The 144,179-nt window shown below is 39.8% G+C and overlaps 3 protein-coding genes and 1 long non-coding RNA gene across 11 annotated transcripts; all 4 read right to left on the reverse strand.

Annotated features, from left to right (window-relative positions):
- Positions 1-12,313: 12,313 nt before the first annotated feature.
- Positions 12,314-13,221, reverse strand: LOC146718327 (uncharacterized). The gene is made up of 3 exons (XR_014922821.1): positions 12,768-13,221; positions 12,640-12,677; positions 12,314-12,487 (listed from the first exon to the last, which is right to left on the reverse strand). It is a non-coding gene; the product is annotated as an uncharacterized LOC146718327 (long non-coding RNA).
- Positions 13,222-14,737: 1,516 nt separating this feature from the next.
- On the reverse strand, positions 14,738-22,688 carry LOC146718328 (retinoblastoma-like protein 2). Of its 2 annotated transcripts, none has more exons than XM_085449685.1 (15): positions 22,624-22,688; positions 21,214-21,421; positions 20,453-20,580; positions 19,881-19,987; positions 19,606-19,709; positions 19,282-19,419; positions 19,020-19,184; positions 18,823-18,880; positions 18,613-18,722; positions 18,357-18,533; positions 17,700-17,771; positions 17,327-17,387; positions 16,679-16,839; positions 16,403-16,567; positions 14,738-16,230 (listed from the first exon to the last, which is right to left on the reverse strand). In XM_085449685.1, the coding sequence occupies exons 3-15, from the start codon at positions 20,524-20,526 to the stop codon at positions 16,030-16,032; spliced, it is 1,593 nt and encodes a 530-aa protein (XP_085305811.1). In that variant the 5' UTR covers positions 20,527-20,580; positions 21,214-21,421; positions 22,624-22,688; the 3' UTR covers positions 14,738-16,029. The 2 variants fall into 2 exon arrangements, with proteins under 2 accessions (XP_085305811.1, XP_085305724.1); XM_085449598.1 differs by having other exon boundaries at positions 19,282-19,434.
- A 1,582-nt stretch (positions 22,689-24,270) lies between these two features.
- On the reverse strand, positions 24,271-96,768 carry chd9 (chromodomain helicase DNA binding protein 9). 4 transcript variants are annotated; one of them, XM_085449372.1, is made up of 39 exons: positions 96,650-96,768; positions 92,187-93,834; positions 66,980-67,392; positions 57,641-57,746; positions 54,235-54,381; positions 52,960-53,028; positions 52,701-52,756; positions 51,973-52,090; positions 51,539-51,625; positions 51,162-51,299; positions 50,099-50,220; positions 47,660-47,903; positions 45,702-45,878; positions 45,448-45,591; positions 43,823-44,078; positions 43,347-43,557; positions 42,138-42,333; positions 41,631-41,813; positions 40,501-40,686; positions 40,187-40,297; positions 39,856-40,055; positions 39,345-39,544; positions 39,088-39,247; positions 36,428-36,517; positions 35,310-35,413; positions 34,880-34,997; positions 34,685-34,742; positions 34,405-34,453; positions 34,005-34,254; positions 33,389-33,594; positions 32,094-32,966; positions 31,772-31,941; positions 31,454-31,633; positions 30,298-30,472; positions 29,569-29,717; positions 29,122-29,352; positions 28,774-28,923; positions 28,529-28,633; positions 24,271-28,162 (listed from the first exon to the last, which is right to left on the reverse strand). In XM_085449372.1, exons 2-39 carry the CDS (start codon positions 93,723-93,725, stop codon positions 27,161-27,163), a joined length of 8,973 nt encoding a protein of 2,990 aa, XP_085305498.1. In that variant the 5' UTR covers positions 93,726-93,834; positions 96,650-96,768; the 3' UTR covers positions 24,271-27,160. The 4 variants fall into 4 exon arrangements, with proteins under 4 accessions (XP_085305498.1, XP_085305429.1, XP_085305623.1 ...); XM_085449303.1 differs by having other exon boundaries at positions 31,403-31,633; XM_085449497.1 differs by lacking the exons at positions 92,187-93,834; positions 96,650-96,768 and adding an exon at positions 84,800-84,873 and having other exon boundaries at positions 31,403-31,633.
- Positions 96,769-97,310: 542 nt separating this feature from the next.
- Positions 97,311-103,896, reverse strand: aktip (akt interacting protein). Of its 4 annotated transcripts, none has more exons than XM_085449882.1 (10): positions 103,708-103,896; positions 102,945-103,066; positions 101,372-101,583; positions 101,121-101,185; positions 100,912-101,012; positions 100,623-100,711; positions 99,364-99,462; positions 99,009-99,116; positions 98,817-98,877; positions 97,311-98,703 (listed from the first exon to the last, which is right to left on the reverse strand). In XM_085449882.1, exons 2-10 carry the CDS (start codon positions 102,990-102,992, stop codon positions 98,596-98,598), a joined length of 891 nt encoding a protein of 296 aa, XP_085306008.1. In that variant the 5' UTR covers positions 102,993-103,066; positions 103,708-103,896; the 3' UTR covers positions 97,311-98,595. The 4 variants fall into 4 exon arrangements, with proteins under 4 accessions (XP_085306008.1, XP_085305924.1, XP_085306089.1 ...); XM_085449798.1 differs by having other exon boundaries at positions 102,945-103,070; XM_085449963.1 differs by having other exon boundaries at positions 102,945-103,070; positions 103,805-103,895.
- Positions 103,897-144,179: the final 40,283 nt, after the last annotated feature.

Below are 144,179 nucleotides of genomic sequence, written 5' to 3' on the forward strand. Positions count from 1 at the left end.
CTCCAGCAGTGCTCCGTTCCAGGGGGAAATCAGGGAAAACTACGCACTATAAAATTAAACCACTGACACTTCACCGGCCCTGAAACCAAACAGGGCCTGCAGCATCGGCAAGCTGGAGCGAATCCATCATTTCTCATTTTTAGAGGGTTCCATCTGCGCTTACTTTCATTAACACTAGCTATATCTGCAGTGAGTTGCTTTATAAAAGATAAACACTGCGATACTTATTCGTCAGGTCCCATTGTGTCCTGCATGAAAAAATTTAGGAACACCACATATAAACAGGTACAAAAGCTAACATTATCTGATTTTATTATGTGCAAAACATCAGTAATTATTTACATCATTGTGTGCCACAGTGAGAGTGACTCTGTCCTAACAAAGAGACAGCCTGTTCAAAATATGTGTTTCAGTCTGAATAAGATATTTTTGGCTCAGGATGGTACAGATGGTAGGGCTGATTTCCTGGATGAGTCATTAGAGCTTTATTGTTAAGTCCATTTTCCAGAAATGATTTGTTGCTTTTTCAAACTAGGAACTAAAAATCTACTAGTTAGCAAATGCACTTGAATACTGCACACACACTGGTGTGCAAATGTTTTTGCCCATAAATGTAAATTGGGGATGCTTTTAAAAATGATGGCGTGAATTGTTTTTAATCAGGATTGATTCAGTATAAAGCGGTAAACAAGGGACAAAAGTCTCACGCGTGCGGTTTTTTAAAGTAGCTGGCAGGTAGATTGTTGTAAACACCTAACATCTGCTTTACAGAAAAGAAATAGAAGTCAAAAAGCTGACATGGTAAAACAGTTTTGGTGGACGCAAATTTGTGAGTTCTTTGATTATTGGAGGGGCTACAGTTAGAAATTCACTGATATTAAGAGATTTCCTTTCTATAGAAATGACTACAACCTCCCATAAATAATGTTGTGTTAAATATGGTTCTCCAGACTGTGGGCTGGTTCTCATAAATATAGTAAAGGGGAACTGTTCTGTTGATTGAGGCTGTTTCAGATACTTGTGCCTCTTTATCTAAACTTAGTCTGATTTGATAATGTTGATAACAGATAATAGATCATGACCACATTATCGGAGAACTCCATGTTCTTCTTGTGGCTAAACTGTCTAGTACAAAATGACTCACAGTATGTTTTTGGTCATTACCATGCTGCAGAAGAAATCTTACACATGCAGTTTTTCATGTATATTTGTTACTGTTGCTCTGTTTAGTAAAATGTTTATTCATACTGCATGAGAATAAAAATAATAATAAAATGAAAGTGAAAGCAAAATGTAATTGGAAAGAAAGGATAAACATTGGATGCTTAGAACAAAATCAAAAGATGCTGTAGCCTGTAGCTTGATGCACTCTACAGTATCTCTGCATGTTCCATTTGAAGTCAAAAGTTCAGAGAATTTTCAACTTGTAGCAGCTTCACAAACCCTGATTTAACAGTCCAAGAGGGCGCCAGCATGCACAAAGATTAGTAAAACTGCACTGCTACTTTTATGTATTTGTGATTTGCTCCACTGGCCAGACTCTGTATATGAATGTGTTGCAGCAGTGTTATAAAGTGCAAGAAAACAAGCACTGAGCTGCATTGGTAGTGATGCGTGAATGGCTCTACCTCCTAAGGAGCAAAACAAATGCTGTTTTTCTTTGTTTTTTCCACTTTATGACAAAAACACAACTCAACTCACAAGTGACATCACTCCCAGCTCCAACATCCCACTTCTGCAGTATGGAATTCAGCACCTGACCAGTTCGATCTCCCTAAGCTTAATTGATGGCGTTAATAAAATGTATAAAATCAGTGTATTTACTTTCCAACACAGATTTAGTATAAGATCCTCATACAGCCCATTTTAATTATAGTAACTCTATTAATTTCTTTCTATTTTTTTGAGTGAGTCCATTGTAACTATTTAGCCTTTAAAGTTGCCTCCACTAGTAGCCAATGACACCCAGTTGAACCTGGATAAGAGGATTAGGCCTCAAGCATTATGGAAATGGTAAAGATCAAAAGAGAACCAGCAATGGTCAGGCTGTTCATGCAGGTAGACTGGTGGAACAAAGCCTTTTTAATTACCCTTTTAATTGCCCCTTTAACAGCATGAATTAGCATTTTAATGATGGGTGTGTAATTAGGGTGGAAAAGGCTACAAGAGCTGCAGGCTGCTAATAATGCCTCTCAGCTCAGAGATCACAGCAACAGGAGACAAGAGCAGCTGCACCTGAGTGCCAACACACTGCATCACACAGCAAACAATGAACAGATGCTACATACAAACACCCACACACACACACACACACATATTAGAGCTTTCTGCACACACAGATATATGGATTCATATATACAAAAGTTTAGCATTCACTGGGGTGAACAATTAATGGACATCCAGAAATGAAGAGAACTCAGTAACAAACATTTTCTCACACACGACTGCTTGCCAACTCTACAAACGCCTGATTAAATCATTAAACTGATCATTAAAATAATTACACATCATCAGTCACTACCCCAAACCTGGCAGTTTCTTGTTTGTGTTACATTGTAGTTCTATATTGGGAGCAATGATCATGTTATCTACAACATACAATAACAGACGCACTTGCAAACAGACCACTTAAATACACAGACTCATACGCGCACATTTCGAGCACGTAGCCTATCAGTGCACGACTTACAGAGGATAGCTTTGAGGACCTTGGCAATTACACTATTAACTACAACCTCCCGAGCTTCCCCACTCTCATGTTGAGATGGAAACGATGGTAAAGGATGAGAGTAGTTTTGCTAAAGGCTTTCCAGCTAATTAAAAGACTAACGTTGCTTCCAAATGACCATTAGGATGCATTTGGCTTGTATGCAAAAAAGGCAGAGATGTACATCTCATCGTAACATCGAAACGCAAGTTGAAAGCAGGCACCATCAAACTTGCCAGTGTGTGTATGCGTGTGTGTGTGTGTGTGTGTGTGTGTGTATTATTTGTTTCAACAGAAACCTTTACCTGTGTTTACACGCAATGCAAATTGTTCAGCAATCTAATTTATTTACATATGAACAATAACTTAAATCTGCCTGTAGGAGACACAATGCAGGCAGTAATTATGTGACATAATGACGATGTTTGAAAAACAACAGCAGCCACATATCTGATTATACTCTAGGAAGAATATCTGCAGTGCAATAATGGAGGTAGCTACCTAGAAGCTCATTGTAAATTCAAAGTATTCTTTTTCTTTTCCACATAATGAAATATAAATGCGCTCCCTCTCATTGACCCTAGATTTGTATTTTATGAGAATCTTTGCTGCTAGTATTTACATTTAGACACTAATGCCATGTTTGTTTGCTTGCAGCTTTTTATTATGTGAAACTTGTAATCAGCCGCAGTCTGAAACCTGCCATTCTTTTCACTTGTCTTATTTGATTGCAGCGTCTTTTTACAAGCAAGTAAGTTTTATTTAGCACTGCAATAGGATTATTTAACCAGCACTTTGGTCTATCATGACCATCTTTGTGTAGTTTTGTTTCTGAGGAAGAGAGAAGGGGTTATTATGCTCTGGACGTTTGTCCTAATTATTTTTCCCACAGATGAGGTTGCATTCCTCATGACCCAATCACGGAGAGGGGATAGCTTGTTATTAACGATCTGAAGACAAACAAACATGCTGACTAAATGGCATCCATTCAAAATAACCTTTTTCTTTTTTTTTCTTTTTTATTTGGCTGTCCTCGCAATGATAAAATTCAAACAAACAAATGTAGAAACACAGCGAGCAAAACAAATAAGAGAATAATCTTAATATTTTTAGCATGAGACTTTCAGCTTTGGAACAATGGAACAGATTTTTCTCTTTTCCCTTGAGGCATGCAGGACTGTGGCATGATGACACAGCGGGCAATAATGCCATTAGCAGACTATTACTGTTATTTGATGTGCATGAAGCAGCCCTTCTACAGATGGTTTAGTAATGTTCAGGGTATTAGGCCTGTTGTCATGGTGAACACAAAGGCTCCAGCAAACTGTCGGGGAAAATTATTGAGATAATAAGCCTTTCTTGTCCTAATGGATTTGTTTCCAGTGATGTTAAATGTTGAACACACATAAGTGTGACAAGCCAAAAACACAAGCCAAACAGACAAATACAAACATTCAGTTGTATTTGCTTTATTATCCTTTTGATATATGGCATACATTAAATATGTAGGATTTCTCAAGTATCCCCATTCCTTTTCTCCCCTTTTGTGGTGCTTGGAAGTCAGTTGCAACGTTAGAACGAGGCCCATTCTGTTAGAAGTCATGTATACTCCACAGACATGTCAGATGATAATGAACATGAGAGCCTGTGAGTGGGGGTCTGTAGTTAAAGACTCAATAGCGGATGGAGTGTTGGATGAATATATTGGCTGTGATATCTGTTTGGTTTTTTTCACAGATATTTGTGGTCAACTTCCTTCAGCTCTGTAAATAACTATCTTGTATGTAAAAGCATATGCTAATGGAAAATGTAGTATGATTTAAATTGTCTTAACCAGCCCATCAAATACTGCTATTAAAGCTGCTGGATTCAGAGATACAAACAAGATGTCCTTTGGTGTCCCTTTATGCAGCGGCTCATGGTCTCACTCCCAACCTTTTACATGTAGCCACTCATTGTTTTCAATTTTAATACATTTGATACTATTAATCGGAACTTTTATATTTTTGATCCAAATCGTGATTTTTTTTTTAAGTAATTTTGTTAAAATGTGGAATGAGTATCCAGCATACATCTTTAGTGACTTTAAAAAACAAGAATTGGGTGCACAAGTTTGAATTTATTTTGAATTTTCTCTAATTCACACAGGATCAAAATGATTGATGTGGGCTGAAATATACAAGCATATAGTATGTATTTTTAAAAAGGTTCCCCACTTTCCCTGCGGGTGGTCTTCAGACCAATTTGTCTTATACTAACTAAGGGGAACTACCAGTTGTAGGTAAATGATTTTGGCCTCGTCAAGCTAAAAGATGTTGCAGAGCCTTTGGCACCAGTTAATAAAAGATTTAGTGAGTATATGTGTTTATTTGAGCCTAAATCTAAACTTTTGATTCTGTGTCGATTAGAGAAAATTCAAAATAAATTCAAACTTGCACCCAATTCTTGTTTCATTGAAGTCATTGTAGATGTATGCTGTACAATCAATCCAGTCTGAGTGAGAAACACATTAAAAACACCAAAATACCATGACATTACTCATGGGCAGGCATTCACACCTCTGATGAGTCATCATACTCTAGATCCTTTTGGGTTCCTGGATGAGTACAATTACAAATCAATGAATTTTTTTTGTCTTGTCTTTTTTTTTTCTCAGTGATTGAGGGTGGCTAACAGCATCGTCAGCATGACCTTGGTTTGTTAAGAAAGGAAAGGCAGTTAGAAAGGCAGTTAAAGTAAACTGGCCTTGTTATCTGAGCTTCTGCAGGCCCCGCTACCATCCTTGCAGTTTACTTTTTGGTACTTTGATTACAAACTCTTTCTGTTTAAGCTAAAATATCCAACCCATAAAAATGAAACAGAATCAATATAGTATGCGGTTAATATTTACATTCATGAACAACACAAAGCAATAACATGTACAGAATAATCACCAGTGGTATTAAAATCTGTTTAGACAACTCACAAAGCCTATATAGTGACACGCGTTTGCTTTTACACACTTTTTCTTATCAAATTTGATATTTCAGAGAGCTCACTTGTCCACAGTCACAATAGGAAGAGCTGATTCTGCTGAAGGTCACCCTGACATCAGAGCTGAATGAATGACATTTAGAGTACAATTTCCTATTTTTCACCATTTTCTTTGAAAGGAGTTATGCTACGTGAACAGACCATGCATGCGTCCACAGAGCCATACTCGCACACAACCATACAGAAGCCTTTCAGCTGCCGCTAAGCTATTGTATTCTACTACAGTGAGTTACATTAATGACTTGTCCTGTCCCCCGGCCACTTCCTTCCCATCAGATCCCATCAGAATTAAAATATAGACTGATGATTCAAAATGTATTTAAAATTTGAAAATGAATTGATGGTCAAACACTGAAATAGAATATACTCAAAATAAAGTTCTTAGGGAAACACTCTAAAATATTTCTTAAGAGCCTTTGGTTCTCTTCTTAATCCCCAGAAGAATCAAGAAGTACATTAGACATTATTTCAAAAGATTATGTATTATATAAACATTCTCTTTTTGCTTATATAAATTTCCAGAATTATAGCTGGTACTTTTGCTTCTGTTATTAGAAGCTGGTATTTACTTTCTAACCCTGTTGCAAAAGGACATGTCTCTTTGTGCTCCTTTCCAGGATAATCAAGTCATCCTTGTTCACATGCCTCCCTATATCTTTCCCCCAGCACCTTGACCTTTATCTTCAGCTAAATCTTATTTGCCTTCAAGACTTTATAGGGTTTCCCAGTCATTCATAATCTATTTGCAGTGTCCTACAGACTTTTCATTGCTATGACATTTGACAAAAAACTTAATGGTAAGATATTTCAGTCCCTGTATTTGTTCACCGTTGACTTTTAGTGATTTATTTTGGAAACATTGAGTGCATATGTTGTGAGATGCTTTCCTCGGGTTATGTTTTCCACAGTTTAAGGAAATTTTAGATATATATTTCATCAATCATTTATATTTATGAAGGCAGAGGAAGAAATAAGAAAAAATATTTTTTTAATGTGTTACTGTTTACTGTCAAGTTTCAACAGAATGCAACGCACTACATAAAAAAACTGTAGAATTACAATTATTAAGTGTCACAAAATATCGAATATAGTTTATGTACAAAGTATATTTATAATCATGTAAATAATATATAAAAATCTTGGACCTTGAAATTTCTTTCTACACATTTTTTAGGATATTTAGATGCTCATATTTCCAAACTGAAAGTACCCTGGGGAATACCAACACGACTCTGATTTGCTGTCAAATCCACAGAAATAGCTGAATTCTTACCATAAACAGCTTCTAATAAGATCTGGACAATATTATCGACAGCATTTGGAAGTGCTAAATGATATGTGCATTCTAAAGTTTAGTACCATGGATACTGTTTGGTGGTATTATGCACAGTTTCCATTGACAAGAAAAGAAGAGCATAGAGCAGCAGGAATAGGAGAAAAATAGTTCCCAAATAGACATTTCACAGAACTGCAAACAGTGCACACAATGATTCAATGGCTTGTAGAATGACCTTTAACAGCGTTAACTTGAAGTTAATGCTTTCTGTATAAATTTATCAATTTCTTACACTGTTGTGGGTGAATTCAATTGAGGTTTGCAGGGATTTATTTAGGCACAGCTCTGTTGAGGTCAAATACAGCATTTAGTCATTCTGTTGTTGATTTGCTACTGTGCTTGGAATCTCTGTCCTGTTGCATGACCCAAAGTTGACCAATCTTTAGCCGTTGGACAGATGGCCTGACATTTGACTCTACAGTGCTCTGGTGTACAGAAGAGTTCATGGTCGACTCAATGACTGCAAGGTGCCCAGGTCCTTGCAGTCATTGCAGCAAAATAAGCTCAAATCATTACCCTCTCCACCACTGTGCTTGAGAGTTGGTATGAAGGCTTTGTGTTGATATGGTATGTTTGGATTTCACCAAATATTTCCACTTTGGTCTCGTCTGTCCAAAGGCTGTTGTTTTAAAGGTCTTAAGTTTTGTTCAGATGCAATCATTTTATTTTTTTCTCCTGGCAACCATTCTAAACAGGCCATACTTGTTCAGTCTTTTTCTAATTATACTATCATTAACAGTGATATTTAACATACTAGCATGCTAGGTTTTTGTAGTTTCTTTGACCATTGCAACCTTGGGTTAAATTCACTGGGAAGTCCACTCCTGGGAAGATTGGCTGTGCCGAATGGTTTCCGCTCGTGAATAATCTTTCGCACAGTAAAATAATGAACTTTAAATAGTTTGGAAATGGCCTTACAACACTTCCCAGATTGGTGGGGAGCAACAGTTGCTTTTTAAAGATCATTACTGATGTCCGTCCTCCTTGGCATTGTGTTAAAACCCCCCTGACTGCTCCAGACCTACAAACTGCCAAAACGTCTGATATAGAGGTGGTCACACTTACTGATGATCAGTTAATTACGTGCATTTGAGTAACAGCACCTGGCTCCTCTTAATTCCTGTGAAAGAAAATTAGCAAAATGGATGAAGACTGACCTCCAAGATCATGACATAATACTTTACCAGGTTTTGCATCATTTGTCACATAAAGTAGATTTAATGAAAGAAGACAGAAGGAGAGCCCAAATTCAAAGTCTAGTTGCTCTTGCAGGACCCAAAACCTGCAGCGAAAAGAAAACAAAAATGGATGAGAAGAAAATGTTGGACTTTTCTGAAGCTGTTTGTTGTGGAATTCCAATTTAGTTCCACTTTGTTTCTAAATAGTGTGCTCTTCGCTGAGCAGAAGGGTGCCATGGAATTTGAGACAACCATATCTTAGTATTTAAAAAAAAAAAAACAACTGCAGAAAATGTTGTAAATGAACTGTTAATTTAATGTGTCAGCTCTTCAAATATACTCATTTCCCCATTAAAAAACAACAAAAATGTTTTTAAAAATATAAGGTGATGGAAGCAAGTCCATATCCAAATGGAGCTGTTACAGGAATTAAAATTTGCAGGTGTGATAATGTTTGTGTTGTGAGACAATGGCATGTTTGACAGCCCACTTTTGCATCCTTTAAACAAACTCCACCAACTCATGAGTGTCAGATGACATACATGCGATTTTGTGTGCATTTATGTACCTTGAAATATTTACTTGCATCCTTGGTGTGCATTTGCCACAAAAGGTTTGAAAACCGATAGAATGGGGGTTTGCTACCAAACATTTGGGTTTAAAACCACATTATTTCTCTATAAAATAACATGTTTCTCAACAACTCTTCTTCTTTTGTCCTTTAGAGCCGATGGACTCAGGACCTCATTTATGATCTGCTTCTAATACCTGCAATCGGTAGCTATGGTGCAAGCTTCCTTGATATCTTCCTTAATGTGGTTTCTCACGTTGTCTTTAACGCCGACTTTTGCAACTTCTGTTAGGCTGGTCTTTTGCACCACGGGAGCTTGGGATCACGGGTATCGGCCCGTGATCCCAAGTACTTAAATTTGTGAACCTGAGCCTTGAGATGATGGTTGTTGTGATTTGACACTGCATAAATAAAACTGAATAGAATAGAAGTGAATTGGACTTTAGCCTGTATGAGTATGCATGAGTTCATAGTGATTCCAAAAGAGGTGTCCGTGTCTGTGAATATTGAACTATCACCAGCAAACATCAAATGAGTTAGGAAGCCATCTTCCCCAAAATTGGACTCCAGTGTTCAATTTTTCTCCTTTATAAGAGGTTAGGAGAATAGTTTATGAGTCACCTTTACTAGTTTAAACATATTTGAGAGAAAATAGTTTTTGGTTTTTTGTATTTAAGTGGAAGTGTAATAGTAATATTTGCCTCATCTGTAAGAGATGTCATAGTTTGATATAACCAACACAGTGATATATTGGCTAAAGAACCTGAGAGGACTTGTGCTTTGATATGATAATATGCACTACCTCGTTTAGATGTGTTGAACCAAAGATTCAAGCACAGTAAAAAACAAAAACAAACAACAAAAGCACTTCTTTAAGATTCCTGATTTAAACATCCTTGTTTACGTCTGGTATCACATAATGAGGCACTCTGACATCCTAAATGTATAAATTCATCTACCGCCACGTTTAATGCCTTGAAATGCAGTTGATTGATTCAAAAACTATGTTGGCATTATTTCTGAGCGTTTTCCCAACTTTAGTTTTAGTTCCCAAACTTTTACAATTCATGGTTGCAGCTTTTTCTCTTCACACTTGTTTCTGTGGGCATTATCAAGCGGAGCAATTTGGGACACACGAACAGATAGATGTCAGACCCGGAGACTTCTAGCTTTATTATACTTGGAGAAAAATTATTGTTTTGGTTTTTTTGTGTATGCCAAATGTACCAGTGTTGGGGGTCTATATTACGTCTTCAAATATAGATTAAACCAAAAACGTGTTATATTTCTGATATGAAGTCAAAGTGGGTTGCTCATTGAGAAAGTCTTAGCTATTTTTATACAATCAGCTGTTTACGAACCAGCACTCGAAAGGCCTCTGGGATCAGATGGTAGTGACAAGTTCTTAACAATGTTTTTTTCTCTTTTTTTTGAAAACACAAAATAAAGAAAGCCATAGCCCTCTAAACAACCAGAAACATGTTCTTGCACCACACTGTGAATAGGATGGTCTCTGTAGCCTGCAGTTGTGAGGGTGGAGGAGGAGGAGGAGGAGGGTGCAGGCTGGTTGGAATCAGTGACATTCTTCAAGGCCAGTGTAAGATTAAAGACCAGGGCTGTCGTGCCTCTGATCATATATTCACAAAAGATACCCTGTGAAGAACACATCTTTAAAGAGAGGCTGGCTGAAAATAACACCACTACTTGTGAATATTTGTGGCAGGGTATTATACATATCATATAAATGGTCTATTACTGAGTAAGGCGCTTACAAACCAAATACTTTTTGTAACTTGCCCTTCTCATTTTTTCGCCCTCTCGTTTGGCACAGTTGTGTGAGCAGCTGCCTCCAGTGGCATGAGTTTGTCCTCTGTGATTTTTTTATGTGTGTAAAAATCACAGATCCTAGATTTGGATTTAACTGAAAGACTTTGCAGTCTCTCTAGCTCTATTTTTTCTGATCGCAATACCTCCAACATCCTAGCATTGTGGCATTGAGCTTAAAGAGCACTGATTAAAAAAAGCTAACAGCCTTGGGCACAGTGTGCAACCATTATGCAGAAATGAAAAATGTCAATAGTGCTTCCTTCCATAATATTGCCTATTTCTCCAGCACATAACACTGGCCTGTGACTCATGAACATAAATTCAGTGCACATAGTATACTAAACCGAGTAATGATTAATATAACTTTCATCTTGGGTTTGCTTCACTTGGTGTGGCCTTGAGCTTTTTTACAGTCATGGCATAGTGGAAAAATGTAATGGCTTGCTATTCTGCATGTCCTTCAAATAAAATATTTCCATAATGGATTCTCATTGGTAGATATATATACATAGACTGCACCATAAGCTTTGCCCTCTTTGTATCTTTCACAAGAGAGTTAATCAAAAACTCTGCTTGATCTCACAGCCCCTGGAAAGCAACAGCAAATGGCTGTTGAGAAGTATTAATATAATAATCAAGCGTTTCAGGTTGCTCTTAATTCAATTGTCTCTCTTAACATTTCCCAGCTATGTCAATCAATGTGCCTGCCTTGTCTTTAAAGCAACAGAGGAGTTATCCATTCCGGCACCATTAAAACATCAATGTCTCATTTCTGCTAAATGGCAGAGGAAAGATAATTGGCATGTGTGCATGCATATTAATTAACTGATAATGAGACGATAAGGCCCCCTCTTTATCTGCAGGTGTGGAGCCACTAATCAATTGGCAGTGAAATGGGGTAAAAATGCGCTTCTTTTATCCCACTACTGAAATTAAAAACCTATTTAGTACCACGTTTTCCAACAAAGTGCTTTTCATTTATCTTCTCCGGCGCATTATTCAATCACACTTTCCATTTGTATAATGGTAATATTTTCATGTAATTTCCCACTGCCTCTGAGATGGGTATTTTTGATATGGCTTTGTAAAATGGCTATTCCATTCCAGCTCCATTCACTGGTAATAAACTTACAACCTATATTTCAGATTAAATGTCTTCAGCAAATGGAACCAGCCTCAGACGTCTCACAGCAGCGGGGGAAGATCGCTCCTGCTCCCTGGTGGCGGCAAAGGGAACTGTTTCCCCTGTCTCTATGCCCCCTGGTGGCAAGGAACATAAAGTTCTGGAAGGTCTTCTCAATCCAGCTCTTGGCAGCAGTTTGTTATTTGTTGTATAAAGACTGTCCAAATGAACACCGGTAGCAGCCCTCTCATATGCAGAGCATCCCATCTAGCTGAGAGCTGCAAGGTACACAGAGCTAGCACATAAGTTGACTGTCTTAAAGAGTTGCTGCTTTAGCCTACAGCAGTATTGGAAGCATTTAAAAGAGTGTGTTGTAACTATCAGCTCTGACCAGAGGTGTGTGAGTGCAAGTAAAGAGGAGAAGAGAATGAAAATAAATGATTGTGAAAAAACAAAGCAAGGTACGCCGCAGGAAACGACGCCTAAAAAAGAACATAAAGGCAACAGAGGTTCAAGACAACACAATGTAATACTCCAAACGATATATTTATCACAAAATAGTTTCTAGACTTTGACAATAGGAGTCGGATTTCTAGAGAAGTGTGCGTATTTGATTATGTGTGCCTGGCCCAGATGACAGACGTTGATGGACAGTAGTGCAGCGTCGCCTCATCCTGCTTACAGGTCCTCCTTCACCCTCGGACAGGCCAATCTGTGCAAACACCAACACAGACACCACAGAACGCTTCTCAGTCACCATGCAGCCCATTTGTCACGTCAAACTGCTTCAGAAAGACACGGCGGTCAAGTTACAGAGGTAATTGTATCAAAGTGACCCCTATGCAATGGTCATAGATTGCTTACTTTACAGAGAGGTGCTGTATCCTTGTTCATTGATAGAACTAAAAGGAGAATGAAAGGACATAGTCAGGTAATAACTAAAAATCTTAAAGGCAGATTATGAATAACATTTAAAGAAAAAATGTTCTTACAAGAAGAAGAGTTAGGTTCGGTGTAAAGGTGGCGCTCAGCTGGAACTCTTCGTTTTTTCATCTTTTTCTTTTGTTCCATTCGTTTCCTCTGCAGGCGCCTGCTTGGTGGAAGTGGCAGTTTTCGGCCTGTCCTCTGGCTTTTCAGAAGGGTCAACCACTGTGGCCCCCCTACTTGTGTTGCAGCCCATGATTTTTCAAAATTTGAGAGTGTGCAGCGTGTCGTTCAGCTGATGGTTGTCCACAGGAGTATGAAGTGTCAAAATCCTGGTCGTCACCTTAAAACTTGTGTGTTGTGGGCTCAGGTGCATTTGTTCTCCATGGCAACTATATGACTTCCTGTTGTGTTAACTTTGTTGGTTTATTTTACAGTCCTTTGTCTGTTGTATCACATTGCCTTTTTGCAAATACATCCCTAAGCGACAGTGGTTGAGAATTAACTCTGAAGCAAAACATGGTTACTGATAAACACTGAAGTGGGCTGTGTGTCAATCACACAGTAGCTATGGTTACTGACTTTTCCACAGTGGAAAAATTTGTGTTTTGATTCCCTTGGAGGAGTTTTAGCCATCGTCATTTCACAAAATCCAATTTACATCAAACTTTATAGAGCAGAAAGAAACAGGTGTAAAAGTCAACAACTTGTGATCAGAAACGTTAGAATTTAAAAAAAAATCTTCTTTTTTTTTTAGATATTGGATCTATACATGACATGTTTCTGAATTATCTTTTTGTGAAGTGTCTTTCAAACTCTTTGAAAATTGGTTTAATTTACAGGTTAAAGTGGTTAATTTGCATTGTTGTAAAGTTTACAGTATTGTGATATGCTGGATGGTGCAGAGCAGGCTGTGGTGTGCACGGTCACTGGGAAGTTAAGAATGTCAAGGGTGGCCGACATTAAATTAAATTTAAGGGGATGATGCTGTTTAGATTCATTCACTAAATTTGACCTTATATACTAGCTTTATTGTGTCTAGGGGTTTGCTCATATCTTTCTATATTTAACTGCCTAAATCCACAAAGACCAGTAAGCAACTGGTCCTATTCTGGACACAGTAAACTCTACTGGAGCTAACCACAGGAATTCTTACGTTACGTATTTCTAAGTTATTCCGTCGCTGAAGTGCTACAGCTGAGGGTTACCCCACCTTTGAAATCGCACGTTAACTCTCGATGTAACACAACATAACAAAAAGGAAAGAGGCAGTATATTGTGGTGCTATTCAGGAATAGCACAAATTAGTTACCAATTAAATTTTTCAAGGACGCAGATTAAATTAGCAAAATAAAAATCTCCACAAACAGAACTGCGGCTGAACTGAAATTTGAAAAATTCTATAGAAATAGAAAGGCATCTGTTCCATTGCCAAACCCTAGTTTTTTACATGATGTTGCACTGGTTGGCAGTGTTTCTTGGAGGTTTCTGGTCCTCACTGGGTGAAATTGGTTGCAAAGAAGGCGCTGCACTGAACTGGTTGGGAAATAGACATTTTTCCTAGCAACAGGTAGTTGACAGGATGTCACTGACTAATCTGTAGGCCTGCATGACTGGGATATTAGCAATCATTTTCCCAGCGACTGCCACTAACCTCCAACCATTTGCAATCAACTGAGGACTGCTCATTTCCCCCCTTCATGATGGGTTGTTTGCTGAGGGGTTCACTTGATCCCACATTATTAATTGTCATCAAGTTAAAATCTTGTGGTTAGTGGTCATGTGTCTTCAAAAGCTCGGTAATACCTACTTATTGTTAAACTCAGATTTAAAGAAACTTTGTTGCATCAGCAGATGATAATAAAGCCAACTTCTGTCAACTGACACATGTATCATTCTGCGCAATAAATCTCAAAAGCAAAACACTTTTCTGTTTGGAAAAGAGCTTTAATAAAATCACCATGCAGTTTTTGATTGATGTCCTGTTGAATCAGCTGTGATACTCAGTCTGTAATAAACGGTGGCTAAAACTGCTGACTGGATTTTTAAAGATTTATTGAGACTGAATTTGTTTTAGCTTCTACATTTATGTTGACCAGTGCAAGTTTCTGCTACTGTAACAGCACTTTTCATTTATTATTTTTGCAAAAGTCTTACTTTAGTTTATCCTCAATAGTTTTGCGATAAGTTGAATGTAAAAACAACTTTAAATTAATTTAGAGTGGTATGCATCAAACCCCTAGTATCACCAATATGCAGTCAGAATCAAATCACTTCAAACTTCAGTATTCATGCAAGTCATAGACTGGAGTTAATGTTAGTATGTACACTCAAAATTCCAAAAGTAAGTCAAACATAAAAAACAGATCAGTCTAGTGAGAACAAATGAGTACATCCTCAAATTAATCACACAGGGCCTTCAAATATGGTGTCAGTTATTAGACTCTTCTTAGAGAGTAATAAGTCTTATTTTAACCTCAGACATCCAGGGTTTGGTGTTCCCCAGTTAATTTAAATCAATAATTCTGCAAATCATCTAAAAAAAATCTTGTAGCTAAATTTAGCTAAATTTAAAAAAATAAATAGCTGCCAAATTGTCCATCTTTCAACAGGACAGTGATGAGCATGCTGGAAAATCCACCAAAAATTGAGTTTAAAATGTTCATTGAAACATTTAAAATAAATAAAACATTTTGCATACATGTAAAGGTACCATGTTATTATTATTATGTGAGATTTAAGTCATTAAGATAACGAACTATAATTATATAAATGTTCTAATTATGCAAAAATGACTAAATCAAAATTTTGTTTTGTTATATTAGCTTCAGAGGCCTAAGTTACACTTTTTTTAACAGAATTGTTAAATTTGTGCAGAAAAAAAACTTTTTGCCCAAATGTCTATTGGATGCATTTGTGGATACATTTATGTTTTCATATTACTGTAAATATTAATTCCTGTGGATGCAGACAAACACTAACTAATCTGCCTTTTAGTTGCTAAAGTCCTGTCTCAGTCCTTTTTTTTATCTAAGAAAAACTCACTGGGCACTTTGCAGCCTTGTCTTTCTTTAAATTCATACAATATCATGAAGGACACTTCCATCAGGCAGCAACCCAGGATGACCAGTCTTCTATTACTGTGCTGGGGATAAAGTGGCTTATTCACAGACCTTCACACATGACTTATGGTATCAGAAAAAAAGGGTTCCAAACAAAAGAGCCAAGCAACGGAAATTTAGTCCTTTGAGCTGACAGAGAATTTGTCAAGAAGTAAATGTGTGCTTTACTTCCATCGGAGTGGAGGTTAGGCCTGTTAGCTGGAATAAGCTAGACCTGGTCCTGGTTCATTCTTGTAATGCGATCATTGAACACATTTCTCAGTCGTCTCTGCCAGGCTGACTGCCCATCCAAACGAAGCCTCTTGGCTGAGGATCCATCTCCTTCCTCATCTCTATCCAGTGATACCGCGTAGCATCGCATGTTTGGTGACCTGCCCGTTTTGATCATGTTGTTGATCTCACGCAGAAGCTGTGAACAAAAGGAAAATAATATTCTACTGTGTGCGAGCAAAGTCAACCATTTTTATTCACTAAATCATTTCCAAAATAGGAATGTAAAATGTATTCAGCCTAGATTGTACCCCAACACACAAAATTTTTTAAGACGATCATGTGAAAACAAAAACACTATATCCACACACCTCTGGAGGACTTGAGTTGAAGTAGTAGCAGAGCCCAGTTCTGTGAGGGGAAGGGGTTTCTGTGTTGTATGGTGAAATGGAGATGGACGGGCTGTTGGACAGCTGATAACAGCGAGGAGATGCTTTCCACTGTCGAGGGTATGGAGACAAAGGAGGGGTGTCTCGCTGGACAAGAAATGAAGTGTAAGCATTACATGGAAAATAAACATTTCCCATTTTTACTGAGTTCTTAGTTTTGTGACGTCAGCTCAGAAAAAAGAAAAAATGTTCACTTACTAATGAGGTTTGAGCAAACTGTTTGGCAAAATGCTGCATCTTTGTCGTGTAGACCTGGTTGTAAAAATGGATGAGATTGCCCCGTTCCTCCTGCCCAGGTCTTGGATAATGTGTTGATGGTGTGTTGGGGGTTAGGATAGTGCTGCTGTGCTTTCCGGTATCTATAATCAACAATATAATAAAAAGTTACTTATCACTGTGGAATTACTCTGGGATAATGGATATAATGCAGGTAAAATGTTGTAAGTGAATCATTTGGTAACTTGATGGGTGTCATTTTTCTTGTGCAATGAGGCATTGCTATGAGTTCTACCTCTGTATAGTACTTTATTTGGATCTAACACAACACATGCTGCATTCGTTTTCTTTAACTCTACCACCACCAGTGCCACTGTTTCCGAGCCACATAGCCAGCTAACAATACATGCGCATTTCTTTGCCCACAGTGGATTGCAAGCATGTGAGCATGCATTACACATATAAAGCTACGATGGCAGTGAGGGCAATGTGTAGTCCCATTTTCAATACTTATTGGGACGCATTATGTACATTACTGTAATTACAAGGCTATTTTGTAAGTGTGTTTTTTAAAACAGGTGTTCCATAATATTTAAAATATATGACTTTTTTATTTAAAAGCTTTCTTACTGATTTTTTTAATGGTAGAATTTTCCTCCATCCTTTCTGAAATCAGCACGTTTTTGCAGACCTGCAGATAGAAACGGTAAATGCTGAAACAAGTGCTTTGAGTTGTTACTGTCAACCTGCTAACCTCCTTGCAAGACTGAAATGCTCATGTAAAGCAGGTATAATGATATTGTCACAGTTATTTAAAAAATGTACCTGTTAACATTAAAACATTTGATGATAAACACAAAACAGAATGTCGCTAAAACTGATGGAATCTTGGAATAAGTGGGCCCAGCTGATACACGTTTCAACCTGTATCGCTATATTTTGTTAATTCACAGCTGTATACTAAAGACAGCAAAAAATAAAAACCAAAATAAAAGAAACTTACACTTTTGTTGGCACGTGGCTGTGACTTGTAGCATTTCATTATCTGTTTGAAGGGTATCTCCATCTTGGTAATCTGTAAAGGCAAATGCCACCACTTAACTGCTGAGTATGTGTTTTCCAATGAAGTCCATGCATTACCAACATGGATTCTTTTTAGGATTACAAATACAGTTTTCCTTTAATTTCATGTCAGTGAAAAGCGATAAAAACTTTTTCAGCTGTCAAGTGCCCTCACAACAGTCTTTAATTTTATTTAAACACCAAGTAGTTCTTTTCCATAAAACTGTAAATCTGTAAACCTCCCTGAAGGTTTTACTTCTCCGTGGTCAGGGTGGACTCAATTTGGGGCAGGTGTCCAACATCAGAGGTCTAAGAAGTCTGGCCATTCTGATTTACTGTGGCTTTGATTTACTGCACCGTCTCTCTGTTTGCTGTTCTCCCTACCTACATCTTGCTGGTACTGCATTAGTCATCATCTGCAAAATGCTGGTATATCTTAGCCCACCCTGAACATTTAAATGTATTCCTCACTCCCTAAGAATTGTTTAAAGTTTATTATTCATCTTCTCTGAGACAACCACTTGCATTTTCCAGTTGCATTGTCTTGCATTATTTTAGCAGATTCTGGTGGGTTTTAATAGTATCTTTTAAAACCCACCTTTGCTATGATGTAGATAGCACACATGAGCAGTTGGTCCAGGTGACGGTCTTCCATTAGACAAGAGCAGTGGACCAAGGAATACTCAAAGCAGGTCCAGATCTTTAATCGCAGCTCATCAGATATTTCCAGCGTGGAACACAGCTCCCTCAGACGCTTGGCCATCAAGCTGTAAACCTGAGATAAAGACAGACATGACCACACTAAACATGCCATATAACAACAATGGCAACTGGACGCATGATATAGAACTGACCTTCCGAGAAAACAGATGGAGGGAGCTGCATCTCTCTTGTCTGTTTATAGCTGATGGGGAACACTGCTGCTCTGTCCTGGCTGAGTGGTTCATCCCCAAACTGACATCTACTGGCAAAAATAGTTTACCACTCAATCTATAGTAATAGTGTAAACAGTTTGCAGGGAATGGTTTTATTTAAAATGAGTCTTTAGTGCACTGTGTTAATACCTCTCGGCACACCTGGATCCGTTTGCATTGGACCTTCAAGCCTATTTGGATGCATTACCTACATTTGACACAAGGCAAAACTCTCATTAAAACCCGAACTGTTCAAAGAAAAATTTAATTGCTTTGGATAAGTTATAAAATTTCCAAATATTGATCATTTATGATGTCAGGCAAAGAGTATTTGTGTTATTCCAAACCTGCTGGCAGGTGGGCATATGGCCCTCGTTGGGTGTGATTTCATCCCACAGTGGTGAGTCGCTGATCCAAGCCAAGTTCTCCAAAACCTTTTCTTCCACTTGGATGAGGTGTGTGACCACATAGTGAGGCAAGCCTGACCCAACCCGCCAAACAGGCTCAATCACCTGTGAGAACAAAGAAAAACAAAAGAGGGAGCATTCAAATCACAGACTAAATGTTACTGTATCACTAAGTGTACAGTATATGGCAAAAACAAAGTACCTTCCAAAAGTGGTATGGTTCCAGTTTGAGGATCTGAAGGAGCAGCGGGAAGTCACATGGTAAGCTGTTTGAGGTTACAGCGATCTCCAAGCAACAGGCCACCAGACAGCGCTGGAAAAGATCATGCTCCAAGATGCCCTGCATCAAACACACCTGTTTTACATGCATTACAAGCACCAGCTGCTTTACTTCAAAGATGACTCAAAATAAATAAAATACATAAGTTATGAGATCACAGGTGCTGTGAGACATTTATCTGTGACTGCTCAGTTAATATGGTCAAAGCTCAGTTCCATCTTTGGCCACCAGATGGCGTGCACTTACTGAGATGTCACTGAAGCCCAGCCTTTTCCTCTCTTGACTGATCAGGCTCTCCAAGATTCTGTGATACCAAACCCCTGCCTCGTAGCAGCACTTTGCTGCCAACTCTGTGAACAATATTAGATAGATTATTTTTTGGCACGTATCAACAACACGGGCTTTATTCCAGAATTTCACACCTGCTATCAAAAGACAGCCTGCTCTCTAATCATAAGAATTTCGGCTATCAACCAGATACACGCTGAAGGCCACATTCCACTGTAAAATCATCACTGTACCTTTGGTCTTCTCATTTCCCTCGTCATCCCTGTAATGCTGTAGAAACATTTGCAGCATGCATTTCAGTCTTGTTTCAATCGCCTCAGTCGAATCTCTGGAGCAAGCCCTGAATCCAAGGCATCGTCACAGAAATTTGAGCAGCACAAAAGGAAATGGAAAATGTAATTCAACAATATTCTGCCATTGGCATAAAGTGGAGGTGTAAGTTCTAAACTGTAAATGAAATGCCACACGTGTGTTTTTTAAAGCTCTTGCTTACAACAGTAGAAACTATATTAAAGAATTCCCAGTACAGAAACTTTATCAGCTCTGTGTGCTTACACATTATTGATCTTGACCACACCCTCAGTGCCTTTTAGCAAAACACCAGATGTTAACTACACTATGTAGCTGTTAAATTGATCTAGCCACATTTGTACAGTGTGTGAGGCAGACTGATGAAAGATCTGAGGCGCGTTGTGCTTTATTGCAGCTATTAGTGCTGCGAGTATCAGTATCAGGTTGACATACACACAGCCTACACAGATAAACACTGTGTGAGTCAGTAATGCTTTGTAACTGCAGGGCTAACCTCAACATTGCGATCAGACAGTCACTAGGGCCAAACCTTGGCTTTCCCACAATCCCCTGTGGCACAGTTGCCATGGTGACCTCCTCACTCACACAGGATGAGAGTCAGAGCAGGAATCAAATGGACACCTAAACATGGAGTGAAAAAAATACACATTTTGTTTACAAACTAGAGGTAACTTTGCATGAATCATAATTGAAAATATTAGCTTGTACGAGGACCTGAGGCATAGGCAGACTAAGCAGCTGCTTATCACACACCAGATAACTGCATCATCATCAGTGTCAACTAATCATTTTCATTCTAAATGGCTCAACGTGGTTCTCTATTGGACGGTGTGCTGGCAGACCATAGCGAGCTGCAGTGAGTGTGTTTTGCCACAGGGAGGCAGTGTCCAACATTTGTGGTACAATCAATGTGTGTGCGACTCTTGCTTGCGCTGTTGTTGGTCTGTGCAAGTCACGATGTTACAACATACAAAGTACTGAAGGAAAACCAAGTGTTAGAAATATTCAAAAGCGTCCACTGCAGACCCTTGTCTGCTTCAATTCTGTATTTTTGAGCTTTGATGAATTTTGGCACTTTTACTGTTCCACTTTCACCCCCATTCTTTTCCAGTTGGCTTGTCCACCAATCAGCAATCACCTTACATCCAGTTGAGCTACTTACTATTTTAGAGGATCATGTTTGCATAGGTTAAAAACCCCTCACTGTAGGCAAATAACTAGAAAAATACACGCAACCTTTTGACAACGACTAACCTAAAAGCAACTGAACGGGGCTGTGGCTCAGGTGGTAGAGTGGGTCCGCTACTAATTGGAATTCCAGGGAGGGATGTCCGGTGTTGTGCGCATGCGCAGAAACAACGGGTAGGATGGTTTGCCAGGTAGGATGGATTCCCAGAACACCGGCTCCTCCTGGTCATGTGTCGAAGTATCCTTGAGAAAGATACTGAATCCCAACTTTCATCTGTTGGAGTGAGTTTGTGAGAATGTTAGATAAAAGTACGTAGGAACACATAAAAGCACTGCATGATTTTGTGTGACTGGATGAATTAGACTTTTAGTAGAAAGTGTTTTGAATGTTCAAATTAGTAAACGGTACTAAATAAGTACCAGTCCACTTACAGCTACACTGCTATAAAGCTAGCTGTTTGTTAATGGACTGCAACAATTGTGTCTCAAAAAAAATAAAATAAAACCACACTTTTAAGCCTGTTAATGGACAAATGGAGAATATATAGTTAATACTGACTGGTGATGGATTTTACTGGGAAGGGTGCCCAAAAGCCAGCTTATTTACAGAAACGTCAAACTATGGTCTTACACCTGGAGTTTTATATTTGCTGCTGCCTTTCTTGTTATGGATGCATTAGATGGCCTGGTGGTCTTGTTGACAGCACCACTTTCCCACTCTGTTCATTTGCCTTTAGTGACTCACTCATGTGTACTTCCTGCTCTGAGGCAGCTGTGAATAGTCACTTTTGTTCCTGTGCACCTCACATACTGAAAACCTAAGAAAAACATCTCAAACTCAGTTTCCCTGTGCAGGGCAACTGTCAATTTGGCAAGTCGTGTAACAACAAGAATATTTTAGATGCCAGAGAAGACTCATGAGGAAATAATAAGTTAAATACTGAACCATCCTTGGGTCACGTGAATAATAATGGTGGATAATGTTGACTGTTAATCTCTAAAAAGTGTGTTTCAAAGCATGGTTCGATCTGCTGAGAATTGAATACTCCCTCCCCTCGCGGTAAAGTCCCCTCTTCTTTTTACAGTCTCTTTGTGTGCTACCACCAGCCTGAACGAGACTCTGTTCCTCTAACCATTCTCACATGTGCTGTTTATTACTGCCTGTGCTGAGTCAGTCTACAATGACTGCGGATGACACTGTAGGTGGATAAGAAGCAGTTTTGCTCAAAAATGTGCCATAAGGTTTTCAGAGTAGAGCACGTCACACTCAACATTACTATTGTGATTTCCTAATATTTCCTTTCATGTGGCTATACTTTCCCCCCCACTAACAAGACAAAATCAGAACCAGAATTAGTTTAATTCTGACCTTTTGCTTAATCTCCAACATAAGGACATTTCTATATACTTTTGTGATCATTGCAGCTTAATGGATGCCTTTTGATTCTCTGTGTTCCAGATTTGCTCACAACTTACTGTTCGTGTTGGTTGAAGCAGCAGCTGTCTGATGCGTTTTCCATGTGGTGAGGTAAAATGGCAAGAAAAACTCTCATCGTGCACTCCAAATTTTAGTCCAAATGCTGATATCAGTCCAATGGCATCTTAAAACATCAAGTTGTGTCTCATTCTGACGGACTTCCAGCTGCTGCATCTCAGAAGAGACAAACAGGAAGTTGGAAGCATCAATATGCATGCACTTTCTCATAAATATGAATCACACCCTATCTTGTTATCTTTAGCAGGAAGATCCTGGAAGCACGGTGTCGATTTAAAAACACCACAGATGTGTTTTCTGCATGTTTGTTTGCTGTTTTAATTTTGCTAAAAGCTGGCACAATATCTAAATCACACCCATTTCCTGTTTCCTCTGGACTGGACTCCACTCAAGTCAACTCACATGCAACTCATGCTAAGTGAAAATAGGCCTACTTTCACTTTCTAACATGTGCTAGTCCCTTAAAGAGAATTAAACTAAACATTGCCTTTATCTTGGTTTATAATCAGACTTTGTTATTCAGTGCATTAAAGCCTGCTGAAAAATAGCTATATAGATGGTTAATGTGTGCAGAGGATTCTTTTATTCTGCAGCTTTTAGGAACACTGAAGCAGATCGTGTAACTGTTGCATTTTACTCCAAATAGTCAGCTGACTTCCAGTGCAGTTTATTATCTCTGTGGAACTTTCAACGTAGCTCAAGAAAACAAAACTCATAAACCAGGATCAAAGTCACTCACCAGTGTCAGTGGCTCTTCTGGGATGGTGTTAGGTCAAACTGACAGACTTCTGCTCTTAAAAATCTCTCCTGTGTGTTTGTCTAGTAGCAGCAGAGCAATGCCGCATGATTCAGTGCAGCCAACCTGCTGCTCTGCAGGGTGAGGAAGTTCAGCCCATTGGCCTCTCACATTAGACAAGCCTCAACTTGTCATCTGGTCTGGTTGCTAAGATAAGTGCCAAACAGCAGTAGAAGCAGTTAAACAGGTCACTGAGCACCACCCTGAGGAGAAAAGAAGGACTTGCAGTGAAGAAAGGCCCTCTGCTGCAAGAGTTTGGTATGTAGCCTTGTTCATTTCCAACATTGCTGGAACAATATGGGCACTAGAGTTCTGTGTCTACTAACGTTTATGCAGTGTTTATGTGCAAATGGATCCATTAAATAAGCAGTAAATTGAATATTTAAAAAAAAAAAAATCACAAGGAAATATGTAATTGTTTTTTTAAGAAAATACTTGGGAGTGAAATAAATTATCAAGCCTCATCTAGAATATTAACAACAAAACTATGTTTTTCCTACTGCATTATTTCAGTCACACATACTTACCTGTTGTGTCTTTGCTCTACGGCCTAACAGTTTGGGTGCTCACTGCTTCATCATTGTGTGTTACTGTGAGCTAGTGCCCTGCTGCAGTATGTGTGTAACTAAACTAATGTTGAGGCTACACAAATATATACACACACACACACACACACACACACACATGTATTTTTGCATGTGTTGTGATGCTGAACAAAAATTTGATATATACCTGTACAATTTTTTTAAAGGATTCAAGACAAAGCGGTCAACTCCTTGATATAACTGAATTCTTCAAAAAGTCCCTGGGACAAAGTAAAAGGCACACTTAATTGATAGTCAGAAGAATATGTTTAATAAAAATAATTAAACCTCAATTTCCTCTATAGAACTTCATAGAAAGTAATCCAATAAATTACAAATGACTTTTAAGACGTGTTTTCCTGCACTACATTAAGAATTATTTTGACTACACAGACCACAACTTGCAAATATATCAACTGTCCAATGAGAAAGAAAGAAAAAAAAAAGAAAAGAAAGAAAAAGACACAAACTGACCAGGGTGACATTTAGGATACTATCAAGCTTGAAATAAAAATACAAACCCCATGATGGTAGTTTTGTCATCTCAGTGATTACATGTATGAAAACCTCCCTGTACAGCAGTAGTGTGTTTTGTCGTTCCTCTTGCATATTGGTCATTGTTTTCTTGTGTCTGTGTTTAATGCAGATTCAGCACAGCCTCTTTAGCAGCAAGCAGTGCTTTCAAGGTCTGTATACAATATAACCTCTACAAAAAGAAGGAAAAAAAGGAAGGAAAGCAATGAAAGCGAGAAGTCCCATCTTGTGTCTACATTTATCTCTTAACGAGGATTAACACAGTCATCAATCCATCGCTGCGGGGCAACAAAAAGTAGCAAAAGTCATCAGTCAGTCACCTACAGCAGATGTAGCAGTGGCTGGGTGTTTGCATAAGGGCACTACAAGTTTAAAGAGCGTAGAGGTGCAGATATACAAAATGACAGTGGCATGTTTAAGTTCATTGCTCAGACATAGAAAAATACCGTACTGTTAGTAATAATAATTAAAAAAGAAAAAATGCAATTGCATTGCAAGCAAACCCATGACGAGGTCTATATATAACAGGCATACAAGAAAACCACATTAAAGCAACATTAGAAATCAGGCATGTCTTCAGTCTTTGTTCATGTCTGAACCCACGGAGAAAAATGCTACAGCTACACTTAAGAACTAAACAGGTTTTTCAGCGGGCTGTCACCCTCAGCCCAAACAGAAACCTCACCTCGGAAATAATTTGTGTATCTAACAGTCCACTGTGTAACAGCAGTCCTAGAGCAAGCACTGTTGTGCTGAGAGAGACTTACAAAAAGGTACTTCGGTTCGAGTGAACTCCAGTGTTTGTGTGTATATCCTGGTTACAGGTTTAAAATGGACATGTGCACGGATGCTGAGCAAAACACACAAGCATGGATAGTGAGCGTAGATGTGAGCGGTGAATGAAAGAGAGTGAGGTACAGGATAAGGGCACTTCTACATCTATCTGAAGCTCTGTTCGTCAGAAAACAGAGTTGAGGGTGAAGTGAAATAAATCAAGACAGCGCTGAAAACTCCCAGCAACAAAAGCTATTATTGAGCCCTTCCTGAAGCTAACCCGTGTGGCACTGCGTAAAATTTAATACTTAGACAATGACAGTGATACTACAATCTTAGCCAGGAACTGAACTAACTTGTGCTTGTGCCCCATGGGCTTTGTAGGAACACAGGTTGCCATGCAATGCGTATCATCAAGCACTTGAATCCTCCAAATTTCCAAAGAGAAATTTTTGACGGTATTAAAAAAACAAAACGACCAAAAAAACAACAGCAATGCGGTTTTTTACGTCTCATAGCCTGTCAGCCCCCACACCACCACCTAACATACAGCCTGGTGAGTTATGGATGCGGCGAGAGGAGCAGCTCAGGAAGCAAAACACAGAGGAAGGTTTCATTTAAAATAAAATCAAAAAAGGCCTCTGACACACATTCCAGCAGAGATGAGAACATTGTGTACATTGACAGATCACACACACACCCATGCACATGTACATTTGCACAGTGAAGCCAATCCATTTAGCAAAGTTGAGGTAAGATTCAGTCAAATACATCGGGGTTGTAGAAATAATATCCATCAACACTACAAAGACCAAACAACTCCGTCAAGACCGCCAAGGGTCAAAGGGCAGTTTTTTGGCACACAGTAGAAGGTTTTTCTCTGTTACCGCAGCTCAAGGAGCTTTTAGTTATAATTAAGAGATGTGCAGGTGAATGTGAATGCCTACTGTTGGTGGCTAAAGTGCGCCTTGAACATGCTGTGGCATGTTTGTAAGGTGATGGTGAATATTAAAATGTAAAGTCAGACAGTAGAGAAATGAATTATGTTTAACTTCTTCTTTTTTTTTTGAAAGACAGATTTAAGCTTGTGTACGTCTGGAAAAATAATAATTTTACCATTTTTCCAAGTCCTTACTAAGGAAGGAATCATTTCCTACCTGGACAAGGAGAAGTGATAAATAACCTCTTCAAGATGATATGAAGGTATTTGACAGGTTTGTGAGAGTTGTGCACTCGGGTGGAACATGGCAGACAGAGAATCTACAGCTTCAGTGACATTCATTAGCTGCCCAAGTTATTGCTGACATATCCAACGTATGATCTGCAAAGCATAAGTGTCAACGAACCTGTAAAAGTACTATTTACAAGAGAACCCAAAGTGTTTGTCAAGTGTCATTCCCCACACCCCTGACAATCAAAATATATTAATAGTACAGCTCAAAGAGCGTGTTGATGTAGTTTTACTTCTTTTAATAAAATTAATCCTGACATAATTACAATAATGCCTTTTTTGTTGCAATAATTGCATGGTACAAGTTCAGAGTTCAGAAATCTACTAAAGTCTGACATGCAAAATGTCTCAAAACAAGACTGTACCTTGTGAACAAACATTGACATTTTATTTCAGTTTCTTTAGGTCAGTTTTTCCTATTTTTTTATTTCTTTTTTAAAGGTTTTTGTAGTCTTTATTACAGAACATTGTAGTTAGTTCTTGTATTTACATGTAAAGAAATCACAACAGAAGTGCTGGAAAATCCATATATATATGTGAATATATGTATACATTTCTAGGCAATACATAAATAAATTTATATTTATATATTTGTAGGATCAGTCCTCATCACTTGAGTCTGAATCGTCTGAGGATGAGGAAGAGCTCCCAGACTCTGATGAAGAAGACTCTGCTTTCCCTGAACCTTCAGGACCACTGTTATCCTTTTGTTCTATGGATTCATCCTCTTCCTCCTCCTCCCCCTCATCCAAAGCGTCTTCCAAAAGCTCGTCTTCCTCCTCTCCATCCTTGTCTCCCTCTGGCTGCTCTGTCTCCTGATGTGATGACTGGGAAACTGAAGGTAGAGGAGGAGCAGTTGGAAGGGTGGGGTCACTGTTTGAGCTCTGTGGCTGTGTGGTGGACACAGGAAGGTTAAGGCCTGGAGTGAGAAGCGTCCCTGGGTAAAGCATACTGGAGAGTAACAAGGGGTTAAGAGACAGTGGCTGACTGGAGGCTGCAGAGGCAGCTGAAGCACTTTGTGTGGCGGAGGAAGAGGAAGCAGAGCTGGAAGTGGAGGAAGGAGTCGTGTTTGAGCCCTCTGTCCTTTCTCCTTTGGTGTCTGAGGTGTGAGAGGGGGCTTTAGAGGCAGTTGGCTCTCCTGTCCCACCGCTGGTTATTCCCTTTGTTTTCTCTTCAGAGCCTCCTGCAGCTTCCTGAGCAGGCTTCCCAAGCAAGCTGCCCATACTGAGGAGGTTTGGCAGTCCAGCCATACCAGACAGCATCATGGGAAACATGGCAGCCAAGTTACTTGCAGCCAGGTTACTAGCATCAGACGGCAGCCCCATCAGGCCTGCAGTGAGCTGCAGGGACTGTAAATTCTGGAGGTTTTGCTGGAAGGCCTGCAGACTCGTGAGGTCCATTCCAGAGAGGAGGCCGTTTGCCAGCAGTGGGTTCAAACCTAGTGCCGAGGCTGCCGGGTTAGGTGGTGCTCCTGCCGCTGCAGCTGCAGCTGCCGCTGCCTTGGCCAAAGGATTCTTAGGTCGCCGTCCACGCCGACTTACCTCCTCTGGAACAATGGGTCCAGTCAGGATCCTGTCAAACATGCTCTCTGGGAGGTAACCCTGGAAAAGATGGAACGATGTTGGTAGGGTTCCCCAATACAAGCAAATAGTCAGGTAGTGACAGTGACAACAGTTCACTGTTACTTAATTAGGCTCATTGAGATAAAACTAATGTTGTCCTAAGAGAAGAAGAACAGCACATATTTGAACATATGCATTAAGGTTAGTCAGGCCAGTTTTACTACTATCTGCACTCAATAACATGAATGGGGTGAATTTAAAAACCATTTCGATGGCACCAAACTGCCGTCTCTAAAATGATCAGAAACAGGTTAAAACCTTCATGACAGTAGAACTTACGCCTGTTTAAATTTTATAAGGTATAAATTTTATAATATGTGAGGGAAGTGTTACTCTGTAACTTACCGACTGTTTAACAACATCGGCCCATTCAGGCGGGACTCCATACTCTGGGTTTTCCTGAAGGAATCGGCATAGGTCCTTCAGCGGAGGAGCAAAGGCTCCACCAATCTTCAAGAAAGAATACAGACAACATAAACCCAAGTGCACATCACTGTTATAATGTACACACTGTCAAAATGATTATTAACAAATTAAAAGCCATCTTTGTATTTGTATGGCTGGTTATGACTTAAACACCACCAACACACCTTGCGTGCGTTTCTCCTGTTGATGATCTGGACCCTTTCTTCTCCCGTCAAGCTGTTCACATCAATCTTGTTGGGGTTTCTACAGCGGTGCCTTTTCTGCTTTGGCCGGCCATCCTGGAAGTGGAACTGCATTTGCATCTTATTTACCCCCTAAACATGAAATGTAACGACAGTTAGTTACATAGAATGTCTAACTACAAGAAGTTTTCTGCTCATACTGGTTCCTCTGTTTTTTTAATTAAATATGTACTAAATAAAATAATGTTTCTAAATATCTATTATTTTAGTTAATCAGGAATTGTCTCTTTTCAACAGACAAGAAGAATTTGAAGCCCTTGGAACACTTACACAGATAAAAGCTCCTGTGTCTGCCACAAAGCCAGGGTTTTCTTTTAGCCACTGCTCCAGTTCTTTCCTCCTGGGGGCATCATCCCCAGCCAGCCGGGTGCCATCTTTCAGGTTGATAACCGGGACCCTGCTCTCAGTGTCTGCAGGGACCTGACTGGGGTTCTGACTGTAGCTTGATGCAGGGCCTGGAGTCATGCCCACCTGGCCAATACCCCCCCACCCTGGAGGTACCTGAAAGCATATGAGCATGTCATTATATACTGTATACTTTGCAGAACAGCCATTAAAAAAAAAAAAAAAAAAATCAGAAGAGCACTTTTAACAAATATAATTGGTTCCAAAAATAAAATAAAAAAAATCAGGAAACTGCCATTTGTGATTGTTTTCTGATTTCTAGCATAACATACTTACTAAGAAGTATGCTCAGCTAACAGAACAACTGCTTACCTGATCGGGAACTGTTGGGACTCTACTCTTGTTCATGAAGAGCAGGTCCATTCCCTCAACGTTCTTCCTCCTCCCTCTCCTCCTTTTAACCACTGGCTGGCCATCTATTACTCCATTTGGCCTCATCTGACCAGTAAGACCTGTAGGAACTGGAGGAGAAACAGCCTGTTAGCAGTGAACTACTGTGTCAGAAAAAGGGCTAACTCTAAATCTTTTCTTAAATTGGAGCCACATTCATATTTTGGTGTCAGGACTTTGACTTTTTCTTACATTTAAGAATATTATGAACAGACCAGATGATTTTCTTACAGAATTAAGATATTTAATAAAGAAAATGTCTGTATTGAGTACGCAAAGCCAATGCAACAGTCCAGACTGTTTTTCTCTGATCCTTTGCTACCATCTTGTGGTGCTAAAGAAAAACAGCATTGTCCATTTCAGCACACTGTGCACGAACAGATGCTCAGATCTTTGCTCTATTTACATTCAGATATATTTTAGACAGCACACATCATCAGGCAATACATTTCTATAGTGCAATGTATTCCCTTTTTGGATAACACCAACTGTTTAACTGCACACAACTAAAGCCTACTCAAATATGAATGGTCAACACTACTTGGACTACAAACAGAGAACTTCTGCTGCCTAAAGTCTTTCCTGTTGCCTAGAGATTTGCGTATTCATACGCCAAATCTGTTGAGGAAGATTATTTTTAAAGAAACATACCCGTCTGGAAGCTGGACTGAGGTTTGGTGATGTCAGCAAGTCCTGTATCTGAGGCACTCTGGAGCTCATGAAGCCGAGCCAGGTACTGCTGCTGGGCCTGGGGACCTTCCTCAGACTCCAGGGCCCTCTTCAGAGGTAGACCCTGTTTCTGGAAGGTCAACTTCAGACCTCCCTCCTGTTATACAGACAACAGTGTAAGACAAGTCTAGGAAAATGACTGTCGGGGAAATGTACAGATTTATAAACAAAGAAAAGCTTTAGACTTTATTTGTTGAGTCTGTCTGAGACTTTCCTGAATGATCACATTCTTTTTGTCTTGTGATTTAAGGATGACTAGGACTGCTGTTCTCATTGCTCTCTCTTAATGGAAATGCTTACTTGAGATCTTTGTTAATTCATCTTGTAAAAAGTTTCTCACAAAATAAAAACAAATCTTGTTCAGATATTTTCTGGTTAGTAATACTGGGACACATGGACACACAGTGGGTAGTGCTTAGCAAAGCAGTGGGTAAAGCTTTTTCAGACTGGAGTTGAAAGCCATGCCAAAGCAATAGCTGCTGTCAGCATATAATATCTTAATATTGAAGGTAACAAGCTTCTGGTGTTTAATGATCTGTGATGGTAAAAACCATAAATTTGGAAAATGATCCCCATCAAAAAACAGCATAAAAGGAAAGATGAATACAAGCAAATCTGAAGCCTGCCATGTTAATGGCCACATTGCTTAGGAGCATATCAGAGAACACCCACAGCAGAGGTCTCCATTTCAATCTGATTATTAGCAAGACCCCCTTCAGTCTAGAGAGGCTTCAGACTGAACCTTATTATATTCTCATGACTGACTGATTTGTGCTCATGTAATCACAGCCCAAGAGCCCAATTCAAATTGAGTGTGTGGGAAAAGAGAGGAAGGCTGCTATTAAATTAATCTCTCCTCCTGCCAGGCAGTCAAAACCACTAATCATACCCAAAGGAAAGCAGGAAGAAAACCAGAGAAACATGCTGAACACGGCAACTAACACCGGTCATGGCAGCAGGAAGTGGTAGGGTCCTAGGATTAGGGCGAAGCAGAGGGAGGAGGGGAGGAAGGGAGAAATCAACATACATCGTTGAGTTTTACTGAGAACTCCTTGTTTTCTGCAACATGCTTGGTCACCTTTGACCCCTGTGGTGAAGCAGAGGGGTCCTCGCACATGCTGTTGGCATTGTCCAGCAGCTTGGTGGTGTAGAAGGAGGCCACAGCGCCTCCAGGCTCATAGACCCGACGTGTTCCCGGCCATTTGCCTTTAAGCACTGCCTGGCAAATGCTGTCCAGGCGGTTAATAATCACGCGATCCTTAAAAAGCAAGAGCCACAGAATTTTAGTGCGATTTCCCCACAGCACCTGACCACACTGTAAGTGGACATATTAATGTGTTTTCAGCATTACATCATCAGCAAATTATGCAAACCGCACATATGCATAGTTAATCACCTTTGGCCAGTATGATGCAGCCAGCATGTACCCTCCACCCTGGAAAGGGTGTGAAGAGTTGTTGGAGATGCCATTCTCAGCTACATGGGTGTCTTGTGTTTCATCCTGCGTAGCGCTGAGAGATGCCACACTGTCCTCATCAAATCCCTTTACACTTGTAACAGTGGGGACTGAGAAAAATCGGCAAAAAGACATTTGAGATCCACAAAGAATGAAACAGAGAAAATGCATTTATTTGAACCTAGAAAAGCTCACTGTCAGCACTCCTAACAAAACATTACTTGCTTTAAGTTTTCTGGAACTTGCATACGAAAGTACTCACCCTTCTTTTTTCCTTCCTCTCCCTCACTTTCACTGTCATCAGAAGAAGATGAGGAGGAGGATGATGATGATGAAGAGCCAGAAGAGCAAGATGAAGAAGAAGAGGAGGAGCTGGACCCTGAATGTGATGAGGAAGATGAGGATGACGATGAAGAGGAAGAAGAGCGTGACGTCGAACTTGAGGAGGAGCCATCTGAGTCGGACTCTGTGCCATGCCTGGCTTCCTTGCGGCCCCTCTTGGTCTTCTTCGGTTTCCTCTCTGAGGAGTTGGGTGTGAGGGGTTTCGTTCGTGCTGCCACCATCTGCCTTTCATTGTCCCTGGTTACTGAAACAGGCTTCTCTTCCAGACCTGTGGGAGTAGCTGGTGCTTGAGTCGGGGTCCAACTTGCTCCCTGTCTTTCCTTGCTCTCCTCACCCTCTGAAATTGGTTCCACTTTGGGCGTGACCCCACATAGGTCTGCGTCTCTTTGAGTGGGTGGAGGCAGTGGAGAGCCTGTCAACACTGAAGTGGTAGCTTGGTACTGAGGGTGTAAGAGCGGTGTGGATGTACGTGATTGCTGCTGTGCAGCTTTTGTTTGACTGTAGTTGCGTTGGGCAGCCATGAAGCTGAGTTCAGGGTCTCTCAGAATGTGGTAATCAGTGCGACTTACACCATGCTTTGCAGCACCAATTAGCAGGTCACGGTCATGACTACCAGCCTCCCACCAAACAGGTAAGTCAGAGCTCATCTGACACAGTGGCAGACGCTCGTACAATAATTGATGTCGAAGGACTTGTTCCCTCACCTGCCGAAGCAGCTCTATTCTGTACAGGGTACGAGATGCTCGCTCTTCTGTAATGGGCTGGATGTTTAGAGAAGGGTCCACTGCAGAGTCTGGAACAAAATGAACAAGCAGGTTTGAGAAAAAAAAAAATTCTCAACAGGAAACTCTCAGACTTGTTTTTGTCTGGAGCTTCAATGTCACAGTGTTTATCTTTCCACAAATGATTAACCTTATCAGTCAGTCGTCTACCTCAGAACTGCTGAGCCAGCTTGTTTACTAAGGTGTTACAGACCATCCTCCAAAACAGAACCTTGGAGTCAGGATTGAGTGAGCCACATACTACATGAAGCACTGTTTTCACGTTAAGTTATCCAACTAAATGGATTTTCTTGATGAGATCAAATGGCTTAGAGACACTAACTGTTGAAAATAATCTGAAGGATCTTCCCTTCAGATATAGGTGTGACTGGACCATAATATATGACATTGTGATCTGCATACATGTCTGCAAATAAGAAAATGAGCATCTGACCTCCCTCTTTAGGTGGCAGGCGACACACACGTCGGCACATGGCAGTAAAAGCACAAAGGTATTTCTGCAGGCTCTCATCAGTCTTCTTGTGCAGCCGAGCCATAGCCCTGAACTTGGTCCAATCAAACCGCCCGAGGTTTGGGTCAAAAACGACACCAAAAGTAGAGACAACGCGATAAAAGTCAGCCTCTTCTCGTCTGGTCCATCTGTTGAAAGTGGAAAATAAATTTAAATTCTATTAGTTAAACATACGCTCTCTCTTTAAAAAAAAAAAAAAGATTTCTGATGTCTGGTTGGCATACTATTGACCAGTCATGTTTGAAACTGCGATACTAAGAATAGAATTTGAAAAAGTGCATCAGAAGACTGATGGCTATCGTTAACAATCTTGATTTGTATTTACTATTTTTACTATTTTTAAAACTGAAAATGAATATCCATTGGCCCATTTGAAATCCTAGAAAATTGCCTGTTGCTCTGGGAGGCTATGTCAGCAGATTGGGTAATGGGTTCCCACACTGCCCAACCCCGACACATAATATTCTGCTTTTACGAGAGCATATGAATATTGAATTGCTTCTTTTTCAGCCATCACTGATATAATCTGTGTTCTAACCTTTGTTGCCGTTCAATCTTGGCAGCCATCTTGGGGTTGAGGGTGTCGTTGAGAGTGGGGGGTAGTGGGCAAAGTGGAGCAGACAGCACCATAGTCTGCTGGGAGGACTGAGACTGAGTCTGGTGGATGTGTAGGATCTGGCGGCTCTTGGTGTAGCGCTGAGAAGCTGTTATCAGACGTCTCAGCCTGGCTGTCAGCACTGAGGGGGAGGGCCAGTAGGCACTTTCACTTTCTGTCACTGGAACAGGATCTGAATTAAATAAACAGCAAAAAGAGTGGCATTATTTCTAATATTTTTATTGAATTTACCACTTGAAATCTCTAGATTTCTCCTGCCCGTGGGAGGCCTGTGCTTGTAATCATGATAATTTGCTGTGAATTACAAGCATCTAATACTTACCTCCAGCACTGTCAGTGATAACCAAGTCTCCAGGAGAAGAGGCGTCGTCCTGAATGAGAAGAATATATGTTTAAAGAAGATTACTGGAGAACTGACAACCCCAACAAGTCAAATTAAGTATCAAATATCTTGATGCATGCTCAATCATCCAGGTAAGGAAATCCTAAAAAGTTGATTCTGTTCAGCTGAACAGAAAAACGCTACATCCACATGAACAGAATAACATTTTGGGGAATAAATATCAAATAGCAACATTCACCTTTGAGTCTTGTGACCTTACCTCCATGTCGTCCTTTAACAGTGCTGGAGCAGGCTTGTATTCTGGATCATCCACATCCCTATCCACATAGAGAAAGTTTGTGTCTTGTTGGGTTTTTTTTGCAGATGACAGATTAAAAGATATCTGGACCAGCCTAATCAAATTAAAGTAAAAGACAAAGTATTTTAACAGTTCAGGTGGGTGTCGTGTACTCACCCATCCATGAAATCATTGTTTCTCTGTTCAGCAGCGATGGCCTTCTCATCTGGTTTTCCCACACGCTCTAGGAAACACAGGGTAGGGTCTCCACGAATAGTGTTGTACTTCTCATAACCTGGGAAAGCACAGGAGGATAAGTAAACACCAAAATTAGTTAAGGATAATGCATGGAAACAGATATGAAGTAGACAAGCTGGTTCATTTCCCACCAACGAAAAATATTTTAGCAGGTTTCCACTGATGGTACTTTAAATAACAAATGCTGACTTTTCCTTTTCACCAAACTCACCACTATCATCACGGAAAAAGCTTAAGTTCCAACTAAAAGTTAGCTTTTAAGTTAAAATCCAGAATTACATTTTTTGTACTGAAGTTTTAAAACAAACAAACAAACAAGCAAGTCACATTAGTAGAAAAACTGTGTTACCATGCTTAAAGACACCCAGCAGAAGACACTTGTCAGAGATTGCATCCCACCACAGTGCTGGAAGCTCTGAATTGTCAGGCTCTGGAACCCAGATCTTTACTTCACTGTAGAGGACAAGAAGACGCACAGCTTTAGACGGGTATTATGGGGAGTGATGTTTATACATTTCAATATACTTGCTGATAGTTGTGACCGTTTTTCAAAAGATACTTCTTGATGCATTTTTAAAAAGCAGCTGGATTTGATTAAACAACTTTTTTTTTTTTTTGGTCATTAAGAGCTTTATTTGATATAATGATTTTCTGCTCAGAAATACAAATGTACTGTTTGAAATAAACAATTTAGCATAAAAATATATATATATATATTTTTTGATTAAACAACTTAAAAAAAACAAAAAACAAAACCCTTATACATCTATTTGCTTCAATACAAACGTCTTTTATTGTTAATCCATACAAAGCTATTTGTAAAATGTAAATAGTCATTTCATGTTCATGGCAGTTGGCATGTTTTTGAAAAGATCACAATGTGGCATTATACCTTAAATACAAATAAGGTTGCTATAGTGAATTTAGTGTTGAATCTGGCCACGTCAAAGATGCAAAAGCACTGTAGTTGAACCATCTTGTTCTTGAGCAGAAAATAAATAAGTCCCGTCTTTCACCAGCAGGTGGAGCTCTGCAACCTTCTAATGAATTTGGCTGATCATTTGTTCCCTCAACAGGTTGATACCATAGGCTAATGACACCACTCCAGGAGAGAAGTCTGTGGCAACGCCTTTAACCCTTTAACCAGAGTTGTCATTTAACATCTCTATCAAGGCATTTACTGTTGTATTAAGGCAGAGGAAGCATTGGTCTTTTCTGTACAGTGAGATTGCGAGTAGTGTACAATTATAAAAATGCTGCATAAAGGTTTAAAAGCTGTCTACTGCTAAGTATAAACAGATGAGTTATGTCCTAAGAAGAGTATAGTATAGTCCTTGCCAAAAATAAATTCTAATGGAGACCCAAGCAATAAGAGTTTCAGGAAAAACTCATCTTAGTGATAAACGGTTTTAATTCTCAGTGCAAACAACCCAAGTTGACATCAGACTAGGTAAAAGTCAAGCTCACCTGGAGTCCACGCCATCTAGCACCTTCTGGGCCTGGCTTCCTATCACCTCTTGTTTCAGGTAGTAGAGCATTCTGACCCTGAGCAGCACCCTGCACAGAGAAAACCCACTGGTCAGAACAAAGCCCTGACCACTCAGCCCTGCTGAGCAAGCAGAAGTAATACACAATACACAGACATACGCACACAGACTCACCAATTTGTTGGGCAGAATGCAATTAACTGTGTGGTCAGACTACAGACTGTATTGTATACTCATTTCATTTTCACTTATACATTTAGTCACATTCATCAATTTATGCCTATAATCTCTCATCTTTAAGTGTACTAAGAGCAAAGTACAGCTATAAATACTCCACTGTACTGGCCTTTGACGGAGCAGGAGACTCTACCCAACTCTTCTGAAGAGACCGGCATATGTGCCAACCCTGATCAATTAACTATGAATTATTGTATCACTTAGAGTGACATTATTGTATAGACGTCACAAGGGAGTCATGAGCACATCCACAGCTCGGCTCTGAGGACTGAATGAACAGACAAGCGTCTCTCTCCAGTTGTCATGTGGTTGTACTGGCAGTAGATGAAGGCTGGGAAGTCGAGGCTGACAAGGTAGAGAGGAGGCTGACTCACAGGGGAGACATTAGCTCTGTGATGCATGATCGCACATTACAGGCAGCAGGCTTTGAGCGCAGACAGTGAAGTGCTGGGAACCGATGTGCTGGTGTACCAGAGCTGTAGCGTCTAGCAAGCCTTGAGATTTTCTTGGTGACGAAGACCTACGGTCTAGTCATTCTGTAAGAACACATCATGATGCCTGTTGGCCAATTTTGGCTCTCAGGTTTCAAGGACAAAAATAAATAAATAAATGAATGAATTTTGAAAAATCCTAAAATGATTTTTTTAGGTCACATCTCTGTTAGTACCATTGTTGGCAGGCTAGTCTGCTTCCTTGTATTTGTGACCACTTTTTCTCATCACTTATACCACTATATTCATACATCATCATATGGATCCATTGCTTCTCCTGCCAAGGCTTCTTTTCAGCACAGCTTTTCTATCAAGAGCACTGAAAAAACTGTGGGCTGCTGCTCACAAATACATCATGTCAGGCATTCCATCTTTCTTCTGGTATAACTAGGCTAAATATTGTTATAAATGAGCCCAAAATCCTTCTTTCATTTACTGACACGACCATGAACAACCGGAGGGCTCCAGAGTCTGTCCATCTGTAGGAGTGATGGATGTCTGTGTTGACCGGCCTGGACTTGTGGCTCTGGTAAATTAGAGCTGAACGTCCTCCTCCCTCCGTCCTCCACCCTCCATATTCCTGTGTGACTGGACCCGCCCAGGAGCAGCTGCTGCTTCCTCTGCCTGTCAGCACCCCTTTTCCAAGCCTCTGTTAGTTGCATTTGTGTTTGTGTGTGAGAGATGTGGTTCACTCAGAGAGGCTGCAGAGGATCTCAGCACAGTCAAACACAGTCTTTCAAAAACAAATAACCCAAGTATGTCTGACATGAGTGGCATGCAAAAAATCTCCAATGGGCTGTACATAGAAAACACCATCAGCGTAACAGAGAGATTCTTCATCATAGATAATATTCTCATCCAAAACACGCAATGACCATAAAATGCCTTCTTAAACCTGCATAGTATAAGTATATTTTCATAATTATATTATTCAGCATGCAGTAAAAAGGGGAAAAAAATCTACTGCATTTTATTCAGTAAGGTCCAAGATGTTCACATCGTTATCACCCACTATGATCCAGTTTCATAACCTGTTGATGCTTTAAACTTTTCAAGTCTTTTAGCAAACAGTCTACAGTAATTTACCCCTTCTTCCTATAGCAACCATTGCTGTGCAAGAGCTGTGTCCTACATTTGTGGGTCTGTTAAGAAGCCAGTGCACACCCCCACCCCACCAGTCACATTCCAGGTCCTCAGAGGGAAAACGCACAAGTCAGCAAACCCTGCTAGCTGCATGTCCCCAATTGCCCGGTGTGTCACATATCAGACAATCCCTGGATTCAGCAATACTGGAAAAGGAAACAATGGAGAACTTTCTATGGAAGCTTCAGTGCTCTGCATCCAAAGCCCAATGGACACAAGCTCTGCGTTTTACAGCGCTATTCCCCCCTCTGTAAATAAGAGAGATCTATGACAGCCATTAGATGGGCTGAAGCCTCATGAAGATTCTTATCAGCTAGTGTCAACGTCAAGTCTGTTAATCAATCAGCGAACTGTCAGCTCCAATACATGTTTTAGTGCTTCCTAATTATTGTTGCTTGAAGATGCCGCGGTTAAAATTTGAGCCACGTGCAAACTGTATTTTCATACACTTAGGCTTCATTACACGAAAAATAACTTGAGATCATCTTTGTTAAAAGAGAATAATCACCACCTGCCAGTTTCTATAATAGCTTAAAGTTTTACATCAGCACTCACACACCTCTTTCTCATGCACGGGAGACTAAACAACACAGCAATAGACAATTAGTCCCCATCTCCACTATAAGCCAGTTAAATGCATACTCTCTTTTATCTTATAATGCTTTTGAAATAGCAATATAGAACCTCTATATTGTGGTCATTTGGAACATTATTTGTCTTAATTGATGAAACTCAAATTGGATGAAAAGTGCCATAAGTGAATACTTACTTGTTGCAGTGGTGTTTCAGGTGCTTCTTATAGCCATCGTCCTGAAGCATATGCTCAGGGTTGTGCTTCCTGAGCCACTCAGCCTTGTGGATGTCAAAAGAACTAGACTGGGTTTTCATCTTTTTACCCTTTCTCCCCCGAGGAACTGGGGCAGACAAGCCTAGCAAAATAAAAAAGTGTTGTGGTTCAAATTAATTCTTACTACTTACTGATTGTAATAAAGTCAGTAAATGTCGGCTTGAATTGCTGAGACTCACCTAAGTGATTCTGCAACTCCTTTGTGCGTCCATCCTCGGTAGGGGCTATGAGGTCCCACATGAAGCTTTTGATTTTGTCATCTCCACGATAATGGACCAGGCAGTAGGCCAACAAGGCCCTGCAGATGGACTCCACATCCCACTCAGTCAACTGCTTCTTAAAACGGCCATGGTTGAGGATATCCTTCCAACGACCCCATCTGGAAACAGAATGGGAATGCCACACTTAGGAATACTCATTTGAGTATGGAAGCAGACTCTATATACAGTTTGGATAATGTTTTTTAGTGTTAAAGCAAAAATGCATATTGCTGTAATTTATAATCCTGATGGTCTTGTTTGTTTGTATGTATATGGACAAATTCAAGTGGAGATAATAGGATGTTTAATTCAATCTATTACAAATTTTTCAGGAGCCTCTTTGTTGACAAAAATTCAGGTAAGTCCTTCCAAATACCAGCTATGTTATTTAATAGTTAGTATTAGGTTAAACTTATTAAATGTATCTTACCCATAGACAAGCAAGTTCTTCTCTACTCTGAAGCACTCTGTGCGGCCATAGCTGTTCAGGCGATCGTAGTTTCGTCTGAGCTTAGGTTTGGTCTCATCGCCGTCACTCTCGCCCTCTGAAAGCTCTGCTAGCTCATCCTTGGTGGCACTAAAGGGCCTTGTCTGCTTTCTGACACGAGGAGTGTCAATGACCAGGCTGTTCTGTAGAGGGGGAAAAAATTTCATGGACTTTATGTCTTTTATGCAGTTAAAAGGGAATAGATGTCCTGTGTATGTCACATTCCAATTATCCATTTCTGTGGATATTGTATCCATTTTAGTCTGGTACTCACTCTGCCATTGACCATATCCATATCAATGTCAGCCTTTTTGGCCCACTTGTCCCAGAAATTAGGGTCATCCAGGGAGATGTCTGTACGGTTTCCAGATGCTACAAAACTGGCCTGAAAGCAGACATCAGAATCACATTAAGTTATAATCATATTTGTTTTTCCCCGTATCCCTGAGTCAGGAATGGGCACAGGTTGAGAATTTTAAATAGCCAGCGATATGCAATCTCCACACTCATGTACACAAAAGGCGATAAAGCTGATGTTAAATCATTTGTACTTAACGAGTTCTATTTATCAGATTTCTTGTTTTTTACCTTGGCAAAAGTGGATCCTCGTCCCTCAGACTCAATGGTAATGGTCTTTGTCCTGCGCTGCAGGATCTGGTCAATGTCCTCCTCACAGAATTTGGCCCCTTCATCCTCCTCATCCATGATTGCCCCGTAGGCCCCACGTCGCAACAGATCTTCAATCGCCTTTTTGGACAGCTGCTGCTGCACAGCCTGTAAGGTAAAGAAAAAAAAAAATCACATTAAAGTCATGAAACTATAACACTGTTATAATTACATGATAATAGACCTGAAGTCTACAAAATAGACTTCAGGTGTGAAATGGAACCACAGGAGGAATGGCACTACATAATGCATGAGTTGATCAAATCTCCAGTTGACAGAAATAGCACACTAAATGCAGGCACACAGATAGAGCGACAAAAAGCGTGCCGAATTATTAAAATCACAAAATTAGCAGCTATATATCCAACCCCGGCATTTGTTTAGTATGCAGATATGTTCAGTCAAACCAGATGTAGAAAACTGCTAATACATCCTCCTTACTGTTCATATAACTCCCAGGGGACACAAACTGCAGCTAAGCATCCACCTACACACCTCACAGTGTTGACACACTCCCTCACAAACAGATTAGACTAACAGGATCGGTTACACTTCAAGTGGAAATTTTAAGAGTGACCTTCACGTTTTAGTTTTTATTTTTTTGTTGGCTTGACAAGAAAAAATTGGCTTAGTGTCATTTCACATTTGCTACAGTGTCCTCCTAATGTAATTCAGTATCCCGGGTATGTATGTCAAAACTTTTATGTTACTGGAATGGCAGCTGAAAGAAATGCAGCATTGATCTCTTGTCTTTTATAAATGTAATAATTTTCAGGAGATCATTAACTTGTTTCATATCCAGCTTTTCAGAGTTTAAGATGGCAAAGCTGGAGAAGAGAGTGGACGGTGTACTGTTCGTTAACAATAAACAGAACACTTCGATCAAAAAACAAAAAACATGTTATTATAATTTATTTGCATCTCCCCATATGAGGCATTAGTCATTGGCGCTGGGGCTCGTGTAATTCTGCAAGATGGTTTCTAATTTACAAGATTTCAAGATTTAACTACTCATTTCTATTCCAGACCGTATGGACAATTCTCAAACTTACCCCTCCCCCAGTGCCTCCTCCCAGGCTGTTATCTCGGCCACTCATGCTCTGCAACACTGCTTTATCCAAACCCAACTTGAGGCTGGCGCGATCAAACATTTCTCGCTCATATGAGTTCCTGGTGATCAAACGGTACACCTTCACTGCCTTGTTCTGACCGATGCGATGGCAGCGAGCCTGGGCCTGTAAAGTATACAAAAACTGAGGAAACTGCACCGAGCATATAATTTGTTTTAATATCTACACATTGGTTTGACAGACTGCTCTTCTTAAATGACTCATTAAAATGAGATTCAACAAATAACATGTAAGTTGTTTGTGGAATGACTGAGCATTCACAACATGTACTTTTTACTAGACACAGTGTAATGCACTTCCCATGGTGGCTAGTTTTGCTGCCTATTAATTGCACGAGCAGATCTCAGATAACTGTTAGTATGCCACTTTCTCGAAACAGCAATAAAACAAAGTCTACAGCATTTCGCTGAACCCACTGCTGAGTCCTACCTGCAGGTCGTTTTGTGGGTTCCAGTCAGAGTCGAAGATGATGCAGGTGTCTGCTGCTGTGAGGTTGATTCCCAGCCCACCAGCTCTTGTACACAGAAGGAAAACAAAGCGATCTGAGTCAGGCTTACTGAAGCGGTCGATGGCAGCCTGTCGCAGATTTCCACGAACCCGTCCATCAATACGCTCGTACAGATACCTGCAACATAAATGAAATAAATATGATGAATGTTTGTACAATACCTTTTTAAATAGTTTATTCTGAGTTCTTGTACATGGGATCCAGGTATAGTGCTTATCTAATCAAACACCAAAATGTGGGCGTTATTCTTTGACAGCCATATTAATTTATCCATACTCAAAACAAGACCACAGTACTTATGGTCTTCACACTATCAAGTATTCTTGTTTTGTTTTGTATTCCCTTTTTCTTAACCCGAGAAATATAAAACTATTTCTACAAGAGGTGAGTATGCTCTTTCATCCTCGAGTCCACAATCATCCCCTCCTACAATCCTACCCCTTGCTCTTCCTGGGGTTATCCACTTCCACTCAAGAGAAACCTCAGAATCTCCCACTTGTCTAATATGATGGAGCCCTGAGGGCTTTTGTAACCTACTGCTGAACCCTGTCTGAGGTCTGTGTTGCACAGCACCTCACATGTTTACAATAGCTTGAGGTTTGTTCTAGCTTCTGGTGGGCAGCCAGCAGAAAGAAAGAAGAGAAAGAGAAAGGAAGAGCTAGAACAGGACAGTGAAGGGCTTTAGCTGGAACTTAGTTTGTACACATTAGCTTTATATCTTTGATGAAAGAGAAAAAAAAATAATTCACGTATACTGATTGAAATAGCTCCGTGTATTGCACTCTGAAATTTAAACCTAAAACCCTGTGATGGAACTGAGACATTATCAAGTTACAAATGCTAAAGAGAAGATTAAAATAGCAGGCTGTCGTGTAAAGTGCCTGGCAGTTTGGTGTGATAATTTGACATCTCTTTGAACATAAAGGAAATTAGAAATTTAAACAATGCAGGTAGAAAGGAACATTTAAAACTACTACTAAGTGTACAACTAAAACCTTGTTTGGTTGTGTACAACAGATATGGTGCTTCCTTACTATCAGACTGGATAGAACGAGGTCAAAGGTAAGCGAGTAAGGGTGATATCACATTTGAACTGCAGGACTACAGTTTGTCTAGTTACATCCTGTTACCTTCTCTGAATGAGGTAGTCTTCCAAGATGTCCAGACAGCGGACCATTTGGGAGAAGATGAGCACCTTGTGCCCTCCTGCCTTCATTTTAGGCAGCAATTTGTCAATGAGGACGAGCTTCCCAGCAGACTGCACCATAGCCTGTAGGTGAAAGTCTAGGGCAGTAGGGCTGTGCACTTCCCTGAAGTCTTCTAGGATCTTTTCCTCTGCTCCTGTCATAGCAAAGACATGGGCGCATTAAAAAAAAGTATTGTCAAAATTAATTATTTTATTTAAAGCCGGATTTCGATTCAATGACTGATATTTAAGAGCATAATTATATGAGAAACAATGGTACTTGTGTACCATAAAAAAGCAGATTACAGAAAGAAAGTAAATTGGCTAAATTTGGCTGTTAGCTCTAGAAGGTGAGAACAAAAGCTGTTAGTTTGCAGTTATTACAGAACTTCTTTATTTAAGCTTTCAGCGCTGTCCTACCTTTGATTAGGTAGGGGTGGTTGCAACACTTTCTTAGCTCCATCATAGTGTTGACCAGGTTGGGCATATTTGCCGGGCCAGCTCCTTTAGCCAGGAAAGAAAAATTCTTCTCTAGGATGGCACGGTAGTATTTCTTCTGAATGTTGGTGAGCTCAACTTCAATGATGGTTTCCTCTTTCGGAGCCAACTTCTTCTCCACATCTTCTTTCAAACGACGCAGCATCATAGGCTTCAGGATACCCTGAAGCTTTTGCACCTGTGGGTCACAGAGACAGTTTGAACTCACCTTTGGCAGCTGCTTCTATGCTGCACTTGTTTGGGGTCTAAAAATTGTATGTTTGAAAAGGATACAACTGTAGCTGTGTTGGGTTATAACGAACAGTATTATCCAAGTCATCAAATTTCCATTTTCAAATTTAGATTTATTGCATTTAATAAGTGTATTTTAAAAGTTACAGAGCAGCAAAAAATGAAGAAATTCAATTTCTGTTCCATATCATAGACAGACACGTATCATTACACATGGAAATGTGTATTTCACAAGTATAGCGGGTGATGCAAAGAACCACTAAAAGTAGATAACATACATTATGTAAATAATCACTGGCTAGAAGTGTAACTCGGTGTTAGCTCAGCAGTTGACTGCAAAATTATTTTCATTTCCAGCTACTGTTAAGAAATGCCACAGTGGGGAAACTATTTGCATCATTTGGTGTTAAGCGCAACCATAGTAACACATACAATTTCACTCTTAAAGCAGAAGTCGCTGAAGAGTAAAGCTGATCCAAGCACAGTATTTTATATTACAGAGTCACCTTCTACATATTATCATTATTATTGTAGCTTGCCAAAGAGGTATAATCTAGGCCATCTCATATGTATGTCTAGTAATTTTTCCTTCATCTTATGAAGACCTACATCTCACAAATCATGAATTTGTGCTGTAGTGCAGCATCACGGTGTAGATACTATTACACTCCAAGGACTGGGCCAGCTTTACAAAGTGCTTTTTTTATTACACACCCTGTGCAGGACTTCATTTAATATCAGTTATGCTGTGTGGAGAAAATAAGTCTCCTAACAGCACCAGCAGCTTTTACTATGAAAAGAATTACACATTTCTAAATTTAGTTCCATGTGTTGAACACTGGCTGCTCCACACTTCCACACTCCTGACATTGAGATGTTTTCAGCAGCCTTCCATTGAACACCTCTTTGGTAACACTGACTAAAAATGAAATGCCAAACAGCAGTATGTAGCAGGAAATGCGAAACTGTCACATAGTCCAGCACTGAGCAGTGCAATACCTGTTATCAATTGTTATTATTCATCATGTGTTGGATGTGTGCGTTTTATGACTGTGCCCTAGTTAGAATAGGCTCCAGTTCAACAGTATCTTCACTGATGAGCAGTGTGTTTGAAATTTGGCTGCCCATTCATAAAAAAATACTGAAACCAACACTGAAAAGAAAGATCTCTTTTAGATTCTGCAAATATTAAGGTGCTGTGTGGAGCCATAAAAGCACAACAACACAACACACATTGATGCAGTTTTTCTCTAAGGTGTATTTTTGTCATGGAGAATAAAACTCTTGAGACAGAATGTGCACATATCTAAGCTCACCTGCTCTTCAGTCTTAAGGTCTCCAAACTCCTGCATGAAGGTGTTTTCAGAAGGGAAGCGTGCCGGCTCCAGAAAGTGAAGCAGGCTGAAGAGCTCTTCCACTGTATTCTGGAGAGGAGTACCTGTCAGCAGGACCTTGTGTTCCTTGAAGAGGACAAGAGTTTAAATGTAAAGTGAAAATTGCTTCAATTGGCATTTCTGAATAAAATTCGGACAATGTGTAATAATTTTCTCTAAGCTCATGATTTATCTACCAGGTTCATGAGCTTGAATCCCTCTAGCAGCTTGCAGTTCTTGTTCTTGAGACGATGGGCCTCATCAATAATAACGCAGCGCCACTCTATGGCATTGAGTTCGGGACAGCCTCCAAGAATCATCTCAAATGTGGTAATAACAGCCTGAAACCTGTAGGCACCACGTATGATACGACCCTGAAGACAAAAAGGGGAGAAGTGTACATATTTCATCCGTTTAGTTAAAATATCGTATTTTATTAGCTGAAGTATGCTCAATGTGTTATGTGATTAAAACAATGTTGTTTTCTATTTACACAAGCACTGAATCTGAAAAAAAATGTACTGGAAAAAGTGCTATAAACAGATGCACATGAAAGGTACATAGTTCTTCTGACAAAGCTTGTCCTTTTCTGTGTTGACATTAGAAACCTACATATTTGCAACCTTTTTAGCTGTTGACAGCAAACACAGGGTTTCCTTTATTTAGACTTCTCAAACATCAAAAAACATACATTATGGTTAGGAGGCTATCTACAGCATATCCAGTACACAAGCACCTGCCAGTGAGTATTTATTATTTGTTTATTTGTTTGTTTGTCTGGGGAAGCGTTGCTTTCCCCCGCCCCTCCATTTGTATCCATTGCCTTGACAACAGTCCTCAAGGGATACTCAGTTATCCAGTAACCCCCTCCCACAGCCAGCCAGCCAACAGGCTGCTGTTGAGGAGTCAGCCACTCTGATATGCCTGAGCAGCGATGACAGAGATCTCCCCGTGGGGGCTGCTATGACATCACAGGCTGCCTGGGAGACAGGCTGGTGGCGGCTCCACTCTGTTCTCCTCTCGCCTTAGATTCCTCCTACGGTTCGTCAGAATACTAAAAGGTCCTAACTGCCTGCTGTGACACATCACATGGCCTGCCAACCACATAAAGCTTCTGTTCAAGGCTCACTAACTACCTAGCAGCCTACATATTGTCAGGCACGGGCCCTATTTGGATTCTTGCTATATGCATATCTTAGTATTATAAACCAGATATTTGTTGAAACGCTATCTCTCTCTGAGCAAACCCAAGCTGTTTATAGATTTATATTTTATACAGGCTGACAAAAATCAATACAGCTACAAAGTGATACCTTTTCAAGCGATTCTGAACACAGCCTTGACACAAACCTTACAAACAACTTGCACCAAGCACAGAAATCCACTGTGCTTGAACTGTTGTTTGTTCCTGTCTTACAGCAGATGAGTTTTCCTTGAAAAACATGATGTTAAATGAGGTTGCTGCACTAGCTATAGGACTGTAAAGGGTAACTGGCGTTTGTGTTGCACACACAATCACGGTTTTCCTGGCTTTTCAATATCCGACTCCTATTGTTATAAGAAGGCCTCCTGCTTTGAAACCTATCATTACACTACTCATAGGATTTCATGTTACTGACACAGTGCTGCTGTTTTTTAAAAAGCACTGTGATTACTTTAATCTAAGTGAATCACAGCCTTTCACTCTTAAAAGGTAAGCACAGCAGAATTGAGTTCTGCTTGCCTGTTTTTAAAAAGGAAAAATTAGGTATATATATTAAAATGAACTAAAAGACCTCCAAATCCTTACATTTCTCTATGTGGTTGGTAAGAGAAACAAGCTGGGAGTACCCCTGTGCATCCAGAGCTGATTCCTTTATAGGTCCTTAAGTCTTCTCATAGCCAAAAACAGCCAGCGTGGTGATATACAATCATATTACGGTACCTACTACACATTGGCCAAAACTATATGAAAGGATGCAAGTAATACATAGCACATTTCAGCTTCTTAAAGGGCTCCTTTCTATATTATTCTCTTGATTGTGTGACAGAATAACACTGGTACTTGTAAAATAAGAACTACTGTACTCAAGAGCAATAATTGTGAATTCTTGTGTTGAATCTGCTGTACTCATTTTAAAATGTATTATTTTCTGCACTTGATATATTCATTTACCTGTGCATCCCTGAAATACATCTCATACTGCTGGAGCATCTGCCTGCTGACCATGCTTCCATGGTAAACGATGACATTGAGGTGGGTCCAGGTACGGAACTCCCGCTCCCAGTTGGTGATGGTGGAGAGTGGGGCAATTATGAGAAAGGGCGCTTGGATTCCAACGCGATGGATTTCTTCTAGGAAAGTGATGGACTGTATTGTTTTCCCTAGGCCCATCTCATCTGCCAGGATGCAGTTCCGTCTTAGAAAAGAAAACACAGTGGATTTAGGACAAAAAGAAAGCAGGAGAAAATAAATTCCTTGCTTTGTACAAAAAGTAAAGTAGGTGTGTGGGGGGGTGCAAATGTTTTGAATCTAAGTACTGTATGCAATTTTATCACAAACACAGCATGGTGTATATTATGAGAAATTCTTCTCTTCTAACAATATACAAAATGTGTACAGATGGCCAGGGGAATAGGTGAAAAGAGGAAGAGCAAGAAAATGAAAGGAAAATGCAGAACTCCGGTGACAATAAAAACCAAACAAAAAACAGTGAAAACAAGATAATCAGCAGTAATAATAGTCCCAAGATATCATACAGCACACAATGGTAAATGCAACTGCCTCTGCTGCGTGGTGTACTCCAGCTAACCATTTATTCAGCTGTCCAGTGGGTGGGGGTATTATGTCTTGATGCTAATTGCAACGTGCAGATATTCCCACTGGCCTCTTAAGCAGCTCTCTACTTTTGATGAATCTCTCTGCGTAGGCATACACAAACTCCTGCATGCTCACACATAACAAAACCAATTCCCAGGGTTAATGCAAGCGCACTGACACTGTGTTCAGCAGATGTACTGTGCAGCACATCTTTTGAGATTGTAGGCGAAGAAAAGCAAATGTCGCAACAGTATGCACCTTGACAGGAAATTTGACTACCCTCACAGGCCTAAACAAATAATGTGAATACAGAAAAACACAAGATGGTCCCACACACGCAGGATTCAAAGCAAGATAAATCATTCATTATTTATTATCTGCAATGCCAATACACCCAAAAGACCTCTTCTTGAAACACAAAATGTATGTAAAATAAATCAAATATACTACAGTATCCTGAACTGATGGACGTTTCTGTTATTAATCCAATTTGCACTGATACAAATAGAGCAAAGAAAACAACAAACAAACCTCTTTGTACAACGCTAAACAGATTAGCAACACTACATATTATCCCCAAAAGAGACCACAGAATTGGATAAGCACATCTCTGAAGTATAAAAAACAAAATATTATTACCTTTATGAAATTAGGGCACATTACATAACCACTGCAATTTGTGATGTGTATGAAATTATATGCCTTTATTTTTATAAAACAATGGTTCCATAATTAAATTTGATCTCACTTAAATTAAAAAGAAGCGTGTGTGGGGGGCTCTGTGCAACGCGTCATACAGTTGACTGCTTTTGGTTTGAATCATATCTATGAAATAGACTCCAATTTGTTCATGTAAATGGAGAGTCCTCTTCAAACATCATAGGTTAATTATGGAGTTCCACAGAGTCACGTGCTAGGGTCAATTCCTTTTACATTATATATGCTTCCCTTAGGCAATATCATGTATCATAGCATACATTTTTATTGCTTTGCAGGTAATACCCAACATTATCCATTAAGCAAGATAGCACACACCAATTAGTTAAACTGCAGGAATGCCTTAAAGACTTAAAGACCTGGATGATTTTCAAATTTTCTGCTTCTAAATTCAGATAAAACTGAGGTTATTGTACTCGCCCCAAAAATCTTAGAAACGTGTTATCTAACCAAATGCTTACTCTGGATGTCATTACCTTGGCCTCCAGTAACACTGTGAAGAATCTTGGAGCCATTTTTGACCATTTAATGTGCATAACAAACAATACGTAGGAGTACTTTATTATATTTGTGCACTCTCTCTAAAATTGGAAATACCCTGTTTCAGAGTGATGCTGAAAAACTAGTTCATGCATTTATTACTTCTAGACTGGACTATTGTAATTCAGTATTAGTAGGCCCTCCTAAAACTCCTTGAAAAGCCTTCAGCTGATCCAAAATGCTACAGCAAGAATATTAACAGGGACTTGGAAAAGAGAGCATATTTCGCTCATGTTGGCTTGGATCTTGTTAAATCATGTCAAATCTTATCAAACAGGTTTCTTTAACACGGCAATGACTTCAATGGAATGAAATGCTCTCCAGGTTTTCTATTGGGCTGTGATATTGCAACCCAATAGAGCATCTCTGGGGTGTGGCTGAGTGGGAGATTAACATCATGGATATCCAGCTGACAACTACAAAAACTACATGATGGCATAATTTCTGTACTGTGATACCAGTTAAAAGCTATTTGGGTTTTTCACAATAGCTGCAGATTTTTTACAGGTATGCATACTCACAGTGCTTAAAACTAACCTGTTGTACCAGTTGAAAAGAAGCCAGTTGACTCCTTCTAGCTGGTAGTCCCTGAGGCTGTTGCCATTCCTGTATTGCCTCGATTGTTCCCTCTTCTTCCACAGATTGGCAGGAGGACGCTCCTAAGTGACATATATGGCAGATTGGAAGTTAACTTTACATTTTTGATGAACACTTTTCCATAGAACGTAAATATTACAAATGCATGACACAATTTCTTATACATAATGTTAGCATTATGACCGTACAATTGACTGGCACCCCATCCAGGGTGTACTATAGCCGAGATAGGCTAAAGGATCTGTAACTTATACAATAGTAAATTGGATGTGGAGCTAGCATTAGTGTTCATAAGCAAAATGTTGGTTATTCAAGCAAACTGGAGAATGACAATGGTTTAGAATATATAAAAAATAAGGAAATCCAGCAGTGTGACATACATGCAATATAAAAACAAAATCTCCAGCACGCCAACCTTTCTGCATCTGCAAACCTATATGGTAACATTGCACGCAAAAAGATATACACACAGGTGTAGAGGTGTAAAAACTGACCTATTGTTACAACCACAGGTATGCAAAGTGTGAACTATTGTAGTGGACAGGGAAATAAAAGACGAAAGATAACCTGAAACAAAAACTGTCAGTCTTCATAGTACAAGTTACACGACTGATCTCTGTGTAGTCTAGTTATAAATACAACAGTTTGTTTCTCAATAAAGGGGAACTATAGAGTATGATAAAAAACAAAAACAAAAAAACATTGTTCTCTTTGAAGATTCGTCTATTTCGTTTCTCCTAATTTTGACTTCCGTCTGTTCAGTACGTCTTGTGAATCTTCAATAGAAAATGTTTTCCTAGTTTTACCTTTCCAATAAAAACATCATTCACTGATGTTGAAGTGACTGACAGCAGGGGTTTGTCTTTCAAGCTCGCTCATACCCCTGTGTGAGTGTTGTCTTATTTAGATCACTGTAATATGTGTGTACACGCACATGCGCAAGAGTGATAAAGAAACATGGAAATACAGCGATAACTGAAGAAGGCTGGCAGGCACAACTTACCACCCTGCGTGAGTCTGGCTTGGCTGCCTGCAGCTGCTCAAACTCCTCAATCTTGCTCTGATCTACATCGTCCTTCAGCTCCCAGGTGCTGTCTTCATAAGGCAGAGAGCACCACTTCACCAGGTAGTACACCACTTCCTGTAACAAGCAGAGGAGGATTAGCACTGAAAAAGACTAGAGTGAGGCCAAGCTTTGCTTTTACAATATTAACAAAGGCTGCAAGGAAGCCCATTAGGATGGCCTTGGGCATTTCTGAGATACAAAGACATTGCTAGAGTGGAGAATCTTTTGAAAGGAACAAAACCAAGAAAACCGTTCAGGAACTTACACAAATACAGAACTCACGTATGTGATGAAATGAAAAAGGATTCGCTTACCTCTCTTGTATCTTTGTCCTCGCAATATGACACCTCCAGCACTCTATCTACTTCTACATAGTCAGGGTTAAATGGCTCCTCTTCCATCTGAGCGAGACAGAAGGAAAACACAAAAGGAAATGAAAAAGATTAAATAAAGGGAATAAACCAAAGTGCCCACTCACCATCTGGAAACTGAGATAAACATTATATTGTATCAAATGAGTGAGTAAAGAGACTCAAATATATGCACGCAGATGTGTACTGAACGTGCAGTTGCATCCTAAAAGACACACCAAATTGTGGAGACACGCACACCCACTTATAGAAATGTCCTCGACAAAAAGACCCCCCCCCCCAAAAATAAATAAAAATAAATAAATAATAACCAAATATTTGTGTCGACACGGGTAGTACAGTACGTCCCCAGACACAAACCAGTCGCACATCCTTACATCTGCAAAGAAGAGTGCCCTCTGTGCCTGTTTCATCTTGAAGCGTTTGATCTTCTGCTGAATCCTCTTGTCCTTCTCCAGCTGCTGTTCTGTGGCCCACTCACAGTGTAGGTAGGAGCTGACACACACACACACACACACACACACACACACACACACACACACACACACACACAAGATCAGTAAGGTAAGGGACTCTTGCAATCACCTAAACAGCATCTGGGGGAATTGCTGAGGCCAGCAGGTGTGATCACAGATTGCAGATGTGGTCACAGTATCCACTGGCATGCTGTTCTCAGTCATATTTGTTTAGAAATATTAAAGTGTTTTCACATTCATATTTCCATCCTCGTTATCATTTGGCTGTGAAATGATGGATGTGATCTGGCTGATGACAGATTATCTGCCACACACAAAAAAAAATTCTGGGAAGCTGAGTATGACACTTAAATCTTAATTTCCAAAACATTAAAACTGATAATTTGGTGTGTGAATACGCTAGAATTTGTATTCTTCTTTATTAACAGAAAAAACAGTCATCATAACATTGAGGACACGACAATACTAAAAGTTGTCCCATGCATGCCTGTGATGTACTGACATTTGAAATGTCAAAAGTTCTTAATTACATCCTCTAGCTTTCATGTTGCCTCTGTCTCTATAGATATATCTATAGACAAAAACATATTTGCCACTAACCACCCAGAAACTACATATGAATAACTTACTAGTTTTTGTATTTTACAAAAAACTCTTCCACCTCAATGACCACTCCTGGAGAGACCTAAAGAAAAAGAATGCAAAAACATAACAATGAGAAGCAATGCTTTCATTTAGTTTTAGTGCTATAATAAGGGGGAAAAAAAACATAATACAACTCAATACATAGTCCCAAAAATCTATTAAGCTAAAAATTTGCAAGAGAAGCTTTTATCACAACTGTGCAATGGTTAAAAAATAAGGCAAAACAACAAATTAAATATTTACCTCCTTCTTAGCAATACGAGAAGACATGATTTTGTCAACAACAGCAGCATCCTCTTCACTGGGATTCTCCTAGAGAGAACATGATATGGTTAATGTCAACTGATAAATTCATAACAGTCACCCCAGAGCATTAAGTTGCATAAATGTCTTCATAATATGATAACAAAAACAAACACCAGATGCTCTCTTACGCTTTACACATCATAAATTCCTTTGTCAAATTTGTGATTCTGCATTACATAAAAATATCCCAGAACTGAAAAAAAACAGTTTTAGACAACAGAAATTAGAGGACAACTAATTTTATTTTTAAGCATTAAAATGTTTCTGTGGCCCTTTCTGACTTCTGTGCTGTTGCATCTAAATCATAAAAAAAGGACAGTGAATATTATCCTTCTTCTTTTTAAAAGCCTTACTGCAGGGGTCCTGGTTTGTACGTCACAGTGTGTTGTTGAAAAGAACAGGCTATTCAGCAGAGCAAGCAGTCCTATTGTTTTTTGTTTCGTTTTGTTTTTTTACTGAGTGTGTTTGTGTTCTTTTATGGTACAAAAATAAGATCTTCCCAACAATGTTTATGTGCATTATTTCCACAAACAATTCTATTTCTTTTCAAGTCAAAACTCTTAATACATGTGAAAAAGAGAGACAAGACCAAAGTGGAGAGGTTTGGTCATAGACCAAAGCACCATGGTTGACAAAAATCAAACAGCATATCAGCACAAACACCTCATACCAACTGTTAAGAGCAAGTTGGAGGGACAATTATTTGGGCTTGTTTTAAGGCCACAGGACATGAGCACCATGCAGTCACCAAGTCGACCACAAACTCCCCTGTATACCAAAGTATTCTAGTGCCAAATGTTAGACCATCTGCCCAACAGTTAAAATCTTGGTCTAAAATGGGTCATTGGACCATGATCCCAAACACACCAGCAACTTTACAATAGAGTAACTGGAAAAGAACCAAGTTGTTGCAGTTGCTCAGTACAGACTTTAACCCAATTCAAATACTGTGGCGGGACCTTAAGATAGCTGTGCATAAACAAATTCCCACAAACCTGATAAAACCATGCAGAAAATAAGTTACTTCAAGTTATTGCTGCTAAAGATGGTTCTACCAGCTAGTCAATCATAGGGTGTACTGTATCTTTTTCACAAATGCAACATCCACTGATTCCAGTTAATACACTGAAGCTCTATTTTCCCATTTATGTTATAACTGAAACAACTGAAATTAAACGTGTTTCCCACAGAGTTATATGCAGAATTACTTACTACAAATAGCTGAAGAGCGGGTTCCTTGGATGCTGCAGTATTGGTTTTCTTGGCTTTGACAATAACCTTGACTTCTTCATCTGACAACCTGGTCTCCAGCTCTTCAGCATACTTCTTCCTCTTCACCTGTCGATTAGACCGCCTCTTCTAAAAAATTATAAGATATAAGCCAAAAAAAGGAGTAAGAAGCACATTTACACAAAAGACAAAACAAAGTAATCTCAAATACTTCATTAATCAATTTTGAAACTGCAAAATAAAATTGGTAATTAATGACTGCTTCACATGAAAATTTCCCATATGGCTCTAAGACTGAAGATTTGATCAAGACTGAGCAGATGTTTTCTAACAGAATCTTGAGCATGGACTCATTTCATTCTTAACTAGTGTGCCTGTTACAAACCAAAGCAACAATGTAACTACATCACATAGGTCGCCAAAGCAAGGTAATAAACTTAGCTAAAGAAAACACAAAGAAAAAAAACGCTATATGATCAGGTTCATGATTGACGTATTATCAAGGCTCAGAGTGTCCTAGGGCTGTTCGATGTATATATATCGGATGACGATATAAAAACGTCTATCGTTTCATTTTACGTTATCGTTTGTTTCGTGGTGTCGCAAAATAAACTGTTTACGGCAATATTTTTTCATCGTTTTGATGGTCACTGTAGTGGCTATATTAATTACTTAAAGTTCTCTCTTTCTCTTATATTTTATATAACCACACTATGGACGGACAAGTGCCTGTTTTTATGCATTGTGGTTAGCAACAACAACGGTAACAGCATCGTGTGTCCGCTTGTTTATGTTCCACATAAACCTTTCACAATAAAGCTCAAGATCCTGTTGAGACTTTTCAAAATAAACTGAATCACGTGAAAGAGCAGATTATTTACGGATGAAAATTTAAAAAAGAGCCGCCAGGTGCTAAAAAAATAAACCTTAGACTCAAACGTTAGAACGCCGTGTAATAAATACAAAGAAAACGGCGGCCTTTACAACTTATGTGTAAAAATGTATAGTTTCATGCATCGGTTAAAACACTCGACTCCAGCTACATGACGCGCAGCTGGAAACACTTCCTGCAAGACGAGCTGCCCGAGATTCACAGAAAATGTTAAATTTTTGTGATTTATATATCGTTATCAGGACGATAGATTTCTTATATCGGGATATGATATTTTGGTCATATCGTACAGCCCTAGAGTGTCCCACTGCTTAGTTAAGGCAAATTACACATGCATTTACGCTTAGTGTGATTTAAACAGACAGCAACAAAATCTACAAACTATTTTAAAGTTGTGACTAATGAGCATGCTTTTACTCATATAAATCCCTGCCAGTACTTCCAACATTTTATTATTAGAATTTAGAATAAGATTAGAAAAGCATTAGGCTAACAATCAGGTCTACTGTCAAATATATTTTCTTTAATATTCTATGATCACAGATGTTATCCTTCTTCTTGCTGGTTGAAAACACAAATGGCAAAAGCTAGGGCTGTGCGATATGACCAAAATCTCATATCCCGATATAAAACATCTATCGTCCTGATAACGACACAAATCACAAAAATTTAACATTTTCTGTAAACGCTGTGAATCTCGGGTAGCTGAAGTTTTTCCAGCTGGGTGTCGTGTACCTGGAGTCGAGTGTTTTAACTGATGCATGAAACTATACATTTTTAGACATAGGTTGTAACGGCCGCCGTTTTCTTTGTGAGTATTTATTACACAGCGTGCTGCGGGGGAAAGCCTGTTCTAATGTTTGAGTCTAAGGTTTATTTTTTAGCACCCGAAGGCTCTTTTTTGCTTCTCATCCATAAATACTCTGCATACTTTTTCATGTGATTCAGTTTATTTTGAAAAGTCTCAACAGGATCTTGAGCTTTATTGTGAAAGGTTTACCTGGAAAATAAACAAGCGGACACGCGATGATTTTACCGTCGTTGTTGCCAATGACAGCACATAAAAACAGGTGCTTGTCCATCCGTAGTGTGGTTATATTAAATAAAAGAGAAAGAGAGAATTTTAAGAAATTAATATAGTCACTACAGTGACCATCAAAACGATGAAAAAATATTGCCATAAATAGTTTATTTTGCGACACCACGAAGCGTAAAATGAAACAATAGATGTTTTTATATCGTCATCCGATATACATCGTTATATCGAACAGCCCTAGCAAAAGCACTTAACATTTATACATTTCCCTGTTCAAAATGATAATATAGAGTTTTCCATTGTGCAGGCCATTGCCCAACATAACCTATTACTGGCCTTACGTTACTAAAACCAAGTCAAAGTCCAGAAAAATATCCTTAAAATCAGAAAAAAAAGTGCTCTAAAATCCGGCTTCTTTCTATTCCTTCCTGTCAAGCCTTTATAATTATCATATGCGTGGGCAGCTGCATCCTGCATCAATACACGAGCCCCTCCTAATGATAATATGTAGTTAATTAGGAATAAATGCCACTGAGCCACAGTTAATTAGGTGTGCAGCACAGTATTCCCGTGGAGATATACCCTCACATTCACAAACCCAAACTGACCAGAAGCTGGAGACTCAAACCTGCCGCATGCCACAACAATAGGAGCGAGCCCCTGAGGAGATCATGCTCCTGTTCCAGCCGGCGGCCAAGCTACTTCAACGTCTTCCACAAGATCATCATAAATGAGTCATCCACCGACTATTTTAATTAAGTCCTGGGGTGCCACTTAGCGGGCGTAATTATATCATACAACACACTGTAGTTAGTGGGGTGTCGTCCCCAGTCATTCATTCATGTCACTCATAACCTTTTGGATATCTGTCAGAACCTACTAGTGAGAAAAGCTCCACACAGACCAGAAGTGTGTTTTAAATGCTAAAGGGTAAACTCAGGTGACACCTAGTTCAATTTGCCATTCTATCATTGATGCTCTGACCTAGATAAAAACCTCTGCTGTCAGTTTTCTCAATCATCAACACAGATGAGAATGTGCACTTGAGATAGCCACCCACTGTATGACCTCCATATGAACCAGAGAGTGGAGCCTTCCAGAATCAGACTAAAGCTGTTAAGTCTTCTATAATGCTCAGCAGCAGTGTGAACAGCCAGGCCGAGGACACCACTTAAGTTTTATCAGAAAGCTAACAGAAAAAGAGTCTCGTATTTCTCGTCTGCTCTCAATAACACCTGCACAAAATCTGAATAAAGTGGGGAAATAACACAGTCAAATATAGCCAAGTTCCAACTTAAAATTCTAGTGTTGTCTCATATGTAAGGTTCATAGTTTGGTTTGATAAACGGCAATGAAATGCACTAATTTCTCCCAGTCTCATTAGAGCCCCTGTTCCTTGTTGGCTTGTACTGTGCATGTATGTCTGCATAAGTTTGTGTATACTTTATACTGGAACTCACAGAGTCATCATCCTTCAAAGTGTGTTGAGGGGGAGGGTCATCATCCGACTCCTCTGAAGACTCGGGCTTTCGCCTTTTCTTCTTTCCAATCTTGATGACAATTTTCCTAAGAGAGAGAAAAAGACCCCATGAAAACAATAAAAAACATGTACCAAATATACAATTTTTACTCTGCTTTAGGCATATTTTAGCTGGACAAATGCCCTAATGGTACAATCCAGAGGCTTCTGATTAGTGTTTTCTGCCTTTTCGTGCTTGATTCGACACTGTAAAATTAATCTACATTTATTTTCAAAACATTGTTAAAAATCTTGTTTATCTCACAAATGTGTCCATGTCTAGAGTTCTTAAATATGAAATGATAAAAAAAAATATCTACCCAATAAACGTGTTCAAGTGTATGAAGTCCTGCTAAACATTCTACAAGCTGTTTATCAAGTATAAATATTCTACATGGGCAATTTGGCTTGTTCATTGTTTTTGACAATTCTGCACTTGCATAAACTTTAGGGAGTATATTAATGCAAAGTGAATGCATTTTTAAGAGCTCATCACAGAAAGCAAAAACACCTCAAAAGAACTGACATTTATTTCAGAAGAAACAGGGTTATTTTGAACTAAATCTAAAGTGAGACATTTTAACAGCTTTTAAGTGGGTGGATAAGGAACTACTTCTAACAAAAAGGCTATCATTAATGACTTCTAAGAGAAGGGTGGAAAGACAACCAAAACTATTGGGCCCCTTGCAAACATATACATTGAAAAAGAAAAGCATTTGCTGCACTGTACTCCAAAAGGAATAAATGCAGTTTAATGTCAAACTCCAACATACATATAACAGCAGTGGAACGATTGTAGAGAATGGCTGCACGTATTAACATGCTCACAATGGACGCTGCCTCAGTTTATACAGAGAGGAATTCGGTGCTTTACTAAAGCTCCTCCTTAAATGGAAGATTCACACCAACGTCATTCGATCCTAATTTGGTAAATATTTTTTTCCTCTTTAAAATAGTTTGTGGGTGATGAAACTCTTACCTTGGTCTAATATACATTTATAGTACCAGAGCTCCAGATATCTTCAGCATCTCAGCAAATATCACTAAACTGCAGAATGACTATATGCAAGCTTTTAATTTTTTGCCAGCATTTCATATTCTAATCTCCTCTCTTTCAGTCACATATCATTTCTGTGACCTTTCTCCATATATTCTCTAACCACATATGCAGACACTTCTCCACATGCATAATCTCTTGCTAGCCGCAAGTGGTAAATCTTTGGCTTGGTGTGATATTGATAGGAAATATATATCTTCTTCCCTATAAGCTTTCAAACCTGTTAAGAGTGTGAGAGGAAAAATATGTGCAACTAGGACAGCAAAGAAACAAACTGTCAAGATAGCAACTTCAATATGTAAAGCCACTAATTTTGTTGTTTCCGATTTATCATTTCATTCCGATTTAAGACTTCTTTAAAAGTCTTATCTTCGTATATATTTGTAAGTGTGCATAAATATCATTATAACCCAATTTTTTTCATAGTTAAAATAAAGTAAAAACAAACAAAATAAAATTCCTCGAAAACATATTTTTGACACTTTTTCACACATTTCACTTTTAATGTCAAAAAATTAATCATCTGAAGCTTATCTACATGGAAAAATACTTGAAGCAACATAGAATTAGTGGTCTGATAGACTAGATACATTTCAGGTGATACAAACACTCATCCACATACCCATTATAATATCTGACTGTGTAAGGTAGAAAATAACAGACTTCCAGCAACACTGAAGAGCTGTCCCCTCAGTTGGCATCCCTGTCCCTGTCCCTGCCCCTCCACCCCTCTCTGGATGATATTACATCTCACAAATCCTCTTGACAATGACACTTTATGGTTGCCATGCAACATGCCCTTGGGAGTGTATTTGGCTATGTGGGTGTTAAATCTTCCTCATGACATCACTTCCTGTGAAAACAACACCAGTACATGGTTACTAACGCTACGAATGGCTAAGATATATGCCAAGTCAGAGTGACACAGTGGAAGAAAAAAGAAAGTTTCCAGCTCTGACGCCAAGAAAAGAAGACAAAAACCAAAATGAAACAACACAAAAACAATACTGATAATAATGATAATAAAGTAGCTAAATGGGACTGAACACAATGTTTATCGTTGACTAAATAAAAGCTGGCTGTGATATGGGTCTTGCTGAATAGCAGTGTCACATCACCATTTAGCAGCTCGGCAACTAACAGCACATAACAGGGCTAAAGCATCTCTCTGACCCCCATATGGGAAAACTTGAACTGTGAAGCAAGATACTTGAGGACTGTAGAAACATCAATTGAGCCAGAAAGTGAAGACAGAAAATACGGATGCCGGTGTGATACATTTGTATCGACATCTGCTGCATGTGTGCATGGCATTTACGAGAGTCACGTGATTTACATAGATGCCATAGTAATGAAAAATAGATTCTACACTTGCACACACAAAAAACAAAACCCACATCTTAGTGATGGTAACATCCTGTTCCACCGCTTATGTGGCTGATACACAGGACCACCCAAAGATTTACTAACATCAATACTAATGCACATTCTCCCTTTGACTGGATAGCCTTCCCACAAGCTGAAATATGGTAACTCAAATGACAGGGAATAAACTCAGACTTTGAAGTCAACCCCTTACTGACAAAAAGTGGTACAAAAGCAGACTCTTCTGGGTAGTAGTTAGTTCTCCCTGATGCAAAGAACTTTAAAAGATCAGCATGAAAACCACTGAATTACAAAAATTCTATTCATTCTCCTAAGTATTCAAAATGCCTAACAGCCTGACCAGGCAAAGAGACAGCTGTAAAAAGAGTTTTGTTTTTTTTATATTGAAGGAAAATGCCAAATTTATGAGAAAGTGAACACAAGAAGAAACTGTCTGCAACAAAGTCTCTGTGGCATGTGTTAAACAAATAATTATCTTATAATACCAACAGTCAACTCTATATTGATGCAATTTCTCATGTTGAATTTTATCAATCGGGTCAAAACCATTTCAAATTATTAAATTTGTTCTCACTGATGTTTCCCAATCTTGAGCAAAACAAATGACCTTCAGACCAACCCTCCGAAACATTATTCGATGAATAGTTTGTCCATTAAAACTAACTGATATCAGAAGGTGACTTCATAACTTTGGCAACCATGTCATGTTTCTTGACATGTGATAACCACTATGGTTGCAGAGGATACCACTTCTACTCATTTTTGTTTCCTATATTTGTACTTTATGGTGCATTTCCGCCCAGAGTTGCTGGGTGGAAATGTTTGTTCCTGATAAAGATTCCAAATTTTACAAGGCCATGTTCAAGACATAATCCTACATCTTTAATTTGACTACAGTTGTCCCTGATCTGACATTACTCTGTATCACTGATGATAGGCTATCACAAGCTTTTTCCTGAGAGTAATAATCTAGTTGCTCGGCTTTCTTGGCTGCTTTTCCCCCATTGTGCCAAATAACCCCATCCCTTGTCCCCCAGTGTTGTCCTGTCCTACTTGGCATGCCGCCAGTGAGAGTGCATGAGTGAGGGTTTGATTTTAATAGAATCAAGATCTGATGGTGCTTTGCCAGCCAAAACTGCAATGAGGCATTTCAGCATGTCGGAGGAACAGTATTCACCTATTAGATAGCCTACCTCAGAAAATTATGATTTTGAGTGAACGAATTATACTCAAAAATGCCGTTTAGTATGCTGCGTGTTTGTGTGCGTTTCTTATCCTGAGGGGCTTATTGACACAGCAGTGCAGGTCGTTCTCAGGAAATCCCCCTTCTTATGAATGGAAGGCTATAATCTCAGTACCACATAGCAAACAACTGGAACAGTAGCAGCAGCAGCAGCTCTATCAAGCACCCTCTAAAACACAAATACTATATCAGCGCAGAGCACATGGCCTCATGGGATTTCTGCTTTATACAGCAAACATATTTTTTTTTTAAATTAAAAATGGGTAGTAGCCTCTCTCTCTTCCACACAGACACACACGCGCGCACGCACGCACACACACACACACACACACACACACGCACACACATATAAGAACATCTGAGTTTGCATTAAGACATGCACAGACCCCCAGAATGTTTATATATCACATGCCAGCACATGTGAACACGCACAAAAATGCACCCTGCAAGGGATTAACTAGGAAAACAATAAAAAAAAAAAAAAACAGCTTTAGCTTTCCCTAATGAAAAAAGTGAGGGAGAAGAGATTAGACAGCTAGCAGGCAAGCATTGAAATATGAACAGCTATACGCTGCAGCACATACACTAGACTTAAACCTCCATTTTCTATCATGTAATTGATCTCACAAGCACCATTTTGTTTGATATTTTCCTACTACCCTGCTGCTTTGTAGTATCAGCATATTTATAACATGCCTGCTCACAGGAAGCATTGGATGCACAGCTTTGAGCATGCTGATTGAACCAAATTTATATTAGGAAAAAAAATGTAAAGAGGAGGGGGAGGGTGGAACAAAAAGAGCAGCACACTGCTTTCATCTGATAATTATTTGAGGGTATTTTTCAGCAGGTAGGCTGCACAGAAAAGCACATTCCAGCCTACAGAGAGCCGTGATCGGTCAAGCCTATCCAGTAAAATAACCACCTCCTCTCCTTAGAGTAGATAATGTTGGTTAATATTTAAATTTATAAAATTCTGGCTGAAAAGCGAAAAGAAAAATCTATCAGTGCCCTAGTCCTGTTTATTAAGATTAGGTGTATTTACACAATATTAAAAACAGGATATGCAGGTCCTATGGTGACCCTGAAAAAGGCATCCTGTCCACAACATCTTTTAGGGTCAGTCCATCATGTCACGCTGAAAGCAAGTAAAGCTTTTATAATTAAAAATGAACTATTTTACAATGATGGGTTAACTCACTAATCTGTTTTACTATTACGGTCTGTCATTTCCAAAGCATACCACAAGCAATTTTATGTATGATATTATGGTATGATATATCTTTGAGGCACAAATACGTGCTTAAGTAACGCCCTTTTGATTAAAACAAAAACAAAAAAACGCCACAAACGAGTGAATCTGAAGATTCAACATAAACACCTGTAGTACTAACAGTTGAAATGATTCCCCAGGGTTATCGCACCTTATAGCAGCAAAGCATAAGAGCTTCCATGATGATGTGTCTGATTTGCCTAAATGCTGTGGGATCTAATGGTCTATGTTTAAGCTTTGATAAATATTCAGCAGTCATAGTGATTAAAGTCAATTTAATTATTAAGACGGTTATAAACCAAGTTGAAAATTAGTCTCTAGAATTCCCCAATAGCTGATTTTAATGTACCACATCTTGTTTTCCCAAAGTAGGACATCAGTTAGGACATTAGTGTTGGGAAATTCTTGTTGGGCTATAGTTTCATTAAAAATCCCCAGATAAGAAGAGTCATTTGATACTGAAGCATATTAGCCAAGACAAAGATAACAAATATGTAACATTTGTTCTCCGGTTTGATTTTTCTTGGATATCTGTCATGTCCACCTGTCACAGCGGCTGTTGCACCCATATTTTAATCGGCTGCATTAATTTATTTATTCTCATCAGACAGGCAGATTTTCCATATGATTGTATGACCCCCCAATTTGCTTTCCAAGCATCTGGTGAGCAAACTATCCAAGTAATCCAGAGGACACTTATTAGGCATTAAACAGAATTGATTCTCCGAGAAACATAGGTAGTGATGACAGTATAGTGGTCTCAGAGAAACAGAGCCTTAAGTATACCGACAATTAGGGTAATGGTCTTATCGTGGGATCCAATTCCCTGCTTAAAGAACAGTCAGACGATGCGATGGAAGAGTGAGCACATACTCAAACAGCACCAAATACACACAACCTCCAGCTTTCAGAACACAGCCAAGCACACACCCTCAACAGAGCAGAGCCTGAATTAATGACTTTAGCGGAAGGTTAGTACCTCTGCAGTCGGTATACATTAATATTTTATGTGGAGATCCTTGGTGGTGCATGCATATAAACAGGACTCTCTCCACTATGAATACAGAAAAGACGCTTCGTGTTATAGTCTCAATCACCGCAGTCTTCATCACAAGTGCAACAGATCTACCCCTCCCTGTACATATATAAACATATTCCAACTGCATCTGTGTGGAGCAAAAATAGAAACTGAATCTTCTTCACAAAAAAAGAAAGAACTAGTAAACAGACTATGCATTATACAACATATCTATAATTAATTGTGTACTCTTGAATGTATGCAAATGTGTGTAGAATTGGGCTTTTATTGCCAGACCAAGAGTCAACCTGGGCAAGAGGCCAAGGCACAGTCAGAAATACAGCCATTCATAGCCTTAATGCAAGAACACTATTATGGATAGGCCCTGTGAAGTAGTTCTACAAGTCCATAGTCAAAATGTACAATGCAAAAATGAAAATAAACACTGTAACTGTTACAACAGTGCCAGTCACTTCAGTCTTTTATAGCTGGTATGTTTGTTTTGTTAGCCTGGAAAGTTTTCTCCTTTCTGTCTTTCATCAACAAGTAGTCACTCCCTGTGCATTTGCAATAATACATTTACTTCATTACTGTTTAGAAAAAAAAAGTGGGTGTTGAAAATGGTATTTATGACAAAATCAGGCCATCCAGTGCTCAGGACAATGGGTTTTAGTTTTTATGTTTATGATTAGAGTGCTGTGAGACTGTGGCGGATCATGTTTTGACTTCGTGATTCAAGGTCTACACCTGCCTGTCTCAGTTAAACTGGACTTGCTGGATTTAGGTGAATGCACATTCTATTCCTGTAAGTGTCTTTGTTTATATCAACATGGCCATCAAGAGTCACAGTTATTTTGGTTTTTGAGTCTTCAAGCAGCATCATTAAGTGGAGCTCTTGAAAAAGATCCGCTCCAATTTGTCTGTTCTTTATTTGCTAATTAGCAAAGTAAAAGCTCCATTAGCCTCAAGATTTTCTTAGCTATGAATCTTCACACCTCAGAGGAAACATTCACACACTCCTACAAACCTCTTGTCATATACAGACAGCTATACGTCACTGCCGTGTTCGCACCAAAGTCTTTTGCATTTTAACAGCTTAACATATTTAAGAGCAATTTTAATAGCTTAAATAGCTTAAATCCCAAAATATGATTAATTAAGGCATAGTAATGTCATGTAATGTTTAGCAAATAATAAAGCAAAGCAGTCAAACTAATTTGAAATGTCGTGCACTTTATAAATTTCTCAGTATGGTCATTCTAGTCAGATGACCGGTCCATCATCTGACCTGAATACACTTCATTTTTCAAAATGGCTGGAATACATGAAGAAATGGGTGCTATAAAATGTGGTCTATATCACTGACTGTATTTTGGTCTGACTGTTTTTTTGTTTTTTAAAACAACATTTACCCCAGGTATGGTTGCTTGGGTTACTTAGCTCATTAGCTTATAACAACAATGACTGTTATCTGTGACACATTTAAATGACAGACTGCAAACACACGGTTAGCTGTCCTTTAAAGCCATCAAGTCTTAGATTGCACTTGATTACATACTGATGGTTTTAAGAACTGTCTCAACGGATGCAAGGTGGTTAGAAGAGTAAAAGATCTGGGTGTGCACTCTCTAACCAATATGAGTGAAGCTTCCTGATCTTAAAAGTCAAAGATAAATAACAAGTTCAAACAACGCTTTCATTTTAAGATCACACCTGAGCTTGTTCAAAAATTCAATCACATCCACAAACCTCATGGAGCTCATCATGGAGCTGAGACATGACTTAATGTGAACACCAACAGACACCTACCTCCAACTAAACCTGAAAGTGTAGGCAGACTGTATCACAATGACTGATGCCTCCATCATCTCACTGTTCTCCCAAACATTAGCACTTCCAAAACTTTGTCATTTTCACACACAGGACATGTGAAATTCATTATGTGCTACAGATTTTCTCCCTCAGCATACCTCATCTAATTATTAACCAAGGCCGCAGCCAACCAGATATTCAGTTTGACCATTTCCAGCCACTCTCACACTAGGTTTCAAATGTGGGTGCTGCTTTAAAACCAATAGTGATTTTTTTTTTTCTAGCTGTACAATGTGATATATTTAAACATTCCCCCATTCCTTCAGTTCCCTGCCTTTGCATTCACATCTGCACCAGCTGATATCTTAACAGGCTGCGCTGGGTGTGGCTTAGAGCTACATACTGCTTATAGCAGTTAAAAACGGGGGGATGGGAGACAGATTAAGGTATCTTTACATCAGCACTACTCACAAAAACATACTAAGAAGCACTGTCCTGCATGTAAATGGAGTCTTTGTGTGCTCCTCCCATGTCTATGCTGATGACTGAGCCTGGTTTATTGTTATGGCGTGCAGTAAAGTCTGTTGAACTTTGAGCTTCCATCTTGGCAACCACAGGCAGAAAATAAATGTAGAAATGTACCAATAAAAATCAACCGATGCACAAGAACCTAAAATCAGTCAAATGCTGCTGCTTTATTGATGCAAATAGCAAGAAGGAATTACCTTAAGTCAGAAAAAGACAAAGTACATGTATAGTAACATTAATTCAAGTTTAAACTTACTGATCTGTGACTTGGGAACTTGAAAAAAATTTTTTTCCCCCTATTGAAAATTGCTCTTTTTAAACTGGCTCTTAAATCAAACATTTAGAACAATCATCATAAATATGTAATAGTTTCAAACTCTAAACCATCCCTTTAAATTCCTAAGCTTCAGTGGGAACTGTTAGAAAAGTGGATGTGGATGAAGTGAAGTGAAGAGCCTCAACATAAACGTGACTTTTACTGAACGCAAGCTATGTGTTTAACCATTTTCCAGTAGTGACAAAATAGTGATCAATAATGTTAACATGTTTTTCACTACATAATCTATAGAAAATACAATAGCTGACATAAGCTTTCCAATATGTAAGATTTGGTCCTGTAACTTTTCATTTTATATGAATCTCTGTCTCAATGTATTGTTTATCCTATTTACATATTAAAGTGGTGTATATTATTGCTATACAATTTTTTAAAAATCCTAATTTGAATTCTGAAACGCTGAAGCTACGATTTCTTTGTCTTTTGTATATTAAGTATAATGACAGATAGTTAATCAGTGGCACATGTTACTTGCGCATACGGGCTCATGAAATGCCGCTGTTACTAAAGCATGAGTTGAGTTAAAAGACATGAGATCAAAGCGATGCTTAGTGGATTATTTTTTGCCAAAGCAACAGCGCACTGCAGCAGTTTATAGCTGAGCATTAATGGTTGTGACTACATACCCGATCTTGGCCTTCTGCTTGGGCTTGGAGGAGGGTACAATACAAGCTTTCCTGCAGGCCTTCTCCTTGGACCGTGCCTTCCCATTTCCTTTGTGCTCATGATCACGGTGGGCTTTGTACTGCGAAGAAGAGCTGGGGAAGCTCTCTGGGCTCATAACCCTTGGGATGTTTTTCTCCCCTCTTTGCCGAGCCTTTGCAATAGCCTCTGATATTATCCTATTTGCCTTCTCCTGCTTGTCCTGTGGAGTTGAATCCATCTGATGATGCGTCCTCCGTGGAACCCTTTTCTCTGATGAGGAGCTGGATGAAGATGAAGAGGAAGATGAAGAGGATGATGACGAGGATGAGCTGCTCTTCATTGGGGGACTGAGGACCCGTATCTGGCTTCCGGGACCATTAGCGTTCTTTCGAGGCTATGGTCAAAGAGAAAAATAAACAGAAACATAGTGAGCATGGTACTGTAAAAGGTGTGTGATGTCATCGAGCCTTCGAAACAAAAAGCTGCACCTTAGAAAAATCTAGTGATGCAAAGATCTTTAAAAAGAAAAAGCTTAATAACAAAACAAATGTCCAAATACTAGCTTCAAAACACTGACTCACAAAAAATAAATAAAAAATGCAAAACAGGAAAAAAAACAAAAAAAAACAACAACATCAGCCTTAATTTACATAATGCATATAACAGATTACAAAGCCAATGAGGTACAATGTGGATGTACTGATACAGCCTGCAGCCATTTACAGGTTATGCATTTCTACTTATATAGGTGTGTTGTCACTAGGTTTGGTAACAAACAATTTAAAAAAAAAAAAAAAAAAAAAGGAAAAAAAGATATTGTTCAAAACATCTTCCTGTTTTGTAACACCATAAGCATTTATTAAAAAAACAAAACAAAACAAGCCATTAATACCACTGCTTGTATTTATAGCTGCATTCAGCATGTTGTTTCCTTCATAGAATATCGTGGAAGCACAGTGCGATGCCATTTTACTGTACAGTAAGCAGCTGAATGTAATAAATATGAAACAAGGTCTAAAACAAGGAAGAAACTAAATGTTAAAATCCAGCCTTCTATGAATTCGCAACATACTAGGGTGCATTCGTGTGACGAATGAAAATATCACTCATTCAGAAAAACAGAACCTTCTCAAGGCTGTGTGAAGCACTCCGGCAGCAGAGCTTGTTGCTGTCCCCATCTCAAAAGCTGGGGGTGGGGGGTGGACCTGCCATGCTCTGCATGATGCTCACTTTAACTCTACTCTACTAGTAGACACTGAGCTTGATGAAAGGCCAATGTTTCCTCCAAGAATTCATTTAGATCAAGGGCAGACGACCCTCTGTCTGAACTCTGAAACCATGTGACATCAAAAGTCAACTGAAATTCTTTTGGCTCAAGTAAGCTTTTCAAACGGAGGGTTAAACACTGGTTCAATGTAGCAGGTCACAGTGAGCCTCGCAGACATAAATAATCTAGCCTGCCTGATACATGATAATATGTGCATAATAGATGGCGTGACTGCAGTTATGACTACACAAGCACCCTGTGGTGGGCTTTAAGCCCAGCAGAGAGGGAACCCATAAATGGATGACCTAATCTAAAAATGTGTTGCGTATGCCTACATGGCCCAGGCGCGGCTGGTTGCTTTTTTTCCACACTGCTAGCTAAATAAAGAGAATTAGCTTGAACCTCACTGACAAAGTGGGGGAGGGAACTGAATAACTAGCAATTCATTTGGAAGAAGTGGGGAGAAAAAAATACACACATACACACAAAAGCTGCATTATGATTTTCACGTGTGCCACGCCGCTGAGGCTATTAGGAGGAAATTTACCAGATCATGCTGGAATGTTCTCATTTAAGTTATTGGTGAAAAGAAAGAAAATAGAGAGAGAGAGAGAGAGAGACAGAGGGAGGAGTAGAAAGTAATGTTTAAGAGCGGAAGAACATGAACGCACATGAAAGAGGTAGGAAAGAGGAAGACTAAATATGAAAACAGGTTTCTATCAGAAAGGCAGCGCAAGGGAGAGAGAGAGAAAAGATAAAATGCACCAAAAGTGAGAGCACTGCAGCTGTGTAATACATCTATAAATAACTGAAATTACAGCCTGCCAGCACTGCAGTGATTTCAATCTCTCTAGCAGCACGCAGTCCCATGAAAACGGCAGGGACTATTACAGCTAATGAAAAGGTAGAGTAAGCTCCATTTGGGCCGGACACCTTTCCCTCGCTCCCACCCTCTCATTTCCACATGTAGTGAGGTCTCTGGTGACTGACAGGCTCAACTCATAGAGGGCACAAACACATGCGCGCACACGCACACACACACACACACACACACACACACCATACACTGTACATAAACTACAGAACAGGGCAGCAGAATTCAACTGAGAATGAAAAGTGATGTATGATTGGACAGTGGGGATGGGGAAAATACTGTACATCCAGTAAACCATGCTAAGGTCCAGCACAGCAAAGCAAATGAATATAGAGGGAAAGGGGAAAAAAGCAGCAATGAGTTCAAGATGGCGGCAGTGCAGCATGAGCCAGTAGCAGAGGAGGTTGTTCAGTTCCTGCCGGCCCCTCCTCCTCCCCCTTGTCCCTCCTCCCTCCCAGCTCTCAGCACAGCTCACTTACCCTTCCTCTTGGCCTCTTCACTGTAGACATGGTGTTTTTTTTCCCTTCCTCTTTCCTCCCCCTCTCCAACCGGCTAACAAAAGCCTTGCCCTTTCGCTGGGTTTCTTCTCTCTCCGTTGCTCACTCACACTTTCTGTTACAAACACACTCACTCTCTCCTTTTCGTTTGTCTCTCACTCTTCCTTGAGCCGTGTGTCCCCCCCTCCCCTCCCTCACTCCTCGTTTGCCTCCCCTCCTCCTTCCCGGTCAGCTCTTCTCCTCGGGCAGTGCAAGAGCGCCGGATCTGTTCGTCTCCTCCTCCCCCAGCAGGCAGGGCTCAAGAGGAGCGCATGGGAGCTCACTCTCTCTCCTCTCTCTCTCCCACTCGCTCTTTCTCTCTCACCCTCGCCTGTCTCTTCACAGGGTGATGGGGGAGCAGCGCTGTTGGCGGTAGAGGAGGTGCGTGGCAGTCCAGGAAGCTCTCATTCTGCTGCTGTGTGCTGCTTTACTGTCGTCCGGCTTCACCCAAGTCTCCCTCACTCACTCTGTGTGTGTGTGTGTGTCAGAGTTGCCTTCCTCTCTCCTCCCCTCTCATTGATTCCTCTTTTTGCCTGCCTTTCGTGAGTGCACTCAGTGCCTCTCTGAGCCTTCACCCTCTTGTTTCTTGTTCTTTCTTGCTCTTCCCGCTTAGTCGTTTCTCTTTTTGTGCCTCTCCTCGTCTTCTTCACCAGCTGGGATAAGGTAGGTTACTCCTTTTATTACACACAAAAGCCTTTTTTGTGTTATCTTGCTCGCTTGTTTGGCTGATTGTTTTTTCCTCCTTTCTCCCCCACTTATCTTTTTCCTTGTTCTCCCTCGCTGCCCTCCCCTCTCCTTGGCTCGGGCGTGTGTGGCGAGCTCGAGACTCTGGCAGGCAGAGCGACGGAAAATGAAAGCACAAAGCAGCAAAATGCATCAGCATGAATATTAGAGATGTCGTTAAAACCCAGACTCGTTTTTCTCTCCCTCTCTCTCTCTCTCTCTCTTACTCACTCTCTCTCTCTCTCTTTGTAAGGAAGTAGGCCAGCAGATGGTGCTAGCAGTTATTACATTAACTTTCACAACTTAACCCCCAAAGTACTGGATTTCTCCCACGCCACAGATTGTCAACATCGTAGCTTTTCACTTCCTCATATTGGTTACTGATAGTGATATGTTGATTTATAAATAGAACAGCAGATTCCAAGAGAGACAGAAGAACAAACAGAAAAACAAATTTCCAAAGGCTAAAAATTAATTTCTCATACAAACAGAGTATAACAGATTTCAACTTCCTAATTAAATTGGCACACACAGCCTACACTGTCTCCAGCGGTGAATTCAAACACTTTTACCGGGTCAAAGCCAGGTCACCCTGCTACGAGTCTTGGGGGAGGGGTGACCAAGAGTGGAAGCTGGGATGTGTCCAAGACATGGAGCTCTTCCTGTGAACCACAAACTCTTTGAGCTAGAAGGCCTTTCAGGGAACTCCTGACAGCACAATGTAGGGTCCATGTGCACAGCCTGGCACATGGTATTGGGAATTATTTAGACACAGGCTGGCTTGACGCCAGGTACAATACCCCCCAACGACTGGGTTAGGCCTGAGCTACTGACGGACGCCATCAGCTGTTTTTAGTCTGTGTTTACTGTGCAAAACAAGGTAAACCAATATCCTTCCCACACAACACAAAGTCAATTTCAAATGCAGCTGCACACAACACAGTTTGTTGTCTGTCCAGTTCAATTCAAGGAAGGACACACTTTTCATGCCGTTTCTAAAAAAGAAGTTATTCTAATGGCCAAATCTAAGACACCAAGAAACTAAAGGACTAAATGGTTGCATTCATGGGATGAATAATTACCACAATTCAAAACACGAACAGCTTTTGAAACACATGCCATCTGACCGGTCAGGGTGACACAAGCTGCATGGCGGTTGTGAAGACATTAGTAAATAAAACGCAGAGTAAGACATTATCCTAGGAAGCAAGGAGTCAGACTTCCAGGCAGGAACACATCCCATATAGTGTTACTTTATATATAACTTATTATATTATTAAATGCCGATCCTCCTCACATGGGTTGTGAGTTTATGGTGTGAAATGTGTGGGGTAGTGTGTTGAGGTTACAATACAATATGGCTTTACACTCCATGTTGTACACATATTCTAACAGCCTTATTCAAAATCTGTATGTGTGTAAATGGGGGTGTTGTTATAGCAGTGGCTTTAGAAATTCTCACACCATCTCCCTCTGGTTTGCTCTTAAAGCTCTATATTGTCTTTTCTACAGAGATCACAGCCATGTGTGCACAGCAATATTCCTTTCTAAGTGTTTGCAGCAGCGTGCCTTGTATCAACCTGCCAAGTCAGGCCTTGGAGTTTGGACTTTAAAGCAGACCACATGCTTGCTGCGAGCAGAGCAACAGCATTATCTCCAAGCGAAACAAATCTATTGTCAGATAATGTCCACCAGGCTACACTCCCCAAGGATGACTCGACAACACACACACTCACACTCACATTGTAATGAGTTCACAGTCACATATTGCATAGTCATATATTCAATCCACCCTAGACAAACATAAACATAACTAAAAATACAGTCTCCTCACAGTCCTCATTAAACTGCAACAGTGAAAAAATAAAGAAACTTTGTCATTCATTACTTTAACTGCCACAGGTTTACACAAGTATGCAATTTTGTACATCCCACAATGGTTTATCTTCAGGAAAAAAAACATCAAGTATTTGAAGAATAAAATAACCTGGTACAAGCCTCCAGAGAGTCGGAATAATGCCTCATTTAAAACCAGATTCAGTAACTATGTTGCTTTTAATGAAACATTTTTGCTCCATGGTAAATGTTTTTTCTACCCGGACTAGATTTTAAAAAATGAAGGGGAAAAAAAAAAAAGTATAGCAGTCAACAACGTACACATGCTTCAACGGTCACATGGCATGAAGCCACAGCTCCTTGGCAACTAGACAGTTAATATGCAAACAAGCCTGGCAGCTCTGTACAAGGGGAGTGGCTTCGTTTTAGGACAGATGAGGGAGGGGAAAGGAAGAGGGGAGGGAAGTAGAGAAGGGGAGGGGAGTAGCAGAGCTGGTAAAAGGAAGCGGGTGGAAAAAAAAAATGTGTGTGCGCATAGAGAAGCAGCGTGGCTGCAGAGGCACAGGTGTCTGTCGCTGAACACTCCATTACTTCCTCATCAAAGGGTCTGTATTAGTGCGCTACTGCTCTCATTTCTTGCCTGAACCACCATGAGAGTCTCCACCAACTCACCATTAAGAAAATGGAGAGCTCAGAGCTAGCAATGCACTGGCTGTAAATGACAAGATGGCTAGCACCCACGAGGCTCTAGAGCCAAAAGCCAGCTGTTACTCTCATATCCCAAAAATTAATTCCTTATCCAGCTCAAATGCAATGACACCAAGTGTCAGTGACAACACTGTGCGGGATGAAAAAAAGGCTGCACTGGAATTGACAACGCACACACTTCACATTTTTAAATGTTATTTAAGAATTAAATTTGAAAAGGTGATTGATAAAACACTACTTCTTTCATATAATGAGGTTTTCACTGGTGAATAAGTTTACTGCCATGTTCTCAAGCTAAAAATAAAATACACACAAAATCAAGGACAGCTATTCTGTAGCGGAGACTTAACTGTGTGATTTTGTTTTGTCTTCAGTGACCAATGCTAGATCCAATCTATCCTTGCCGTGATTCTGAATTAGACATGCTATGATGAAAATGGATGGTGTCCTGTTTAACCATTTTTCTTTTTAGCCAAAAAAAGAAAGAAAGTTTAAACAGGCCTCAACAATATAATGATTTATGCATTTCTTGGAAAACAAAGCCAGCCTTCAAAATTTAATGAGAATCAATTCACAATATTCTATTATATCTATCTACTATTTTCATTTCATTTTGTAGCACAGAAGTAGATAGTCCACTTAAGTTGCAAGTGAATGAACACATAAAATCACCTGTAGTGAATTCACCAAATAGTTACCTGCCTTCTTGTGCTAAACGTATGGTCCTGTGATTTGTCCACGTACACTTGCAAACGTACACTTGTGCAGTCCTCCAAAATCCCAACTGCTCATTGCTGGATATGGATGACATGCATTGCATTTAACAGAACAAGTAAGGGAGTGATAGTGGCATTTAACCGGAATGGAAAAAGCACCCCCCAATAAAACTCCAAAGTTAAAGAAATAAAAGTATGAAAGTAGAAACCTAGTTGCAGTGGATTCATTTTGTTGCTTTAAAACACTGTTTCATTTCAGCTCGTTGTATGTTTATAACTTCGCTTTTCTCCGTGGCTGGCTGATGGACCAACAATAGCACAAGCATGAGTAGCCCACAGACCGGTTTTACCACATACTTCTGATACTGCCCCTATCTAATGATTTCTACAGGTAGATGGGCAGTTTGTAGCTGCCCATAGACATCTAACACACTGCCAATGCACTACAATCCCATGTGCACAATGAAACATGACATGGACCTTTTAACTAGGGAGCTCACAGAGTAAAGACCACTTGATGACTGCTTGAGCTGAACCTGTTATTTGTGTTCTTACCTCCACCTCAGTCTGGAAAAATTCTGGATGACCATGACTGTTTAATTTCAGCCAGGTTGTATGTTTTGAAAGGAGATGGGCAGGTTATTCATTCACCTTCCAAACAGGTGTTCTAGTTTAGAATAACAGAAATTGTTTTGCAAATATTTAAACTTAAAAAACAAACAAAAACAAAACATTGATACCAATGAAAGAGGTTTTGGCTTTCTCCAAAAGAAAAAACAAAACAAACAAACACCAGAACTGCTATTTTTCACAAGGACTTTCTAAGCTGGGTTTAATATACTTAAGATCAAAATGTATTTTTCTTTTTCATATGGTGAAATTTAAGAGGGAAATTGAGAGACCTCACTTAAGTCGCTGCCTGAACTATGTGCCAGTTGTTCTTATATTCTGAGTCACTCCCTAAACATTTAAACCAGGAAGAAGCCAGCTTTGAATATTTTTAATAAACTTTAAATTAGACATAGCGTTTCTCTGTCTTCTGCAAGTGTGAAATGTGTTAAACCATCAAAATGCTTGTAATGTAGGTGTTTTTAAAAAGGTGATGCTGCAGCTAGAAATAACAATTGGTCACATGGGAGTTGTTCAGGCCACTTTCATCTTACTATTAGTTCAAAACATTTTGTATAATACAGATAATTATAATGCTGCATCCACTGGGTTAACCATTCAATAAACCCAACACACCCAAAAGAAGTGAATGAGCATGAAAACTGTACTAGCCTAAGGAGAAACAACACTGTCAGCACACTATGCATTGTGTGTGCACATGTATGCATCTGTGAAGATAATTATAGATAACGTGCAAGTAAACCAGGATCTCAAAGCCGAAAAGGACGTTTTCTTTCCTCCATCCTTTAACAAACAAACATTCTCCAACAGACTGCATGATCTTTACATCAGGGTTATTTCAGTACAAATACAACACTAAATGTACTGGATACAGTTAACTAACTAATAGGTCCAGCAAATTGAAGGACAGGCTTTATAAATGTAATCATGCTACACTCCTTAGAAGCACAACAACAGATCCAACAGGCTTTCATAAAGAAAGACCATATATCCTTGTGTTTGTGCAATGCACTATTTGACTTCTTCCTTTATTTAAACAAGTTTAGCGCTGAAAGACATTCTTAATTCCAACAAAAAGCCTTTTGGGCGCAGATGGGATATAGGTATAGTATGCTGGACGTAATCATCTAGCTATGTCAGTTTTAAACACTAGGGGGTGACTGTGAGGAGACAAAGCAGGAATGTGAGGTATAGAGAAAAGATGTCTACAGCCACCTTATGTGATTCACATCCAAGTATGAGTCCAGAGTAAATGTCAGGCCTTTGTCTAAATTCCACTAATAAAGCAAAAGAGAAAAAAAAGAGGAAATTGATTTTACATTAAACAGTATTGTTTTTAACTCCTGAAGTACTATCACAAATGGGTAAATATTTGAAACTGTTTCTCTCTTTGACTTACTACCCACTTAACCAAATAAAACGGAAGCACTGTCTGCCCCGCAGCAGTGTTTCTAAAGTTACTAATTAAACTAAAGCCATGTGAATAGCAATAACGTCTTTCATTATGCTGATGACTAGATTTAAAATCATATTTTGTTAATTAACATACTAAGGAAAATAAACTCAGGCCTCTGTTTTGTGTTTGCTTTGCTTATGATGCTAATTTTCCCAGTGAGTGAACATTTTTAAAAAAATTAACAGCCATGACGTGGGTTTGGGACTTGGTCAGAATACATAGTATGGTCTAGTCTGGGCTCTTTGACAACCAGGGCCAATGACTGAGAAGAGAGAGAGAGCAATTCTAAGTAGGACATTTGCCCCTCTTGCATCTTTAAGTGTCAGCTCAGAGGGTAGACACTCAGTGAGATTTAAGATGATATTTCAAGGACTAGCATTGCTTGCATGCACGAATGAGTAGGAGTCAAAATGAAAGCAAGAGACCATCCATCCAGAGAGGGACAACTCTCACAATTAGTAGCTGACAAACACACTTTACATACCAGCAGTGCAACTAAGGAGCCTCACTTCTGAGTACTGGTTAATATAATTAGTATACTTTATTCTTGACATTCAAAACAAATCTGTGTATGTCTTATCGCACATAAACACCCCCACACACTCGGTCTTATCTTTGTGGAAGTGCTATCTATTTGTATATCACTTTCAAACAGAGGAGAGGACCCTATCCTAGACAGAATATAAAACACAAAGTCAATGTGACAACACCAGTTAGTGAAGTCCTGTCATGAAGGGTCAGTTTTGACTATTGCCATCTTGTTGCTTTGAAACTGGACTTTTCAAGCAAGAAGTGTAACTGACTAAGAAATTGACGGACGGTGCATCATAATTTATATGAACTTTCTCAGTCTTGCTACCCCCTATTTATACATCACAGTTTAAGTGTAGGGAGAGTTTGGAAACTCATCTATTCCCTACAAAAATTAGTTTTTATGTCGAATCAAAAAGCTATTTGAGCTACTTGTATTGTAATATTTTTGATTCACATGCATTCTCCCAAATATATTTCTGTAGAGGGTCTACTGTTAGTCTCAAATGCAAGTAAATTCTTATGCTGCCCAAGATAACTAGCATTGCCTCCCTTGCCTCCAATCCACATAAGCCTCTTTACTTCACTTTAATGTGGAAAAAAAAACCCTACTAACAAGGGATGACATTTTTCAAGGTAAACTCATAACTCTTATTGGTGGTAACTCCATCACTGATCACCACAGCTGGCCAATCAACACTGTTTTCCCCTTCAACTCTGATAAATCCTGAGCTCTGCACTCTTTAAAAACATCTGTAGCCATGGCATTGATTCATCATTGGAACAAAACTAGAGAATGCAGGAGGACCTCTTTGTCTGTTATCTTGATTTAAATTAAAGCTTAATGTAAAAGTCTGTTTGCAGAGATACTCAGTTATTTCCCCCCTACCTCACTGTAGGGGCCTGTTTGCAAATGAAAGACTCCATAGTGTGGTGCCTTTTGAAGAAGGAAGGAGAGACAGACAAGCTATTTAATACTCATAGCAACAGAATGAACGGAACAAGTTAGAACTTTAAGCATAAAGAAAAAAAAGAAGCAGCAGCAAATTCAATGACTTAAGAGTTTTAACTTTGTAGGTGATATCCACAAATGTACGCCCACTAATTCCGGTAGGCTCGTTATGATCATTCAACACCATATATGCACAAATGTCTCCTGCTGGTATAGCCTTACATGTCAGGCTGGAATTAGAAAATAAATCCAATTGTGTCTCTTTATTTTGCTAGCAGTCGAGCTAGTTGGATAGCTTTGCTCTGTGTTTGAGCCACACAGTACACAAACATGGAGATTGGACAGTGCCACCTTTGCATGACTTGTCCCTGCACAAGTGGTGTCACTTACTGGCAATCTCACAGGAGGGCAACAAGACCAATTCAGAAGATTGCCCAACCCTACCATATTCATTCAGTGGAGACCTGTCAATCACAATGTAGGCCCACTCTAAAGGATACCCTGCGTTACTGTACTTTTTCACTATCAACTGAAATGATAAAGTAATAAACATAATCATAGATCAACTGAGCAGTAGGGTGGTTTCCATTTTCATTTGTAAACTCCTACTTCTACAAATGGACATCCAGATGAGTTACCTGGTCATGAGAAAGAATGCATGTTAAAGGGATCAGTGTGTCTGTACTTTATATTGATTGATTGATTGATTGATCATACTTTATTCATCCCGAGGGAAATGGTAAATGGTTATGGAGTCCATGGTCCATTCCCAGGGCTATGTGCTCATTCTAAAGTCAAATTTCATGGGACTTTGTTCATGCTGGAAGACTCCACTAAGGCAGAAACAATTTAATATGGGGACCAATCTGAATTGCTCTCTTAAAAATTGTGAAATGGGACATTTGCCTTGGTGGAGGATGTGCTTTGAAAGTGCCCTTCTAGAGGTTTTTTGAGTTAGTGTGTGCTGTGGTTGTTCTGAGTAATGATGTGGTGCTCTCTGAATCAGAGATGGCACAGCAGGTCAGACACCAGGCAGTGAAGTGGAACTGAACTGTGCAAAACAAGCAAGCCGGATGATGCCATTCATTAATGGGAACATCGGTGCAAACTGAAGAGTGGAGCCGAGAGGAGGTCCCTTAGGATGCAACAGAGAGAGAGAGAGAGAGAGAGAGAGAGAGAGAGAGAGAGAGAGAGAGAGAGAGAGAGAGAGAGAGACAGAAGGAGAGGGAGGGAGGATGGGAGGGATGAGGTGGAAGAGAACTCAGCAAAGGGCTTACTGCCAGACCTTTACAGCTCCTTCATTATTGAAGCAGTGCAAAGGCAGAGCAGGGCCAGTGCCTGCGTAAGGAGGAACACACATAGAGGCAACCACATACATTCATGCACAAGAAGCACAGTGCAGGTGTGTAGTTAACCTACAGCCTTCAAGATTTGATGAAGTGAGGACTTTTTTTTCCCCCCCCAGCTTTGATTTCGACCTTCTCCTGTGCGCATGGCAGATATCTATGAAACGAAGAGAGCGAGAGTGCAGAGCAGAAGCGTTTTCCCCGCAAAAATGGAAAAAAAAAAAAGGAAAAGAATTACCTTAGTTGCATCTTAACTTTATATTAAGATAATGACATTTTAACAGTTAAATCCAAATTATAGATCATTTTTATGACATGTCTCATAAGCTGCAACATAAAACTGAGTTGTTGTTTTTTTTTTTCCAAACTAATATGCAATCTGAGCTAAAGGTAAAGAAGGTAAAAGAGCATGGTGAGGTCTAACAAGATCGGGTCGTCACCCCCAAGCCAACTGAGGCATAACGTAATTCACACCTCATCAGGGGTTCCCTGTTGACTAATTTACTAGTCAATTAAACATGAAAGAAAAAATACACTCAAATTGAGAACAATCAAAAAGGAGTGGAAACTGTATCCAAACAAATGTGGTTACACACTGCTCCTGTCGAGTTGCTACGTGCCAATTTACTCATTTTTTTGGTCAAACTACTGCAGTCATCTGCCTTACTTTACCCCTTACTAGTGGTAGGTGGGTGTGTTACATCTTTGAAATGAACCTTATGTGTAAGTTCAATAAGGAAGATGTGTAATCACACATCTGTGTACTACCCGAATGTTTGGAGGCTAGACAGTGCTTTTCATTACTTCCACTTTCCCAAGTTATCAAGCTCACTGCTGACATCACTGGTCTGGACCAATCATCTTTCGGCCCACCATCTTCAAGCCAATCGGCCTCCACTTTGTGCACTTTCACTCAGTGCTCATCAGGCATTCTCCCTCAAATTCAAATTTTATTTGTGTCACACACACACACACACACACACACACACACACACACACAACCATACACAGTATGACATGAGGTGAAATGCTTATAGCTGTGCAATGCCCGACCATTAAATGACAGTAGGTTTACAGTAAGATATACAATGAAATAGGGCTGCACGATTAATCGTTAGAAAATCGCGATCTCGATTCATACTTATGTGCGATCTCATTTCCAAATGACAACGATTTAAAAAAAAAAAAAAAAAAAAAAAAAAAAAAGACGACGACGACGACTGTACCGCATTTTGATCCGGGACATACTCTGCATGAAAACAAGCGCTCACTCTTCTTGCTCAACAAATGACAAGGGCGGAGCCTTATACCACGTGATACAGAAGCTGTGCCGTGTGATGCTAAAATTAGCAGGGAAAAAACAACGGAGAGCACATCAGGGATGACGAGAAAGTGACAGGAGAAAATCCGTTCCGGTCAACCACCCAAACCTCAATAACGGGAACCTTATACAGCGCTTCCCTATACACGGCGAACTCCCGCAGGCACAAAGAAATTACGGAGGCTATCACTTATCACCTGACCAAAGATATGGCTCCCATCAACACTGTGCAAAACGAGGGATTTAGGAAAATGATCAACACCCTAGACAAACGCTACACAGTGCCGTCCCGCAACTATTTTTCTATTGTTGCACTACCTGCTCTATACACGCAGCGTCGAGCAATGGTGGAGACGGAATTTCAAGTAGTACAACATTTTGCGGCAACAACAAAACGTGAGACATTTGTTGTTTTTATGTTTATTTATTGTTTTTATGTTCAGTCTCAACTGTTACGAAGTTGATGTGCAGTTAATAAGTGCAATAAATATTTATACTGGAAAAGAAAATCGTGAGAGAATCGTGATCTCAATTCTAAGCCAAAAAATCGTGATTCTCATTTTATGCAAAATCGTGCAGCCCTACAATGAAATATACAAATTTACAGGTTACCTTCGTGTAAACCACCAGCTCCTCATCTCTGCCTCTCTCACATTACCAAGAACTTCATCCAAGCCTCCGTCTTCATCACCACCACCAGCATCTAGACTCCAGGGGGTCTTGCCTAAGTCATCACTAGGAATCTGTACAGCTGTGATGGGCCATTAAACTCTAGTTGCCAAATAGCTTAATTCAATCATGACTCGTGTTCAATCCACCCTAATGATCTTTTCTTATTAAACTTAAAGCTAACTGAAGTGAAATCAACAATATATGATTAGTTTAACCAACTAGCATTTCTGGTGCCAACATTTCATCAGTTAGTCAACTAGTCACACATTTCACTAGTCCCTTGTGGGGACCATATTCCTGGCTTTACTTAAATTGACAAATTTGTCCATCTTTTGTACTAGTATGAAATCACCTTAAGTCAAAGACAGACAGCTGTCAGCCACAAATGTCTAGCGGCAGGGACGAGTTATGGCCAGAGAAGAAGCAGCTTCCCTGCTGATACTGTTACAGCTGAACCCCAAAATAAACACAGAAATGCAGGGTTTAAAACACACTTCATTTCATAGTTATTCAGTTTCAAACAGACTGTCAAATTTTCATCAGTAAAGAACAACATTATGAAATGTTTGGCCACAAAATATAAACTAAGGCTCTTCAGGTTTGTTTTCCTGATGCATTATTGAACAAAGTACATGAAACGATAGTTATTTTTGATAAAATTTGTAATTTTAAGACTTTTTTTATTTTTTTATTTTTTTTTAATCACAAAATAAAATACAAAAGAGTCCAAAATATTTATAACTGAGTCAGAAATACTAAAATGAAGTATAAATATATTAAAACTATAGTTAGGTAAATTACTTGACCAAATATACTGGTACCATCCATGCTCTTATTCAATGGCAACGAAACAAGTTGTATGAATCATATCAACAGTATTTGTACTATATTTTATTTTTACGTTTTTATTCTTTTCCACTATGATCTCAAAATTGTAATGCAGATTTATGGTGTGTGAAAAACTCTGAAGTTATTTTATGCTATTTGCATTTCTTCTACAAATATTCCACATTTAAATGACAAAAAAATAATTTAGCAGTTTTTAAAGGGAGCAAGTTAAAGCAAGTCTTCAATTATGCTTCTGATTTCAGCTTTATTTAAAAAAATAATCTTGGCTATGGTTGAGTTTAATGTTTTCAGAATGTACTTTACAAAAATGTAAATGTATTTTTTAACATACGATATATGTATTAATTTTACTGGTGTGATCAAACTGGGCTATAGACACTACAGTACAGAATAACCCCCTTACCTCACTCTAAGACTGCAGACTTACTTTCCTAATGTACTTAAAAGTAAAGTGGGAGGTACAGCTTCAGCTTCCAGACCCCTCTTCTGTTGAACCAGTTCCCAGGTTGGATTCAGGAGAGAGAGACACCTACTCTACTTTTAAAATTAGGCTTAAAACGTTCCTTTTTGATAAAAGTTAGGGCTGGATCAAATTACTCTCGATCCTCCCTTAGTTACGCTGCAGTAGGTCTAGGCTACTGGGGACTCCAACTGATGCATTGTTTCTTTTTCACTCACTATGTATTTATACACCACTCTGTATTTAATCATTAGTTATTATTAATCTCTGGCTCTCTTTCACAGTGTGTCTCGTCTTGTCTTCCTCCCCTCATCCCAACCAGCCGCAGCATATGGTCGCCCCTGCCTAAGTTCTGCCGGAGGTTTCTTGCTGTTAAAAGGGAGTTTTTCCCCTTCCCATTCTCTCCAAAGTGATTGCTTTAAGGGGGTCAAACAATTGTTGGGGTTTTTTGTTTTCTTTGTGTCTAAGGGAATGGGGTTTTGGGGGCTAACAGGAAGAGAGAAACTGCATAGAGCATGCAAGACTACAGCTCTGCTCGGTCCCAACTCTACATAGTTATGCATCACACAAACAGCAGGTGCTGCTCTCTCAAACCCATTATTTTCAGTGGCTTTCACAGTACAACAAAGAATGACTGGACCTTGTGGTAACTTAAAATGGGCCTTGGGGTGTTGATGAAGCAGCTAAGTATGATTAACTCAGTTGCATCCGCACTTTATATAGCGATATAGCATTGTCCACATAACTGTTTGCATTTGTTAAAACAGGCCCAAGAAAAAAATCCTTGTGCCAAAAAAGTCCACCAGAGGATTAAATGACTACAGGCCTGTCGTGCTAACATCTGTGGCTGTGAAGTCCTTTGAAAGACTTGTGTTAAGCCACCAGAAGGACATTGCACTGGAAGTTCACCTAGCTTCCACCTGTCAGTGGATCACCAGACCATTAGCACCAGCCTCATCCAGAGATGTGTTCTCTCCGCTGCTCTTCTCTCTCTAGACAAATGAGTGCACCTCAGGAGAACCATATGTGAAACTCCTATAGTTTATCAAGGACACCACTGTCATTGGTCTGATCCAGAAATATGATGTGTCAGCATACAGACAGGAAGTGGATCCCCGCAATCTGAAGTGGTCCTCACATATAAACTCTGTCTGAAAGAAGGCCCAGCAGATGTTGTACTTCCTGCAGCTACTCAGGAAGTTCAACTTGCCACTGAAGCTGCTGGTCATGTTCTACACTATCATCATCCAATCTGTCCTATGCATGTCAATCACTGTCTGGTTCAGCTCAGCCACAAAGCAGGACAGGGCCAGACTGGAAAGGACAATCATGTCTGCAGAGAGGATCATTGGTGCTGATGTTCCCTCCATCCAGGACCTGTACAGGTCCAGGGCTAGGAGATGGGCAGAAAACAGCGCTACAGGATGTCATTTACTAAAACATTTGCTTTGACCACAGTTTAGGTAAAAAAAAGATAACCCCCCCCAAAAAAAAAAAAAAAAAAAAAAAAAAAAAACCATCTGCAAACGTACAAATAGCAGCTGTTGATATAGCCGGTGTGAAACACCTCCAAACGGCTGGTGTTTGCTAGTTTTGCTGAACAAAAGAGAACAGCTTTGATTGAACTGATGGATTGTGTCATTGTCACCAATATGCGATCCACTTTTTTAAATCAGTATCAGATCAGTATTTGGTTCAAATACTTGACTGGCACATGGCTAATATGGTTAAGTGTGGGGTAACTTACTTAACAGATCTCTGTGCATTTTCCTGTTGTTTCTGGATATTTAAAAAACAAAAATTAAATTGAAGCTTGATGAAATGAAATTTTAATGGCTGTTTTTTGTTTTGTTTTCCTTTGGAAGGCCAGCACCTCTTTGATGGTGACCAACATTTTTTGTCATATGCAAGAAAAACCCTGGCTCCATGTGGATTACATTTTGTAGGTTTGCTACAGCATGATCAATATAAAAAAAATATACCCAAAAAGACACAAATAAAAGTCAGATTTTCACATTAAAGGCCCAAAATTAAGGTGACTAAAATACTCTTGTCATTTTTTTAACCTTTGCAAAGCCTGTCTGACAACACTGTAGCCTGACTCACAAAACGGGGAGCAATGATTGATTATGACATACCGGTTTCAACAGTCAACCCTCTTCTGCTAAGGTAAACAGTCAACTGAGTAAGTCAAATGTTGTTAAAAAAATGAAAAACAAAAAACACACACACAAGCATAACACACAATAAAAGTCTCCACTTACAACGTCCATGGCAACTATTTAATGACTTCCTACTGACACAAACCTGTTTGCTGAAGTTACAAATCACTAAGCCAACTGCCGTCTCTCGGGACAATACAATTGACATTTAGTGTGTCAAAGTCAAGCTGTGGTGCAAAAACCACAGACTGGAACAGAATGACAGACTTATGCACTTATTCCAGTCTTATTCACTTTAGATAACTTTCCTTAAGTTTTTAGTCATATTAAGGGTTTGCTTTTATCCTCTCAATTTTCTCACTCATTGTATAGGTGTAAACACAAGGACAAAGGGGTCATTACTCCTCTGCGTCTTTTCTTATTTCATCTGCTGCACCCTATACTGAAATAATTTACAAGTGATTTTTAAGATGTCCCCCTTGAACTGAATCTTTTCATACTCAAGAGACACTGTGGTAGTCCAACCGCCCTTTCTGCCAGTCAAAGGTTAGCGTGAGTTCAAGAAGGTTGCGTCACAACCAAAAAGACATTCCAGTCACATACACACACAAAAAAAAACCTTCACATTTTGACCGCTGGGCAAACACTCACCCACCCATCACCCCCAAAAATATTCAAAGCCATTTAATCCCTGGAGAAGGAGGCAAAAGAGAGTAGAAAGGAAAGAAAAGCAGCATAAAAGGGCATACTTTAAATTCAGACCTACTGTGCAGTTGAGGCTGGCAGCGTTCCCACATGCTCCTGACACACTCAATCCAAGTACAACTCCCTCCTCCCTCTCAGTTCTCAGCCCCTCCTCCCACTGAACCCTCCCCTTCCGCTCACAGCAAAGGCCGCCTGACTTCCTGTCTACCTCTGACCCTCAGTTATCCCCCGCCCTCATCTGGCAGGCCTCCAAACAGACAAGACAATCAGAGCGGATGAAGCAGACAGAATGCTTCGTAGAGTGAGCAACCAAGACAGAAAGTGAAAGACAGACAGAAGAAGAAATGCACACATACAAAGCTCTGCGTGTCACACTGGAGCAGGTTATTAGACAAAGTGGAAAGTGTGTGAATAAGACAGGCTATCACCATGTGGGCACAGGTTTCTCCAAGTACAAGTGTGTGTGTGTGGCACATGTCGGTTGTGGGGTGACAAACGGGGTGACGCATGGTGTCATGTTTCAGTACTGATTATGGCATTGCTTGCCCAGTTTGGGTGGCTAGAAGTTACATAAACCCCAGAGAGGTCAGGAAGTACTCAAGCTAGCCTGTCACAGAAACAGCAATCCTTTTTACAAGCATGCATATTCAAAGTTGATGACTGGAAATACAACTCAGAGGAAAAGGCTGGGCAGAGAGGGGAAAGCAGCAATACACCAGCGATATAGAAAGCCAGCGGGGATGTACCTGCTCAGTATCACTGCTGGGGGGCCCCCCAAATGACTACAGCCACCCGGGCAATCAGTGTTCATCAGTCTCACTTCTCTTTTCTATTCAGCATGAAAGCCGTAGCCTCTAGTGTTATGAAAATTACAAACAGTAGAGTGTAGTAGCATGCCAAAGAAAAAATGACAAAGCCATTCATTAACACAACAAAGCTAGCACTCCACACATCCAGGTGCCAAAACAATGACAAATAGGGCCTTATATTTGCCACAACAGAATAAAATGAACTGAAGCTGAAATAACATCACATGGTAAAAACATGACTCCATAAGAAAGAGAGGCTTAATGGCAAAAGTAGTTGTCTTATTTCTTTTTTTATAAACTTGCAGCATCAAAATCCCAGTCCCAATCAAATGTGTAAGACCAAAATATGCAATGTAATGTCATATCGGCCTTATGGACTGTCAGTGAGCTGAGTGCCCAGAAATATTTTGGTTTTGAATGGAAATGGGTCCTCAACACCAAAAGGCAATACATTCAGTATTCGGCCTTTTGTTTGGCAAATATCTGTTTGGCAAATATCTTTCAGTTTGAGTACACTAGGAACAGAAGTTTCAAATAAATGAATTTTCGTTTTTTCCACCCAAATTTAAGCCAGCACACTGGACTGCTCTGAGACGTCTGAAATTAGTCAAGTACAACATTCAACCACTAAAACAATTTCTTCTTTTTGGGTATGCAAGTGAATAACAGTAATTTGGCATCTTAATAAAAAAATAATACTGTGCTTCACTTTTTCCTGCTTTTATATAAAACAGTCCATTTTAAAATAGTGGATAGCAACAATATGTATTAAAACATTTAATTTTGATAAATAGCATTTTGTTAAAAGAGCTTGCACACATACTGGTGAATTAACCACTACAGAAACATAGAAATTTCGTATTTAAGGAATTTGTCAATCTTCTCAGAAGTGGATGCCCAAGTCTCAATGTTTTATCCAGTTTTCTTTCTGATTTAAAATCAGAAAGAAATACTTTTTTTCAATTACTAGTTACTTTTTAGTTTTACTAACTAAAGCACACAAGGTTCACATATTCACATAGTGCTTTTAATACAAACATTTCCTATTACACATATTTACTCCTATGTCTGCATCAAATATGCTGCTTGCAGCCTGTATTACATATATTTACCTTCTTAATATTTTTCTAATATCACAGAATCATCATATCTTCCTTTATAAAATTGGCCGCTCTGCTAATATACACTTATAATGTAGAGCTGTCCTTGTTTGGGACTGGTCATATGCTGCCAACTCTACACCTTTCATGTGAACGTGTTTGTAGTTACATTTGGAAACCTTAGGTTGACTTTTCAAGTTGATAACCACCTTCTTAAGGCCAGATAATGGAAAGATATCCTGGGTAGGCTGAACTTGTTTTGTAGTATAAGCCTTGGCTGACCAACACACACAATGAAGCATTTTCAAGTAAAGCTAAAAAGCTCTAGCTGAGCTTGCTAACTAGTTTAGTCGATAGCTGATTTAAAAACAGGGCTAGACAACATATTGATATTCTTAAAAGAAGAAAAAAAGGGGGGGGGGGGGGTGAAGATAATCATATAACTTATATATCTAAGGAGATATCAATGTTGAGATTTTAAAATCATCTGTCCTTCACAACTAGAATCTCAAAATTCTGAGGACACAGCTGCCCTGTTTCTTTGTACAGTGATAAATAAAGTTAGAAGAAAAAAAAGCAAAAACAAGAGCATGTCCTCGGGGTTGGAAAGGCCACAGTGAATTCAAACCCAGGACCTTCTTGCTGTGAGATGACACGCACCATTGCACCACCTATATAACCAACAATTAATTTTCAATTTGTAGCTCTAAAGGATTACCATACCCTTAAGTCTTTCCTGCAAAAAAGCCTAAGTCAATATGACTTGCAAAAAATAAACAAAGTGATATGTGTGTGTATTTAGCAGACTTTCATTTTGCTTTACTGGGTACACTGCCAACATAGACACCAAACATTCAACAACCTATGACACTGGATAAATGTCATTATTTCAAACATGCCTTTATCAAATCAATTCAAATTTCAGTGGCCAGTGTGACTGCATGGTGGATGAATATAAAATGAGTATTCATTGCAGTCTTCTCTTTGTATTACTCAATACAATTTCCTGACAGCACTAGGGATGTCAGAAGACCGATCCTTACAACACAATTTAATATCAAAATCCTGAAAACGTGATGGTACTTGGTTTTTTTTTGGCATTGTAAGCAGTGTACTGACTGAGGTGGCTACTCTTCCAGAACTGCAGGGGGAGGCACATGGCTACAAGTATTCTAGTCTAGCCTTACCTATTGAAGAAGAAAGAAGCAAAGGCAAAACTAGAAATGGCACAACATATGAAAAATAGTGAGTAGTGTAGTGGTCACAATAGCTCTGTTCTGAATCACTGATGACAAGGGAAGATTCAGCTATAGAAGCACTTTGTGTTTAGAGTAGGGTGGGTTGAGTTGGTGGACCAAGACATTGATTTAATTGATTCACAAAAGCCAATATCCAAACGATGCTCTTTCAGTTTTTGAACAAAGGGACGAAATACTTCCAATTTAGTGAAGACAAGCCTCCAGATTTCTTCAAAGTTTCAATTCACGGTAACGACATCCACAGTATTACCTCTCTAATTTTATCCTGAAATGCTTGTTACTATTTTGTTTAAGACAGCTGAGACTGATATTCTGAAACCAGCTTTACTCCAGATATTAAAATACTTTTCAATGGCTAAAATTAAATGCCTATGCTAACATAATATAACTAACAGTAGTAGGCCAGAACAGCACAGTAAGGTGGTGGTTAGTAGGGCTGGGTATCGTCACTGATTTCTAGAATCGATTCGATTCCGGTTCACAAGGTCCCGAATCGATTCGATCCACGATTCGATCCAATTCGATTCGATTTGAATCTGGGAAATTTTGCCTCAGACGTTCAGAAATATCATAATTCAGATCAGTACATTTACATATTTTTGTATCTATAAAAAGGAAGCTGACACTCGCAAGACTTTATCAAAGGTGTAAGCATCACAGCAGATGCCTTTGTGTCAAAGTAACTGAGGATAAAACACAGAAAAACACCAAGGTGATTTTCCTGGCCTGGGATTTTATAAAATTATTCTGCAGTCGATCAAAAACGAAAGAAAACCATTAATCAACATATGAACATTACCTCTGAAGTTACAGAGGTTTTATTAGAGACACGACTAAGCGTTTTATTGTAGTGAAAGCAAAACAGCAAAAGTCTGAGTGAATTCAAGACAATGTTTATGTGAAGTGTAGTTTGGATCGTCTTTTGTTGCTGGTTTGGTCAATATTGTTTGGAGAGAGATAAAGCTTCAGAATCAGCACAAAAAGGGCATAAGCACAAAGCGTGGACCCGCTGAAACATCAGAATCAGTGAGCTGTTGGCTTTCAGCCCCGACCGTGTCCGTGCCGTCGGGTGAGAAAGGCGACATCTCACTGCTTCTGATCCGTCGGCGGATCTACGCTTTGTGTTTACATCTTTGTGCAGAATCCGTGTACCTGCTCTCATTTACTGTTTTAGCTGTTTGGTGGTTGTTGAAATTTTATGAGGTTTAACCTGAAATTCTGGCTTTTCGGGCAAAATAAATTTATATTACAAAATCGATTCACGATTTTAATGAATCGATATCACGTTATCCAAGCCAGAATCGATTTTAATCGATAAATCGATTATCAAAACCCACCCCTAGTGGTTAGCACTGCTGCCTCACAGCGTAAAGGACCACACAGTTTGCATGTTCTCCCCTGTGCTTGTGTGGGTTCTCTCAGGGTTCCTCTCACAGTCCAAAGACATGCAATTAGTTGGGTTAAGTTAATTGCAGATAGGTCTGACTATGAGTGTGAATGGTTCTCTGTTTCTCTGTGTACAACCTGACCAGGGTGTACTCTGCCTCTCGCCCTATGGTAGCTGAGATAGGCTCCAGCCACCCCCAAGCAAACAAAGGACTTTGTGTTTAAGTACAACTGAATTTGGCATTGTGAATCTTTTAGTTCTATTGGTATTGGTACCAACTACTAAATTTCTAGTACTGTAAAATCCCCAGTCATCACTAGCTCTAGTTTCATTATTGCTTTTACTACTGGATCAAGATGCTGAGAATTAGAGATGAACCCTCAGAATTTTCCCACGCCTAAAAAAATAAATAATAATGTAGTATGATCTAATTGATTATTTACTCAAATTTGCAACTTAGTGTAGAGATGAAATGACCAGAAGAAAGGTACTTTTTAGTTTACCCATGTTTAAGGAACAAACTAAACAATTACCAAATGACCAAAGAAATGCGAATCATGAGAATCAGCCCACTAGCATGGAATACATGTTGCCAAATTGATTCATGGAAATAAAGCAAGAGTTCTACACATATCTAGTAGTAGCTGAAATACTGCTGTGGTATAATTTTCTGTCACTGTGACAAAATGTGGTACTATTGCTTCTGGAATAGCAGGAACTATTCCAATGTTGTCTTGAGTACATCTGGCAACCGTTTATGTTTGAGGACTGATTTTTGTCAACACTACAGTCGTTCAAAACCAAGTCCAGAAACGTAACAGGTATGTAGCAAAAACCAAAATGGGTGTGGTTCAACCTTTGCTTATGTAATAATGCAGAAATTGCTACCAGGTAGGGTGTACCCAGCCTCTTGCCCTATGACAGCTGGGATCATGGGCTGCCCTTCCACTAAGCGAAAGAGGATAACCAAAGCTATCTCACTGATTTAATGTCAGTATGCTGACAGACATGATATTTGATTTGGTTCCATTCCAAGAAGGTCTGTTGTTTATTTTTAAATTTATTTCAACCGAACTTTGACATTTTCTAAATATTTAATTATGTAAAAGTACAGAATATTGAAACCTGTGATAAGTCTTAAATCTTAACCCTGGCGAGTCATTACATCTGTAGCTGACCATTACAAACATTGGAAATCCTAATTAGCCACATTCACTGTGGGGGAGTGAAGAGTGGGCCGCTATCCCCTGATGCCTTGCCTGTTCAGCAAACACACTATCAGCAGGCTCTTCACACATCAGTGCACATGAATAGCACAGTCAGCCTGTAAGCATCAACACAGGGCTGGATGTTGACACAGACAGGGAGAGGCTTGTTCATATGGTTGTGGTTCATGGCCCCATTTCAATCAAGGACCTTTGCAGATGAGCAAATGGCCTGTGTGGATGAGCTCTGGTTTAGGCGCAGCACCAGTTTTGTTATCACCTGCTGAATGCTGGGGTATAGATGAGCTACTCAAAACACAAGTTTTGTTTTGGCTCTGGGGCATATATTTGCTTTTAAAATTGGGGAGACATAATGGACCTGCTGCTAGTAAGAGGTCCCTGTTTACAGAGATTTAAATGAGTCACTCAAACACATACTATAAAATTGTAGTAATATAAGTGTTTACTACACTAGGGTAAGTGCAGATACAGACAAAGGTGAGGTTGGTACAATATTGCCAAACAACACACACACAGTGGTTATGAGATGTTTTGTCAGTAGAGGGCCATAGGAAACACAAGTGCTTTTATGGTTTTAAAAAAGTGCCTATATATAAAGCGTGCCTTAAAAAAATAATTTTCATTGTTTTAGTAACAAAAATTCTGAAATCTAACACAAATGTTCTCAAAAGAAAACACAAAAATATGTTTCTATCTACATATGCACATAAAGTGTGCAGAGCATGATGAAAGGTCTGTGACTTTAGCTGGTGGTCATGTGTCACTCATGGGCGATGGTAGTGCATGGATGCTGCTAAGTTACAAGCCATCTGAGGTCCAGGAACCGCCTGAAGCCTGTTACAGCCAGCTAATGCATTCACCCAACCTCCCCCTCCGCTTCTCTTCTCTCTGTCATGCTCTTCCTCTCTGTCTCTTTCCCTCCCTTTCTTTCCTAAGCTCTCCTTTTTCCATGAGCTGCTGCCCTCTCCATCTCTCAAACCCCCTCCCCCGCTCTGAAGTGCTAACCACTCTCCTTCACCGTGCTCTTTTCCTACCGCTCACTCTCGCACACGTGCACACGCACTCACGCACAGACACACACAGAAACTGTGGCAGCTACCACAACAGCGTGCAACCTCCCCCACACTCCAGCGAGGCAGTGTGCAAGTGCTTCTGGCTTGCCCTGACCCACATCTTGATATAGCCCTAAGTATGCTTACAGCTAAGTCCTGAAGACTCTCCTGCCACTCTTAGCCTAATCAGGCCTGAGCTGCTGTCAGTGCACTGCCCAGACAGACAGGCCAGGTTGGACTGACCATTATCATTTTCAGATAGCTTTCAGACTGCCCAAGATACACCTTCCCCTTTCCACTGCTGATTGCAGGTTTTCTACTAGGCAAGCACATGTTCTACCTGAGATAGCTAAGCATTATATGAGTGGCCGAATTCTGTGCCATAATATGGAAAGAAGAAAATATTTCTCCATTATTAAAGAAAAAAAATATTTAAAATTGTGAAATTCAACACATCACTGTTTCATTTCATTCAGCTTATTCATTTTCATTCTTGTCACTGACTATAACTTAGAAATGGGTGTTAAGTATGAGGTGTATGGTTATATATAAAGATCAGTGCAGTGCCTTTAAACAAATGCTTTAGGAACAAAAAGGATGAAATGTGTTACCTTATCTTCACTGTACTCAATGGGTGATGGTTTCCTGTACTCAATTCCAATCTCCTGAGTAGTATCAGTCCAGCCACAGTTAGATTTGTCCTCTTGCTTAAAAACATGCTCAAGTTGGGGCAGTAGGTCAGGCAGGAGGTCAGGAGGCTCCAGGCCATCCAAGTCTTCATCATGAGCTGCTGATGGTAAAAGGCTGTCTCCCAAAGCTTGGTATCCATTAGTGTTGATAACCCTACAACTCTGAGGCTGCTCAGAAGGCAGGTGGGTGGTGATGTTGGGGTAGGGTCGCATAGATTCACCAAACAGCTCAGATGACTTGCAGTTTCCCTGGGTTTCTCTGGAGCAACGTATAGCACGGAAAGGACATTCCTCTGCCTGGCTAATTGGGGTCCTAGTGTGCTGCTGACTCAAATGTGCAGTGGATGAAAACTGGCATGGTGTCCCTGTAAGTTCGGGTATTGTAGAAGTGAGTGGTGCAGTGGTGTTGCTGGGCCTAGACACCGAGGCTGAGGACAAAGATTGCTCATTGAGACTGGGTAATTCTGGCTCCCCAGGATAAGTAGGGTACTGAGTTGGTTGATAAGCTCTGGCAGAACTGACAGAGCATATGGGCAGGGAATGAACCATAGATGATGAGTGCATGGGAAAGGACAGGTTAGATTCTTCCAGTCCTGTTCCAGGGAAAGCTTGACATTCCCTGACCAACTGGTAGTTACCTTGCTGTGGCTGTGTTTGCAAGCAAGTTGCAGTCATAGAAGCATTCTGACTTTCCAAATAATGCTTACTTGGAAGAGCTCTTGAGTGGAACTGCTGCTCTCTCACAGTTAGTTGGCGCTGAACCTGCTGCTGAGTGTGGTGAATTTGCTGTTGGCTGCTGGACTGGCCTCCCTGGTGAAACGGGAAATTGTGATGCTGCTGCTGCAGGGACACAGTCTGTGTGTTAATTTGTTGGTGCTGGTTTAACAGCTGTTGCTGATGACTTTGCTGTTGTTGCAGCTGCTGCTGTCGCATTCTGTGCTGCTGCTCCTCTTGCTGATAACAGGGATGGTGCTGTGTTTGATGTCTGCCATGAAGTTGCTGGCTTTGTAGTTGTTGCTGTTGATGACAAAGCTGCTGTTGAGGTAAGGCCTGGTACATGTTCCCATTCTGGTCTTGGTTACCCCACATCGGACTGCCACTGTTACAGAAGAGCCCATTGGATTGAGGAACTTGACTCATGGGAGCATTATGGTATGAGCCATGTTGCTCTGTAATCATGCCTTCACTTATGCCCTGAGAACCAGAAAATGCCTGAGCCACATTGGCCTTAATGTCAATGTAATGACCCATTGACTGGCTGTAACTAGGCATAGCTTGTTGGGTAGAAGCTGGTGGCATCATGTCTTGATGCTTCCCAGGGCCAAGAGGCTCCACTTGGAGCGGTTCAAAGTCAGCAGTAAGATTTAGCTCATCCACGAGTGATGGTGCTGAAGCGAAGCCATCGTCATCCAGCCCTTCCAAACCTCCACCAAAGAGGCTAGGGTCATTAAAGAAGTCCATGGTGGAGGCTGGAGGATGACTGGAACCTCTGGAACACCAATGGATCCAAACTGGTCCCCAAATGCCTCTCTTTAGAGCTACAGCATGCCGACTATATAGTTTTCATGCCCTAAAATGAAGAGAAAAAAATATAAATTATAATACTTATATCAGATGATAAAGTTTCAGCTGGTAATCTATGGCCTACATCAGATTTCATTTGGTAAAAAAAAAAACTTATTAGCATAATCAACCTTTAAACACATGCACAAATAATTTCCAGTTAAAAGATGACACAACAGTTTATCAAGTATATTTTTGTCCACCATATTGAACTTTGTCATCCACTTCATCATCAATGATGCATTCTTTGAGAGCAGTAAAACTGCATGACTCTATCAATCTGACATATAAAAGCACTTATCCAAGTGAAGGCTATGTCATGGTTCTGGAGAAACTTGGTACTGTCAGTTATCTGTCAGCATTGCCTTTCATGTGTGCAGCAAAGCAGCTGGTGCAAACCAACCGCCAGCCACCAGCAGGTGCCTCTTCCTGTACCCCCACCCTTTTCAAATACACACATACGCACAAATGCGCCTCAACCCCCTACCTTCACAACCAATGAAGCTGCCTGCCCTGCTACTGCAGAATGTGTGGGAGGTGCAGACAGCTGATAGAATTTCAACAGCTAAGGACAGAGGCAAAGGAGGCCCTTTAAGCATGCGCATGTGCGTGTTCTGCAACCACAGACCAGCGGAAGATGACAGAAGCCTACCGAGGTCAGTTATTATGCTGACTTAACATGCACACAGGCACACAAATGAACACAGACATTTGTCCCATATTTTTGTCTGGCATCTTTTTCTTTATCACAGCATATATTTAAAATAATAGCCATGCTAGTAAATGGTTTAACATAACATTCTACCAGCATAAAAAAAATTATGGTGCTCTCAACTACTGACTGTGTGATTTGTTATCAGAGACACCAGCCTAATATGGATAATATTATGCAAAAAACAACAACAACAGAGCAATGTGCACAAGCTAATAAACTAAAAAATGATTCCTAAAAAAGATAAAGTCATAAGTTTGATTTTTCTTGTTTAACTGGCAGTTATCCAGCTGCTGCTGCAGTTTTGTGATGGCTATAAGAAAAGCCCACCTAAAAAATCCTTTTGACTAAGTGATTCTAACAGCCAACTTCTCTGTATGCAAGTTAAGTTCACCTTAAGGTGAACCAGCATAGGTGGCCTGCTTGGCCCATAGCAACAGAAATGTCTACATGAACTCTCAGAGTTAAACAGTTCCACTTGCTACATTACGAGTTTTATAGTGACTTTATAACGTTACTAACATCAAACCTGAGAAATGTGTAATCTCATATATTAACAAACAATTCATAACATTCTCACCACCTCATGCCACTGCTTTGCATTTTGAAAGCAATATTTAAATCTTAAATTAAACATACAGAGAAAGGAAATCTACTTTACTGTACTATCACTACATTTCCTTTTAAGACTCATTGTCATGCACATTACCACTCTCCCCACTAACCACCAGGTCCCTGCAAAAGTCAATTCACACAGGCATGAAGCAATTCCTGTTTTCACATTGGGCTGTTCTTCAAGCTCAAGACTCTCTCCAGTGCTTTCTCTAGTGATCATTATGTTTATTGGGAAATCATGTGACTGCCATGTAATTACTTGTCAGTTTTAAGTTTCTGTAGATCCCTATCTATATGCAGGATCCCTATAGCTAAACCAAGCAACTGCTAACCTTCAAACGCCACCCATCTGGCTCCGAGGCATAGACCAGTCCCCTCTCCCCTCTGATGCTTTCCAGCTGTTTCCTTCATAATTGTGACGTTGTGAGCACCATCCAGGCACGTGCAACTCATGCCTAATATCAACATGAACTGTGTTTATAAACTGCTCCTGAAATTTGGGGAGATGTCCGTGTAAAACTAACAAAATTGAAACAATATCAATTTAACTGAAAGTTGAAGCAAAAGCTAAGCGCGTATACGAACGCTTTTCAGTCCACTTTTAGGAAACTTCCAAGGTTGTTATTGGTAAAGTGTCTCAGTTGGCGACATGGCTATACCTCTGTGGTGTTTTCAAAGCCCTTAAGCGACCATGTTTAAGCAAGACACCGAGCTCACCTCTTGAGTTAATATCATCCTCTTCATCTTCCCTCAGAAATGGCTACAGCCTCTGCGAGCGCGGTGGTTGATAAGCCGACGAGGCGGCAATGTGTTGCGCTACTTTAAGCGCAACTGCTCGGCGAGCGGAAAGAAAATGAACGCACGTGGAACATTTGAGTTTTAGATATAAAACTGTTTGTCGAGGTGCGCACGTGCACTCGAACCGTATAACCTAAGGATTCAAAAGGTGTCGTGACGCTGCTCACAGAAGAAGATAGGGAGGGGGAGGGGGCCGGAGATGGATGGAGAGGTCGTCAATGATTGTGACCGTGATAACAGCCAACTACTTTATCCTCGCCTGACTTTCGTTTTCATTTCAAATAACCTGTCGAAGTATTGGCACTGTTAAGTACATCGGCGTCCACAGTCAAGTGCCATGCTGCTTTGAGCCCGGCTGGTCGCTGTCAGTTCAGGACCACCATGACCAAGAAGAACCCACCAAGGAGTACTTTGGAGACACGCGCATTTACATGTAGGCGTCAAACTCTGAAAAAGTACGATGATATTTGCTGCTTTCGATGCGAATTCAAAGAAAACAAACAAGTTTTTGGCTCCTGAACACCCTTGCTTCTACAGGGAAGATACACAGCCAGCTAGGCGGTGTGTCATCAGACAGCTGAGGCGACCCTCATTGACTCACTGTCCGAAATTTGACAGCTACTTGACTGTATGAAACAGAAGCCCACAAGTCCAAACGCGTCTCAGAAAAGTCAACGTAATTAGCGCAGTTTCTTACCTGAAAGAACCACAAAGCGCAGCTCCAGACGCCAATGAAGACAGAGTGGTATTAGCGAAGTTGTTACTGTGTTGTTAGTTGTACTCCTGCTGGCGACCACGGCACAGCGGCTCTGCTGCTGCTGCTGACGTGACTGTGATAACGCCGCATTTGCATATTAGTAACCCTCTCTGTGATTGGACCGCTGACAATTTGCCAAAATCACTAATTTCCATGTTAAATTAAAAACCGGTTCACCAACTGTGACTACTTTGAGGACGGTGGCGCCAGGGCGTTGCTGATTAAATCATGTCATCGTTTGTAAAGTTGCTGTGTTGACAGAGTGCATAAGATGGCCGCGTCTAAACCGGAGCCAATCCGGAGAGGTTTTATATTCGCACATGTACCCTAGTCTGTCCTCAGTGCGAACGTGACAGGAGCCGGAGATGCTTTCAGCTGTGGGTACATAACGCCATCTGTTGCCAGAGGGAAATACTTCGCTAAAATAAGTAACTTCAAATTTGAACGTAGTTTTCTTTGATAGAATCATTTCTAGTATAACAGAAATCGCCACTTTGTATCAGTAACTGTATTGAGTAATTATGTTTGAAATACGTTTCTTGTAATCAGGTTTTCATTAGTTCAAAACAAACACTTGAAAAAAAAAATACATAAACATACATAGCTTTTAAAAATCCTTTTATTGATTTCAAAGAATACCGTTTCAATTTCAAACCTAAGCAGTCAAGAACAAATGGTTCACGTATCAACACATTTGAACTTCTGAAGAGCCCAAATGGCATCATGTAAATTACAATTATTGTTACAACTTTCCCTCTTACAGCAGCTCAAACAACTTTGGCCAACATACCTGCTGTGCTCATTTCTTTATTGAATTTATATTGATTTTAAATCTATTTTCCTACAGTATTTCCAAATACAGCAATCAAGCCAAATTCCTCTGCTTGAAGACTTCAAGTTTGAACTGACACTGGCCTGTAACTAAAGAATATGAAGCACCCCAGTTTATTACCATCCTATTTTGCTGTTCAGAGTGTCCTAAATAACTAAACTTTATCAAAATAAAGGCGTTTGTCTTCCAGACTTCTGTAATTCTAGAGTAACGTCATTTATTTGGGAGTAATTTACAATTATCTACAAAAAAAAAAGAAAAAAAAAAAAAAGACATTCTCTTACAGAGCACCAATGCAGATGTCTCTTAAACCTCAGCATAGAATCCATTATTTACACATCAAACCTTTAATAACCAATGATATATATATAAAACATTCAAAATTATTTCAAATCTGGCAAAATACATAAGCTTACTTACTTAGAATCTTATTTAAAACCATATTTGCCAACTCTGCTGCAAAGTAAGACAACCGTTTACACAGTGGAAATAAAAAATAACTCATTGTCCAATAAAACACAAATATAAAGCAAATGTCAACCTAACTTGGTAATAGAGGAGGATGTGACAGGGTTTTTTTTTCCCCACCAACACAGCTGTGATTAAACATTCCGAGTCTTACAAATAAACAGTCCTGAGCCAAATTGAACAAGTGGTATTGATATGCAATCCACTGTACTTACAATAAGAATGAAAATAATTTCACTCACATCGTCCACAGCCTTTTGCAGCTGTATGTCATAACGTAACTAAATATGTGAATGGATAAGAAAACGAAAATGAGAATGTACTTTGATTGCATCTTACCCTAAAGGATGTTGACGCATCCATTTGTCATTGTTGATTTAAATATGATACAAACTTGGTTTCCTTTTTCTAAAACTCTTTGAGGCCTAAAAAAAAGCTTTTAAAGCCAAGCAATAAATGTGAAGAGCTAATATAAAGTTGCCAACTACCAAGGTTCTACTTTCACACAGATGGCTGATGCAAGCCTGTGGCATGGAATCTGATGCTTCTGACTCCCTCTAGTGGCCACTATCTTGACATTGCAGATTCAGCTCTGGGGAGGATTGTCTTCTTTGCTGAAGGGCTGTGTCGAGCCAGGCTTTACCCAAGACAAACCCGATGCCTGAGATGCCTTGTGGTGATCCTCAGGTCGTCTCTAGGGCAACAACAACAAATTAAAAGCTGCATAATAAGAATCACCAGATAAAATATGCAGATTAAACTCTCTCCTGCTTCGAAAGTGCAAAGTTTTAATTTAGCAAAACTTACCTTGTATGTGAACATCCTGTCTTTTGCTTCTTCATGTACAGCTGGGTTCCATGGGGAAAAACTGAAACCAATGGATCAAAGTGGAGAACCGAACACAAGATAATTTTTTCCCTCTTTAGAGTTTTAACAAACACACACACTTTTTTCCTTATTGTGGTCAGCACTAGAATGTGAAATGGACAGTTGACCAACCTTATTGCGTAGGGATCATCGATCTTTGGCTGATCAAAAAGATGACTGTTGCATAGTTTCACACTATCTACCACTTTGCTTTTGAACAACTGCACATCCTTCTCGTAGCTGGGGAAAAAGAAAGAAAGAAAAAAAAAAAAAAGCAAGTGTCAAACTTATTTAGCTAGAAACATCACTTTGCACAGAGTGCTAAAAGACCAGTTTCTTAGTCGAGATTTTAATTATGTTTTTCTATAAATGACTAACAAGATTTTTTTTTTTTTAACATTTTCAGAGGAAAAATAAAATATACACACACAACAAGTTCCATTAAGGGGAAAAAAAAAAAGGCAAAAACCAAGAATGTTAAACTCACAGTACAGCAGCCTCTGGGTTGAGTGGGTCTGTGGTGTTAATCTTGTAAAAAACTGTACGTGCATACATCAGGACTTGCCAGATGTGGTTGTGATTCCGTCTACACACACACACACAGGTGGATGAAGTCAGTAAATGTTTGATTTATTTTAATTCAGTTACATATCGTATATAGAGAGCCAAAAAAATAAAAAATAAAATAAAAAATTACTGTCGCCCCAAGGTGCTTTATATTGCAGCATAAAGCACATATAATATTACTTTATGAATTAGTTGGTGTCACTAAGATGATTCCAGTGCAGCAGAGAGAAATACTAAGTTTGTTGAAGAAAACTTGCTAGCAAGCAGGTAATTTGTAAGTTAACTCTGCTTCAGGAACAGATGAGTTTTCCTCTGTTAACAAACAGAGCTGTTAGCTACATCTGCATCATGGAGGAGTGCCAAGATGCCTTTAAATGCAAAACTTGTACTACAGTCCATGCCACTGTCAGTCCTTGCTGAATAGCATAATAAACTTGTTTTTACTGCCTTGTGCGTAGTTCAGTTTTTGATAACGTCGAGAAGCACAGCTAGTCATGGCATACAGTTTTTGGATTTGTGTTACTTTTCAGAATCACGTTTCCTGGTGCATATCTCTCTCTCTCTCATATTTTACACCTGTTCAACTGTATGTTACAGCAAATATCTCAGGCAATCGCATGACAGTAAATCAGTCAGGCATGTAAACCTGGTGACGTGCTGAATTTCAAACCAAACATAAGAATGGGAAAGAAAAGTGATTTAAATGACTTGCTGATGTTTTCTATTTTTAGACTGTGTTTTAAACCCAGTAGATCAGCATTTTCTTAAACAAACAGACTAGTTTGTCTGGTGCCCACACCCATGCTACCACCCAGTCATTCAGTTTGTTTAAGAAAATGCTGATCTACTGGGTTTAAAACACAGTCTAAAAATAGAAAACATCAGCAAGTGGCAGTTCTCTGCTGAAAATGCCTTGTAGGCACCAGAAGCCAGCGGCGGCCAGTTTCCTTCCAGGTGATAGAAAAGTAAGTTACTCACATAAGCATTTGTTACAACCAAGGTATGCAAAAGAGCACCTCTGTTGAACCTTGAAGCCTACAGCAGCAGCCCACACTGAGCTTGGTGATTCATTTAGTTGCTCAAGTTTTTCCAACCTCCCCCCCAATTCCTTCCACTTCAAAATATAATTCGAGAAAAGTAACAAAGCAAAGTACATAAGCAGAAAAATGATAAACCTACCTCCATTTGGTAAAAGCTCTTCTGACATCAAGCTCTCCAGACACAGGGTCAACAAGTGGATGGAAGACTGGTATGTCAAATACTAATTTCTGAAACAAATTGTTTGCACCATTTTTTCTTAAACCATATTTTATGACAGTTTATGTATACATCATTTATGCTGCTACTTCTTATTTATAATGACATACATCTTGCATTTTCCAATGTTTACTCTTTTTAGCTAAATCATGCAATCTCACTTTTTGGTAAGGGGCAAAATATCAAACAAGAACATTTTTTTAATACTTACAGGACACTCCCCATCTGGATAATTGTCTGGAATATACACAGTGAACTTGAAGACACCATCCTGGTACAAGCCATGTCTGATGAATATGACACCAAACCACACTAGACAGTGAGAGATGCCATTTTAGAATCACTTATCACTTTTTTTGTCTTTCCCCTGATATATAAAAAGTGATTAATTGCATGAACTTTTAAAAGTGGAATCCTTACTTAGTGCAGACTTGTAGGATGGCTGGACATAAATTCCAGGGAGCTTCTGCTTTATCACTAATGTGCTGCAGGTCACAAGAAAAATCAGAAGGGAAACCAAATAAAAACAATTTAAATGATACTGTGAAACTAGTTTAATACAAAATGTATACAGTGGGTATTTTAAAAACAAGGGCTACCAGCATATTTGAGCATGCCAAGAAATTAACAACAAACTGAAATTTAAATTCTGATACTGGACCAATACGTACAACTCAGCCAGCAGAGAGTACTCCAAGTAAAAAGGGCCATAAGAGGCATGCGTGCCATTGGCAGACTGGATTGGGGTACCCATTGGGGAAGGCTTGGTAATAGGGGCTGCATTCTTAGGAATCGGCGGAAGCTGCTTTCTGCCGAAGGGCATCCGGGCTGGACTGGCCCTCTGCTCCCCATGCCCGCTTTGTTCCTCGTTGTCAGATCTCGGCTGTTCAGGATTGAAAACATGACAGGGATCTTAACACATCAAACATTAAAGCCCATGCTATGTGGGAGGGGAAAAAAAATCAGAAGGAACCCCCTCAGTCAAATTTAGATAGTGTATATAAATGCTCAAACGGTAGACCTAAGGAGTAATCCGATGGCACAGGGTAGTGACCATGTGCTGTGAGTGACCTCTCAAGTTACACTGCCCATCTGGTTTGTAGCTCGTCAGGGAGCCATGTCTAGACAAGAGCAAGCGTTTTCATGCCTAGCTGTAACGCCATCTTACTGATGACGCAAGGATGATAGGAGGAGTTGCGGTAAAGTGTCACAGTGCACTCTGAACACAAAACAGAAGAATGCTGTTTTGAATGGCAGGATACATCAGGAAGCCATAAGAAACAGTGCAAGAAATGCTTGCAATAAATATTGCACTTAAAAAAAAATCACTTTAAAAAAAAAAAAAAAAAAAAAAAAACCCCAACAACAACAACAACAAAAAAACAACCCTTGACTGTAGAATGTGTTAAAATGTACCTTCAATGAGACAAACAAGGTCACTCACACCGTTTTCGTCCCTCCTAAATCCCCTCCCCACCACTGTGGGTGCTGGTGGAAATTTAGTCAAGCAGTAGCAAACTTCACCAAACACAACACAGAAAGAGTGGAGACTTTGTTATAATGTAGTTTTAAATCATATGGTTATAGTTAAACTTCACACAATATAAGCATATTTCCCCCAAAATGAGTGGAAAAACCACACCCTTAGGTCGAGTATGAAAGTTTTCCAGTTTAACAAGATTTGTTAACAAGCTTAACAATATGAATCCAAGTGGGAACAGGTGCGGGAATCAAGGCTGAGAAAAGACAAAGCTATACATTTTCTCAGTTTGATGTTTGTCCCCTCAAATGTTAAATTATTAGGACTATCGAAATCAAGTTTTGGCAGACAAGTACAGGTTTTATTTATTTATTTATTTATTTTAATCTTAGGAAGTGCAATCAGCAGAAATACAACCTTTGTAACCCATAGTAAGCTCTACTATACTCCAGGTTTAATAGGCAGTCAAAACATTTTATATGTGAAGATTTTAGTTAAAACAAACAAAACTTACTGCACTGTTAAGTCATCAAAAATCTCCTTTGCAAAGCTCATGACTATCATGTGCAGCACATTTTAGAGAGAGGTTTCCACAGGCTTGTACATATCTGAAAGGCACCTAAGGGCAAGCTTCTGGACACTAAAGTGTTGTATCAATATCAAGTTTGCCATTTTTTCCACAAAAAATACCGAATGGGAATGGCAATGTTTACAGTATGTTTACAGCTTAAAACAAACAAACAAAAAACCTCCACAACGTTTACCTTACGACTTGTATTGGTAGACATGCTCCAGAAGGGGTTTAAGTTCATCACTCGTTCAGAGGTTCAGACTGATGTCCCTCTTTTTATGAAGGTCCCACGACAAGTAGTCTCCGGGCCATTCGCTGCCTTGGTGGAAACAGGAAATAAATGCTATAGTTGAAGTCAAACACACACAACCTAAACACGCATCTCGAAAAAAAATAAATAATAATAATAATAATAACAACAACAATAATACTAATCAAGCATCCCATGCAAATTTAGCTAGCATAGCTACTTGCCACCACAAAGTTAACACTAGGACGGGTTGTTTCGGCTAGCTTAGCTTCGTGCTAACCTAGCTGTTTCATTGAAGAAGTTTTAAAGCTTGTGTGTCTAACGTTGCTTGTCGGAGCCGTAACAAATTTTAAACTAATGTTCTGATTTTAACCAAATGTATTGTTAAAGTCTCGTTATTTCTAGTACAAGCATGAGCGATAGTGTCATTCACCACAATCTGAGATTACAGTGCTACGTTAGCAAATGTTATGGACCAGGGTGTTGCAGCTGAACGTAACATATTTCTACTTGACAGCTGGAATTTTGGCAACATAAGCGGTCAAAGCATACGACGAGTTAATTTTACCAGATTTACACAGTCTCATTTGTTTTACTTGACTTACCTAACGTCAGCTTCAGGTTTAAGGTTACATTTGACGTTGCTAACAAAACCAGTCTTTAACTGTGGATCTTGCACTTAAGAGAGCTTATTAATTAAACTCACCGTATTTGCTTGAACTGTATAAACGCCCCTTTAAATATTAATAAATGTTAAGGCGTGTTCCACCTTAATTTTCGAAGGAAAGTGCACAGCTGCTCACCATTCCTTTGGTTACCATTCCAGCTAGCTGGCTAACGTAGGTTAGCTAAATAATTTGACAAACAGAGAAACCGGAGATCAATCTAACAAATGAAGGGCGTTTTGCTGCTGTACAACGCGTCCTTATTGGTTCATAAGGAAACAAATCTTAGCAGGTGATTTGCTGGTGACTTCGTCACGTGATAGACAGCGTGCCCTTTAACACACAGGCCTCGAATTCAATGGGGACTTGGATGTTTGAAATAATAATAATAATAAATAAATCCACAAATAAATAAATCTAAAAAAATAAAAAATCTAGAGAATAATGACATCCGAAAAACCCCAGAAGAGAGCAGTTCCACCAGCACAAATATTACAGTCTTCTATTTATGGTGACTTGAATTCAAAAAAGACAAATACTGCAATGTGAAGAAAATGTTTGATGTATAATGTTTAAAGTTTAATTTAAACATTTGCGAATAATACACCTTAAAAGTCATTGTCTGTAATGTGGATGATAATTTATGTGATAATTTCTGTACTCTAAGTAAAAAAATAAAATAATAATCATTCATATATATATATATATATATATATATATATATATAGATAGATAGATAGATAGATAGATAGATAGATAGATAGATATGTTTTATTTAGGAAAAAAAGCATGTAAAACAGGCACTTTTATGATAGAGAGACATTGTAATTTATTTTGTGAATAACTCGGTGGATGAAAACATTTGTTTTCCAACCCGTCTTCTCGTCATTTTTGGTAAGTGTCATATAAATAAGGTAAAATGGACCAATTGGAAGCCAAACTCTGTTATATTTTCAACTGACATCAATGAGTTTTCTCATTCAGTTGAAAAATAAGAAGCAGCAAATAGCCTAACATTATCTAATACATATACAATTACTGACTAATGTCAACCTCTATCACCCCATGTTTCAATTTATCTTTTTCTTCAGTGTTATGTTTTACATATTCCGCCCACATTTTACCTTTTTACTGTAAGTCTGTTCATATACTGTTAATATTATTGTTATGTGAGAAAAAGTAGATGCTGATGGAATCAGGTTATTAGACGTTAAACACTTTTTGAATCATATACAGTGGAAACAGTAAAGCAGTGATTATTCAGGGGTTACATGTTGCAGAATTTTGAAATGATTTACCTTTTTTTTAATATGAATTTGTCCTGCAATAAACTATGTATGATTATTTTTCTTTTATTATTTAAGAGTATATGTTCCAACTCCCATTTTAAATTTTTAAGAACAAATCCCCAAGATTTTTACTTTATATATAATTTTCCATATTAAAGAGGTTAAATGAACCTCTGATAGAGTTTCAGCTCTTTTAAAAAACATGTTTGTGTGTGCGCCTAATAGCCTAATGACTATTTTCTCCCTACCTATTTGTTTTTTGTGTATGATATTTAAAGTTTTAACATATTTTTCACTTTGAATAAGCTAACTTTTAGATTAAATAAATATTAGTGGATCCATGGATCTAGCATTTTAAATAAACATCAAAATACACACTGCGCTGTTGCATTACTTTAACCTTTCGGTGTACTGCATAACAAATTCCCCTGGAGGCAAGATGGATCCAAGCCATGTGTCACACATTTTTTAAACTTTTGACCATGCTTCATTGACAGTTTACTCTCTTGATTGATTGATAAGATAAGATAAGATAACCTTTATTAGTCCCACATGTGGGAAATTTGATTTCTTAATAATTACCGCTAATTATTTTTCTGGGTGAGAGGGGGGAAAAAACTAATTTAATGCATGGGTGATTGCACTAATTGGAAGAAATGACATTGTCCAAGTTTCAGAGTAAATACAAATTATTGACTCTGTTATTGTTATCTGATTGTATATTGTCCCAAGTACACGTCACTGTCAAAAGTAATTAGTGTACTGCTTTTTTATGGGGCAGCCAACAAGGCAAGGTCACAATCACTACTTTGGCATGTACAAATCAAAGACCACCTCAAAACAAATAAGTTTATGCCTGCTTTGCCTTCTTTGACATTGGGATAAACTGTGTGACCCCAACAAGGGTGCAAATATCCACACCACTGCTCCTGTAATGAGTTTTTTGTCTTTGCCATTGATTCTTTATCTAATCAATTATTGTGACCTTGTTTGGTCAAACAAATATACTAATGAATGTAATTAAAATGAGGAGATTGGATTACCTAATTAAATATGTGACCTGTTGGAGCTGGATTTGCTTTTATATTGAAATTTTTTGTTTAGCTGAAATGGCCAGAGTCAAATAGCATACCCTCAGCAGCATTCACTTTTTTTCCTTAAGATCTATTTGAGCAGACGCTTAAACAGATTCTAAGTTTGCCAGGAGATATACAGCAAATCTGGAGTGTGCATTTGAATAGGAAGCATCATATTGGCATCAGATCCCTTTATATACATTTGCCAAGTAGATCAGTGATGTAATGGGATATTTCTCTGTCTGATTGTTCCTGTCTAAAAGATTTATATAGTATATAGTGGTTTCAGCAGAATTTTCCAGCTGTGCACTTTTAGATGGAGCCAGAATTTAAATTTAAGATGAAATATGTTCCCTTCTGTCAGTCCATATCTTTAGAGAATTTTAGGCCCGCTGATTCAGATCTACAATTTAGTTTAAATGACAGTTAAAAATTACAATTGGCAGTCCCTGGTGAAACCTGACTTGACAGCACATAGATAAAAAAAAGTGAAAACAGATGACTCCACATCCAGATAATATGTAATAACAATGTTAGTTTGAATAAAGAAAGCCAAATCTAGATTCAAATGTAATATTCATTTTAGAAATATGAACGACTGGGGAGTAAAGGTTAAAAAAAGAAAAAAAAAGACAACATCAACCAAATCCTTCATATAGCAATAGTCTTTCCTCATCCCTGAGGCTATGGCCTGGCTAAAACCTCAATGCAGCAATTATTTGCTGTAATGACTGCAGTTGAAATAAGCCTGGAGATTTTATTAAACCAAATGAGAGAATCATCTGTGTATTATCACCTTGTGATTGACAGTGACAAGTGTTGGGCAGGCTCGGATGTGAGCATGATGAAGAAGCTCTCGGCAAAGCTCTTGATAATGTTACCCCTGATAAAGTTGCCTGGAAGACCTCAGCCAACATACGGGGAGGGAAAGCTCCACGCATATTAATTCCAATTGTCAGATCCCTCCAGTATGTGCGGGGGGGGGGGTTCTAGTCTGGCTGGCAGCCCTGGCTGCCCCTCTATTCACTGACTGGCATTTTACACAACTAATGAAAAAGAAATCCATTGTGCTGATCATATGCATAGATTTCATTCTATAATAATGATGAAATAGAAATATTCATAATAAAAGTAAAGGTCACTCACTGCTGTGGCTAAGCTTCCTAAGCTGCAACCTTTGCAAGAGCAGTTGTTAGGTTCCAGTGATAAAATAGGAAAGAAAATGGAGAGACGTCAAGTTTTAACCATACAGAAGCCAATATGTGAAACCCTGTGACCAATCCAATCTGCTGCGAACTGTACCACTACTGTACCATGTGTTTATCTCTCTCTCCAAAACAACACTGTTGATGTCTTCGGATTGAACTAACAGGCCTGTTTCTTCAGTGTCCAGTGGCAAGGTTAAAAGTCAGATGCACAGTTCTGATTTACATTGTTCTCTCTCTGGAGTGAAGTTTGACAGCTAGTGTATACACACTGCGGATTTGTCTGTCTAGTTAATAAAACACAGGGAAATATTAACAGCCACCTTTCCTCTCTGCAGCACACTCATCCTCCATATGTAGGTCATCTGAGCTCCTACAGGTATATGAGCAGTGGAGCACAGGGGTGGAAGACAAGCATGTCTCTCCTGTGAAGGACATTCACAAGATTATTATCACCCGCTACCACTTCCTCGCTGAGCCTGTCTTCATATGCATCATACATTGGCATTTATTAGTGCCATGCTCTAAGTACAGGCCATGTTATTGAATTTGAATATCAGCTCCTAGCCACATTCACAGGCCTTGGAAATATATTATATTAAGATGAAGCAATCTCATTTAATAACACACAACTAATAAAAGGAGAACAGATTGGAAATTAAATTTATGAATATTGCTTGGCAGCAGGAGAGATAAAAAAAAAAAAGCCAAGTTGGTCTGTCATATGCAGATATTTCTTTAGCTGTAAGCACAGGTATTGGAAATTTTCTGAGACCCCCCTCCCCACAACCCATGAGTAACATGTTGAGAAGCCAGCAGCCATTGTATATGAACATGTTTTCTGTTCTTCAGTTTTTGTCTTTGTTTAAAAGTAGAACTACAGGCTACCTTGACCTAACTGGATGGAAGAAGTTTGGACAAATTTTGCAGGATGGTGTGTTACACGTGATCTTGTGTAGCATTAAGTCTCCTAAGTTTTGGTTATCATTATTTTTACCCTTGTTAAATTGTGTGAGCATCTTATGGTTAAAGAGGATTCTTTTAAGCCAGTGACAAAATGTATAAAAAAAGGACATGGCCAGCAAGTACAAAAGCCTTTTTCCCTTTTTTCTCTAAAATGTTGAAAAACTGTCTTTCTTCCAAGAGCAGTCATATCAGTCTGTGCCAGAGCCTGGTAGCTCAAATTCTAAAATGTCAGTTCTTCACTTTAAAGACTGCGCTTCAAATGAGCCCATAATTTTTCCCTCTTCTGTCATTTATGGGCAACATTCTGTTGGTCAGTGTTTTAGTGCTGCGTATGTGTGCACGTGCATATATCCCGCAGCGTTTTGCCAAGACATCCGACAAGGCCGGCCCATCTGTGTGTAAATGTTGACTCCCAGCGGAGCTGTGACTGTCACTTTTGTCAGCCTAGTGCCAGGCATTGATCGCTACATATATCTTGCTCTGTAGGCTACTTCCAAAACTTCATCAACAGATGCAGCTGCAGAATTGATTAGCAGCGAGTCAATGACCAAATCTCTTAGAAAACATTTTTATTTATGTGTGTGTTTATGTGGATAGCTTAGAGGGCCATTAGTGGGATTACCTTTGAGGCTTGGCTGAACAACAGATGTTCAAGGATAACTCAATCAATTTGACTTACAAGAGGCCGCAGTTGCCGGAAACAAGTGATAGGATTTTGTATGTGTGTGTGTGTTGGGGGGAACTTGGGGTGAGCAAAAACAGTTCACTGCGGTAATGAGCAGGTGCAGTATGCCCATTTTTGAGAGTGAGATCATTGACAGGTTTTCTAAGATTACAGCACAAACTTACCAAAATGAATACCTCGCTAAAAATCTTACAAAAGGTTATTTCTTAAACGAGTTCTGTCTTCTTTGACTGCATGCTGTTATTTATAGATATAGGTAAACACAAATAAATATAAATTCCTAATTTCTATTAAAGTAAATGTTTAAGACAATAATGTGTTTGGCTTTATGCTAAAAAACCTTATTATTGCTGTCATTTATTATAAGAAATATGTAAAGTACAAAATATATGTATTAATTAAATATGAGCCCAAACAAAACTATAAATAAGTAAAACATTTTCAATATAAGGAGCACCAGCCTCCAGGAAGTTTTAATTTGTGTGGAATATTGCATATAATTATACGAGCATCTATACCGAATTCAAATGAATGTTTGATATGGATATTTCTTATTATATTTAAATAATCTCAGTTCGGCACAAAATTGATTATTTCTCAGAGAAGATCGCGTTCTTTCATTCTTTTCAATTTTCCCGTTTCCTCTCATGAATCAAATGGTGAATAAATGTGTTGCAGAGACTCACGATCTGCCTTTCAAGTCCATGCTTATGCTTCCTTATCTGCAAACTTATTAAAATTAAGTCGGAACACAAAATGGTATTTAAAAAGTTTAAGTGAAACAATTTGCATTGGGAGTGTGTGAAAATGCTAATGCATTCTTTCACTAAGCCTCACAATCACTGTCATCCACTTTGAGCTCTGATTGTTTTCCACATGGATGGCTTCATTCATTATTGCAAAATTATAAACATAAAGAATATCTCTGTATTAATATTTCTGCTTTTTGTAAAAGCTCAATCAACCATAATGTCCTCATTTTTTCTCTGTGAACCTCATTTTATATTATCTCACTACTCAAGGAATGGATGTCCCAAAAGGGATTTATTTCATTTATCAGGATTATTGAATTAAATTAAACGAGACACTTACCCCAAGCCAAACAGTGGTACCTTATCCACTTAAAAGGTAGGCCTGCTCTTCACTGCTATTTAGGCAAACACATTAGGCAGCAAATACCTTTTGTTGGCTTAGCTTATGTTACGGCATAATTAATTTGTTCATTAAGCAAAAGTGTTGAAAGTGCTTGAGGTAAGTGGAAATGGTCTAGTATTGAATGGATCTTTAATTAAGGTACTCTACAATGACAGCTACACAACGGACGACATATGCATCATACTTGTTTACAAGCAGAATTAGTAGGGAAACAGACAATAACTTTAAAACAATGGAAAAGAGTTAGATGGGCTGAATAGGTAAATACACATGTTTACTTTAAAAGAGTATTGATCTGTGCATATGGACAGTATAAGGTGCATGTGCGTCTAAATCAATTTCACAAGCTATCGTTTAATTTTTTAAAAGCTTTTTTGTGTGCAAAAATGTCATTTTTATTACCTCAGAAAGGCAAATATCTAAAAGCTGAAGAGTCTGGAGAGGCGTTCAAGAAGCCTCCTGTCATACTTGTGTTCAGCAGCAGATGGCAGGCTGTTTCCACTGATGGACTAGATCCTGACGCGAGCACATGCTGAACTTGTGTACCCCGCTGTTGGTTTCCCAGACCTCACTGCTCTTGCCTGTGAAATGCATTCCCATTAAAAAGGCATTTCTAAAGCCAACGCCAGTGCTATAACAATCATCTCCCCAAAGCCAAGCCTCCACACCCGGGAGCACGGCACTGCCACACAGGCAGACATGTGGCGGCTGCCACAAACAAAGGCCCTTGCTCTCCTCCCTATTCCTCTTCCCTAAGTCTCCACATGGTTACAGGCCGGCCTGCCAGGGCCAATTACACCCACAGCCCAGTGTGTGAGGTCTCACAGAGACCCCAATCACCACTAACAAGATCAAGGCTAACTCTCTATCACATCACATACACTGCAAACACATACACCTGCACATGTGTGTGCAAACACTCTGACGCCTTCGCCTAACCCAGCCTCTCCCTCATTCTCTTCCTCTCTCTTTGGCATGGTCTGAAATTATAACACATTTTGAGTGGCTGTGGAAAGTATATAGCTTTTTTTTAAGAGCAACAGAAATAACAGGGTGACAATCACTGTGTCAGACGTGGCTGTCTCATTTTACTGTATGTCACCAAGTTCAAGACTTTGTCTTGGTGTCAGTGTAGCATAAATACATCGACATGCTCCACTACACATATCCAGTGCATGAAACATTTGCAATATATTAAGACTCAAATGGTTAACTAAAACCAGAAATAGTCAACCAAAGTCATGTATACACAGTAGACCTTAATTTTAGATATGTTTGCTCCCGTAGAAGTTTTCGTTTGTCTTTTTTGGTTTTTTAAATGCACCACATTTCTCCTTTGTACTATTTCTGTTGGGTCTGTGTCACATTTTCCTCAAACAGGACTGATATCTGATATTGTTTTGTCACTGTTGATTACAAGGGCATACATTTACCCTTCTTATCAGACCTGGCGGATGTGGACAGGGTGGATGGGTGACAGAGAGAGAAACTGTGGCCCTGTACCCTGATACAGCCATCAATACCCATGAGGCCGTGTGTCATGCAGCAAGCTGCCTGAACAAAGGTTCACATACCTCCTATGATAGGCTATCTTAGTGAGAGCCCATGCTTTGTGTCCTCACACCAAGCACTGATGTGGCAGCTTGCTAAATAATTTGTGCTTCTTTACCGGGGTCATTGGATAGAGAATCTGGCTCTTGAATAATTAATTGAGACATAGTCTAAGCAGCCGACTTCTGCTTCTTCCTAGTTTCAGCCAGATTGTCTGCCACTGTCTCTGCATTCGTACTGACTTGCTGTCTAATTCATCTGGATCGAAACCTCCATCATAATCATGCTGTAGGCAGACTGGTGTCAGGAGTATCTTGTCCTGAGCATGACCCATTCTTGAAAAAGAAAGCCACACACAGCCGCAGAATCTATTTTAATTTTGTGGATAAAAATAAAACAACAGCCTATTACCACCACAGCTTTGTTTAGCTGCATAATTGCTTTTCATTATTGAATGCACAATTGATACCCACAGCGTAGGTTGAAAGAGGCACAGTTGTTGGAGTAAGGCTGGAAATTAGATCTTTTATTGATACCGCTGTGTCTCAGATCTGATTCTTACAAATGCTGAGTGATAAAACTGGAGCCTGATTGTCTGTCTGTCTTTGTGAATACTAATGACACTCTTCGGGCAGACTGATAGTAGCCTAGAGGGTGGTGAAGCTGGCGTGTTACTGGACAGCTCTCATTCAAGTGAGATGTCATAAAGGGTAAACTGCTACAGAAATGATAGCTCTCATTTTAAGGGAGGTTTTAACATTTTGGGGAAATAAGCTTTGCTTTTCTGCAAAAAAAATTATGACTCATGTCTGTAAGAAAATATAAGATGACTGCAGCAGCCATTTAATTAAGATTAACACAAGGACTGGAAACACAAGGGGAATGAGTTGAACTGGCTCTGTGAAGTAGTTGCTGGCGCCTGTAACTCATAGTTTTTAACTCATAAATGTAAAGTGCCAAAGATAAAAAATACATACAAAAGGAAGAAAACCATAACAAATGTATTTGCAGCATAAAAGTGAAAGCACTCCATATATACAAACAAAATACTCTGTAATTATTCGATTTTTTAGTAGAATTACTAAATTTAATAAGTTCACAAAATACCTCCGTTTTCAAATTTTCACACATTTTAGTAAGGCACACACAACAGAATAATGAACGAATAAATAAATAACTTTTGCCACCACTGAAGTTTCCTCAAAAAAGGAATTAATGTTTGCAGATAACAGTTTTTCTTTGAATAAATAATGCAGTGTGACTAAAAAAAAATAATTAGACAGCTTTTTAAAAAATGCTCCAAAATGCCCCGAGGGTATCAGCATTGAGCGTGCCTGACCCCAGCGAGAATCTCACTTCGAAATCAGAAATTTCATTCGGACACTGGGAGTGTCATTATTGGGAAATCAGACACCAATGAGGCATAGCATCACTATTTTGACCTCCAGAACCAAGAGTCTTGTGCATGCATTCCTGAAATACTTTCCCATCACGGCAAATGACACTTAGCTACACTATCTGTTACTGTGCTCATCACTAATAGTGTCCCACTTACATATACATATATATATATATATATGTATATATATATGTATATATATGTATATATATATATATATACTTATAAATTCTCTTTGATTTACTTTCATATATTGTCCTTTTTCTGTTGTTTTGTGGTGTATGACCAAGGCTTGTACCTCGGGATAATTCCACAACACGGCTGTCATGGTGTGTGTCCTTCCAGAGCAAGCATGAGAGATAGGGCTATAAGTCTGAGGTGTACGGTAAAAAGGACAGTAAGAGATAGAGCTCTTTAGAAAAATACACCAAGACAGGAAGAATGACACTTAGCCCTTAATCATCTCTGTGTCTGCAGGGATTCCCTGTACTTTTGTGTCTATTGCAGATAATGGTCTTTCCTTACTTGACAGCATGTCTTTGCCGAGCTGGAGCTCTGTAACCAATGCTTAAGTGTATCAGGGTGACAAAGCGTTGCTAGATTCGGTGGTGTCACAGCTCATCATGTAGTGACATTGCTGACAGCTGTGGTGTTAAGACAGGGAGGCTGTTGAATGGAGTTAGAATAGATTCTAGTGTACTAGACCCAACTTCCATAACAATGCCTTCCCCAAGGATCATGCTGCAATATGCAGTCCAACAACACCAGCTGGAACCACTGGAAGACAGGGAGGGGAAGTAATGGAAATCTGGGAGTGCAAACCGAAATGCTGCTTCAGTTATTGGAACACATGGGTGCTTGTGTTTCAGGATAAAAACCAGAGGCAAAAAGAGTACAAGAATGACAATGTTTTTTGTGGGATTGAGCTCTCACGCGCTAGAGTGGCTAGAGGGCTGTCCGAATATACTGGCTCCTTCCTCCGAAAAACTAAGGAAATGGTCTGAGCCTTCAGATATAACCACACCATCTTGAACGTGTCCAATCCCATCAGTTCTTTTCTATGAGACTGTCAGAGAAGACAAGTCCTTGCCAGGTTCTCTGCTAGTTTTAAGCAACTTCCTGTTTGCTGAAAACGGTACCGACAAATTGTATAATGACAAATGGTGGCCCAAACGTCGTGGGAGCATGTCGTCTCGGGACCTCAAACTCAGTTGCAACTAATTTTGCCTCAACCCCAAAACAAGCAGAACAACATGACAATGATCAGGCTTTGTCTGTTTCTATGCAAAAATGGTCTGTGAGGTTTGGCTTGAAGTGAAGAGAGCTATACTTAGACTTATCCGCTTTCAGCTGGACTGTGAAAAGTTTTTTGAATAAGTGTGTTCAACATTACACACGAAAAAGTGCATTTTCTTCTGTCTTTTTACATGTAGCTCATTTTACCCAAGTTGGAGGACGAGTGTTCAGTTTAGTACCACGATGCGCTTGAGAGACTTTCCTTCTAACTGGATTTCAGTGTTTAGGCTGCTGATCGAGACCCTGAATTAGATTACTGTCATCCTCTATCAGATGTTAAAACTGAAAGAATCCAAATGTTATAGAGTCATGTTGTGAGTCATCTTTACGTCCACACTTATTAAACTATATAGTCCCGCCTGTGATTTAGGATATGCTGGTGTCTTTCACCTCCTTGTGTCTGGTTATCTTGCCTCTTAAAAATGTAAGAATGGGGGAAATAAAGCTCTAGTAAGTGTTGGGGAAAAGCTTTACAAAAGGTATCTTTATGCAATAATCACCTGATCTTATTTCATGCACAAAGTAGAACTAAAACTCTGGTTATGTTGCTGAGATACAAAGAGTTAATGCCTCCTGCTTCCAACTTAATTAGCGTTGGGTTTTAATGTATCACTTTGTAACTTTTCACAGTAATAACTGATAACCTTTTCACTTAAGTGCTGTCTTGCTAGGTTGTTGAGTATTGAGATTGAGTATTGAGTCTTGTTTCCCTGTTTTTAGAGGACATTGTCATTAATTGTTAACTAATCAGAGTGAAGATGATTTTTAGATTGATCATATGTTGTATTTTGTCTTGCTTGCTGGCTTGTTAACAATGATGCACACTCAATAATCATCTTGTTTTGTAGAAGAGAACTTTAGTGCTACTCCTTATACCACCTCATCACATATGAGAGGTAGTATTACCTCATCAACAGCCCTTTTCATTTTTATCACTCTTTGTTGAATTACTTCCTTCATTCTTATATAGCAGCAATACAACACTATAAACATTTCCTTAGCTCACAGCACAAAGTCCTTCATATCACCAAATGGCCATCTTTAGAAGCTGCAATTGTTTAAATGAGGATCTGTAATGCTGACCGTGTGCTTATGTTTGGCTGCTCACAGTGTCACTGAACTGTAATAAATGTTGTGGTAATCTATTTCATCCCCTGACCATTAGCAGGCTGTGAACACTCTCTAATACCAGTCTAGGCCTCATTTTCCAGGCCTCTGATCGCACCAAGTAGTGGGCACTTAATTCCCTCAATGAAATGGGGCTAGTGATTACCCAGGCAGAGATTTACTATATCACAGAAAATTAGGTTGATTTTAATAAATTAACCATCCCACAGAATAGCAACATATGCTCCCAGCAGAGAGGTGGAGAGGTGAAGGGAGGGTGGCGGTTCTCTGGTGCCAGAGCCAGTTGTTTTAACAGTTAACATGTATTAAAGAATAGCAGAGGAGGAGATGGGTGGGTCAGCTATGGGGTGTCCCATACCTAAATAAGAGATGTTAGCACTTAGTTGCTTCATGACTTTGGAGTCCTTGTAAACAAGGCCAATTAAAGCTTCTGGTTTTATCTTCAGGCTTCTCATTGGACTCCATCAACCTCCACATCTAAACGATCTATATTTATAGCTTCCTGGACCTCCCAAAAAGCCACTGGCCCTTCCATTGGCAAACAGCAACTTGTCACACAATGCCCGAGTAAATAAAATATGACTTAGTACATTTTCACCATGTAGCACAGGGTGTATTTTACTTTTATGGCAGCATATTTTGCTCATGATGGAGGGTGAGCGCGAGAGAAGCCGAAATGCCTCTATAAATCATTCCTTGCGTTCTACCTCAAAAATAGTGCTCACATGATGAATGCGAGTTTACTGGAAGCATTTTAACTTTGAACAATGAGTCTGTGTGTGTGCGTCTGTGCGTCTGTGTGTGACAAATCTGGAAGCATTTTATGGTCAGCCGCAGAGGCCTCTGTGATTGGACAAGATATGTCACTCCTGGTCTTAAAAGGCTTTGCACAACTGCGAGGGCATCCGCGAGTCATCCCGACATTTGTGGGATGAGAAATTCCACGGATTCACCACACAGTTCATTTCTATCCAAACTGCTTATTCTATCCGCAGGCCCTTACAGGCACACGATTCAGCTCAGTAATTTGTGAATGTGGTACATAATCAATATCCTTGGATTTCTGAAGCTTCATACTGACTAATCTTAAAATGGATTTGTCATTGTTACTGGAAGATATTGTAGCTCTGAATCACATCACTAACTCTCTAATGTGTGTATGTTATTGTGAGCCAGGCACTCAGGGAACTACAGCTTCTCAACGGTGAACCTCCTCATTTTGCTGTCTGAATGAACTGAACAGGATAGAATATTTTCTTGTGGCATATTTTGTGCTTTCACTAGTGCATTTATTCATTATGTTTTGTAAAGACTTTGATTTTACCTCTAGTGGCCATTTATCTACACTTTTCAGGTCAGTGCTTTCCCTTTTGCTCTCTCTTCTACTCATCTAGGATGACTCATGGGTTGTGCTTATGGTATTTGCTTCTTTTGTCTCCTCAAGAAAAACGTAATTTTGATATATATAAATTAGCAACTTAAATGGCCAACTTCACAGTTAATTCATGGGGCAACATTAACATTTATTTGACTATGTATCTTGAATACACGTAATATGTGTTGACATATGTGTTGCTATTTGATGAATTCAAGATCAGCAAACCAATGTCTGGCTCTTACAAGACAAATTAGCTTGTTGCTAATTGTATTTGGCTATTGTTGACAATATGACTTTCCTGTTTCTTATGTGAGGGCATGAAATGAAAGTTTTGGACCAAAACAATAACGCAGTTTCTTTGTAAGAAATACCTTTTTACATTGCTTATGATCCATCCGTAAATCATTCCATCCATCCATCCATCCAGTAAAAGGTGGAGTAGACAGGTCAAATCTATCAAAGTGCTAACACGGAGAGAAAGAAAACTCTTCATAATCTGCATGTATCCAACGGTGCTAGCCATTGCCCCACCATGTTGTCCTTGTTAACATAATGATATATAAAATATATTAATTAAACAGTATTCCAGTGTCCAGGGATGTCGTTGGGGTAAAGGTATATGCTTAAACGTTTGTTAACATATTGGAGTAAGGCTTAGTGTAATATACTAAAACGAGTACAGCAAAAGGACATGAGGAAAATAGCAAAGATATCATAGCGCTGTAAGAAGAATTTTACACATTTAATTCAAAATTGTAGAAACATAATATGAATTGCAGACATGATGAATTATAGATGTGAAAATGACATCAAACAAGTTTCATTTCTTAAATTAAAACTCGCTCGCTAGTAATATATTTACACATTCTTGCTAGTGGATGTTTGGGTTTTGTCATAAGCTCTGTGAAACGCAGGGCTTCCAGAATTCGTCATATCACCACATTGCTGCTTCTGTATTTCTCAAACCCATTCCAAACACTCCCCCACTTCCCATTCAAGATAAATATGAAACCAAAAGGAGAAATTCATGCTTGGAGCAAGAGAACTAATCTCCCTCCTGCCTGTTTCACTTCTCTGTGTTTAATTGATAGAAATTGCATGCATCAAAGAAAACGCACACTGAGATTTAATGGGCATAAAATGGACATTAGCATTTTAAAGAGATGGATTAACACATTAATCCGGGCAATTTTCATCCAGCACTTCCAATGAGATCGTCACAGCACACAGGCTCCTAATGGGGCTTAACTGGCTTTTTGCTTTAGTGCTGCTCTTAGGGATAACACCAAAACTTTTAGTTTTTGGAGAAGGGGGAACTGAAGGGGCTTAATTTGTGTGACGGATCTTTCAGAAGTGAGCTTTTACTTCTAAGCGAACAGACGTCCGCATGACACATTACACAAGTTGCAACAGTGCCATGGGTGCACTCTCGTTGTGCGAGGGGAGACGAGAGACGTGCGTTTTAGATGGGGAAATTGCCCGTGCCTAAAAAGCAGTCATCAAAGGACTTGCTGTTGGATGAACATCATGGAGTTGACTTTTCATTCATGCTGAACATATGTGGTTTTGGTCAGGGAGGCACACTGGATTGTTTAGCACAACAACTATACGTACAATAGAAGTAAGTATATGATTTCGCCACTATGTGGTCTTGTTTTATGATCAAACGATGTACAATGTGTGCACCATCCAGCCATATGAAACATATTTGGGATGATTTTCTGTGAATAATATCTACAGATGTGCAATGATTGGAAGTTCCCACACCCGACCCCAAAGGTAGAAGCTGTACTTTACAGCTACGGATTGTTTTTGACATGCAGCTTGTCAAACCATTTGGCTGCTAGCTGGCCCCAAAGGAGTGCTGGCTAGGTTTCACGTGCGAGGGGACAAACTTGTAAAGGATGACGAGTGCACGTGTCCCAAGCTTTTCCTTCACACACATGAATATGAAACATGTTGACACACACGTTGCACCAACACAAGCCATGATCAGTGGCACAAATCTTCCGTGGTGGTGTTTAGACTACACCAAACTCTCTTGATGCAGTGTGTCCTCTACAGTGCTACGTGCTTTCATTTCCATCCCCATACGGCCGCTCCACCCTTTTGTTCAAGTCATTTACACCGCAGTTTATGCACACAGAACATGTAAGCCCGCTGTACCTTCATGCAAAGAGAATGTAATGTAGGTCATCAAACAGAGCCGAGTGGGAGACAGTTGTTGTTTGTGAGCAGTGAGGAAGCCTCCAGAGTAAAGAACTGATGTGAAAGGAAGGGTGTAAAAAAAAAAAAAAAAAAACAAGCCAAAAGAGAAAAATACAATGAAGCAAACAAAAGCTTCTTCGACAAACTGTTAAAATGTAGAGTGCATCTGTTTTGGGTGTTGTCACTAGTGGATAGAGGTATGGAAATGCAGGAACACTGCTTTCTCTCATTCGCTTTCCACCTGTCTCGTGCTCTCTGGTGAATAGTTTATGCTACGCACCTTCTATTCACCTCTCCTGTACTTTCCATCCCATTATCACTCTAACATGAGATTGCACTCAACACAATGTTGGAATTTTTGATAACATGAATAGTGAAACTGAAACACTGTTCTGAATTAATAAACAACACAGTCTGGAGCTTTTAGAGAGGAATCTACCCTTTTCCTGCCTTTTTGCTATGTTATTAATAAAATAACTTTTTCATTCCCTGCCTGTTATCCAGTACCATCTGAGTACTATTAGAGAAAGCTCTCAGCTTCCTGGACGGGAATCAGGGATGGGTGTTTCCTAAAACATGCCCTGACAGGATGCTGTGATTTGAGTAACCCCTGAGTCCGCAACACAGATAACACGGAAAAGACAGACTACCCTCACCCAAGGCAATGTCTTCCCCCTTCTCTCAGCTACTTTTGTGCAAAAGTCTGCAGGCACAAGTGCTGTCCTATGAATGTTTGAATTGCACTCTGGCCCATACTGGGACCAGAGAAGATAGATGGCACTCTCATCTAGTGAGAAATCATTTACATGCAATGAACACATACAGAATCCCATAAGTGTATGGCAGTTCTATAGAGCTTTTATCCATAATTTCCCAGTTTCCCAAATACACTTACTTTCATCCAACTTTCATTTCCCCCACATGTTTAGCAGAGACCCCTTTGACCTCCTCTGTGAAAGATAATGCGCACATTCCTGTGGCTACCACTCTGTCACAGTTGGCAGTTTCTTGCCAGACAATAAAACACACAAATATTGTATCCAACATGTCAACAACACCATAAACTTCGATAACCTTTTAACCTCACTCACATTAAGCTATTTTTGTTATCACCTTTTCCAAGCACTCATCAAGGACTCCTGTTATGTAACCCCAATAACATTTAAACCTCAAAATGGAAATGTTTCACATAGGAAGAGGCCTACATGGATTTGATCGCTGAGAGAAAGAAAACTCATAAATATACAGCAAAATGGTCACCCAGGGGCAAAATACAGGCTGCGTTTGAAACGCAATCAGAGAAATCTTCTTCTCTCTGTCCTTTGAGAATAATTACACTTACTGTATCTGCTGCTCAGTCTGATTCGTGTTAGCAGTTTGAGAGACAGCCAAGGCACTTGGATGAAAAGGACAGAAATTTATTGCACAATGCTTGTCTTTTCATTTGCCTTGGCCAGGCTTTCGACAGCCTCAAAAAGCTGGTAAGCTTGGATACTTTGAACAGCGTGATAAGGATCAGCTCAAGCGAGACAGACGTTAGACTAAGAAGAATCCAATTTTACATAAGGACTTTCAAAGAAGTGCGACATCTGTAATTGAAAATAGAGTACCCTGATAAAGTGATCAAAGCGGAGCGCTTGCAAAGTTAATAAAAATAAATAAAGCTTAAAGTGCAGTTCTCTTTACTGACAGAAAGGGTTTAAAGATGATGCTGTTTCATCCGTAATGCTGAGACCTGCTTTTTAATAAGGATCATAATGAGGGGTTCCCTATCTCAAAAAAAAAGAAGGAAAAAAAAGACCAGGAACAGGACAGAATTTGTTTAGGACATCCGCTCTGTTCGATGTGTACGTGTTCACGTGTATGGCTGTGAGTGCACGGAATAGATCCATTCATTCCTGATGTGGCTCTCAGCAGTCGACAGCTCTGCCAACCGTTGTCATTTTCTGGCAGGCAGATTACTCTTGGGGTGGCATTTTCACAGTTGTCAAGTGAGGATTTAATGGCCAATTATCCTCAGATAAATATATCTCTGCTGAGGAGAGGGAGCCATCGTGTGAGTGGGAGACTATTGCTTCTAATTGTGAGCTAAAGAAAGACGAAAACATGTCTGGTCAAAGCCTCCGGAGACTGGCCGACATCCTATATCCCCGCACTGCCACTTCATCATTACCCAAGATGGCAGTTGGATCCCTTAAAATAAAATCCACTGTACTGTAAATCATGTGTTATGCTTACAGCACAAAGTACACTGTCGTTGTTAAACAGGGTGTCGCCATCCTCACTTTGACCACAGCCCCGCTGTCGATTGCTTTTTCGTTTTTTTTGTCACACTGGTGTTCAAGACAGAGAAGGAAATTGCTCACTGAGGATACTGCTCAGGCCAGGATGATGACTAAAAAATGGGAATGATGGGTTTATAGAAGGAAAACATAGGAAATCAAATTTAGCACCTTACTGCTGAGATGCAGAGGCAACATTGAGGAGAAAACCAAGCAGATTTTTCTAAAACATTAAAGTCAGATTGAGTTTTTTTTTTTTTACATCATGCTATGTTTTTATTAAGAAACCAAATCCTGTTTAGACTAATATACTTTTAATTCTTTGTGCGAATTTTGTTTTTTGGCACCATTTTAAGACAAGAATGTGTAGTTATTGGCTAGCACTGGCAAGCTCGGCTAGAAAAGCGCATCAGGCAGGCAGAGATGGCTGCTAATTAGTGTTAAGTGACCTGCTAAATCGCTTTTCCAACTTTATTATTTCTTAGTTAGCTGCTTAAAAATCCTTTGTAACAGCGTGTGGAATTCTGGGTAACACTGGGAATTTTGGAGCCAGTCTCCTTTGGAGGGACTGCAACTTTTTAGGCATTTCTACGTTAGCCTAATCAGCCCTTGAGGTTGCCACCTGGTAGGACTTAGTCTCTGTAGTCAGTAAGTGTAGCTAATTAGCATATTTGACAAACTGTTTCCTACCAATGAAATAAAACTTCAGGGACTTACAGGCCTTTTAAAAAGAACTTTGGCAGGTGATTGGATGAAGCCTTTTTAATGCCTCACATTTGCAGTCAGTAGTCTGCTGATTGGTCTAAACCAGTTATGGCTTGGCTACAAGGACAGTTTGAGCCTGTCAAGATCGATCACCTTCTGATAATAATACCATAAATCTTGCAAGAATCTAGCTGCCAGGCAAGGTAAGGTCAAAGCACCCTAACAATAATTTTAAAGCCATTTAGTGAAACCAAAATAAAAGAGATAAGACTTGTAACTTTCTTATTCCCATTCTTCACTGAGAGCTGCATCAGTGACTCCGAAAGGGTCATGCTTATATTGGTTTTGACTTATGAACTGAGAAAAGTTTTTTCTTTTTTCTTTTTTTTTTTGAGAGAGAGGTGGCAGTGACAGAAACAGGCTGGTTGCAAGCTCCAGTATTACACAGACACACGTCTCTGTTGCTGGCAGGTTAGCGGCGTGTGGATGTCAATGGGGATCGTGGCTAACAGGCTGAGAGGCCTGCACTGACGCCACCTCAGGTTAATGACGGTGACAGTCTCAATCGCCAGGCTGGTGGAGAAGATTTAATGCTTCCCCTTTGGCACCAGGAAGTGCTGATAATGATGGTGGGTGGCATGGAGCGTGTCCCTTCTGACACCAGCAATGATTTAAACTTCTGCAGTTGTGAGCAAGTTCGTATTCACACATACACACTCATAGAAACAGAAGGACTTCCAGTTATTCTGTCCAAACTATGCCCCACCTAACCTATTGTCATTTTTTATCATTAGAAAGAAAATCCTTGACAACTGATTAATTAATCAGGTCTGAATTAACATCATAAGTCAGGTCTTGGAACTTTGGTCAGTTGGGTGAAACCTGTAACAAAATATATTAACTGTGTAAGATCACGTACTCTTTTCTTTCTTATGCACCATGTTCTTTAAACATACTATCTGTACGAATGCCTTATTGAATGGTTCTGCAACATAAAACTAGATTGTACACACTGGCACTGTAGAGAACCAACAGCAACAATATCCCAGATTCTATTGTGACGGCTCTTTTGTATAGATTTAATAGGAGTAACTGGCTTTGTGACAGCAGTCTTCAATTTTTGTGCAGCCTTTTGGTGGTAACAAGCTACATTGCTAACCAGCTATCAGATACAACCATGTGCAATGACCTGTGCTACACATGTCACAATCTAAGCTTGTCAAACCAGGAACCAGACATATTCTATGCATATAGCTCATTATTTTTGGATAGTTACATGCAATTCGGTGGTGTTTAAAAAAAAGGCTAATTACAAGTCATCTTTAGGTTGTCACATTGCATGTCAATATAAAGTAAAATTTGACTTATTAAGGGACTTTTCTGTCAATTATTGAACATTGCCTGGCACTGTTATGCTAACATTAGCTAAAGGTACTGTCATTCATTAAGCATGATATTTTGAACTCTCAGTGGTGTCGATCCTAATGGCCACTCCCAAAACACTCCCAGAGAAAGCACACTCAAGAAAACATAAATAGTATTTCTATGAACGTGACATCATGCAATGATGACATATTTACCTCTAAAAGTATCACCCAGCCTGAAACACTCTGGCACAGGTGATGTGTGAGCTCATCCTACCTGCTGATGCAAAGTAACCAGAGTGTAAATGATCAAAATTAAACTGAACGTTTTCCCTCTCTGTTGCTACATTGTTCACACTTACCATCACTACTTCAGCTCTTTAAATCGAGCCTTTCCTTGTCGTTCCCTGCTATTCTCCGTTTCCTCATCTTTCCTGCCTCCACTCTTTATATTTACATTATCGTCATTGACATTGTAATGATTGGTGTGATTATGCATGCAGACGGGGCTGTGAACGGGTGTGTTGACACGGTGTTGACAGGCTGGCACGGTCACATCTCTCCCACTGTCTCAGGTGGGAGCTCTGGTTATGCACAGTCTTCATTTAGATTCGATTACAGTGATGCACGCCTTATGGGTGTCACTTCTCTTCCGCTTCACAATTTAAGGAGAGAGAATGGGCAGTAATTGTGCTACCTGGGTGCTGAAGCCCTGGTGGCAAATCAAGCAGCGGGTGCGTAGTGGCATATTGTCTGGCTGCTGTTCCCCAGCTCATTTATTTGCCTCCAGTTGTCAACGTGGGAATATCACTGTGTGCAAATTAGCTAGCTGGGCCTTCAAGGAGCCATGCTGCCTCATCCCGCCCACTCTGCCCGAGTGATGCCTGTTATGTCCAATTACACACTCGGTAGCCATGATTAGCGCATTTAACTAGCAGCACCAGCTTGAGCACCCATGCACACGCACTCATAAAGGAAACGTACGCGTATGGCACAAACTGACACGCAAAAGATACACAGCCTCATTCGCATCTGCTTCATTACCCACGATCCCGCTCACAGCAAGTATGGTGTAGTGTCTCCTCTGGGTTTTCATCTTCCTTAAGCTTCCTAGGGGCCCTCATGATGTGCACCACAAAGCTGAGAGAAGCTATCCACTCATAAGTGAAAAGCTATATAGATAAAATACATTTTAGATACCTTGTCATGCACATTAGCTTATCTTAAAGGCAATGCAGATGAGCACAGATGTCACACTTACAAACAATACTATTATGTGACACATGCCACTTTGACACATATTCCCAAAGTAAGGGAATCTGCTGGGAACATAAAGATCACAGTTTCTTCTCTAGTCAACAGAGTGAATTCTCATCTTACCTTCTCCAAAGCCTTTGGGTATTGCATATTGCAAATAGCCTACAGCAGTGCAGTTATGTGGAACAGAATAGAAAAGCATGCTGGTTTTGGTTGGTTAAAAATGAAACGTGAGCTCTGTAGCGTTTACTGTCGTACAGTTGTTGTTATTTCAGTCTGTAGATATTTGCAGCACATCCCTCGACATGGTCCGACCAAAGAAGCAGCATTACTCAGGCTCTGGCCACATGTGAGCCGCACATTACGACAAGCTACGCTGGCCTCTGACCACCCCTGCTCTTAAACTGCGCTGAAAACAAAAGGAGACGGAGGGTTCAAAGTGGTGTCTGTTTTGTGTGTAGTCATGGTGGCCATGGTTAGATGCTTTCATCATATCTCTCAGTGATGCCACAGTGCCTGGAGGGGGTGATGTCACCACAAGGTCAATGTCAAATATGAAAGAGGTAGTCACGGCTGCCAAGGACTTGTGGGAAGAGACAAATTTAACCAGAAGTGTCCTGAGATTGGAGGGAACCAGGCACCATGTGGCACATTTGCCTATGCGCCTCCACATCAGGCCTGCATACTGTCAGCCAACCGTAGGCCTCAAGGTCTGGGGATGCAGATAGTCAACCACATGCTTCCGTTTATGTCTCTGTCACTCTTTGTCTCTTCTCTCGGTCTATCTGGAACGCAGTCAAATGGACAAAGCGCGCTGCGAACAAAGAGAGCATTGGTATCCTCAGTACGACGCTTACTGCTCGGAGCAGCTGTGGAAATGTCAAACAGGGCTGAGATGAGAGAAGTGTTGCGAGTGGGATGAAACTGCTGACACCTCATTTCCTTTCATTCCCAGTTCTGAAGCTACTTTTGTCACAGAATGTTTTATATATGTGTAGGCCCTATCTCTCGTCACTTGTGCTTTTCACCCGACATCGACCATAGAAACACAACACATGCTATCACGCGAACGGCTCCTTGTGAGCCATTTGTTCTGCCGTGGCAGCGTGCTCTTTGTTTGAACCTATACCGTCTGTTTCTCTCAAAATTTACTTTTCAGAGGGAGTACAGAGGGAGACGCTGTTATTCAGACTGGCTGAAGGTTTTTCTGCGCAAGTGTGTTGTGATTGCTGTCTCTACTATCACTATTCTTTTCTTCCTGAAATGTAAATCTCATGTTTTAAAGATTCCTTTAATGGGAATCAAAGTCTAAATATTTCAATACAGCTATTTTATTATTCAGGAGACTCACAGGCATTTCCAGCCATCTGACTGTGAGAAATCCATGTGCCTCACGTCTTAGCGGTGCAGGTACATGGCTTCAGCTGGCAATATTACAAGGATTAGCATGGCATATGAAATATTTAGTGGATTTCTTCTCCCCTCCCTCTAAAACCTAATAAATCAAATGACTGCCAAATGTCATTAAAGTGATGGTCTTTGACTGGGTAGGAGTGAGTCCCTTTTCATATTCAAATTTGGGGTGGAAGAAATGAAAGAGCAGAAAGGTTACTTGGCTTTAGCTGACAACCCCCAGTGCCCCTGATGCTGGTGGGTGAAGACTTGAAGAAGGGCAGATGGAAGGAGGAAGACGGAGTTGCGGGGCACTGTGACAGAGAAAGTATTGTCTGATGTGCCAGCCGGGCGTCATTGTGGCATTGGTCTCCTGTTGGTGCAGGCAGGGTGTCTGGCCTGCTGTTTTGATTAGTCTGAGATTTTCTTTTTTTTCCCACTTTCCTTCTCTTTTTTTGGGCGAGGTGTCACCTCGCAGTGGATCACAGGCAGGGGCTAGTGAGACAACCAGCTGTCTCTGTCACCAACTGTCACTGGCATTGTCTGTCCTTCCTTACTGGCTGAACAGATGACGGACATTTGAATGGCAGGCACCATTCTGCTCCCCCTCACATCTTCCCCAAACCCAGCATACAGAGGAATCATCGATATTCATCCCCTCGCCCACTCTCAGCCTCCCTTTCTGTGTTTTGAGTCATTCATATGTAAACTCGGAGATAAAACATATGGTGCTAATTTGCAACAAATCAACAGTGACCCAGGCTGACTCTCTACTCCGGATATTCAGTGAGAGTTACTAGACGCCCAGCACCTGTCTGTGTTTGAAGCTTTGCCTTATTCATTACCAAAGTGTGTTGGCAAAGAGTGTCAACAAAGGCACAGCAGGCCTATAATATGTATTCTTCCCACAAGGTGACATCATGATGTAAATTATCAAAGAAAACTGATTTTGTGTAACACGCCGAGGCTGTCGTAATTCCATTGGCACTGGTCTCACGAGACGATTTGAAAAGAAAATTATAATAGATACACAAGACACAGTTTGTTATCTTAACTCCAAAGGGAAATCAGCTTCAAAATCAACGTGAACTCAATGAATGGCAGCTGTCCTCACGTCGACACCTAATCAGGAATGACAACACTGATCTAAGATGGATACAACGAGCCAAACAAACTTTGATTTCATTCCGCTTACATCACTGGAACCACTCGTAAGGTCACAACATAAGGTATCAGATTGGGAGACATCATGAAAAACACAGCCATGTTAAAAGGAAACAGCGTTGACAAAGTTAATATCCATTATGCATCAAATTGATAATGTTAATTTTGAATAAGTCAGAGGTGTGAAATATTCATGTGGAGCTGTCCAAAGTTTTTTTTAAGTTCCTTTTCTCTCCTCCTTCTTCTTCTCTTCATGTTGACTTGACTTTCTTCTTCATTAATTATCATGCCCAGGAGGTTTTTCAGTGAGAGGAGCAGCCATCAGGCTGAATCATCTTGACAAGGCGGCATGGCCCAATTACACCAGTGCTCCGCAGGGCTTTGATGTGGCGGAAAAGCAGAGAGATAGGGGCAAATTGCACAGCCATATTATGGTAATGATCTGATTTAATCCTGCCACTAAACTTTATGTAGCTTGTTTAAAGAAGATGCTAACGCTAATTACAGAGGTGCACAGAGGTGCAGGGTGGGATCGGGTGGAGAAGGCTGAGCCGAGGGGCTTGTGGCTGTGGTGCTGCTGCCGGGGCTGGTGGGAGTTTTCCGTCTACAAAGTGCAGCTCATAAATGTTGTAAATGAAAATGAGACAAAGTGGACTTATTTCTGTTTAATTATAGATCCAGCACAGGTGAAAAGGTCAGGAGTACAGGGGGGCATGTGTGTAAGCTCGAAACCTGTTGGGCTACTGTTGTTAATTAACACATCTGAGGATGGGAGGTAGGGTAGTTTTGAGAGAACGGGAAAGAGAATGAGACAAGAGGAAAGGAGGAAAAGGGGAGGGGGTTGTAGAGGGGTGTTACAAGGAACGCACGATAATATCAGCCTGTAATTAACTTGTCAGTTCAATTACAGCCCTTCAGATTGGAATTGTCTTGGGTTATGGCGCCGGGCCCTGTCTGTATGGTTAATTAGTCTGACGAGTAGCCACCGTGCTCCTCTCCGCTCTCCGCACTGTCACGCCTGCAGCAACTTGGTTTATTGTTCCTGATGATTGACTAGCATGGAGCGAAGAGGGGATCAAACTTAAGAGAAGGAGCATGACTGATCAGCAGTCAGAGGTAAGCCGACTCTATACTTTCCCCTATTATATTTTAATGGCTGCTCTTACTTTAAACTCTTTGCTTTCTTTTTTTCATCATTTATTAATGTCTGCGGAAAATGTATTATGACTCAGAATGTATCTGAAATAAGCTCAAGTTGATGTTATCTTCAAACAGGGGGAGAGACATGAGCGGCAGCATCACTGCTGGCTGGTTAAACCTCACCACCGCTGGCTTGTCCAATAGAAAAGGTTTGACTAACCTTTATGTGAACTCACCTGTAAACCACCCACAAATGCAGATGACATTAAAGGAAAAACTATAAAAAAAAATCAAATCAAAAGAAAAATAAAGCATTACTAATAGAGCCATATTGAAGGTTTCTTAAGATGTTTTTCTTATTTGTCAGACCACAAGCCATTAGTGCCAGTGGAGATATGAAAGCGAATAAAAATATCACACTGACAAATTGCAGACTAGAGAGCAGCCACAAAGCATCCTTGTAGGAACACACTTATCTTTGATACTGTCTGTTATATTCATAAGGTAAACCATGTATATATCAATAGCCAGAAAAAAGTAAACATAATTATCTGTTTGCATTATACTGAGAGGGGGGATCAAAGATATTTGGCATTCTTAGATACGTTTTTAAACTTTTTAAATCCAAGTGAAGTGCTATAAATATACATTAGAAAAGATAGTTCCAGTGTCTGGTTTGGTTTGTCCTCTGTGTTACCTCTCCTTCTCAGAAAAGATGAGGACATCTCCTGGGATGCTGAAGGCCTCTTTGTAAAGATTCATCACTTACACAGGCAGTTGTGTGTACTATCACAGCTCGTGGTGTAACTCTTTGAAATCTCAATCTTATGCAGAACTTGCACTTGTGAAGGACTTGTGAAGATGTGTCAGGCATTTTGACACAGGTATAATCCGCACTGGGCCAGAGTGGATTGGTGTATTTTGTCAGAGTCTCAGAGGAAACTTTGTCAGTTTTTCCTCCACAAGATACTAAATGCATTCATTTATTTCAAGAAACATATCCACATAGATGCTTAAATTACAGTGCTCAGATAGTCAAATTCAATTACTGTGCGTTTGTGTCTATTTGATTAGCCCTTTAGCTGTGTAGTGGGATTCATTTTTAGCAGACGTGCTAATGTGCATTCCACGATGATATGCATAGACCAAATGCCAACTGGGTGAGAAGTGGGGCTGATCGAGAAAGGGAGCAGTGTGCAAAATCATCAACGGTGACAAAGGTTTTCATTGTTACAAACACTCAGTTTTAACAGCTGTACAAGCAAGTAGCGTAAAGATCAGCTGTTCTACATTTTTTTTTTTAATTTTCCCTGGTAACAGTAAACAGCTACAACATTTAGATGATGGTCTGCAACACTGCGTATAGGCTCAACATAGGATCAACTCCATGCAAATGTCTTTCTTAGTAAAGCAACAATAATTTCACAGGTATCTTTTTTAAACATATTGAATAATGGAAATGAATTATTACTGTTTTGCAATACCAACAACTTTGAATTTGAACAAGGGCGAGCTGCAACTGACAAATAACTACCTTTAACTTGAATGCTCAGTGGCATAAAGCCCATGGTGGCTGTAGCTCAGGAGGAACACCAAGGTTGCTGGTTCTCTGGCTGCTCCTCTTTAAACGAACAAAGTGACAAACAAACTCCGCTGTCAACAAGTGGCATGTTGACAGAGTAATGCAGACACACCAGGGCACGAGTATGAGTGTAGACCAGGGGGTCCCCAATCCCAGTCCACGAGGGCCGGTGTCCTTGCAGGTTTTAGATGTGTCCTTGATCCACCACAGCTGATTTAAATGGATAAATTACCTTCTCAATATGTCTTGAAGTTCTCCAGAGGCCTGGTAATGAACTAATCATGTGATTCAGGTGTGTTAATTCAGGGTGAGATCTAAAACCTGCAGGGACACCGGCCCTCGTGGACTGGGATTGGGGACCCCTGGTGTAGACAATGGCATAGGCCAGGGATAGGCGACTCCATATCTCGAGTGCCGGTGTCCTGCAGGTTTCAGATTTGTCCTTGATCAATCACAGCTGATTTAAATGGCTAAATGACCTCCTCTGCATTTCTTGAAGTTCTCCAGAGGCCTGGTAATAAAGTAATCATTTGATTCAGGTGTGTAACCCAGGGTGAGATCTAAAAGCTGCCGGATGCTGGCACTCGAGGCCTGGAGTTGTCTACACCTGGCATAGGCTATGCCATAAGCTCTGCAGAGATTTAGCACCAGGCCTAAATCAAGCTTAAGAGTATGATGTTGTCAGGGCTCTTTGGAGGCCATACCATCTGCTATAATACTTTTTTATCTTGTTGCTCAAGCTGCTTCTTTGTAACTCTACTTGTGTGACTGTATATCTGTGTGGTGGGGCGTGGTCTATGGTGCCGCTCCAGGGGAGGCGCACCTGAGCAGCATCCGCAATGACGCCTTGCCAGCTTATAGTGTGAGCTAGCTCCTGAGCTCTTGTTGTTGTTGTAGAAGTGTTCAGCTGCCAGCTGGAAAGCTGCAGCTGTGCGTGTAACGTGACAGGAACCGGTAAATAAAAGAATAAAGATGTTGGAAACGTCATTCGGTCTGCCGTGGTTCTAATATAATCTGGAATCAATGGATAAGGAAATAAAAAAAAAAAAAAATGAAAGTGCCAAAAAACTTTGTGCACTGTATATATTTTAGACTAATAAATTCAACAAAAAGAACAGTGACTGACAAAGATACTGCATTCAAGAGTTACACTCTGAACTGGGGTAAATCAAACATGTCTTTATAATACAAATTTGGAGTGACCTTGATATGTATATGTAAGGGGCTGTTCTGAAGTATTGGTAGCATGACTAAAATGGCCATTAAAGGGAGAACATTAGTTCTTAAATCCAATTCAAACAGCTGACACATGATTACACATTTCACCATACTTCATCAGTTTGAACTCGCTGCAAAAGATTTACAGATTAATAGACCGCAGTCACTGTGGAGTTGCTGGTGATAAAAAATAGCAGTTACACCCTTGTACAAAAACATTGTTCTTCTGTGAGCATCTGCCATAAGAATATGTCATCCACTTGAGGTTCTGCTGTCCCGGTCACTGAAGAAGTCTTGGCGATGAGGGGCAGGGGTGGTGGTTGCAGAAAGTCATGATGAGGCTTCCTCTCTGCCTTGTTCTCCTACATGTATCTGTCAGCTTGTGGCCTTCAGAAGTCAAGCCCAGAAGGCCCTCTGGGGCTCGTTGTATCTGACACTGTCATTACTGGACAACGTACAAATGTTGTGGTTTACAAGACTGAAAACAAAAAGGAATTGTGTTTCTTTTTCTCATTTCAGAGCGGCAGAGAGTGTGATTGTGCACATAAGAGAAGTGATCCATTAAAAAATGGCTGACCTATTAATCAAATCTGGCAACAGCGAGTAAATGAAGAAAGGCTTGTTGAGTCTCAAATCCAAGAAAGGATTTATGATTTTACTGCCTGCCATTGCACAGTATGTTTAAAGAGTTCATGGTTTTTCTTTCTCTTTTTTTTTGATGATTCTTTTCTTTTTTGTTTTATTTGTTTATATCTGTCTCTGCCTTACATTAAAAAAAAAAAAGTAAGATCGATTTGATAGAGTGATGATAATCAGATTGGTCTGGTTCTGATATAGTGTAAATGACATCACCAATGTAGAATGCACATTTCGTGGATAAGTTGGCATGCAAAACCTCTGTTGCAAGAAGGCTAAATTCAAATGAGCTCTGTTATCAAGCTTCTCCATGGTGACTTGCCACTGGCTGTACTGCTAGCATGGCCATTATCCAATAGCGCAAAGCCTTTGATCAGTTATAACCAATACTGTGGCAGCATCACGGGCCAAACTGAGGTTTGTACCATTCTTTTCCATTTTGCAACTTGTTTACAAGATACCGAGGAGCCTCTTCCCTCTTTGTAGCTGTCAGTCTGTTTAATTATCATTGACAGCACAGTTTGGCCCACAACACTTGGGACATGTCTTTAAAATGCGATGAAGACAACACGTTGGAAAATTCTGAAACTGCAAGGGGCTGGGTTAAAAGCCAAAATTAGTCTGACAATTACTTTGTGTTACAGTGCTGTTAAGCCCACGCACAAAAACAAAAGGTACTCAACTGATTAAAGTATTACCCTTTTTTCTACTCCCTGGAAGGATCAAACATAGACGTTCAGCCAGTTTCTTTTAGTGCTGCCATAAAAGTGTCCATTCCCACAAAGACATGTGAGGGGATGATGTGAGCGCTGGAGAAGCACGTTTGAAGACCACAGCATCATTATGTGCATGAACCAAATGTGAGCTGCACATGAAATAGTCAATGGCATTTGACCCCCTTTCCATTGGTCCAGTACCTTTAGACGTACTGTCTCAATTAGGACTTGAATGCATTGCTTTTAAATAAAATATTACAATACAAATAGTTAAGGAACGAATCTGGATAAAAATCTTGTTCAAAGATAAGTCTGTTCTCATGTCTTGCTCGTGTAATAGTGTAGTGTACTCATATCAAAAAGTTATCCTAAAGAGAGTAAAAAGACAATCATAAAGTTGTCACAGTTCACAAACTGTGCAGAGCTTCTTTATGAGATGACGCCACAAATACCAAATCTGTCTGTTATTGCAAGTGACATTGTCATTATGCACTGACACAGCATCCCTGCTCTAGTGGGGCATAAAAATGTCCTACTAAACCAGCAACATAAACATGCTGATAAATTACATTTATATGCCATCAAGCTGCGACATTTGCTGACACCAAAAATGTTTCTCCAGATCTGCAGAGGCGATGGTTCTCATTATCCAGCTGAGGAGTGAGCACCGCTGAGTTGTTAATGAAAAATACACAGACAGTGACCTTTGTAAAGTCTCCCTGCAAATGACAGAGTTAACAAACTCCAGTCAGGGAGCAGTGAAAACTAGAAGCAGAAGGAGATGGCCTTGCTGCTCAGGATATACTGAAAGAATTCAACATTTAATCTGTCTGAATCGTCAGGTTATCGTGTTGGATGGACGATGATGGGGTCAGAAAGGTCACAGTGGTTGCTAACTCATGTGTCTGCTCCAGAAATCACAGCTGCAGAGGGGAAAGAAAAAAACAACAAAAAGAAAAAAAAAACCCTCAGGCCTGAGCTCTGCCCAGGCACTGGGGGAGTTGGAACAAGTCAAAAGACGACAGTTTGATTCCACAACGAGTGTGCAGGAATTTCTATAACAGCTAATGTCTTAATTAGCCCATAAGAAATAATAGAGCCCAGGACTAAAACGCAGCCCGCCAAATCATGACAAAATGGCAGTAATGGTTCACTTGGATTCCTAAAAAACATGCAACTCATTAAGCATTAGGGTAACAGGCTAATTTCCTATTTTGCAGACAAGGTTTTATAGGGCAAAATCAAATGCAAAATGTTATTAAACATAGGTGTGTCCAGCAGACAGCACATAAAAATGATATTTTGTTTCCTTTTATGTATCCAGATATGCAAGCTAGTATTCTTGTGGTATTATTGTACAACTGTAAAGGCGCATTGGAAAACAATTAGAGGATTTACTGCCAAGTATCAAATTAAACCGCCTGTGACCTCTGGGTTCACTCAGTCGTTTTCATAAATCCTTGCTTGGACTGATTTATTGAAAGACCTTAAGATGGGTTACCAGACGAACTGTGAATTTGCTGAGTTGATGATGGCACTGTGTTTTATATACCCCAGCCTATTAGGCTCCTTTGGAGCTTAGCTGATCACTGCTGATGAAAGGGTCAACACAATGACAGTTGCAATATGAGATGCAATCAGCCTTGGGGCCATTAATGCTGAGGTAATCATCCTTTATAGTGGTACCAGTTTATAAAAGATGAACACAGCATTGCCAGCAGACGGTGAAAAAGGATTATTTTGAATGCACTCAACTCTAACAAGACATGGGTGGTACTCACAATACCAGAATAGTATGGATCATGTCAGATGTGTCCTTAATCTCATACAGTTCCCTAAAATTGCTTTAAAGCTGTCTTTGTGCTGTCTAGTTTTAATCAAATCCATCCATCTGGAGAACCGAGACACTTCAATAAAACGCTAAACATTATTTTTAAATCCTAGCTGACACATCCTGAGCACCAGTACTGCCTCAGAAAGTTTCACTTTGTTGAGTTGTTCTTTGCTTCACGGCAGGTGCCCTTTCTCACGCTCTCACTGAGACCATATGGGCCCGTCCAGCCTCAGCCTCAGCCTGCAACAGGCTCACTGTTTGCCAAGGCCCTGTCACACCTGAGTACAGAAGATCAAAGAGCCCTGCAGTGCCTACAACCACACAGCTGCTGCACGTGCCAAACTTCCTTCTCTGCTCCACCAGCTTTGCTTTCAGCACATGTGTTTTCAAGGTTGACCACTAATCCTCCATTTATGTGCGTTATTCAGTCTCTAGAATTTACTGGAGTGACAGCTCTGGAAACTCTCACTTATGTCATTGTGTCTTCGCTGGTGTTATCCCCTCATGTCAGTGTAATTTTCAGGCTCTTTGTCTGTTTGTTTTTGTTTGTTTGTTTCGCCTTAACTGTGGAAAGCCACATTTTGGGAGTACCACTGAAGCGAGAGCTTCTGCCATCTCCCTCGGCCAAACCATAACCAGTAAGGCATAATTGTCGTTGGGGTTTCCACTTGTAAAACAATGGCTTTGGCCTGTGATAGAGGCAGTTTTTCATACCAGCCAGCTGCAGAGAAGAGTGTTTTCTGTTTAGCACTGAATTAAAACTCCAAATTGGGACTGTCATTAGAGAATTCCACAGGGACTGCTAACGATGCAAAATGCTTACTTAAACCAAAGCGAGAGGAACCTCGGGGCCAAATAAATATTCTAGATACAGCCTCGTATCTGAGCAACAAACAAACAAACAAATTAAAAATATCACCGTCTGATTAAAAAGAAAGGGAAAGGATATTGATTAGCACTTGGCTTGCAGACTTTTTTTTTTAATTGTGTCTAACACGTATGGAGGACAACTTGAAAATAAGCTCATATTTTCTGTCCTCATCCAGCAAACAGTTTTTATGTGATCTTATTGACTTCTGCAGATGCAGGCAATCTCAGTTTACTTTTTTGTTGCCAGGACTGATTTGGAGAAAAAAAAATCACCAGATGTCCCTTTAATGCTCTAAGCCACATTAATTTCCACTGGGAAATCCTTCTTTGTCCTTTTACATCAAGTGAAATGGGGATTTATTTGTACTTTTCTATCCCCTAAATGAAACTAGCCCGAAAGAATATTATCAACTGTGTATGTAGCTCTTTTTTTTTTTTTTTTTTTGGCCTGTCCCGTTTGGCTCTTTTGCCATCAGAATTGTTGTCTAAAGGCAAAGAAAGATGCCCAACGGATTTACTTTACCAAACTGACCATCCCAGCCTTGCCGTAATGGTCCATTTGATTCACCTTTTATTGTTTATTTTATTTTCACTTACTGAATACGGGACAGACTTGACTGGGGGAAAGAAGGGGAGAAAGAAAGAGGGAAAGAGAAACAGCTGAGAAGAAGGACGGGGGAGAAGGGCAAAAGACAAAAACCAACAGAACGGGCAGAGAAAAAAAAATGCATATATCAATCACCTGGATCACCTGCTGAGAAAGAAAAAAGAAAGCAAGCAGAAGAGAACAAGAGTAATAGAATAAACAACATCACAATGATATATGGGAATATGACAGTAAATACTAAATGTTAAACATTATTGTGCAGCACATAAGATCAACAGAACACAGTGTGCTTTGAGGTAGGAGCCAAAAAGGGTGTAGTTTGTGGGTGTGATCACCCGTGTGTACACCTGTGAGCATGGACACGCTTGTTTTTTGTTTTTTTAAAAGGTTCCTTCATGTAATAATCTGCTAGAGGGTGTGGGGGGGCCACAGCCCCGTCCTCCAGGGCGTGAAGCAGGTGTGGAGGAGATCAAAACTCCAGACATGACTGTGTATGTAGCTCTAAATTAAGCATATTGTGCTTTGTCTTATGTTGTAGTAATGTGAGAGTAGTTTACATTGCAGTGTTTCTACTAGAAGGAATAGATACCTGATAACAGTGTGAAGACTGGATGCTAGCATTTTAAACATTTTTGACATCTGCACTTAAACACAGCAAAAATATATCCTCATATATCCTAAGGACATGAGATAATCAGCTTCATGTATTCATGTTGCACAGACACTTTAAAGAAATGAACTTTTTCATATAATCCAAACATATTCATTGCAGTGGCAATGGTAAGACTGTTTATGTAACTGTGTAACGGAGAAATACTCCAATTGCATCAATATTGTACTTATTGTCACATGTAAAATGTGGAAACAATGACAATCCTCACTCGATCTGTGCCCAGTATTTTTTATCAGATGCGGATGTACGTTTTGAATAAACTACGGTTCACTGAAAAAAGCCGCTTGCTCGCATAACTGATATTCACTGTACCATTACCAAGATGCAAGCAAGGCCACGCTTTTATTTTATGATGCAGATGTTTATCAGAAATGAGTCACAGCTCCTTGGCACTAAAAAGCTGCACTGTGATGTACCGCCGTTATTGTCTGACTGCCAGATGCGGCGGTCTCAATTTAATGATTTCATGACAACTGTTAAATCTCGGTGAAGCCGCAGTGTTAGCATATCCCCGAGGTCAGACGTGGACCACCGCTCCAGAGTTTTCCGTAAAGAGTCGCAGTCAAGATGTTGCAGTTTACTCTTGAAACAAGATATCTACTATTTGAATGAAATAATGCCTAACTGTGATTTACTTGCCCACAGCCCTGACAGCAGGATGTTTAGGATGGACTGATTTGGAAAAGGACTGGTTGTGGAGAAAGTAATAGACAATATGGTATGAATGGAATTCTTTGGATTAAAATATAAAATCAATTTCAGGTTAGACTAAGTGCCACAGCAGTATTGCCTTTTTAAAAAACTATTTAATTATCTTGCCTTTACTTGTAAGAAAACCCAGTTGAAAACATATGCTCCTCACCGACTTACAGCTGATCACTTAAAGGCTTCAAAGAATAGTTCTTCAACAGTTTTGAAAAATAACTAAGAGGCAGCATGGTCACTTTTCCGGGCCATTATTGGCAAGCCGTGCTGAGCCTGCTAAATCAAATGATGTACTATAAATCTGTGGGGTGCATATATTCTAGAGCATGTATCAATTCAAATACCACAAACCTGGCTGACAGATAGTATTTAAAAATTTTAATGCTGCTTGTAAAACATGGAGATGAAAAATGAGCATATGGTATGTTTTTTGTGGCGTCTTAATTAAACATTCTTGACCCAAACCCGAAGAGAGAAAAAAAGATTTAAATCTCTTGTTGCTTTAATTTAAAGACATGTAATGCAGTAATTTTAACCATGGATTTTACATTCCCAAAACGAGCCTTTATTGCCCTTTTTTATGAAAATAATGTTCAGATACATTGCAATATCTGGAACCACAAGCAGGCCTTCAAATACTGGATGGGTGTCAGCCCAACAAAATTCCAAACTAGTATTCTTACAGCGCTGTTTTCCATCAAAAACTCATGCAGATGTTCAGAGTGAAAAGCAACTTTTTCAAGAACTGAGGATAAGTAAGCAAAACCAGTGCTGCTGAGAATGTTAGCAGACATGAATTGTATGTGTTATCAAATGACATACTGCTTGTGTTCCTAAGAGATGTGGCTTGTCAGCTAAGCTGTGAAAGGGTGGGAAGGGATGTACCAATAGGAACCAGAAGGTTTAGGGGTCATTTGTAAAGTAGTGACAACACGCCACTCACCAAATCAGCTTTAGTCTCTCTAATGTAAAAATTAACCATTCTCTTTATGCCGACCACAGCGGATTTGAGAGTTGCTGGGCTACACGGCTGTGCGCTGCTTCCTTCATAATTCAATAAGGATCAGTTTCACTACAGAGAGCACTGGCGTCAAGGAAGGGAAATCTTTAGAGCGAATACAAAGCAGAATGAAGTGCAAATGCTGAAGCTCGCCGAAAGGTTTCGATTTTGGTTGTCATGCGCTCCGTGTTAGGCTGGGGTTGCGAGCATTTGGTCCGTCGCCTAATGTGTTCGTGTTGGCACTCTTCTTCTCACCCGAATGGGTGCCAGATGTCTTTTTTTCTGATCTGAAGGGCTTGAATCACAGTGGCTCGGCAGGCCCTTACGCTGCTCCAGCAACCACCAGCAATGTACACGCTAACTGGCACCATTTAATGAGTCACAATTGCTTCAAAGTGAAATTACATCCATTTAAACCTGTCTTACACATCACACAAAGAAAAAAGTGTCTACCTTCAATTTATAGCCGAATGAAAACCACAAAGACAAAAATGGGACATGTGCAAGTTATTATGGATCCATTCTATTCTCAATGATGAGAGCAGCATGTACAAAATGGGAGAGGGAGGGGTGGCATAATCTCTGCCCGACATATTTGTATGATACCAGACTTTGAAATGGAAAAATCAAAGCAAAGCTTTTTGGAACAAAAAGTGAACTCTCTTGCTGTCTCTTCACCGACCAGGCATGGAGTATAATCATCATTTTAGCTATTGGTTCAGGCCATCAAAGGCTGTGTGCTCCATTACTATATCATAGGTGATCGCAGGAAAGTCAGAAGACATGTTCGGTGAATAAAAGCAGGCTAGGAAAAAGTACAGTCTGAGCTGCTGACAGAGTACAAAGAGGGCAGATTGTTTTGGCATGTAAAACCTAGGTTCACATATAAGTGAATATAGGGCTATAAAGACTTAATACAACACTAGGGAGTTATGGAAAAAGTCGGTGCACGGCCTATACTTTGAGACGCAGGGCTACCATGTCCCAACAGCTGTCCACAGCTGTGTGGGTGGCTGAAACAGTGGCAATGGCACTCACACTGACATTGGATTTATCCAGTGTGCTTGTCAGAGCCAGAACACAGAAATATACAGCTATGGTACTGTCAATGGCCAACATGCTTGGGTGTGTGTGCGGTGGCAGGCCATTGAGCCAGTGTCAAAGACATTTCCCAGAGGCAGACAACAACACGCTATGAGAATTTCTATTATTAACAACACCAGAGCTAACATGTGAGGAGACCAGCTGGTTCAGGGAGAACCAATGAAATAATTCAATAAACACCAAAATGCATCGTAAAAATGAAACAAAAAGACTCAACAGTGTCTATCTTTAGCCATCTAATTTTGGTGCCCCCACCAACAATGTACGGCTTTGACACAAATAACATTTCGTGCTCTCAACAAAGCTATCTCAGTTCAGTTTGACCATGTGGCTCCTCTCTGACAAAGGAAACAGGCTAATAAATGTGCTGCTATGCCTTTGATACGACTTATGGTTTCTTCAGTCTTGCCGCACTCTCATGTCAAGCAGTTTGGCAAATGAGCTGACTCGAAGTCTGTAGCTGAACCTTAATGTCTTCCACCCTTCTAGTGTGCAGTGTGGCCTCAAACACCCTGGAAAAGAAGAGAAAGAGCAGGGGGAAGTAACACCTGGTTCCCTGGAGCCCCATTGAGGAAGTTGGATGGGAATAGTCTGTGCGGTGCCACCCCGAATGGCCCGTGTGCCGCTCGGCTGCGGCATGAGGGATGTTGAAGTGTGTTACCAGAACAACCAGCTGAGCAGATGATCTGAGGCAAGAAGCACTTAGCAATGACATTTAAACATCTAGGTCAGAGGTGGGGTAACATGGGGGAATGGGTTTGTGTGTGTCTGAAAGACTGTGTTTTGATTGTGTGTCAGGACTAGCAGGGTGAAATCAGGTAAACTGTCACTAATAAATCGTTGCGTCCCAAGCATATGCTTTACAGACAGCCCATCTTTCTCTGGCAGTTGTTGTAAAACTGTCAGCCACAAGAAGAAAAGTCCAGCCAACACGTTTTCTGAAACACACGCATATGACATGCAAGTTGAAATATTTGATCATGAAGGTGGTACCATTACACACACATGGAAGCACACGCTGGACTTGGCGCATCAACTTCACAAGACGTGCTCCTCTCCCACTGCGTTAAAAGTGGAACCACACAAAGCTGCGGCCCCTATCTGCACATCTGGAGGCGCTGCTGCAGGAGGCCGCAGTCTCCTCCTCCTGCACAGTCCTCATAATCCTCAACCCTTATTATGAATCCCATCTCACTGTGTCCGTAATTATTCCACACATGCTTATGCAACAAAGCAGTAGCCAAGCCAAATGACAAACAGACCAAAGCTATAAATTAAGACCTATTTCTTATTTTAATGGCTTGAACTCTCATAATGTTTGCCACTAATTCTGTGCTGCAAAAAGTGGCAACAGTGCACTTTTCTCTGTGCATCACTCATTAACACGAAGTATCTAAGCAACACAGCAAATATAGCGTGCGGTGAGAATGGAAGAAAAAAAACAAAACATTAGTTGCCCCTTTGTAAATCAATTTCTCCAGTGCGTTTAAATAATCTGGCGGCTTTAAAGTCACAGCAATATTGTTTTAATTAGTGTCGTGAATCTTCATGCACAGAATCAGTCATCTCGCTTAAGACCAGAATTTAGAATATGAGCCAAAAGAAAAACATTTCTTTGGGTAAGTGGCACTATAAATCCCTATCAAGTGTCAAGCACTTTCTCAATTATGTTCAATCACAGAACACCACATAAATCCTCCAAATCTCTCTATTATACCAGCTCAGTTCATGGTATCATGCATAGATTCTGCTGTAAAAAGGAGAATTTACCCTGTCAGGTAAGAATGTTGTAAGTCTAAACCTATCTTTCTTTAAAAAAAGAAAAAGAAAGAAAGAAAGAAATGACTTGAAAATCTGTATCAGTTTATCTCTTTATAACAAAAACGTGAGAAAAGTTCTTTCCCAGCCCAAGGCTTGCCATTGAGCCATACCTTGCACTCACTTAATCAAGCAGGCATGTGGCATGATGTGGCAACTGCCTGGGTGCATAAGTACATGTCTTGTGGTTTACTCTGGTTTAAGACAGGATGGATGTGGCACTAGTGGCAGCCTGTCTCAACTTGTTCCTGGTTTGTTTGTTTTGACAGTCAGCTAAGACCCCATAGGCAGGCCCTCTCATTGCCTGGGTTGATCCAAAAACATAAAACATTGATTTTATTATTTTAGAGAAAGAAATAGAAGCCACATTATCCTCATATGGAATCCTTAATATGGAAAGATGTTGCCCAGAGAAATGTATTTCAAAAAATGTCATTTAATTTGTTTTACTTTTTTTAAATCCCCATCCTTCTGGCTTTTTAGAAAAGAACCGAGACACTTCACGGCACACCATATGTATGAGCATTAATCAAATGTTCATGGGCCTTGCCTTTAGTACCCATTTCACAATATAACAAATGTTCCTCCGAGCAGCACATCTGTAGAGGATGTCAATAAAGGACTTTGAAATGTACACCAACGCCAACACTCAGTAGACAAGGAAAGGGGGCTTTGAAACAGCTCCTACTTGAGGTGCTCACTGAAAGGAAGACCAGCGGGGTATTGAAAACTTTTTTCTATATGTAAATCCACATTCCCCACGGGTTCCGTTTCTCAGCGAGGTATCTATATATGGAGCCACTTTATTATGGACAAATCCTCTTTAATGTTCTTGTCGGTGGAAGAACAGCTGGAGCAGAGATAAAAATGAGGAAGCAATCTGCACCAGCTGTTGAAGTATTAATACAAAAATTAACTACTGTGTTGGTTAATTGCTTTCTGCTTAATGTGCTTTCAAAAGCCTTGATTCCTCTTTTCTGTTACACAATTGCAACTGCGGCAGGATATCAAGAGGCCTGTGAAATTAAAGATTCCATTTAAAGGAGCAGCCCTCCTTACCCCCATTCTTCTCACGGCTCAGCGGTCATAATGGACTCATGTGTTGAATAACCAAAATGGTCACATTAGACACCTGCTACTGTGGTCTTGGTAGATACAGATAGGGAACTCTTTCAGACTGCAGCAAACACAAGTGCCGCTCATCCGTCAAGAGCTCATGCAAACATTTCCATAAGTGAGACTGTAAGTTTATCATGCTCCACTCTGTCCCATTCCAGCAATCACACGCCCACACAGCCGGCTGAGTGACGACGAGTGATTTCAAACAGCACAGCTGGTATATTCGCTTTAACTGCCATGCGTTTTATTTGCATTATTATCTGTTGCCACCTCACTCCTCAGATCCACACTGACTGAGGCCACATGGAAGCAATTTAGAACGACGTGTCCCTTTACAGAAAACAAAGAGAATTTTTTTTTCTCGGTTTAAGGAGTCACAGCTCTCCTCCTCTGGGGCCCATACATGCACGGGTCGTCTCTCCAGCACATTTAATTCCATGCTGTAAAAACATTAATCAGAGCCAGATGAAGTGGGGAGAAATCTAAAGTGTTACGGTTTTATGGATAATTTGAGGTTATTTATGCAGGATAAATAAGAAAATAATGAGCCCCAGTCAGAAGTGCAGAGGACAGTGTTTGTTGTTTGGACATTCATTTGTTACAATTACTCCACTAATTAATTAGTCTTATAATAGATAGATAGATAGATAGATAGATAGATAGATAGATAGATAGATAGATAGATAGATAGATAGATAGATAGATAGATAGATAGATAGATAGATAGATAGATAGATAGATAGATAGATAGATAGATAGATAGATAGAGATTTTGACAAATAGAAAAACTATCTTAACGCAATTTCTTTTCCCGTTGTTGTCCATTAGATGGCTTACTTGTACCACAAACTCCCAGCATATCTGAGGGGCTCATAGTTCATGATTAGGCTGACGTGGTCCACGTCTTCCAGGAAAACAATGTTGGATTAGAGAGCACTGAGACATATGAGAGGTCAGAAAAAGGGCTGCCACTGCAGAGCAAGAAGCCAACAGACAATGAAGTGGCAAGCCAATTTAATACACATTATTTCACTTCCAAACCCCAATATCTAAAAAAAAAATCAGAAAGCACAATTAATGAACAGCTCTTATGCTTTGAAACATTTGTTAATACATGCATGGATGTGCAGCAATCAATAAAAAAGTACTGTTTTTACCATTTTCACTTGGAATACAAATTTGCAAAGAAGAAAATACAAATAAGAATTTTTAAAAGTGCATTAAGCTATATTAAAGAATGCGAGTTCAGGTATGGGACAATCCATGAGTAGTCCTGTTGGAAGGATACAGGAACATAGAAGAGGAAGGCAGGGGTAGATAAATAAACTGAATAAAAATCAATTTTGTATATTCATCCCAATAGGATGATTATAGAGATGATAAGAGAGCACAGAGGCATAACCTCATCATCCAGCCAAAGTTATATATGGAAAATTCCCCTCCTCCTCTCTGCTTTGATATTGCATGTGTTGTGAACATGGAGTCTGTTTCTCTGTTCAAGCAGCACCACCTCGAACTGTCATTAAAGCGCATGTCCTCAGGTGGAAAATGACTTCTGTGGGGGAGCTTCTCCAATGATAACATGCATTTGCTCTAAAATACGTTGCTTTTCTCAGAGCATCATGAATAAGTAAACGTATACGAAAAACCTTTTGCATTTTCACCATCGTTCCTAATGCTTTTGCTTTCAAGATGCATATTGGGCATGCATAAAACATCCTCCTCCTCCCCCCTTTTGCTGCCACAATGAACGATGGAAGAAACTTGTGCACACCAAAACCTCTTCATCGCAAAAAGAAAACAGATGAACAAACACAACAAGTAAGTCTAAAAGTGTCCTAGGCGTAACGCCTAGGCCAAAAATTACATGTCTCTACCTTTCCATTTAGCCATGCGTGCATGGCTACGGGGCTTCAGTAGAGTTTACTTTGGTTAAATGAACTTCATGTGATCTTTCAATTCATCCGGTTGTCACTGTTGCGTTGGAAAAC

Source organism: Copadichromis virginalis, linkage group LG1, assembly GCF_057382275.1.
Source record: "Copadichromis virginalis isolate Kocher_CV1m ecotype Utaka linkage group LG1, C_Virginalis_male_GT1.1, whole genome shotgun sequence".
In the NCBI taxonomy this organism is placed as follows: Eukaryota; Metazoa; Chordata; class Actinopteri; order Cichliformes; family Cichlidae; genus Copadichromis; species Copadichromis virginalis.

Bases quoted from the DNA above. Each gene is read 5' to 3' on its own strand.
- aktip (XM_085449882.1), bottom strand. From the start codon at position 102,992: ATGAACTTAAACCCCTTCTGGAGCATGTCTACCAATACAAGTCGTAAG. The intron at 101,186-101,371 runs GTACGTATTGGT...TGTGACCTGCAG, and splicing joins TACTCTCTGCTGGCTGAGTT to CACATTAGTGATAAAGCAGA. The intron at 98,878-99,008 runs GTTGGTCAACTG...CATTGGTTTCAG, and splicing joins GATGATCCCTACGCAATAAG to TTTTTCCCCATGGAACCCAG.
- chd9 (XM_085449303.1), bottom strand. From the start codon at position 93,725: ATGGACTTCTTTAATGACCCTAGCCTCTTTGGTGGAGGTTTGGAAGGG. The intron at 34,743-34,879 runs GTGAGTACACGA...CTATGTGGATAG, and splicing joins AACAATGATTTCATGGATGG to GGATGTGGATGATCCAGAAT. The intron at 29,718-30,297 runs GTATGTTTCTTT...TTTCTCCTCCAG, and splicing joins TCAGTCCAGCTTCCAGACGG to TTCCTACAGGTCTTACTGGT.
- LOC146718328 (XM_085449598.1), bottom strand. From the start codon at position 20,526: ATGGCAACTGTGCCACAGGGGATTGTGGGAAAGCCAAGGTTTGGCCCT. The intron at 16,840-17,326 runs GTAAGAAAGCTT...TGTTGATTATAG, and splicing joins TTCTACCATTAAAAAAATCA to ATACCGGAAAGCACAGCAGC. The intron at 16,231-16,402 runs GTGTGTGGATAT...TTTTGTTCACAG, and splicing joins TCAACTCAAGTCCTCCAGAG to CTTCTGCGTGAGATCAACAA.